The sequence below is a fragment of the Rhinolophus ferrumequinum genome, chromosome 4 (assembly GCF_004115265.2).
Source record: "Rhinolophus ferrumequinum isolate MPI-CBG mRhiFer1 chromosome 4, mRhiFer1_v1.p, whole genome shotgun sequence".
NCBI lineage: Eukaryota > Metazoa > Chordata > Mammalia > Chiroptera > Rhinolophidae > Rhinolophus > Rhinolophus ferrumequinum.
This window is the reverse complement of record NC_046287.1, coordinates 95,406,462-95,550,640: the sequence shown is the minus strand read 5'-3', so window position 1 is coordinate 95,550,640 and position 144,179 is coordinate 95,406,462. Positions and strand designations below refer to the sequence as shown.

The window sequence follows — 144,179 nt, the reverse complement described above, 5'->3', positions numbered from 1 at the left end:
ACAGAAAATGTGGCTAAATGCATAAACTCATAAAATAAAACACACTGGCCTAAAATGAATACTTTCTGAGAGAGAGAGAGAGAGAGAGAGAGAGAGAGAGAGAGAGCAGAAAGTCAATACTCTGTTAATAAGCATCTTGTATTGGACATATAAATCTAATCCTTGGTGGGCATTATAAAGCTGGGCTTTTTTTTTTTTTCCCCTAAAATTAGCTAATTTTGCTTTGCAAATCCAAACATTTTAAAGTATTCTTTTGGTTATCACTGAGAATAAGATTAAAGGGTGCAAAGTAGTCATGAAAGAAATACTTGTGGTTCACTGATCATATGTTTCTGGTTAAATCATAAGGAAGTCAGTGACGTAAAATGAGATTTTAAAATCAATCGTAAAATATTTTAGGTGAGGCCAAACGAGTTTGAAATCTTCTCAAATAACGAGTTTGAAATCTTCACAAATAGTTTTGTTTTGTTTCGTTTTTTACCAATTCCCCTGCTCACTCTCTTTGGCTCTATGTTACCTGGTTGAGAACAAACTTTTTTTGTCAAACCATTTAATCATAGTATCCACTGTACATCTGTGAGCAGCCTGCCATTTTCAGCTTTTTGATCATGTCTATATTTTGAGCAACAATGTCCGCACATCACTGCTTTGTTGCGTTACCGTCTTCCTAAAGTCCTAAATTGTTTACAGGTAATAAATTAGGTTCTCCAGCAAGTGCAGTAATACAAAGCACAATGCAACCTGATTGAAGAAGACATTAGATCGAGCGGATCTATGTCTGAGGCACTGGAACCTAGTCCTGTCCTTACCAGGGCCTGGCTGTGGAATCTTGGCCAAGGCACATAGCTTTTCTGTGTCTCCATTTCCTTATCTATCAAACCAGAAAGTTGTCCCTAGATGATCTCTGAAGCTCCTTTCAGTTTTAAAAGCCTCTGCAGTGACATTATGTGGAAACTGTGATTTGGAATAATTGGTCATTGTTTTTCAAAGATTTGGGGTGTTGATCAAGGCTTAGAGTGACTACAGTCTTCTGATGGAGGAAAAGTCACTGGCTATAAAATGTGCTTGTCCCTTCTGCCTCCTAGAGGCCAAGAGACAGAACTCGGCAGCTCCCTTCAGTGTCCTCAGCACAAAATGTGGCTGAATGCACAAACTTATAAAACACACTGGCTCAAAACGAGCACTTCCCACAAATCACAGTTGATCAAACCACCTCAGTGGAATGGTAGGTTTCCTTCCAGCAGCTTTTTGTCCCTTCTTCCTTTTAGCAAGTTGTCAATCCAAGACCACCTGTGCTGCTTGTGATCAGCCTGGGAAGGTCCCTGCCTGTAGCTTGGTCCCTGTGATGTATCTCCTAGGCGCAGCTTTTGCAGAAAGTACTTAATCAATCAGTGCTTGACATACATTTTTATCCCCCTGGGTTGTGCAGTAAGCATCTCCTACAACTTCTGTGTTTATCTTGCTTCAAAACATTAATCTTAGAGAAGGAATCACTCTCCATTCAAATAGGTGTCAATTTGACGCTTTTACATAGCTAAAGAAACACGCTTGTTTTTAGCTTGCTCAGGATGTGACATGACAATGTTACTTTCCTTCTAAGGCACTGTGACAATCCTGTTCTTTGCACCACAGTCCCCAGATAAGGGCCCCATCTGTCTTCACTATATGTGTGTGAGCAGATGCCAGATTCAAGCAAGAGATCTTTATCTTATTACACAATTAGCACCTGTCATGCTTCCAATTGGCTAATTTGAACAGAATATATAACATTCTGCTCTTTGAGGATTCCTTCAAAAGCAGCCTTCACTCTCCTTCTGGGAAACACTGGATAAAAACTAGGAAATTTAGAAATAGTATTTTATACTTGTAAAGCATGATCTTCAAATCTTTCAGTGAAAAAATTATAGAATGAATTTCCATGTCAGTTTGAAGAAGAAAACATTACACCATTATTTTATAAAGGTCAAATATATATGGTGATGGAAGGAGAACTGCCTCTGGGTGGTGAGCACACAATGTGATATATAGATGATGTGATACAGAATTGTACACACCTGAAACCTATGTAACTTTATTAACCATTGTTACCCCCAATCAATTAATTAAAAAAATAAAGGTCATAGAGAGTTTATAGAAGTAGTCTAGTAATTTACTGTTTGAAGTAATGAAAAAGTCCAAGTCCTGTTGGTTACAGTAAATACTGTTATCCTTTGATCAGATGCTTTATTCCTGTCATTTCTCCATCCACCAATCATTTCATCCAATATCTAGTGAACATCTACTAGTACACTACACTACAGTAACAACCAGTATCTACTGAGTGTGTCCTGTATTCAAGGTACTGTTACAAATACTTTGCAAATATTAACTGATTGAGATATCTTCACCACAATCTTTTGAGGTAGATACTGTCCTGCAGGGGACCCTGCTCGCTACGCAATTTGTCGAGTGAGGTGGCCTGCGGGGTCTCTGCTCCCGCTCCCCACATAAGAACGCAGGATGTGGCTAGGCCATAAAGGGACACCCACGGAGCCATAGGTAGGGGAGTCACACCACTATAGTCTCACTGGAGGCTGGAGTTACAGGACCTGCCACTTGCCGTTGGCTTCTCTGCCTGCCAACAGGCCGACTCTCCAACCAGTGCAGCCGAGGCAGTTATATCAGTGGCCAATTGGCTAACTGGTTACAGCTGAGGGTCAATTAGCCACAGCCAATGGCCACCTACTACCCAAGCCAGCACCCCTCCACATGAGGCTGAGAGCCTAGAAACTGCTCTCTGAAACTCTGTCCCCACAATACTATTATTTTATTGTAATTTTAGAGATGAAGACACTGAAACACACAGGTGTTGAGTAACTTGCTCGAGATCATCTTGCTGGTAAATGACCAAGCTAGGATTTGCATTCAGGTAGTCTGAAGCCAGAGTCCGTGCTCTTGCCACTCACTATGCCCCCTTCCAAACACAGTGGTGTTCCTGGGAGTGTACAGTACGGTCGTCTGTACCTGGGTACCTAAACCTCAAACCCAAATGTGGACGATGACATATGGACGATGACATAGGAGAGATGAAACCCAAGTTCTATGGAGGCATGCAGGCAGGAGGGATGAAGAGTGATGGTTGAGGGATTGTGGAAAAGTGGTGTCTTATTCTCAAAATGAACTATGGAGTATTAACTACGTTTCTATTTTATGACATTTTCACGTAGATACAGTGAATATTACCATGATGCCAGTTAAAAATAGATTATCAACTGTCATGCGGGACACCCTGCTCGCTGCGCCATTTGTCACGCGGGGCAGCCGGTGGGGTCTCTGCTCCCGCTCCCCACATAAGAACGCAGAATGTGGCTAGGCCAAAAAGGAACACCCACGGAGCCATAGGTAGGGGATACTACCTATATTCTTGCTGGAGGCACTATAGTCTCACTGGAGGCTGGATCCACACTGTCCGCAACCCGCCATCCTAACTACAATCCGCACTTGCCAGCCACCATCTTCTTGCTAGCCCCCCATTTGCTGCCAGCATAGCCATGGCAGTTATATTAGTGGCCAATGGCTCACTGGTTACAGTTGACGGCCAACTAGCCACAGCTGATGGCCATCCAATCACAGCCAACGGCCATTTACTCCCCGAGCCAGCACCTTTCCACGTGAGGCCGAGAGCCTGGAAACTGCACTCCTGGCTCTGTCCCCACATCAACTCTGAAAAAAACTTTGAAAGCATATTCTTCATAGCTGCATGAGCTTATTAATAATCACTCATTTTGCTTCACTGTAAATTGTACTTTTTTTCCTCCAAATTGACCTAATCTTTTCAGGGGTAAAATTATTGCATCTACATTTTGATTTATAGCTAAAAATTGTGCAAGGGCTATAAACGCCTGCTGAATTTACTAGATCCTGCCTAGTAAAAGCAATACTAAATGACTTATGTGAATACCTGTCAGAAGTAATTAGATTGTTACTGAAAGACCATGAAATGCCATCCACTGCCTTTTAAAACACTCATAATTTTGAGTTTACATCTTGACGTTTCCTGACTCCTCCTTAGCGACCTTTTCCAGAGTTAACTCACTTCTCTGAGATTCCGAAAGATCTTGCAGTGTTTCTACCATTAATTATATCTTGTATTATATGTCCTTGGCCTTATATTTGGAAGTCTTATGTCTTCCTAATTAGTTTGTCAGCATCTTGAGTGTCCGCATCACAGGAAGTAACAAGTGTCTTCTCTTTCTGAGTGTGGTCAGTTTCTGCTAGCACTGGGCATGCAGGCGTGTGACCATTGCGGACCTGACTTGGCAGTGCTGGTCGGTGATCTGCTGACCTCCAGGTGGAATGCAACCTGGTGGTCAGGCCCCTGGGCTGAAAACTGGGAAGCTTCGATTATATTTCCCAAGGCATCGCTGAAGCTCTCGTTTTCTTCACTAGTAACATCAGGGAAGAGTCTCTGTCTAGACCAGTGGTTCCCGGCCTTGACTGCACTTTGGAATCACACTGACATGGGCTTCCAGCTCCAGAGATTCTGAGTTCCTAAGTCTGGGCATTGAGGTTTTAAACAGCTCCTCAGATGGTTCTAGAGAAGCTGGGGTGCAGACGAACTTATCTAGAGGATTTCAGAAACACTAACGAGGTGCTTACCACCACCCCACATACACCTTCTCCCAAGTCCTGCTGTTTTGTCTGTTAATCTCAGAGCCCGTCCTCTCTTGGCATTTCCTCTCGCACTGTCCAGCTTTTTTTCTTTTTTTTGACTTCCTGCCCTGTCTTCTTTGATCCTCCTCCTGCCACAAATGTGGACTTCCTAAACACTGATACAACTGTTTCCCTTTCATGCTAAAACTCCTGGCTGTAGAATTGAGTGCCAGCTCCCAAGAATGTCCTACAGGCTCTACATAATCTGCACTCTGCCTGCCTCTCTAACCACACTATCCAACACATTCTCCCTTGCACATGCGTCTTTGTCGCTGATGTTCCATGGTCTCTGTGATGTACACATGTTCTATCTTCCCAGGATGAGTTCTTCCTCCTCCTTCCCTGCTATTCACTCATGAACCTACTGCTCATTCTTGAAACCTCAGCTAAGTGTCACTTAGACTCATCTGAGCAGACTCGATCCTTCCTACTCTACGCGAAGTATTTTATACATCCCTCATTACTCTTCTCAGACTATTATTTATTTGCAGATCTAATATTTGAGGGTAGAAATTGTGTCTAATTCATCGTGTTTCCTTAGCACATAGTATAAAACCTTGCACAGAGTAGGGACTCAACAAAGTTCATTGAATTAAATTGCGTAATATAATTTTAAATACGTCTGATGCACATCAGCATACTATCAAGTATCAAGGATTTGTAAAGTTGTTCGAATCCCTATTTGCTGTTGTACGAATATGAATACCCAAGGTACCAACTGAACACATACTTCTTGTGTGTGTTCTGTGTGGTACCACACTGTTGCCATCCTCAGGTTGCTCAGTGAGAAACACAGACAGGTCACACAGCAGCTACCACTGTAGAATGATCAAATGCTATGAGAGAGCTAAGCACAAACTTACGTCCAGGGTCCTTAAACCCTTTTATTGGAAACATTCCCAGGACAATGGCTGAAATTGTGCCCCTTTCTGTCCCACTCAGGAAAGCATAATCAAATGCAAATTAATAGAAATGATGATATTATAAGGACAATCTCACAAACACAAGAGGCTTTTTAAAAAGTAAATGATTTACAAAACTTAATACTTTAGCTATTACAATAACAAATTCCTTGTGACATATTTTAGAACTAATTGCAACATGCAAGTGTATCGTCCTACCTATTTTGGGGGGAGGGAAACCCCTTCCTTAGGATATTTATGATACATTTAATCCTGTACAAAATTATGTTATATACAGTCTTTTAGGAAGACATCCATGCACATTGTAACCAACAGAAAGCTTGGTCTTTCAGGGAATTAACAAGAATTCAAATTTAACTGGTATCACCACCACGCAGGGGTGAGAGAATAGTTATAATTTTACTTCTTTGATGCCAATTCTGTCTCCTCCCTTCAGTTCTTTTAGTCAGTCTGACTTTCTAAAACAGGAAATCTGTCTACCATTAAATTTATAAGACCCCTAATTTCAGACTAATCTCCTGTATCAGCACTGAACCGTAATACATTTCCTTTTATTTCCCTAAAACAGCACTAGTGATTGATGGGCCAAGACGTGGTGAAAATGTAATACAAATAATAAAATATAAATGGAAACAACTGCGTTCATTACTCAGCACATGCCAGAAATGAATGAGCTAAGGTCATTACATTGAGGTGATTTTACTTAATCTGTAAATTACATCCATTGTAATCTTTTAAGCTCAAAAGGCAGATTGGATACACGTGTGGCTGAGCAAACTTTTTTTTTTTTTAAGAGTCCTAGATCCTAGCTCTATCTAAAAAGTCATCATATCATAAAGGTAAAAAATATGGTAAAAAAAAAAAAAGGAAAGACAAAAAGAACATGCATCCTGCTGAAATGGTACAATCATCTGAGAACTCAGATGGGGGTGTGAGGCTGATAGAATGCTAGAACCTTGGCCAACACGCTGTGATTTATTGAACTCTCGTTTCTGTATTTATTCACAGGAAAACGTGCTGAAGAAGGGTATGGGTGAGTACGTGGATCTAATCTCTCAGCAACCAACGTATAATGAGGCTCAGCGTAGTGTAAGTTCCTGCCTGTATTACGTACTGAACTAGGTTTCTTTTCTGAAATTCCTAGGCCCCTGTAACTCATAATTTTGGGAGCGCATTTGGATATAGCGCATTAAATGTGGCTGCCAGGGAGTTTAAAGCTAATTTCTAACCACGAGATGATGACTGCCAGACTATCACTGTACTTCTTAAATCAAACAAAACCCATAAAGCTACTGCTGTCGGATGTTTCATTGCCCCCTTAAATCTATCTGACCCCATTGTAATTTTTGCATTAGGCTGGAGTCAGTAGAGTGCTTCGTAGGCTGTAACCCTCTGTAGCCCTAAAAAAAGACTGCAATACACCACTAAGTCTAATCTTCAACATTGAATGTTAAAAACAAAAAGCAAACAAAAACAACAGTAACAACAACAAAACATACTATTTATCACCCTGATGGCTCTCTTGACCCCCCTGTAAAATCAGATTAACTTATTTCTCTTAACCAAAAATTTTCTGAAAACGAAATATTTTATTTTTATAGGGTAAGAAATCTGTTTTCTATTTTACAATAACAAATGTAACATGTTCCTCATGGAAATAAAATGTAATCTCCTTGAGAAAAAGGACTATTTCTTTTGCTCCTCCTTCCCATGCTCTTTTATTAAAACTATTTGGTGAACTTTTGGCAACAGAGATAAGACTAGCATTGGCCCAATGTTGCTGTAAATCTGAATGATAAGGCTCTGACTGGAATTCGGTAGCATATAGTCTCGAAACAGACATTTGTTGACCTGAGGTTTAATTTTTTTATATTCTTCATGTTTTTGTGCCTCGTTTTCATTCTCCCATTTCTCTCTATCGGTGGAGTGAACCCTGACTTGCATGTATGTTGGGTGCTGACCAGAAAGCAGTGTTCTACACAAACCATTATCTTGCTATCAGACTTACAAAGTTGTGTTTCATTATCTTTTAGAGGCAAACTTGCTATATCAACTAATTTTATACCAATATAAAATTGAATTTTAGTCATTTAAAGCCAATTCAAAATTTACTTTGGGAGGAGAAGTAAGCTCTTGCGTGCTGACATAAAACCTAAATGGGGTCCTGGTTTTAGAGAGAAAGAAGAGTGAGGTGTTACTCTTAGAAAGGTATTACTGTACCTCAGTAAGCTAGCTTAGTGAGGTAGCTCACTTAGGGGGTTCTGGCTTCAGGGAAAGAAGAGTGAGCTATAGTGTTCCCATTTCTGAAACAATGAATGTTGTCCCTCTTCTGGTACCCTAGGCCCCAGTTTTTCTTCCTGAGGACCCCTGACCTCCCTGTGACTGTCATTTTTAAGGAGCATGCAGGATGGACAGTGATTGGGTCCAAAGGTCTTTTCCCACAGGCCATATCCATTTCTTTCAGTGATAGATTTAGCGCTGGGGAACATTCTTTGTCAGCAATGAATGCCCTCCCCCTTTGTTCATTTATTCAGCGCCTGTGCTGTGCCAGCCCTGCACTAAGTGCGAGCATGTGATATAAGGCAAATGCAGACAGGACCCCTGCTCTTAAGGAGCTTACAGTCAAGTGGTAAAAAGACACATTCATCAAATAACTAGACATAAATGTAATGCAGCGTGATAAGTGCTAAGACAGTGGGTACTTGGTTCAATGAGAACACTGATGGAAAATTGGACCTCACGTAGGAGGCCAGCTCAGGCTTCTTAAAGACGAGAAAATGGTGCCGAGATTTAAATGCCAGGGTCCTGAACCAAAAGGTCAAGCAGAAAGGAGAAACAGGTATCCAGGCCACTCAGGTCTGACCTTCTTTATCTCTGCTCTCAGAAATTTTACTTTTATTATGTGCGTAATTGAAGCAAAAGATTCTGACGAGTCATTATGAAATTAGGGACTTTCCTCAATATTTAAAGCTCAAGCAATTGCTTTCCTAAATGTGCTTGCCTGCAAAAAGCAGCGAGAGTATGAAAATGTAACAGATGCCATTCAAGCATATGATACAAAGGTCATTGTAGGGACAGAGACCCAGAGAGCCGTTTCCAGGCTCTTGGCCTCACGTGGAAAGGTGCTGGCTCAGGTAGTAGATGGCCGTCAGCTGTGGCTAGTTGGCCGTCAGCTATTACTGGTTAGCCATTAGCCACTGATATAACTTCCATGGCTGAGCTAGCAAGCGCTGATTGCAGTTAGCATGGGGTTGGTTGGCAGGCAGAGAAGCGGAGGGCGGATTGCGGATCGTGTGGATCCTGCTTCGTGTGTCTTGCTGGGCCACCAGAGAGACTGGGGTGCAGGAAGACCCCTTGTTGGGGTACTGGTGGATGTTTGCTTTTGTGTCTCCAACCCAGCCGCCAGCGAGAATATAGTGGTATGACTCCCCTATCTATGGCTCCGTGGGTGTTCCTTTTTGGCCTAGCCATATCCTGCGTTCTTATGTGGGGAGCGGGACCAGAGACCCCGCATGATACCCCGCATGACAGTCACCCTTAGTTGTTACATTTCTGTGTTTGCTCTTAAGCTGAGGTCCAACCTGCCCCGTTTGTCGTAGGGGCAGCTTCTGTTCTAATCCAGGGAGCCAGTGGTTTCTGTAGCACCCAAGTGTGCTCCTGCTTCGCTGAGAGATAATCCTTCCTTCCCTGGCCCTGAGTCGCACATGACCTGCCAGGGCTTTGTAATTGCCAGGGCTCTGCCATAGCCTTTTCAACCATCCCCCACCCCAAAGTGATCTGACAGTATGCTGGCATTGTGGAGTGATGCCCTCGCTCTTTCTTTGTACTTTGCCATTTTGTTGATTTTTCATTATTACCTATTCAGGAAACACTGTGTCCACGGTTAAGTCAACACGAACAGTTAGGAGAGAAGCAAGTGGATTATTAGAACCTGAGTACACACAGAGCTAAGGGTGCGAACATGTTTTCCTTTCTTTTGTACCCAGCTGCCCGATGCCCGGGGCAGGCGGCAGAGGCCAGCAGTAATCAATCTTTTCAAAACACCCCTCTAACGGATTGAGCAGAGCCTGTTTCATCAAGCTAGAAATAACAAAAGCCTTAGACCCAGAGCTTCTAAAACAGAGGGAGCATTGGAGGTTTAGATGTGTCGCTAGATGGCAGTGTTTCAGAGGTTCACTCTGAAGAGGCTATATTTGGTATCATAATTGCTGTTTTGTTGAAAAGCCAGAGTACTGAATAATAGCTAATATTTATCAAGGTCTTATTACATATGGAGCAGTAGAGCGAAAGTTATTTTCGCATCAACATGGTAAAAACAGGCAAAATGATTATCCTCTTTTTATGGATGAGAGAATGGTGGTTTAAAATAGTTAAATAATTAACGGTAGGAATCAGGAACCTCGCTAAGTATTTTCCAGATATTATGTAGTTTTGCTCCCAATGGCCCTATCCTGTAAGTGTTAGTGTGGTCCTCAGTGTGAAGAAGAGGGAAACAAAAGATGCTACTTTACTTGTTCAAGGTACATAGCTAGTAAGCCGAGGAACCAGGATCTGAACCAAGTCCATCTACACGCTTAAACACTCCTTCCTCCCCTTTAGCTGGAAAAGAAAAGCGTTAAATATACACTTCTTTTTTTTTCTGCCCCGCCTGGGCATTAGAAACTCGTGGAGAGTGAATCTAAGCTCTCTATGCAAGTTATTTTTGGTGAAAGTGGTGGTGGGAGGAGAAAACATCTCAAAAGGAGAGTGCTGTTGTCCTAGACGTTGACCTATAATACTTCTTGAGGATACAAAGTCGATTTCCCCAGAATTTATAAAACCCTCCGTTCTTTATTAGAATGGCTTTTAAAAACTCATCGCCTCCATGAAAGATGAAAGCGCTGATCTCCCTTTCATTTCAAACATGAAATTGGTAAGAAGTGCATGTCCACTGTTCTTGTCCACGTTTGTAGCCCAAATCGAATTCCCCAGAACTGGACACTGAAGTGCTACCACTGCAATCTCGGTAACGCCTCTGATTGTCCTTAATCTTCTTGTGATACGTTTTGGGGCCAGTATTCTTTAAAATGATTCATCATGATGGAAGCCACACAGCCCACGAATTTGGGGATTTTGTTTCTGTTTTTTTGAGTCTAGTGACGCAGGGAAGTTTGCTGACATTTTGTTCAGTCATGGTGAAAACTTACAGAGAAATTCATTTACAGTAACACACAGTGTCCCTAAAATACAGTGGTAAACGTGTAATTTATTGTTTGAGATCTTGGAGAAAGGATTGGGAGGGGTGGGAAGGCAACAAAAGAAATTCACCCACTTTGACCCAGTAGGTGTCAATTTTGATAGAAACACTCATATTACAAATTTCACCCTTCTCAGGTATTCCTTACTTAATTTAAATATTTCTAGAAGTTTGATTCTTAGTACTGTCTAGCTATAGGCATACTTCTTCCAGATGCCAAATAAAGAAGCAAAGAAGCTGAAGTCCAGAAATCATTTTAAAGGCTAACATCTGCCTGTATGTAATCCAAGATATCTAGAGTATTCCAGATTATACAGTGGGTGCCAAAAAAATGTATACACATTTTAAGAAAGGAAAACTGTATTAAAATTGTAATACTCAATAAATACCAATAACAAAAGATGAATACAAGTCACGTTTGACTTCTGCAGTTACAAGAGGTGCTCAAAGTGGTTACCATCAGCGTCCAGACACTTCTGATTATGGCAGAATACTGCTTGAGCAACATTGACCAAAGTGTCCGCTTCTATACATTTTTTGGCACCCCCATATAATAAATTAGGTCTCATAGGCTTCCAGGTAAACATAGCCAACACATCTAGTCAACCAGATGACAAAGGCTTCGGAAGAGTAACACGAAGCTCCCTGTCTCCTTTAAAATGGCACTCCTAATTGAGCCTTCTCCCAGTTTTTGAACCAAAGAAGAATGGCTTAGTGAAAATTCAAGTTCATTAAAATGTGTTTTTTATATTCCTTACATGGGACACTGTTTCTTTAAAAGAATTCTATAAATCTAGTTCATTCTTTCTGATCCACCATTAGAACAAACTCAGAAGGGATGCTGTATTTGACAGCGTTTGTATTTCTTAGCAGCTGCAGTGAAAGAAGTAAGTCATTAGAAATTCTGAAATGAGAGAGAACACTTTCCTTTCACTGACAGTAGTTTTTAGGAAGAAGTTACATGTTGCCTCTGAAGACCTGTCTAAAAGAGCAGAGGAGATGATTACTCTGCTGCCAAGATAGGTCCTGTATTTCTTTGTGTTAGCAGACAACACCTGTTTTAAAGCTTACCCATTTCACTTAATCAATACGCGTAAGATGGTCAAACCAAAGATGGGAGCTTTGGTCAAGGGGCAAGACTATCCCCTCCCAAATTACACCGGATATACGACATTGTGTCATGTCGAGTACAGTGGCAGGCACCGCGTCGTTCCTCCTGAGTCACTTTGGACATTGAGGTTCTGGGTCATTACTTCTAATATGGATAACCGTAAGGAATACATGACAGAAAGTGTTCCTATGTGTGCGATCCCCGTAAATTGAACTACAGGTAGAATAGCTATGTGTGGGCAGGCAACAGATGTTTGTTGCGGGCAAAGATCTTTCTTTCTGCAGAGGAGCAATTCATAGGGTATAGATGCGTATCTCAGCATTGCAGGGGTTGGGTAATTTTATGGCCATAATAATTTAGGAAAGTAATGATTTTTTTTTAATCATCAGAGGCCATGACATATAAATAAAGTGTTGGGAGAAAGAGAAAGCCAAAACACTTTTCTTATAAAGCATTTCATCTGTTGAATTTGGCTTCCAGGTCTCTTTAATAATTTTTGACCAGTGAGCCTGCAGCTAAACTCTTCACCATCTTGCCGTCTTCAAGATACTTCACCAGACAGTTCTGGCTGAACCTGCTGCTCTGTTATCTGCTCTTCCTTCCTGTCATCCCTCCATCTAACTTCCGTAAATGCAAATAGACTCTCTGTCCCCTTCTCCGAACAAATGCTCCCCACTGCAGGCCCTCCCTGTGTGCACCCCTAGAATACACCATGGCATAACCTCCCACTCGGAGCCTTTGGATGCCCTCCCAAGCTCCCCAAAGGGGTCTCTTGTACACAATTAGACAGGAAAAGTTCCCAAGGCTAGTTCCCAACTTTCTTTCCATTTATGCCTCCGAAACTACCCCAATCCATTGCTTGTATACAGTGTAATGTATACGTTTGAATGTTTGACAAAGCTTGGTGAGTCATTTTGTCCTGGCAAAATGTAATTTTTATTCTTATAAAATAGTTATATGCACCCAGTGAAAAAATTCCACCAATGTCGAAGACTATAACATGGGAAAGCACAAATGAACAAGTAATAACTTCAAAGTTAGCAATTTTAGATTGCAGCGTTTCTGGCGGTTACCTCTGTAACACCAAATACTATACAAACACCTTTAATTCTTGATTAAAAACTTATCACAGCTTCTCTTGTCTCGCTGATAGGAAAGAAGAAGCATTACTTCATCTCCTCTGCTCACCCAAGTTGAATGGTTACCAGTGGTCTTAATTCTTGTGATGGTTACCTCTCCGACTCTGAGTAATGCATGTAAACCCCGTTCCCTTGATTTACAGATTTTTCTTGACTCACTGATTAAACATGTGGATGTTTTTGTTCCTTGTACTTCTCTCTGCTTTCCCATTACTGCTCCCCCACTCTAGTTTCTGTATAAAGACAGGCCAGAACAGACAGCTAGTCGCTCAGATTTTCTACCTTTTTTCCCTTGCTCTGTATTTTGGGAGATTTCCACAAGGGCATCTCTCAGCACTTGTACTGAATTTTTCATTTTGGAAATCATATTTTTTTAATTTCTAAAAAACATGTTTTTTCTGTGATTGCTCGTTTTTCACAGCTTCCTATGGTTTGTTTTATGATCTCAATATCTTATATTTCTCTGAGGCTATGAACATAAAAATTTGAAATTCCTTTCTATCCCCTGAATTATATATGTTTTTTCCAGAGTTAGTTGTTCTACTTATTCATCTTGGTGCTTCTCGTTTGTGCAAATTTATTCTCTCAAATATCTGCCGATTTTTTTAAAATCTTATTTGTGAATGAAGGTCAGAATGATTACCATATATCATATGCTGATTGAAAATACTCAGTGCTGGGAAGAGTGAGGCAGCGTTTGCATACATCGGCGTGGGCTTTCTGAGGGAAATTTAGCAATATGTGTTAAGACTCTTCAAATTGTTCATATCCATTCACACACAGTCCGACTTCCAGAGCCCGCCACTGGGAAATGCCGGATTATGTGCAACGGTATCCACATAAATGTGAGTGACTAGAGGGCTGCTTAAACACGTTTAGTGTTTGATGGAACAGTGTGCAAGGTGAAAGTGCATGCTTAGGAAGACTTTTTAATAACGTAGGAATGTTATATATGCACATACACGTACCTATATATGCACATTGTTTATTTTTTTCAAAATTATCTACATGCCAATATAATACAATTGAAACAATAAAAGTCACACACACAAAACAAACAAACAAGTAAAACCAGATGTACAAGGGCAGTGGAGCAAATCAACGAGCCAACCATTGCCCCCTCTCTGAGTCCTGCTGCTGACTTCTGCGTGAGTGCTCGGGTTTCTGCCTTTGGTTTTGTTCTGGAAGGATTGATTGACTGACTAAGATGGAAGTGTCTTCATTCTCAATGCCCAGTCCAGTGACTCTCGGCTTTGTTATTTGTGTGTGTGTGTGTAGGATGTATCCGTGACAGGGAAAATTCACTGGAGGTTTTGCATATGGGAGTATGTGGCAGTTTTAGGAAAGTTGATTGGGCGGCACTCTGTAAAGTGACTAAGCAGCAAGAGATCAGAGAAGGGAAGAAAAATTAAAGCACTGTTCCAGTAATCCAAGTGTGAAGCAATAACTGCCTGAACAAAACTGAAAGAAATGTCACTTAGGAAGGAAGACAGGGATAGAAGATAAATTGAGAAAGGCTATGAGAACTCGGTAACACATGAGTCAAAGACAATCCCAAGGTTTTTAAAAACTGTATTCTGACATGTGCCTGTTCATGGTTCATACATACAATACAATATTACTCGGCCTTAGAAAAAGGACATACTGTCATGCAGCAGTGTGGAAGCACCTTGAGGACATTATGCTACGTGAAATAAGTCAGTCACAAAACACAAATGCTGCATTATTCTACTTAGATGAGGTATCTAAAGTAATCAAATGCTTAGAAACAGAAAGTAGAATTATGATTTCCAGGAGCTGGGAAGAGTGGGAAGGGGAGTTGTTCAATGGATATAGAGTTTCAGTTTTTCAAGATAAATGGTTCTAGAGGCCTGTTGAACAAGATCCATGTAGTAAACCCTACTGTACACTTAAAAATGTGTAGGATGAGATCAAATAAATCTTTTGCCTTTTACTAAAAAAATGGGTAAGATGGAAAATTTATTTTGTTATTGTTTTTTTTTAACCACAATTAAAAAAAAACCCCACTGTATTCTGGAATATTTCAGATTTACCAAAAAGAATTAGAATAACACTACAAACATCAGGTACTCGTTATCCATAAAATAAACATTACCAACACAGTTGAAGCTTTTCAGTAATCCCCCAAAGGTTTTAAATTTTCCTTCATTCGACAACAAATGTTTGAGTGCCTACAATTTGCAGAGCCCTGTGGCCAGGAGTTGAAAATGTAGCAATACATCGGCCCTCCCGTTAAGGGGCCTGGGGTGGCATGGAGAAGGGTTGCTATCCTGACAGATACAGAGCATTGAATGGTAAACTTGTTTGGGGAGGTGATGTTGCCTTTTGCACTTCACAGCGTGGGACTTGAGGTGACCACTGAAGTGTCCATATCTAAGGGCCTTTCCCGAACTAATTCCAGGAAATCTACAAAACACAGAACTGCTATTACTAATCCCCTGTAAAATTTATTGAGTAATTACTGTGTGGAAGTCACTTTGCTATTCACAAATATTTAACTAGCTTCTTCTGGGTGCCATGCACTGGAGTGGATGTCGTTCTCTAGTGGGTGGGCTGAGCAAGAGGTAAGACAGTTACATAGTATGACAAGGGTTGTGATGAGTACGGTGCTGGTGCGAAGTGACACCCAGAGTGTACCACAACGTACCTATCCTGCAGGAAGACACCCCGGAGCAGGTGACATATAACCTGAGATGGGATACAATAGAGAAAAAATAATAAAATTCAGTTCTTGCCCAGAAGGCCTCTGGTATACCGGGGAAACACATCTAAACAAAACCCACAGGAAGTGTGATAATGTTTTCATGTATAAAGTACAAATGAGGTGAGTATGGAAAAGTAGTTAATTATACCTGCTAGGGTGGAAATCATTGAGATGAGCCTTTCATACGTTTATAAATAGATAAAGGTCATTTTAGCCAGAAAGACAGTAAGAGCAAAGGTACACAACTTAAGATGTGTGGTACCTGAGGAATCTCATGACCTTCACTCACTTAACTCCATTGTATTCTGTTATTTCTTATTAGAAAAAAAGTTTTCATAGGACTTCAAACAGAATAATTATCAAATAATATATGTAATGATTATAATAATATGTAGTTGTAATAATATATGAAATAATGTTTATAAAATTTGTTTTAAATAACACAATGTCCAAGTAGTTTTGCTTTTATTATCACTGTAAAAATGACAGTGATACGGTTATTTAAATGGTCTTGGCAAGGAATTTTATCAGACATTTTCTGAAATCCTAAGTAACATCTTTTAGATCTTTTGGCTGCTCCAAGTCCTTCAAGATATGAGTTCCTTTTACAAACATTTCTTGTCTCTGCCCCCCATGTTGTTCTTGCCTAAACATCCAGTGATCTGACACTGGACTTGTTTGTATGTTCTGGAAGCAATACCGGTACCCACACTGGTACTATAGGGGTAAGTTCTAGGGAGGTCAATTTTGGTTCAAGATGTGGAAGAACTTCCTAACTTATCCACAACAGACTGAGAAAAAAATGTTTATATAAACTTTGCTTATATAGTTTTACATAAACTAAATTCATTTGATTTATAAGGTAGTCCATTTTCTGAGGTTATATCCTTTTCATTTTTTCTCTTTTGGTAGTAAAATGTCGTTTTATGAATTATGGTGTTAGTGAATTATAGTAGTTTTTAAAATGCCCTTACTTGGCAAAATAAAGGCTGGAAACACATTATTTAAAATTTTATAGGCTCAAACTTCCATAAAGTCTGAGAACTCGTTTCTCTAACTTCTAAACTCTGTTCCAACTGTCAAATTATGTCAGATTTTCAAGTTGTCTATCTTGTTAGAAGGAGGAAAAGTTCATTTGAAGTACATCAGATTATTGTTTACATATATTGATTTTAACTTTCCATAGTATTTGGATATTCTGTCTTTCCTAAGAGGACACTGAGGGAATGAACTGACGTGATAGAACGAATCAGGAGACCTAGAATCAAATTCCCAGCTGTGCAACTAACTAGAGGTGTTTGCTTATTCTGGTTCTCACTTTTTATTGTTAGGAGAAAATGGGGAATTAGCAAGTAGTAAGATCCATTTCAGTAATAAAATTCAACTTAAAAATACATAGAGTGTATATATATGTATGTGTGTATATATGTGTGTGCACATATATACCCACGTACGTACACACATATATCTGTATGCACATACACACATATGTATACAACAGTGGATTTTGCGGGAAATTTATCATTTTTGATTGATAGAGTATCTTTCAATCATTTAAAACTGAAAAGTTTATGGAGGATTAACACTTCAGGGAATGAGTTGATGAGGGAAAAAAAAAAAAACCAAACCTTGAAAATTTAAGGAAAGTATAAGAATATTGCCAATATTTGAAAGGAGAAAATAAATTAAACTATAAGCTACAATTGGAAATTTTTTATGAGCAGCGATTTGCTGGTGGGCTAATAAGCATTTACATTTGCTGATCTTGTAGTTAGCTGCCTAATTGCTCGATTTGTGTGTGCGAGTACAATCGTTTGTGTGGAAATGCATGCAGGTGCAAATCAAATCTGCATGAATAGTAATTGGGTCTCATTTGAAACTTGTTCATGATCCTTCGTTTCTCTATATCAGAAAAACCAAGACACCAGTTTTCAAAACTAGTTCCTGAAACAAAACTTAAAGTCCTATGGGCAAGATTATGTTTTTAATTTGATTGCTGTCCCTAGATGTCTCTTTCTAGATCTCCTAAAGCCCTCGTCTTGCAATGAGGTTCACAACTAATTGATTTGAAAAAAAAAAATAGTGTATTATATTTATTTGTCAACATGCATTCTCACAAATTTTGGGGGCCTCAGAGACCCAAAATCAAAAACATAAGAATATGATTAAATGCAGTGAGGAATCCAATTAGATAATGCAATTAGATGCACTTTCTAGAGTTTTTTAGATTTTTGCTGCTCTGGTGCTATGCTATATTGTTAAGTTACATATTACAAATTACAAATTACTCCGTGGTTACTAAATTAGGAAAACTTGAAGGGGAATGTAAAGTATATACTATAAGATTTGATACTTAATACCTAACTTTTGTGTGGTACTTTCATGCTTACAAAACACTTTTCCACATACGTATATTTTCTTGCTTGATCCTACAACACTCCCATGATTCTAATCCCCATTTTACAATCGAGAAAACTGAGGCTTAGCAAAATAAAATTAATGCCATGATTTCACAAGCACTAGTCACACAGCAAGATTTTAAACCTAAGATACTCTGCTGTAAATTCTAGGCTATTTCAATGACTTGACCTCTCTTTGATTCTGTTATTTGCTCTTGGTTTTGTGTGTTAATTTTTGTGACCCTCTTCCTTCCATAACATTACAAAATTCTTAATCCTATAGAGCATATTTTATCCTTTGGCATGCTGCACCGTACTTAATACTGTTCTTTGCATAAAACTAGACACATCCCCCAAATACTTGTTGCTTATTTATGACTAGGGAGGTAGACAGCAGGCAACTAAGCAATGAAGTTTAATTCATAAATTGACTTTAATAAAGTTTGGTGTTGTATCTTAGCTTTTACCAGTGACGTCATGCTCCAAACCTATGTGTATGAGGACAGTATGAAAAACCGTCCCTCAGAATGTAATGAGGAAGGTCTGGCAGGGATGACATTAGATATGTATTTTGACAATGCAGAATATACTCAAGAAATGATAAAGGCTTTTTATTTTTTTAATAATTTTTTTTCAATTACAGTTGGCATACAATATTGTATTAGTTTCAGGTGTACAATAGAGTGATTAGACATTTATATAACTTACGAAGTGATCAATCCAATAAATCTAGTACCCATCTGACACCATACATAGTTATTACAATATTATTGACTGTATCCCCTATGCTGTACTTTATATCCTGTGACTGTTTTGTAACTACCAATTTGTATTTCTTAATCTTTTCTCTTTTTTCACCCATCTCCCCAGCACTTTTCCCATCTGGCAACCATCAGAATGTTCTCTGTTATATATGAGTTTGTTTCTGATTTGTTTGTTTCTTTATTTTAGATTCCACATATAAGTAAAATTATATGGCCTTTGATTTTCTCTTCTGACATATTTCTCTTAGCATAATACCCTCTAGGTCCATCCATGTTGTTGCAGATGGCCAGATTTCATTCTTTTTTATGGCAGAGTAATATTCCATTGTACATGTGTACCATTTCCTCTTCATCCATGCATCTATTGATGGACACTTAGATTGCTTCCATATCTTGACTATTGTAAATAATGCTGCAATGAACATATGGATGCATATGTCTTTTCAAATTAGTGTTTTGTGTTTCTTAAGATAAATACCCAGGAGTGGGATTACTTGGTTTTTCTTTGACCTGTGTTTTAGACTTTGTGTTAAAGTCTATTTTGTCTGGTATAAGTATTGCTACCTCAGTTTTTTTTGTTGGTTTGTTTGTTTGTTTATTTCCATTTTCATGAAACATCTTTTTCCATCACTTCATTTTCAGTCTGTATGTGTCTTTCGGTCTTAAGTGGGTCTCTGGTAGGCAGCATATGTAAGAGTCTTGTTTCTTTATCCATTCAGCCACCCTATGTCCTTTGATTGGAGCATTTAATCCATTTACACTTAAGAAATTGTTGATAGATATGTAGTTATTGCCATTTATTATTCATATTTTTATCTTTATTTTTTTCCTTAAAGAAGTCCCTTTAACATTTCTTGTAATATTGGTTTGGTGGTGTGAAACTTCCTTAACTTTTTCTTGTCTGGGAAGCTCCTTATCGGCCCTTCGATTTTAAATGATATCTTTGCTGGGTAGAGTTAGCTTGGTTGTAGGTGCTTGATTTTCATCACTTTGAATATTTCCTTCCAATCCCTTCTGGCATGCAAACTTTCTCTTGAGAAATCTGCTGACAATCTTATGGGAGCTCCCTTGTAGGTTACTAACTGCTCTTCTCTTGCTGCTTTTAAGATTCCCTCTTTGTCTTTAACTTTTGGCATTTTAATTATGATGTGTCTTGGTGTGGGCCTCTTTGGGTTCATCTTGTTTGGGATTCTGCACTTCCTGGACTTCAATGTCTGTTTCCTTTGCCAGGTGAAGGAAGTTTTCCATCATTATTTCTTCAAATAGGTTTTCAATTCCTTGCTTTTTCTCTTCTCCTTCTGGTACTCCTATGACGCAAATGTTGGTGCATTTGATGTTGTTCCAGAAGCCCCTTAAACTATCCTCATTTTTTTTTTTTAGATTCTTTTTTTTTTCTTTCTGCTGTTCTGATTGAGTGTTTTCTGCTACCTTATCTTCTAAATCGCTGATTTGATCCTCTGCTTCATCTAATCTACTATTGATTCCCTGTAATGTATTTTTCATTTCAGTTATTGTATTATTCTTAATTTTTGACTGCTTCTCTTTTATGTTTTCTATCTCCATTTGTATGTTTCCTGTCTCTTTGTTGAGATTCTCACTGAGATCATTGAGCATCCTTATAACCAATGTTTTTCACTCTGCATCTGGTAGATTGCTTTTCTCCATTTTGTTTAATTCTTTTTCTAGAGCTTTGTTCTAATCTTTCATTTGGGCCATGTTTCTTTCTCTCCTCATTTTTGCTGCTTTGCTATGTTTGTTCCTATGTATTAGGTAGTGCTGCTATGTCTCCTGGTCTTGGTGGAGTGGCCTTATGTAGTAGGTGTCCTGTGGTCCTGTGTCTCAGTCTCCCTGGTCTCCTGAACTGGATGTTCCAAGTATGTCCCTTGTATAGGTTGTTTGTGCCCTCCTGTTACAGTTGACCCTTGCTTGCTCTTGGCACATCAATGGGAGCATTTGGTGTGGTTGGTTGTGAAAACTGGCTTTGGCTACAGTGGAGGAGCTATTCTGCAAGGGCTGACCCTATGGAGCAGGATTCACTTTAGCAGGGCTCCGGTGTCTGTCCAGTCTCCTCTTTGGATATGTCTTTTGTGGAGGTGGTTAGGTGGTGCTCTGGTGTCATCTGAAGCTGGACACTGGGTCTGTTTGTTCTGGGACCTCTTAGGAAGGTCTCTGGTATAGGCCAAGGTTAGCCTCTGCCTGTGCTCTGCCCAGGACCACTTGATATGAGTTACAAAGTGATCTGCAGATGGCTGCCACTTTTGCTGGGCTTGGAGGTGCCTGAGAGAGGCTAAGCTGCAAACTGAGGCCAGCGGCCACTAGTTCTGGGCTTGTGGCTACTTAGCAAGAGGTGTGGGGCATGCTAAGGCCAGATGATGTTTGTTTGGGGTTTGTGAACCTTTAAGAGATTTTTAGGAATGTCTAAAGCATGAACCAAGACAGGCCATTTGTTTGGAAAAGCCACTGGAAGTGACTTTGGTGGGCCTGAAAGTTGAGTGGGGTGTCACAGAAAAACTAGGGTGGGGTGAACAGGGTTAGCTAGGTTGATGGAGACTCAGATATGGAGCTCGCCTGTGTCTGCACACTGGGGTGCGGGAGGGCTCAATAGAAGAATAATGGTTTCTGCCAGCACTTCTGTCTGGAAGGAACCTGCCTCTCCAGCCCTCGCTCTAAGTCCAGGAAATTCAGTTCCTCTTCTACGTCCCTGGTGCCTTTCCAGCTGCTGCCCCAGCAGTGGATCTCAGAGCAAGTGAGTGTCAGGCAGTAAGTCCAGGTACAGGCCCTTGAAGAGGGTCACCTGGGACTCCAGCCGCCCTCCGTCCTACTCAGCCACAATCTCTGCTGGTTTTCACAGCCAGATGTTATGGGGACTTCCCTTCGTAGCACTGGAAACCTGGGCTGGGAGCCTGGTGTGGGACCTCAGCAGCTGACGTATCCCTCCTGATTTTTAACCACCACATGCAAGTGTGGGACCAGACCATTCTGTGTCTCCGCCCAGTCTCAACTTGGCTTCTTCTGATGTCCTTAGTGATAGGACTTCTGTTCAGCCAGACTCAGGTGGTTCTCAGTGGTGGTGGTTTTGATAAAGGCATTTTCATCTCTATGACAGATATCCAGGTATCCTCTAGGTAATAAGACTTGCAAGTTTTTCAAAATAGAAATTATGGAAGTTACCACTGTAAAAACTCCAAAGTAATCTCATGGGTAGCAGATCCTCATCTACAAACAAACAAACAATTCTCCTGTTGGAACAGGGGCCTGCGGCATTTCCATCTCTCTAATCTGAGGAAATTCTTAATTCTTTAGAGATCAGCTCTGATATTCCTATTAGGACACTTTCACCTCAACTTCCAAATTTCTTCTAAGATGCAAGATTGAATAAATAGCTCAGGTTGTTTAAGAAAATATTTCTTGAGGGAATAAATATTCTCAGATCTTGCTTATAAAGCTATTTTCATTGTACTCTGTGGATTTAAGACTCAAGGTTACCAAATCTGTCTGCAGAGGGCAGTATGGGGAAAATCTGGCTCCCGATTCCCAATGCAAGGGTGCCTCCGGGATGGGACAGGCCACGATTTCCATATGCACACATCAGGATTTTATGAGACTATCTTTCAAACCCGCTGGGCTGTTTTGCTTAATCATTCAGGTGCCTGAGAGAGTTTCCACTGGAAGTAGGTGATAGGGTAAGTTGGGAGTAGGGTCCTATCTTCCGGACTATTGTTGTTTCTCTCCTTAGTACATCTCAAGGCTCCCAGGGGCACTACTTGCCCCCCCCAGCGCCTTCCAGTATCCAATCTACTTGTCATTGGACTTAGTTGAAGGGATTTATAATGAGAAAGTTTATTTATCCAATTGACACTTAAGCAATATTATGCTAGGAGATTGCCAATAAAAACAACAATACAAATAACAGCAGCAGCTTTTGTGTTCTGATACTTACTACGCTCCAGACAGAATGACAAGTGCATGTTATTTAATTCTTATACTGGTGGGGAAATGGAAACTTAAAGGTTTAATTAATTTGCAAGGTATACTAGGTGGCAGAGACAGGCCTTAAACTCAGATCTGTCTGACTCTAAAGGCAAAACCATAACTGTTTGGCCACATTGATGTTGAGTTTGGCAGAAAGCCTTCTTTGAGCGAAAAAAATATATTTATTTGGAAAAAATAGTTCTGCCTTTAACATTTGGTAGCCTTTCCCATCTGGTAGGTACAATCCACATGGATAAAGGTCAGGGAAATTTCAAAAGGGAGAGCAGAATAGTCTGGCGTCTTTTTGGAAGATCTGTAAACAAATGTCCCTGGGTCCTCATGTCCTAAGTGCTCCATCCTGTGTCACCTCCCACTACATCATGACAGATCTCTGTACCCCTCCCTTTGTATTTCATCAGCCTGCTGTTACTTCTGCGCTGGGCTCCACATGTGTTTCCCCCTCTCCCCTGAGTGCTGCACCCAAGTTCTTTACCATGAAAAATACTACTGGTTCTTCAAATTCCAGTTCCAGCATCATCTCCTCTGGGCCGTCAGTCTCTGACCACTCCAATAGGTGAGAACCCCCATCCCTTGGGAACTCTTTTCTGTCTCTTGTATGCGCATGTACCCTTGCATTTATCACACTGTATCATCATTTCTTCCTTGCCTACCTCTCATCTCTCCCCACCTGTAAAATAAAATGCACACGAGCTGTGCTAAGTTTTATTCATCTCTGTATCTTTGCTGCACAGCCTGAAAATGCCATGCTTAATGAATGTGTATGGAATTGACTTGAAAATTCTTCTATACCAAAGCCAAGAGCTACCTCAGCAGCATTCCAAGACGAATGAGGTTAGTATCTTGATAACGGTGCCTTGCACTTTTTTTCATCTTCCGTTGTAAGTGTCTTAAGGATGAAAGATGTGTTTGTCCTACTGCAAATGTTTCTGGAAGTAACCCAGGAAGGAGGAATGAGACATCTGACTCACAGCTCACTGTTACAAGGCCTTTGGGCTGGGAATTGTTTCTTAAAAAAAACCTCAGCAGTGTTTGATTGATGCAAAATTCACCAATTCCCCTCTGTCCTGTCATAAAAAATTGTGGGTGTATGGCTTTTTATTTATTCTGTTTATTTATTTATTTTGCAACAGGGAAAAGATTTAATGTTACAAAATGATGTATGATTTGTAGTTGGTTCAACTGGGTAAGCGTTGTTTGCCTCAACCAATATGAACTTATTTGTTCATCAATCATTTTAACATTGTGCTACAAAACAGAAAATAGGGAGTTTAAAAAGAATAATACCTTGACAGAATCTGCTCAGAGCCCTCTGCTGTTTGTAAACCCTCACTGCCTACTTTGTAGACTGTCTTAAAGAGAAAGTTCTAGAATTTGAAATTCCAGAATTTGATCTTGTAACTCAAGACAAGAGCTAGATGTTTCTAAATTTGAGGAAATTCTCACCTATAATTGGGAAATTCTCATCTATAATCTTTCTCTATTTGCCCTTATCCTTCTGACTCCTTCTCCTAGGAGAAACAAGTGGAACCAAGGAAACAAATCTGAGTTAAGAAATAGAGAGAGAACAGCTAATGCCTCAGTGACATTGGGAATCTCTTGGCATCTTTGTCGACAGTTGTAATTTTGGGTTAATATGTATTCTGATTATATCTCAAAGAAAAAATGAGTTTCTGAAGAGAGCCACCAGGAGGTCCTAGGCAGGTTGCAAATTTAACTTTTGACACTTCAAATCTAAGATGTTTGCTCCCAGGTTGTTTGGAATGACCTAGAAGCACCTGGGAAGAGCATTGGTCTCCTGCTTAATGGAAGTGAAGAGATGTGTGGAAACCCATTTACAAGTCACACATATTTAAAAAGCATGGGCTGAACCATGTGGCAGAGTTGAAAACTATCCCCAAGTTAAGTGTTTTTCGTTGGTTCAATATTTTTGACTTAGCAAGGCCGTGATTACTTACCCCTGTTACTGGACATCTCCAAATCAAAGGCTGACTAAGGTCGCAGACGTTGAGTCATTCGATGCAGAGGTGCGTAGTTATCAATTTACAATTGCCCAGTAAGAACCCCCGATTTTAGGGTGGAGCATTTGTTAGTGCACAACCGCTCTTGGCTTGAGCCGACTCTGCTCCTTATATTGTTGGGACACCTCCCCCTTCTGACCCACAGGCTACGCAGGTGGCTGGCCCAGTGTCCTGCATATCTGGGTTGTGTTCAGTGCAACAGAACCTTATTGCAAAAACTGCCTTTCAAGATAGCTTTGGGATATCTCTTTCATGGACAGTTTCTCTCTTTACTTCCTTCCCAAACTTTCGAGCATGAACAAGGAAGGAAGAAAATCCAAAGTATAATAGGCTAGGTCTGAAAGTAACACTAGAATAGTACACAGAGATCACAGTTCCTGAAACAAAAATTGTAATTTGTGATCTGATAGAATGTTTAAAATTCAAACGAGCTTAGTTTTCTTATTGCCCACAGTTACAGTAAGATGTCAGTATATTTTCCAAAGGTAATAAAGAAAAACTAGGATGGTTTAAAAGAGTTGGATGACTCATTGCCAGAGAGAATCAATGCAATAGGTAGGAAGTTGGACTTGCTGACCTTTGGTTTTGTTCTAACAAATTTATTTATTCATTCATTTTTTTTCCTTCATTTATACACTCATTCAACAGTCATTGGTACCTACCACATGTTAGGGACTCATAGAATACAGTTAAAATTAAGGTGAACTTTAGAAGGTAAAAGGTTACATCTTTTGCACCCTGAATTTATGGACTGGGTATTTATTATCTACCATGGTGGAGAAGAACTACTTATTATTTTCTGCTTCTAGAGAACCTTGTGTCCAGTTTGGTTTCCAAAATCTCAATCAGATATTTTGGAAATGATGACAAACATTTCTAAAGTAGGACAAGAATGATAATTGAAGAAAAGTAGGATGCATGTGAATGCCTTTAACTTTAGTGGAAATGCTTCACCAAGGCGTGAATGATAGAAGCAATGGTGAAAGAAGCTGCCACTCACCAAGCCTGTCACAGGCAAGGTGGTATATGAAGTCCTGGGCCTGTAGTGTCTCACACACACACACACACACTATTAATTAGAGTAGACACTACAGATGAAACTCATTTGTCTCCTAGTTCTATCAACAAACTCTTTTTCCAGCCTTGACTTTCCACTGTTCCTGATCACTGACCCTAAGCTTTTTTTTTTTTCCCCTTCTTATGGTTTTTTATTGTCCATAAAGGGCTTTTAATGTAGGGATCCATGTTTATGAAATCATTCATTTTACTTTTGAAGTCCTCTCCCTTCTTTTACCATGACTATCTCAAAATAACTGAGTTTCAATCTCTATAGAAAGCTCAGAGCTCTGTGGGAAAGAACGAGTGCTGAGCCATGAAATTGCTCTGACCTAATTCGTTATTACTTGGCTCTTCCTCATGCTTCTTCCGTGTCTGCAAATGTTAGGTCAGTGAAGTCACTGACTTGTTCCTATATCCATTAATCCGTATGTTCACCAAGCAGGCTTTTCAGAGCGCCTGCAATAGGTCCAACTTTGCTGTAAACACTTGGGCTCCAGAGGAGTGAGGGTAACTCAGGGGGTCTCAGAGAGAGACATGAGGGGCTGACTGAGGATTGTGGCTTCCTAGTGAGGCTGCAGGACAGGTGCCATTTTCCCTGTGTGGGGTCCTTCTCCCCTTTAACAAAGCTAAATTATTAGCTGTGCAATGTTCATAATTTCATGCCTCTGTGACATGCTTGCTCCTCTTCCTCCCCGGTTACATGTTCCTTTGGTCATTTAGCTCAATGTTGTCTGCTTTGAGGCATCTCCATGGCTTCTTCAAGTATACACTGTCCCTCCCCTTGGAGTTCATAGCACTTTACCTGTCCCTGTCTTATGACAGTGAGCTCATTGCCATTGGAATTTTACTTATGTTGCACCCGACTTCGCCTACATTTCCAGGACTATTATTAGCCGTCATTAGGTAGCTAAATCATTGTTTCTACCCTAACAGGTCCAAGTGATAAGCATCTCTGTCACAAAGCAATGTCCACAGTTTGGGGTATCTGCCCTGATGACTTAGACTTTGGGAGCCATATTTGAAATCACTGTGTATAAGTGATTTGGGTATTTCTTTTCCCGTTAGCTGCTGAGTGGGCCTCTAGCTGCCTTTGGGAGATGGCTGGGATCAGTTAGTGTTCTTTGTTTGAAAGCAGCAGTAAGTGGTGCTGGACGGATTTTTTTAAGGTGATTTATTTTTTAAGGTAAGGAAGCTTTCAGAAAGCCAGGAAAGGCAGAAGAACCAGGCAGGAAACAGAGACCAGGAACCTACCTCAGCTCTCATTGCTGGGACAGGCAGGGCATTGTCACTCACATTGGCCACTGAGATGACACAAGGTCAGTAAGGTCCTCCTCTTTGGGATGCTCTGCTTAAGACTCGAAGTCCTGGGAGAGAGGGGCTGATTAGCTCAGTTTGGTTCACTTGCCTGCCTCTGGCTGTTCTCAGAGGTGTGGGAACACTCATGGGAGGCCCTTCCTTTGTGACAGGGCTGGAACCTTGATTTACCGTCTTGCTCGGACTGCATGCAAAGGAGGAGAGGTTAATGCCCCTCCAGCATTTCCAGAGTGTAGCATTTCTTTTCTTCAGACCACCAAGCAATTAACTCGATTCTGACACTATTTACCTGGAGATAGCATCAGATCCTACAGGTTAAGGGTTCATTCCACAGTATTGCCCCTTTCACCCCCCTTCAGATGCTAATCCCAAGTCTAGGTTGTTACCTGTGCTTCTGACTTCCTGGCTATTAATTGGAGGTTCCAGTGCCTTAATTTGCTGTAAGGGCTCACAGAACTCAGAAACATGTTACTTATTAGAGTGCTGGTTTATCATAAACAGATCTAACTCAGGAACAGCCACATGGAAGAGACAGGCAGGGCAAGCTGTGGAGAAAGGGGCACAGAACTGCCTTGCCCTCTCCAGGTGTGCCACTCTCCTAGCCCCTCCACACGTTCACCAGCCCAGAAGTTCTGAGCCCTGCATTTTTGGGTTTATATGGAAACTTCGTTACATAGACAGGATTGATTAAATTATTGGCCATTGGTGATCCATTTCACCTCCATATTCTCTCCCTACTCCAGAGTTCAGGGAGAATGGGAGTGAGAGTTCCAACTCTGTAATCTCATGGTTTCTTCCCCTGGCAGCCAGCCCCCGTCCTCAGGTGCTTTCCAAAAGTCACCTCATTGACATAGACCCAAGTGACGTAGAGAGGGGTTTGTTATGACCATCAAGACACTTTTGTTGGTCTTATTACTGAGGAAATTCCAAAGTTTTAGGAGCTCTGTGCCAGAAACAGTATGAAGACCAAATATATACTTCTTGTTATAAATCACAATATCACAGCTCTCTCTAAAAAAAACCAAGGTACTGTTAAATGCTGGGTGGCCCCAAAAAGCTAATATCTGGGAAGACAGCCTATCTGATTGAGGAATCTCCCAAGGTTGCCCTAAGTGAATTTTCATGATGCCACATAACCTGTGTTTTAAGTCAGTACGTCCCTAATATGCCTTCCAAATTTGGTGAAAACTGTCCAAAAATGTTAATTATTTATGTGTAAAGGCTTATCTCCACTTTTGGTATTCAAAGCTGGTTTAAAGACGGCTTTGTGGCTAATTCATCTTTGTATCTCTTGGTGTCTAACAGATCTTTGCACAGAATTGAGGCTCAACAAATATTTATCGAATAAGTGAAATGTAGATGTTAATACCCTTGCGTTTTAGAATTGAACATCTCTATATGTATGATTACTACGCATATATGAATGAATGGAATGTATGCACATACGTTTATTGTCTGTGTGTATAATTGTGAAAATAGGGTTTGGTTTATAGTCACCTGGACCCTGCCAATGATAATAGGGAGAAAGTTATATCATTAGCTGTTAACTATTTCCAGGCTTGTATTAGTTGATGAAAGAAGTAAGTGGAATGATTTTGTGCATGTCTCATACTTATCCTCTAAGCACTGTCTTTAGCTCTCAGAGAAGGTTTCGTTGACGTTTGCATTTCCCCTCCTCAGTTCTTTAGTTAAAAGGGGCCATGTCTCACTCATCTAGAATTCCCAGGTCCGACCAGGCACTCAATAATGTCTAGGATAAATTATAGCAATTTCATATTTGTCCTGGTAATGAGGCTGAAACGTCTTGTCAAGTTGTTGGTTAGGCTAGAGACAATTATATGCTGATGAGAACCTGGTTTTGGTGAGAGGAGACTGGGTTGTGGGGAGAGGGGCAGCCTGGGATTGTTTTATGGTGGGTCCCCAAACCAGACCTTAGCCTGGATTGTTCTACCAATACCTGTTAGCTGATGTGCAAGTAGCAGGGAGGATGGAACAGGAAGATGGGCGTGACCCAAGGCAGGCAGAGAAGAACCTGGCCTGCGTAAAAGCTAAGCCTTCCTCCCAGCCTGCTGAGTGGCAAGTCTGCCTGGGAGGTAGGTGGTTACAACAGGCGGCAAGTTCTGCTCTCACAGACTGATGTTTCAGTGGACAGAATAATAATCACGCAAGCACTTTCCCTAAAAAGTCTGTCACCAACTGAACTTGCACTGTCCTTTCCTCACTTAATATCTTAGCAGTGGTACACCTGACAGCAGGAAGCCGCAGAAGTAGGAAATGTGTGGGAAACAGCGCCTAGGGATATTTCTCAACTTTTATTAAAATCTTTACTGATCAGCTGCTTCATAGCTGACTGGCTCTGCCTTCTTCTAGGTTGCGAGCGCTCATTTGCATGACTGTCACATAGCGTCTTTCCTGATAGATACAACTATGCTGGAATCACTGTGCTTCGAGCATCGGAGGACAGAGGGTGTGTCTTATTTATCTCTGCATCCTCAACCGCCAGGACAGCTACCTGGAACTGTAAACTCTCAGTAAATATTTATTATTTAATGAAGAGGGAAAGAAGAACAAGGAACATTGAAATTGTGATAGCCCTTTACAAGGAGGCCACCCATCTACTGAGGGCTGCCGCTGAATTTAATGTTTGTGGGGCCTCCTGATAGCAAGTGATTCCAGTTGTCAGTCACCGGAGCTACACATCCCTCGAAACACCGTCAACCGAGCAAAATTACTAACCCCTTCCACAGAAGCCTGCGCCTGCCGTAGACTGGGCCTGCTTCTGGGACAAGTGGTTTTGACAGTCTGGGGGCTGTAGACGCGCACCCTGCGGCACAGTCCCGTCCACGGCGTCAACAGCCCCTTGGAGCACCCATCCTTCCTTGTAATCTCACGCCACAGCTGCTGTGTGAATACTGTCGCTGGGGCAGAATTACTTTGCTCATTTTCTCCCCTCCGTTTCCATTCCCATCCCTCCCCTCCCCTCTCCTCCCTGCCCTCCACTCCCCTCCCCTCTCCTCCCAGCCTTCCTGTCGTGCTTCGTGCTTCGGAACACGTAAGGTGGTAAACCAAATCTTTGACCTCCTTATCTCATTACTTTTATGGGAAACCACTTGCATCTCTCGCCTTAGCTCAACCCTGACAGCCCCTAGAAAACACTGGATCTGAATTCTGAGTGCACTTGGCCTATTCTTCCATAGATTTGGGCTAACTTAACCTTAGGAAAGTTTGCCCATTCCGTGCCGTTTGGGACTGTTAGTCCTTCATCCTCATGTAAAAACTATTGCTGGTTAAAGCCTGGACCTCTCTGGCCGCTGTGAACTCCGGGTATCTACGTACACTTGCTGGTCCTTATTTGACTTGCTTTTGAAAAACAGCACTTAACACAGTTGACCATACATCCTCCTTCTTCCTCTGACTTCCAACACAGCACAACTATTTATTGTCCTACTTCTGTACCTGCTCTGTGTAACTTCTCTGCTCACCTCTTACATGTCTGCATTTCTCAGTGTGGTGAATGTTCGACATGTGTTTCCCGGATCCCCCGCAGGAGGGATTTGCTCCCAAAGCTGCTGGGAGTACAGACCAGGGACAGCTTTCAGCTCAGCCTGGTGTGGCTTCAGCTGCAGAGAGGGCTGTCACGTGAGGGCCACCCCCTTCCTAGGACACTCACAGCCAATGACTGACTGATGAAGGCAGGGGATAAAGGCCTGGTCATTTTGGCCGAATGTAGGACAGGTCTGACAGAGAGACCCTCTGGGGGCGCATTGCAGCTCAACTACTTCCTGAATCCTGCTTCCTCAACACCACTTCGGCTGGTGTGGATCTTGAGTGCCTCCCCCCATCAACTTCCTGAGCACGAACTCTCAGAGGCCGCTCCCTGGAAAACCCAAACTCTAGCACTAGGGCTCCATTCTCCACTTCTTCTCTTTTCACACTGCATGCTTCCCCCTTGATCTCATCCACTGTGGCAACGTGAGCTGCCCTCAGTGTACCCAGCTCTGTCCCGGCTACCGCGCCATCGTGAAGTCACCAGGTGCACACGTAAGCTCCTCCTTTACCTTTTCACTTGGATGGCCCAGAAGCATCTTAGACCCAAGGCAACCAAGGTTAAACTCTGCTGAACTCTGCTTACACTGCTGTTGCGAGCGCCTGGAAGGGCAGTGGCCACACTTTCTTCCTGAAAGTCAAGGGGACATTAACCCCTCGGCGGGGCCCTAAGTCCCTGCGTGGTGTTCATGACACGAGTGGGAACACAGTCCCAGCACACAGGTTCAGATAGAGTGAGTGACAGCTTTATTTGGGAGCCAATGTCCCTCCAGAGGCCAATGCTCTGGTCAGCACAGTAGGTTATACAGAAGAGAAGAGAATTTAATAACGAGCCAAGGCCCAGAGTCAATCGAGGTGGAGAAGGTCCCACGACTGGGCCCACGACGGGTCTGAGGCCAGCTGGTCTTGCAAGGAAGAGCTTCGGAGGGTCCCAAAATATTGTGGCTTCCTCCTCGCAGAGGGCTCTGTGGGATCGCCCAGATGAACGACATCCCAGAGGATCGTTGCGGAGTGTGTCGCTCAGAGCCGCGCAGAGGGTCTTAGCCAAGCGCCCAGTCGGAGCACTCACGGCACTGCTCTGGAGTTCTGCTTTTATCCCCTTTGCCTTGGACTTGTTTACGTCTTAGGTGATAACCAGAAGTGGTTTTGGTGAAGGTGTTTGTCGCTCAATTTTGTTATGCTCAGTGTCACACAAAAACATGTTTTTCACTTCACTCATCAGTCTCACCCATGTGCGGCCATATCCTGTCCCTACTAGTAAACAGCTTGTTTTGCAAACCTCAATCCAACGTACATGATACGTTTTATGTGCTCTATGCAACTGCCCACCACCCCAGCCCAAGTCTGCTCTTGTCTGAGCTGACCTGCGCTGTTCCTGAGAGAAGCGATGTGATAAGCGCATTGTCACTCGGGCTGTGGGGACTGAGCACAGGGAGCGGGGAGCAATGTTTATTACCCAGGAATCCTACTTTCTAACTGGGCCTTTCTGGTCTCGCTTACAGTTACCACCCCGTACTCAACTTAGGAGTACTGTTTATGCTACCCTGGTGCTAAAGTAAAAAGATTTTTCAGCTTACTATTATCATGGAACTGGGGAGTTATTAATTACTATTCTTATGTTCATGAAATGTATCATAGTTTTTGACCCTATACAGACAGATTCCCAATAGCAAAAAAAAAAAAAAAAAAAAAAAAAAGACTTGGTATGAAATAATTTCTAATAGGAAATAATTGAGTCTTTCTTGAATCTTCACGATACTTTTCTCTGATCCTTTGTGTATCCATCTCTCCTGGAGGACAGGTGGGATTTCCTTCCCATCTGGATCACTTGGGCAGTGGTATGATGCTTCCTAAGTAGATTCGAGTGCATGCGTGTCGGTGATGTTATGGTCTCTGCATTGGCTATTCCCAAGGAATTGCTCTCTCATCCACCAAATAAGAACGGTAGCAACTTATGCCACATCTTCTGTGCCTTGACTCCATACAGACAAGCTCAAATCCATTACAACATTTTTGGGGAAATGTATAGCCATCATGTTGTGGTAAAATATTTAATCGCCATAACATTTAAACCTGTGTCACTGTCATCGCTGGCCAAACATGCATGTTCTGGCAAGGGTCTGTCTTCTTCATACAGATTCACCCACCTTTGCAACTATTCTCCCTATGACATTTGTAACTGGTGGCACTTGTGTCACGAGAGAGAATACGAATAAACACACACACAGAACAAGCTACAACTTACTGCCATGACCTAAACAAGCACGTGTAGTTGTACTTTGTCAGAAGTACAGCAGCTGCCCTCTACGCTGCAGGTAAAAGACTTGCTTCAGAATCTGGTCATATTGAAAGCAATTCCTGGACAACTGTGAAGAGAAGTTGGAGTTTGTTAGCTGAGGGAACTGCCAAATCTGCAGCTATATGGGGGTTCTTTTTCCTTGGAATTTTGCTATCCTCTCAGGTCCTTCAAACGATCATAAGCGTCCTCTCCCAGCTCAACTTTTGAAGAGTGCTCATCTGTCTCACAGCTTCCTGTGTCAACCATAGTATATATCCAGTCAAATTCTCTCCTTTGGCAAGTGTCCATTTCTGAAAAGTTTTACATTTTAGTGGCCTTTAAAGCTGTTTTATGGGCTTAAATGTCTATAATTTTTAACTTTTAGTAACTAAAGAAATATAGATAGACAAAATGCCCTTTCTTTTAATCTCATCAATCTCAGACACTTGCTATCTTGAAGTACTCTAATTAAACATTCATCATCTTTATGTGTAAAGGAAATGTCCTGTTCCTTATGTAGGTGCTTTGCGTTTATAAGTTCTGACTAGCTGCTTGGTACCAGGCAGCCAAAAGTGATGAACATTCTTGGCAGATTAAAATGTAAATTTGATTGAAGAAAACAACCCACAGAAATTTATGCCTCTGTATAATCTGTGATTAAATGTTACTTGTTTCTGACACTTTCAATTACAGCTTTTGGAGGTTTTATTCCACATCAAATTTAGTCGAGTTTAAATAACTCTCCCTTTTGGGCTTCACACACAGTGGTGTATATTTTGCATCAATTCCCAATGCAAATTTGGAAATAATCTCTGTCCAGTCTACAATAAGATTCATTTTATATGGTGATAACAAGATTTAAAGGCTAAACCTACAATCATCCTTCGTATAACTAAGAAAACTCTGAGTCTCAGTATAACTGCTATTGTTCTTTTTAAAAAATTGTGGTAAAAAAACCACATAACATAAAATTTACTACTTTCATGCATAGGTGTATGGCTCATTAGTGCTAACTACAGAGGGTGCCAAAAAAATGTGTACACGTTTTAAGAAAGGAAAACACTGTATTAAAATGAACCCCCAGTATATTCACATTGTTGTGCAATAGACCTCCAGAACTTTCTCGTCTTGCAAAACTGAATATCCAATGGACACACCACCCCATTTTCTCTCCCCCAGCCCCTAACAACCACCGTTCTACTTTTTGTTTCTGTGAGTCTGATTATTTTAGATACTCATACAAGTGGAATTATACAGTATTTGCCTTATTATGAGTGACTTAATTTCACTTAGCATAATATGCTCAAGATACATGAGATGGACTTGAGCATAAGACAGGATTTCTTTCTTTTTTAAGACTGAATAATATTCTATTATATATAACATTTTCCATATCTGTTCCTCTGTCAGTGGGCATTTGAGTTGCTTCCATCTTTTTTTGCTCTTTTAAAATTTTTATTAAATTTATTGCATGGCACTGTTTAGTAAAATTATATAGGTTTCAAGTATACAATTCTGTAATACATCATCTATATATCGCATTGTGTATTCACCACCCAGAGGCAGTTCTCCTTCCATCACCATGTATTTGATCGGCTTTTCCCTTTTCTACCACCACCCCGCTTCTCCCTTACCCTCTGGTAACCACTAAACTGTAGTTGTATCTATGAGTTTTTGTTCTTTTTTTTTGTCTTATTAATTTGTTGCTTTCAGTTTTATACCCCACATATGAGCGAAGTCATATAGTTCTCAACTTTTTCTGTCTGATTTATTTCGCTTAGCATAATAATCTCAGAATCCACCCATGTTGTCGTGAATGACAGTATTTCATCTTTTTTATGGCTGAATAGTATTCCATTGTATATACAGAGGGTGCCAAAAAAATGTATACACATTTTAAGAAAGGGAAAAACTGTATTAAAATTGTAATACTCAATATATACTGATAACAAGACATGAACACAAGTCATATGTATACATTTTTTTGACACCCCCAGTATGTACCACATCTTCTTTATCCAATCATCTATCAAAGGACACTTTGGTTGTTTCCACATCTTGGCCACTGTGAGTAATATTGCAATGAACATAGAGGTACATATATCTTTATGGATAAATGTTTTCAGATTTTTTTGGTAGCTAGATACCCAGAAGAGGGATTGCTGGTTCATATGGTAATTCTACTGTTAATTTTTTGAGGAACCTCCATACTGTTTTCCATAGTGGCTGCACTAATTTACATTCTCACCATCAGTGTATGAGAGTTCCTTTTTCTCCACAGCCTCTCCAACACTTGTTGTTACTTGTCTTGTTGATATTAGCCATTCTAACAGGTGTGAGGTGATATCTCATTGTGCTTTTGATTTGCATTTCCCTAATAGATAGTGAAGTTGAGAATTTTTTCATGTATCTGTTGGCCATTTGTATGTCTTCTTGGGAAAATGTCTGTTCAAGTCCTCTGTCCATTTTGTAATTGGATTGTTTAGTTTTTTGTTGTTGAGTTGTATGAGTTCTTCAAATATTTTGGATATTAACCCCTTAACAAAGGTATTGTTTGCAAATATCTTCTCCCATTTGGTTAGGTGCCTTTTTGTTTTGTTGATGGTTTCTTTTGCTGTGCTGCTATGCTTAAGCGTTTTAGTTTGATATAGTCCTATTCATTTATTTTTGCTTTTACTTTCCTTGCCTTTGAGGTCAAATTAATAAAGTCCTCTGTGAACGTAAGGTACATAAGTTTAGTACCTATGTTTTCTTCTATGGAATTTATTGTTTCAGGTCTTATGTTTAGGTCTTTGATCCATTTTGAGTTAATTTTGGCACTTGGTGACAGACAGCAGTCAGTTTCATTCTTTTTCATGTGGCTTTCCAATTTTCCCAGCACCATTTATTGAAGAGGCTTTCTTTTGTATGTTTTTGGCTTCTTTGTCAAAAATTATCTGCCTGTGTATATGTGGGTTTATTTCTGGGTTCTCAATTCTAGTCCATTGGCCTCTGTGTCTGTTTTTCTCCCAATACCATGCTATTTTGATTATTGTCACTTTGTGGTATAATTTGAAGTCAGGGAGTGTGATACTTCTGGCTTTGTTCTTTTTTCTCAGGATTGCTTTGGCTGTTCAGGGTCATTTGTGATTCTATACAAATCTGATATTTTTTGTTCTATTTCTTTAAAAAATGTCATTGGGATTTTGATAGGGATTGCATTAAATCTGTATATTCCTTTGGGTAATATGGCCATTTTAACTATGTTTATTCTTCTAATCCATGCACACAATGTCTTTCCATTTCTTTGTTTCATTTTCAATTTCTTTTAAGAATGTCTTACAGTTTTAATGTATAGGACCTTTACCTTTGTTAAGTCTATTCCTAGGTATATTTATTCTTTCTGTTGCAATTACAAAGGAAACTGGTTGTGTGTGTGTGTGTGTGTGTGTGTGTGTGTGTGTGTGTTTCCATTTCTTTTTCTGAAATTTCATTGTTTTGTACATTGATTTTGCATCTTGCAACTTTACTGTATTTTTTTACTGTTTCTAATAGTTTTTTTTTGTTGTTGTTGTTGGAGTCTTTAGGGTTTTCTATATAAAAAAATCATGTCATCTGCAAAAATTGACAGTTTTACTTCTTCATTCACAATTTGGATGTCTTTTATTTCTTTCTCTTGTCTGATTGCTCCGGCTAATATTTTATGTTGAATAAAAGTGGTGACAGGGGACATCCCTGTCTTGTTCCTGATCTTAGAGGAAAAACTTTCAGTTTTTCACCGTTAATTATGACATTAGCTGAGAGTTGTCATATATGCCCTTCATTATGTAGAGATACTTTCCTTCTATACCCATTTTATTAAGTGTTTTAATCATAAATGGATGCTGGATTTTGTCAAATGCTTTTTCTGAATCTATTGATATGATCATACGATTTTTATCCTTTATTTTGTTTATGTGGTGTGTCACATTGATCGATTTGCATGTGTTGACCTATCCTTCTGTCCCTGGAATGAACCCCACTTGACTATGATGTATAATCTTTTTAATGTATTGTTATATTAGATTTGCTAGTATTTTGTTTAGGATTTTTGCATGTGTATTCATCAGAGATATTGGTCTGTAGTTTTCTCTTCTTGTATTATCCTTACCAGGTTTTAGTATCAGGGTAATGTTGGTCTCATAAAATGAGTTAGGAAATGTTGCCTCTTCTTCAATTTTTTGGAAGAGTTTGAGGATGACATGTATTTAATCATCTTTGAATGTTTGATAGAATTCACTACTGACGCTATCTTGTACTGGAATTTTGCTTTGGAGACCTTGTTTCAATTTCCTTACTGTTGATCAGCCTATTTAGATTTTCCAGTTCTTCGTGATTCAGTCTAAGAAAGTTAAATATTTCTAAGAACTTGTCCATTTCTTCTAGGTTATTGAATTTGGTGGCATATAGTTCTTCTTAGTATTCTTGTATGATCCTTTGTATTTCTGTGGTATCCACGGTAACGTCTCCTCTTTCACTTCTGATTTTGTTTATTTGTGTCTTTTCTTTTTTGCCCCGTAGTGAATCTAGCCAGGGGTCTGTAATTTATATACCTTTTCAAAGAACCAACTCTTTCTTGCATTAATTTTTTCTGTTGTCTTTTTGTTATCTATTTCATTCAATTTTGCTCTGATTTTTATTATTTCCTTTCTTCTGCTGACTTTGGGTTTCATTTATTCTTGTTTTTCTAGTTCTATCAGATGTAATATTACATATGTGGGATTTTTTGTTTGTTTGTTTCTTGAGATCAGCCTGTAATGATATGTTTCCCTCTTAATACTGTTTTCCCAGTATCCCAATAGTTTTGATAGGATGTATTTTCATTCTCATTTGTTTCTATGTATCTTTTGACCTCTCTTTTTTGTTTCTTCTTTGATCCTGTAGTTCTTCAGTAGCATGTTGTTTAATCTTCACCTGTTTGTGAGTTTTCCCTCCTTCTGTTTGCAGTGGATCTCCAATTTCGAAGCATTGTAATCAGAGAATATGCTTTGTGTGGTTTCAATCTTCTTAAATGTGCCGAGGCTAGTTTTGTGTCCCAGCATATGGTCTATCCTTGAGTATGTTCCATGTGCACTAGAAAAGAATGTATAGTCTATTGATGTAGGATGAATTGCTCTGTAAATGTCAACTATGTCCATTTGGTCTAATGTGTCATTTCAGGCTGATATTTCCTTACTGATTTTTTGTTTGGATGATCTATCAATAACTGTCAATGGGGTATGTAGGTCCTGTACTATAATTGTGTTTTTGTCACTTTCTCCCTTCAGTTCTGTTAGTAGTTGCTTTTTATATTTTAGCACTCCATGATTGGGAGCATATATATTGATAAGTGTTATGTCTTCTTGTTGTATTGTTCCCTTTAACATTATGAAATGTCCATCTCTGTCTCTTGTTGCCTTTTTTTATCCTGAAGTCTGTTTCATTAGCTATAAATATGGATATAGCCGTTTTTCTCTGGCTCTCATTTGCTTGGAATATCGTTTTTCACCCTTTCACTTTGAGTCTATATTTGTCCTTTTAGCTGAGATGTGTCTCTGGGAGGCAGCATATAGTTGGGTTTTCTTTTTGATCCAGTCTGTTACTCTGTGTCTTTTTATTGGTGAGTTCAGTCAATTTACGTTTAGGGTAATTATTGATATATGAATATTTTCTGTAGCCATTTATATCTTATTTTCTGGTAGCTCAGTGCCTCCATTGTTTCTTTGCCTTTGTGTTTCTGTCTGTTATTTCAGTTTGGTGGCATTTTATGATTTTTTCCCCCCATTTCGTCGTTTTTAATATTATGTGTCTCAGTTCTGGATTTTTTGTATTTTGAGTGATTATTGTTAAATTTATGTAAAATAAAGTTTCATATATACAATAGTCCTTTTTCTTCAGCATGCATTTTATCTCCATTCCACTTTGCAACTTCAGACGTTTATTCCCTCACCTTTTATGTTTTTGTTGTCACAGATTATCCCTATTTATGGTGTAAGATAATTTCTGAGTTGCAGTAGCAAATTGTCTTCTCTTTTTCTTTTTTTTAATGTCTTTATCTTCTTTACCCTTTATATTATGCTTAAGTGTATAGTGCCCTATTGTGTGAAGGGATTGCTATCCTGTTTCTTTCTGTCTGTTAGTAATCTTACTCATCCTTTTGTTTCAGGTAGAATAACCTCCTTTAGTAGTTCCTGTAATGCAGGCCTTGTGGTGGAAAATTTCCTCAGCTTCTGTATATCTGGAAAGGTCTTTATTCCTCCTTCATAGCTAAAGGATAAGTCTGTTGGATATATTATTCTTGACTGGTAATTTCTCTCTTTCAATTGTTTGAGTATTTGATTCCAATCCCTCCTGGCTTGTAGACTTTCTGCTGAAAAATCTGGTGATAGTCTAATGGTCTTTCCTTTGTAGGTTACTGTCTTTTTTCCCCTGGCTGCCTTGAGAATTATTTCTTTGCCATAGTTTCATTATAATTAATTTTTGATGGTTTCAATATAATGTGCCTTGAAGAAGGCCTGTTGGGATTGAGGTAATTAAGTGTTCGGTTTGCTTCTTGGATTTGAGGATCCAGTTCTTTCCATAGTTTTGGGAAGTTCTCATCAACTATTTGTTTGACTAGATTCTCTATTCCCTTCTCCGTCTCTTATCCTTCTGGTACACCCATTATTCTTATATTGCTCTTTCTGATGGAGTCAGATAGTTCTTTTCTTCCTTCCTTCCTTCCTTCCTTCCTTCCTTCCTTCCTTCCTTCCTTTCTTTCTAAGTACTAATATATTTATTATGGCATAAAGTAGTATTTTATACATTGACTCAATTTTATAGTAAAAACATTTTATATACTATTGTAAAGAAACCACTGCACAAATGACTCCAATGTAAAATCATGTTGTATTTCAACAGTTCGTTGACTTATTTGATACATAAATTGGAAAATATTTTCTCAGTAGAAAAATAGTAAAAATGGTAACATTTCCCAGGTTAGCCCAATAATCCCATTTAAACTAAGCAATAGCTGAATTATACACATTTATAAATATGGTATTAATTCTGGGATCCAGGAGAAACTTTAACTTCACTTATTAAAACAGCCGTTTTCCTTAAAATTAAGTTGCATAAAGTGAAACATCCAATAATCTTCCCCTTTACCCTTGATATACGCCTGATTATTTTTCTTTAGGCTAATCCACATCAAGGTTTTACCTGTTCCTTCCAAAACAACAGGTACCGTGTCCTTTTTATCTGCTTGGTAAAGTACTCATTCCTATCCAAACTGTGAAATGTTTTGGTTGTTATTAAAGTATGTTCAGTATTTGGGCAAAACTAGAATCTAATATGTTATAATACACGAGGCACATGAGTTATCTGTCATCCAACAACTTCCCGTAAATCCGTGTGGCCTGATAGGAAGCCATGAGGAATAGGAGGAAAAGCATGACAATTGACAAGTTGATCAAGGAAAAAAGGCAAGAGGATTTCTGAGAACAGAGAAACAAACATCCAATCAGGATTCCGATAGAACAGAAGTCCAAACAGAAAAAGAACATTGCCTCAAGAATCAGAGTTAAGTTGGCTCTCTGATCCCCTAATACTGCCAGGTGATCAAGAAAGGCAGGTAGGTATAGACTCAACTAAGTGAGAGACATCAGGACCTAGAAAGATTTGTTATGCAAAATAATTAAATGAAAACGAGATAGGCCATGTACTTTAACTTCTCCCATCATGGCTTATTCCTGAGATTCCCAGTACAGAATTTCCAGGAACTAAGATGAGAAGACAATGCCACTCTTAAGCTGTTGCACCATGCAGAAAGTTTCCCAGAGAATATTTGAGTACTCAGAGTTATCTGGCCAGAGGCTATCAGTTTCCTCAAAGCAACAACTTAAAATAACCATAGTTTGTCTTAAAAAAAAAAAAAAGAAAGTCTCTAAGCAGCCCAAACCTTTTAATGGAGTAGCAGTCTAATGAAAATAGATTACTATATTGTAGCTACAGGAACTAGGCTTTTGAGAAACTAAATTGGACCATTCTACCTAAAATCCCCAGTTTGCCCATTAGAAATTAACCTGCAGAAACATTGACTCATGAAGTTTCCACCATTTAAAGAATACTTTATCATGTATCTTCCCTTGTTCTCTTTGCTCTCAGCAGACATCAATGTTGCCTGCTCACATGTAAAAAATATTTTCAGTGAGTTTTTTTAACTCAGCAGTGAAAAAAATCTCTGCCCCCCGGACTCTTTCCCTTAATTCCTTCTTGGTAAATAATGTTAAACTTCCAATAGGAAGTGGAGTACATTATCAATCCCCATTTATCCAGCCTCCTTCCTTATGAAGAAAGTTATGGGGCCATCTTATACATTTTGGAATTCCTTAAAGACACTTGCTTTCTATTAAAATATTTCATCATGTGTATATATAGATATATAAAATCCATGAAGAATTCACTGAGGCATGAATCACCTTCTATTGAGAAGCTAAAAATGTATCAAAATGCACATGAGGATGGCTTATCTACCTGTTTACTATCAAATGTACCATCACCCTCCAGATCTAGAGTATATGCTGGCATAAACTTATTACATCCCAGCTACGTTTGAAATCTTGCTGCAAAACATCACTCAGTATTAATTCTCAGAAGACATATCATAGGATAGGACCACGGGAGTAATTATTAGGCAGGTGGCCGAGGAATGCCTATTACAGAACTAAGCCTGACTTCTCAAAGTACTTCTCCAGAGATTGCTATATTCCCTCATAGGTATTTAAGAACATTATTAAAAGACACTTAATTATAAAGACAGGTCAACTTAAAGTGTATAGACAGATACATGCTTGATTTTTCCTTATAATCTATAGACAATGCATTAGAATGTAATAAATTCATACACCTTTTCAAAAGGAAGACCTGACACAGAGGTAGCTATCAAGTTATAAATGACAATCATCAGGTGAAATTTAGATGAAGCTTGTCTCTCTGGAAGAGATGGGGCCTGGGCAAGTGGTCAGGAAGGAAACACAATGTGCTTTTAACTTTGTATGAAAAAAATGCCCAGTTCTATGTCGCCAAGCACAGTTGTTTTGCCATGTAAATCCTCTACTTCAAATTACTGACCAAATACTTTACAGAAACTCCGCTTCTGGCTTTTGTTTTGGAATGTGTTACTTCTGTTTGCCACCTCCTGATCGCTTTCTTCTGAGGTTTCTATTTCCTTCCCGCTGTCCCCTGAAGCTTCTGTTTCCTCCCCGCTGGCCCCTAAAACCTCGATTGCTGTCCCGCTGTCCTCTGAAGCTTCGGTGGCTTTGCTGTGGTCCTTCCAGCTCTGGTTGCTCCGTGGCCACAGAGAGCTGCCAACACCGTGAATTGTGTCATTTTCCCTGTATTTCTATTATTGCTGCGGTAGGGACGTCAAAGCAAACACCCTGCTTTCCTTTGAGAAAGACCATTCCCTTCACTTTGGAATCGATATCCTCACCCTGTTGCTCCATAAGTTCTTTCCAAGCATAACTAATGTTGGGCATTTCAGTTGAACACCCCAAGATCATGGTCCCAAAGCCCGTATCTGCGTTGATCAAGGAGCGCTGGTCTACTGATGTGGCCCCTGAAATATGGGCCAGTGCTGCTGCCAGGGCTTCCATGGCCCCTTCTCTATCAGTTTCTCAGCTGACTGTTTCACGTGACTAATGACAGTGGGAGGCACAGAATGCAAAAGCCTGGTCGCATCTTTGCTGGAAGCTGTTATTATCTCTGTTGCAGAAGGGACACTTATTTGTTTAAATTTAACTCCCGCCTTTCGCTCCACTTCCTCGTGCTGATAAAAGCAGATGCAAATCCCTGACCTTCCAGCTCTGCCCGTTCGCCCAGAACGATGAATGTAGGACTCCACATCCTTTGGAGGAGAGCTTGGTATAACCAGGTCCACTTCAGGCCTGTCTAACCCACGCGCAGCAACGTTGGTTACTACCAAAACTCCAAAATCACCATTTCTGAAGCCTTTCAGGGTGATTTCCCGTGGCTTCTGTGGCATGTCTCCGTGTAATGACTGGGCATCCTGCTGTATGGACACATTCTGAGACAAGTCCTGGGCTTCTTTCTTGGTTTCACAGATAATAGTTGATAGCGCCCTTGAAAACCACTGTACACTCGGATCACGTCCCCCATAACTGCTGCTCTTTGAGTCCAACGGCGCTTGATAGCCAGATGCTCCACAGTGATTGCCGTTTTCTGAGTCTTTTTCCCAATTAGGTCCACCTGTTCATATGTAGATTTCATGTATTTCTTAGCAACATTATAAACCCAAAGAGGGCAAGTTGCACAAAAAAGCAATGTTTGGGGATTGTCCTCTGAATCTTTCTTGTATGCATGGACTGTGTAGAGCGACCAATTTCATCCTCCACATGGCGAGGAAGAGACCAGAATAATCCTTGGCCTCTTTCATTTCTTTTAACCCTCAAGTCTCTCTCTTCTTCCATCTGCATCATTTCCAGATTTCTATCTTTGATATCACTTATTCTTTCCTCCATCTGGTCAGCTCTATTTTCTAAGCTTGCTATTTCATTCTTCCTCTCTTATTGAGTTCTTCAACTCCAGAATTTCTATTTGGTTCCTTTTTAAGATTTCAATCTCTTTGGTAAAATATTCATTTTGTTCTTTGATTTTACTTCTGAGTTCAGTAAACTACCTATCTGAGTTTTCTTGCATATCACTGAGTTTTTTCAGAACTGTAATCTTCAATTCTCTGTCATTTGAGTCACATATTTGCACATCTTTAAGTTTATTTTTTGAAGATTTTTCATTTTATTTCTGAGCTTTCTTGTCCCTTAGCTATTCAGAGTAATTAATGGATTATTTTTCTTCCTGGGCATCTATGGGAATGAATTCTGCAGCAGGTTAATATGAAAAAATCTTTCTTTTGTTTTCCAGATGTATCACTGGAGCATTTTATTTTCTCTTGCCATGTTCAGGTTCTCACATGATGGCAGATTTCCTGGGGGAGGAGGGCATCTCCTCTGTGACCAGGTTACCTTGGTCTCAGGGCACCACCCCCGTGGAGGATGTGATGGGCAGTGGGGTTCTGAGCCCCTGAAATCCCAGTGTTGCCCCTGAAGCCAGATACAGAGCTGTGCACCTCAGCAGCCCTGGGTGCCCCTGCTGGGATCAGCTCCAAAAAGTTGGTTGGGGATGGGGGCTGGGAGAGGCAGCTGGGATGTTTGTGGCTTTGTTCTCCTCTGAGTAATGACGACTACCAGACCACAGCTGCTTTGCCCCTATAGCTCCTCCCTTGTCACTGGCATTAGCTGCAGTGTAAGCCTGCCACTCAGGAACTGTCTCTTCAGTTCTCAGGGCTGTGCATATTCTGCTCTTTAATCTGACGCTGCTACCATTTTTTTTCTGGGGTCTGCTGCTAACACTGTGAGGGTGGAGGAGGCGGCCAGGATCCATGGCTTTGTTTTCTGCCTGGCAGTGAGAGCTGGTCGGCTGCACTCTGTATCCAGTCTTTGCCCTGAGGTCTCTGCCCAGTCGCTAGGTTCAGGCATGTCATATGCTGATCACGCAAGCACAATTGCTGGGGCCACAGAGAGTGCACCTGCAGTCTCAATCCTCCCCTCTCCCGGGACGGCAGTGAGCTCTGGGCTGCATCGGTGGCCTCCATCTCTGCACTTCTCTCTTTCCTCCTCTCCTGTCCACCCCAGTTCACCCACTGTCAGATATTTTGATGCACAGATTTCTCAGACGTGTTTGTGTGTTGTGTAGGGAATCCTTTGTTGAGTTATAGCTGTTTATCTTGTAACTTCAAGGGGGGAGATTAAGGGACACCTCTCAAGCCACCATGTTTCTGACCTTCTATGTCTTGTCTATTATGAAATATACTGCAATAAACATGGGCATGCAAATATCTCTTTGATATCCTGCTTTCAATTCCTTTGGATATATACCAAGAAATGAGATTGTTGAATCATTCAGTAATTCTATTTTTAACCTTTTGAGCAACCTCCATACTTTTTTCCAAAGAGGCTCTACCATTTAACATTTCCATCAAACTATTGTCCTTTTTCAAAATAGATTATATTAATTAAGTATTGGATGATGTTAGTAATTATTCAATAGTAATAAACTACCAATAATACAAGGTTATTAGACTAATATTATGGAGCTTTCAGTACTTTGTATTAGTTTGAAACAGGAAATTTAGTAATGTGCTGTTTTGCCACTGCTTAAGTTTTATTTTATTTTATTTATTATTTACTTATTTATTTGATTCATGGATTTGGAGTGTGAGAGCACTGCTTTGCCCACATACTGATCTGAATGAGATTTCCATGTAATCCAAAAGAAATTATAGGCCAAGGAAAATAAAGGCAATTGCTGTTTTCAGGTGGTTCCTTCAGTCTAAAAAAAATTTGACGTGAGCTTCTAGGGTTGAAGCTGACTGATGATGGCCCAAGAAGTGACCTGGTTTACCTTCTGGCCATTGTTCTGCTGACATCCTACCTGGGATCCTGGGATGTAGCATTGAATCCCAGTATAGTGCTTTCCTTCTCACTCAGTTTCCTTTTTGAACCGGTGTTCTGAGTCACTCTGTAGTCTTCCCTGTTCCAGCTGGTGGAGAAACCTGACCATCTCTCGTTGGAATTTATGTGTGTGTGCGTATGTTGTCAATATGGAAACTTTACCCTGGGTTCCCAGAAGATAAAATGATTTCATATGTATGAAAACACTTTAACTTCAAATTGATCTGTAGATTTAATGCAATTGTTATCAAAATCCAGCAAGGTTTTGTTTACACACAAACTGCTTACTGTAAAATTTATGCAGAAAGGCACAAAACCTAGAATAGATGAAACAGTGCTGGAAAAGAACAAAGTTGGAGGAATCACTCTACCTGATTTTAAGTCTCACTACACAGCTATGGTATCAAGATAATTGACAGAGGGATAAACACAGATCGATGGAACAGAACAGAGAACCCAGAAATAGATCCACACAATATTCTGAACTAATTAAAATTACAAGCATTTTAATAAACAAAAGCCCCATGTTATCACAAAATTTTATTTCTTATTGATTTCAGCCTCTCTGCCACCTGGATTTTTATTTGTCTGATCTGCCCGGACTTGCAATGCCATCTCCCCTAATCGCAGGCTTCTCCTCTTTTCAGAGAAAAAGGTGCTGACCGTTCCAACCTGAAATAGCATCTTCTACTTCTAAGCTTAGGAAGAAGCATTTAGTTTTTTGCTTCCCATATCAGGTTAGGGGTCTAAAAGGGGAAATAAAAAGATTATAGCATTCAAGATTAAGGCAAAAGGCTAAACTAGAGGAAAATGAGAACTGCAGAGATGTTGCAAGCACCTGGAAGGGCAGTCGCCACATTTCAGTCTCTTCCTGAAAGTCAAGGGGACATTAACCCCTCGGCGGGCCCTGCGTGGTACTCGTAATGCGTGCGAGTGGGGAACAAAGTCCTGACATGCAGGTTCAGGTAGAGTGAGTGACAGCTTTATTTGGGACCAATGTCCCTCCAGAGGCCAATGCTCTGGTCAGCACAGTAGGTTATACAGAAGAGAATAGAATGTAATAATGAGCCAAGGCCCAGAGTCAATCGAGGTGGAGAAGGTCCCACGACTGGGCCCATGACGGGTCTGAGGCCGGCTGGTCTTGCAAGGAAGAGCTTCGGAGGGTCCCAAAATATTATGGCTTCCTCCTCGCAGAGGGCTCTGTCGGAACGCCCAGATGAACGACCCGGAGGATCGTTGCGGAGTGTGTCGCTCAGAGCCGCGCAGAGGGTCTTAGCCAAGCGCCCAGTCGGAGCACTCACGGCACTGCTCTGGAGTTCTGCTTTTATCCCCTTTGCCTTGGACTTGTTTACGTCTTAGGTGAGAACCAGAAGTGGTTTTGGTGAAGGTGTTTGTCGCTCAATTTTGTTATGCTCAGTGTCACACAAAAACATGTTTTTCACTTCACTCTTATCAGTCTCACCCATGTGCGGCCATAGTCCTGTCCCTACTAGTAAACAGCTTGTTTTGCAAACCTCAATCCAACATATATAATACATTTAATATGCTCCATACAAGAGATTGTTGTGGCCTGATATTCTCTGCTGAGGTTCAAAACTTTTCTGCAAAAAGGTCAGTAAAATAGGCTGTACACTTGCTGAGGGCAGGAACCATTTCTGTCTTATTCGCTGCTGAATGTATTCATTTATTTGGCGTATGGATTTGAGTGTTGACCCTACTCGGCCCGGGGACCAAAAAGGCAAACAAAAATCAGACATGATGCTTCTACTTCTGTGTCCCCACCACACCATCACGTTTTCAAATCAATACCCTTGGGAAGTATTTGTTGACAGATTGAAGGGCCACACTGAGGTTATAGAATGAGGGAAACAAACAGGAATCACACCATAGACACTGAAAGAGATCACTTAATACAGTATGTTGCACATAACATTTGTCTAGCCTTGTCTTCCTAGATGCCAAACATTCATGTGTCAACCAAAGCTTCTTTTTCATATAAAAGCAGGTCTGTGGCTACTGAACAGTCCCAGCCTGAAGGCGCAGGTCGCCAGTATAATGGCAATATGAATAAAGCAGAACAATTTCTCCTCCTTGTGGTTCCCATGTGGTTTTACACTTACTAGTTCCTGAACAATTTCCTCACTAGTAAGGGCCACATCTTCACTCTATGTGCCCTGGAGCTAACTCTAAAATGCACAAGTGCACTGAAGAATGTCAATGGTGGAAGTGCAATGCCTCAGGACACACCAGACAGAATTACAAACATTTAAATATCTCAGAGCAACACCAGCCTGAACATCTCTGGTGAGTGCACTCATATCTGATAAGGACGTGGAGATTAGCTTCCTTAGAAATACTTGTTCTTAGAATTCCTTGGTTGTCCTAATGGCAACTTATGTAGGAAGACTTGTAAAAACATACATCTTAGGTCAGCCATCTTATAAAAGCATATTTTGGATTACCAATGAAGAAATTATGAATAAGTATGTGTAAACTCATAAACAATACTAAAAAAATAGTTTTAAAAGTCCATGTTTTGGTAGGTGACCAGCTAAAATACAAGATCCTTTGTTAAATATGAATTTCAAATAAACAGTGAAAAATGTTTTGGTATTAGTATGTCCTATGCAATATATGGGACATACTTATATTAAAACTTTAATTGTCATTTTTCTGTTTGGGGGCTGGAGGTGGAAATGAGGTGTGGCTGCAAATGGGCACAGATAATCTTTTTGGGGCAATGAGAATGTTCTAAAATTGGATTGTGGAGGTTCTCTAAGTTTAACTGCAAAAACTAAAAATCGTTAAATTTTACACTTCAAATACGTGAATTGTATGGTATGCAAAGTATACTTTACAGAAGCTATTAGAAAATGCCCATGTTTTATTTTAGATGACCCCATGTTAACAGATTTGTACTTGATGGATGAGTTCTATCTTTCTTGTAATATGGTTTTGATCAGCAAATGGGGTGAGAAAAAAATGGCAGGATTTTGTAATTGCTAGAGCCCTGCACAAGCACAAAGTAGCATAAGAATATTTCTCTTATTAATTGCAGTGTTTCATTTCATTATTGTATTTTGCTATTAAAATTAGCTCCTTTGTAATAAACTTTTGCTAGACATTATTCTCTGTATTTTTGCCAATGGGAGAACTGGACTTCAGATATTGAATAGTTCAAAGTCACATCTTGACAAAGATAGGGTCATCCCACCAGAGATCATAAGAACCTAGATCATAAGAACCCAGTGTTGTTTCAAAACATCATGTGTAATTAATAAACAAAATAGCTATACTTATGCTTTTCCACCTGTCTTTTAAGTTTGGATTATAATTAAAATGTCTGGATGGAGATAAAAGCACCAAGGTAAGGTTGTGTCAAAATGACTGTGGAAAGATCTTTTATGATGGCCACCACACCTTTCCTTTAATGACTCGACAGTGATGAATTGCCTGCTTACTGCATGTCAAGCACTGTGCTAGAGATGTAGTGGTAATGAACATGGAAAACACTGCCCCTGTTTTCATAGAACCCCAATAAGAGGGGAATTCTAGAAATTTCCTTTTTTCCATTTTGATCTATATTATTTGTTTTTGCCTCTGTACAGCTATTCATTAGCTTAAAGGGTAAGTTAGAGACTTTTTTAAATTCTCAATTACATAAGAATTACCAATTGTTCTCTAATAGGAAATCAATAACTATAGACTTCTCCAGTCTCTTACATTTACATATGCAGTTTCCCAACACATTGTTGTTGTAAAAGTTAATATTTTTCATTGTGTCTGATTAAATATAACCCCATAAAGCATTGTGGGATTGGAGCAGTGCTCCAAAGGGAATACTGGATTTTATTCTGTACGGCTCAGTGGAAGAAATCAGGCAGCAATAACTTCCTGCAGGGCCCCACAGAGTGATTTAACATTATCTGAGTGGCAGTTAGACTTGGGATCTCTGAACTGATGTGAAAAGATCTCTGAACTGATGTGAAAAGATCTCCAGTTGCAACTGACAAAACAATTATTATAATTTACCTTCATGAGACAAAGGAGAAATCAAACTTCCGAAAGAGTGAAAAATTTCTCCCAAGTAGGCATTTATTATAATTATTATTTTTATTGCTACTCTTGGTATTTCTAATAGTGAATGTTGTTGCCATGGAGTTTAAAACCAACTGGTGGCATTGATTGACGTGAAGATGAATGTTGTTAATATAAGAACACACACTGAATGAATACTTTTTTCCTGGAGAAATCTGACTGGGGCAGAAGTTATTGCTTTTCTGTTCTAATGCACTTTCAAGTGTTGTGTTTTCCAATTGCTCTATAAATTTAAAAACTTCCTAAGTAATCAATATATTCTTCTACAATAGTCTTACATTTTCTAGTTTTGTTTTTTTTTCTTTTTAATTTGAAACTAATATTAATACATGCTATTTAGTGTTGGCATCTTCCGAATATTGTTCAGGGTGGTATTTCTCCTGTAGGAATCCAGCATTATTTGATGGAAGTTATTTAGAAAATGACCTCACAAATTCTCATGATATTCCTTTCTTGGTATGATTTAGACAGACTCCAATCATTGGTGTTTACTGGCATTCAGAGCTTAGCTTTAATTATAGTAACCCCTGGGCATTTATGGATTTACAATTTACCGTTATGGTTTTAACCTCAAAGGTAGCTGATGTGAAAATTTACATAAACTTATACCGCACAGATTGAGGCTGGTATGTAGGAATGTGTCAGGTTTCTGAGTGCACCTTGCCATTGGCCTGGAATCCATATCTCTAGTTTTTTTTTATCTCCACTACTGTGAAATGACACAACTTTCTTCCTTTTTGAAAAAAGGGACCCCAAAGGAAAGTCAAATGCTAGTCCTGGAAATGCAAGTAAAAAGAAAGTGAGGACGTTTTGTGTAGAATTTGTTCTGCATGAAGTAAAAAATTCAACATTGGCTCGATTCTATCATAAAAACTAATGTCCACTACTCATGAGTAAAAGAAAACAAGAAATCAGTATATTTATTTGAGGGGTAGAAAAAATTTCAATGCTTATATAAATAACTTCAGTGCTATCTGATTGGTCACTTAAATATTTCAGTTATATTTCACTCTATTTTATGCTATAGTGGTAGTCGTACATTTGAGTCTTTAAATATATTTTGCTTGAAGGTCATGACACTTTTATACATAGAATTTTGTAATTTGTTTAATTGCTGTTTTATTTTTCTTGCATGCATGTTTATTTAAGTAAAACAAATCAGAAGAAAAGACAAAAAATTCCTCAGAGGGTAGGCAATATGATGTAGATCACCAAGGGAATGAGGTAAGTTAGTGATATTTATTGAGGATGTAAGAAAGTAATAAGCAAGTGTCTACTGCAATATGTTTGGCTTCTGATATAACACTCTCAAGTTAAAGTTTGGATATCTCAACAAATTTCTCGAAAGAAACATCCATTATAGCTCAATAACCCCTCATATATTTTTGTATTCCCTTCTCCCAAGCTCCCCGTTTTTCCCGTACAGAGAATAAGAACCACTCAGAAATGATTGTGCTTCTGCATACCTCTTGGTGTGCAGGAGGGAATTCTCAATGAAACTAAGTTATTAAAGGAGCTCTTGTATTAGTTTCCTGGGGTTACTGTAACAGAGTACCAAAAATTGGGTGGCTTAAAATAACATAAATTTATTGTCCCGCAATTCTAAAAGCTAGAAGTCTAAAACCAAACTTCTAGCAAGCAAATGATACTCTCTGATGACCGGGGAAAATCCTTCCTTGCCTCTTCTAGCTTCTGGTGTTTGCCTGTAAACCGTGGAGTTCCTTGGCGATGCTCTTGTCACAGTGCCATCTTCTCCTTGTGTATCTTGACATTGTCTTCCCTTCGTACATTGAGTATTACCACTAATAGTTTTTTCCTTCCTTAAAATGTGTATACATTTTTTGGCACCCTCTGTATAGAGACAAATACAGAACCCTGTAATGCTGTAATGCTGCATAAATCACTTTAGAAGTTAAAAGACAAAAGTCTAAAAATAACTATAAAATATGTTAATGGATACACAATATGAAAAGCAATAATAGACAAATGAGACTACATCAAACTAAAAAGCTTCTGCAAAGGAAATAGTCAACAGAGTGAAAAGGCAATCTATGGAACAGGAGAAAATATTTGCAAACCATATATCTGATAAGGGGTCAACATCCAAAATATGTAAGGAACTCATACACCTCAATAGCAGAATCATAATTACCTGAAAAAAAAAGTGGACAAAGAACTTCAATAGACAGTTTTCCAAAGAAGACATACAATTGGCCGGTAGATATATGAAAAGATGCTCAACATCATTAATTATCAGCAAAATGCAGATCAAAACCACGAGATATCACCTTACACCTGTTAGGATGACTATCATAAAAAACAAAAAAAGAAAAGAAAAGAAAAGAACAAGTGTTGACAAAGATGTGGAGAAGTCAGAACCCTTTTGTACCATTGGTAGGAATCTAAAGTAGTACAACCACTATGAAAACAGTATGAGGTTTTCACAAAATTAAAAAATAAAAATACCATATGATCTGGCAATCTCACTTCTGGGTGTTTATCCAGGCGAATTAAAATTAGGATCTTGAACAGATATTAGCACTCTCGTTTTTAATAGAGCATGATTTACAATAGCCAAGATGTGGAAACAACCTAAATATCCACTGATGGAAGAATTGTGCTATATACATACAATGAAATATTATTCAGCCATAAAAAAGAAGGAAAGCCTGTTGTAATTTTCAGAGTCCTCCAGAGAAACAGGACCAAAGAGACGTTATAAGGAATTAGCTTATGCAATTATGGAGGCTAAGAAGTCCCAAGATCTGCATTCAACAAGATAGAAAACCAGGAGCACCATGTATCTAATTCCAGTAGGAATTTGAAGGCCTAAGAACTATGGGAGCCAATGGCATAAATTCCAGTCTGAAAGCAGGCAGGCTCAAGACACAAGAAGAGCCAATTTTCCTAGTTTGAATCGGAGGGCAGTTTAAGCAGCTCGGCGGAGATTTTCCCTCTTACTCAGCCTTTTCGTTTTGTTCAGGTCTTCGGGTGATTAAAGCGGGCCCATCCAAATTAGGGAAGACTGTCTGCTTTCCTCAGTCTAACAATTCAAATGTTGATGTATTCCAGAAACATCCTCACAGACACATCCAGTCAAGTTGACCCAAAAAACTTAACCCTCATCCCTGTCATATGCTACAACGTTGATGAATCTTGAGCACATTATACTGAGTGGAATAAGCCAGTCACAGAGGGACAAATACTTCATGGTTCCACTTATCTGAGGTATCTAAAGTAGTTGGTCATTGATAAGAAAGTAGACTGGTGGTTGCCAGGGGTTGGGGGAAGAGGAATGAGAAGTTGCTGTTCAACGGATATAAAGTTTTAGTCACGCAGGACGCAAAAGTTCTAGAGATCTGCTGTTCAACGTTGTGTCTACAGTTAACAATACTGTACAATACACTTAAAAATGTGTTAAGAGGGTAGATCTCATGTTATATGTTTTTTACCATATTTGTTTTTTCAAAAAGAAGTCATACGAATCATTGACAAAAATTAAAGTAAAGGCCATGAACCACCTTTAAAAAATCTGCAAAGACCCTATTTCCAAACAAGGTCACATTCTGAGGCAGTAAGGGTTAGGATTTCATTGTGTTTTTTTGTTTGTTGTTTGTTTTTTATTTTTTTTGTTTGTGGATGGGGGAGGACACACAATTCAATCTATAACAAGTACAATTTGTCACTTTTTATTTAAAAAAAAAAGCAATCCACGTTATTAAGGCAACTGTTACAGATTGAATTATGTCCCCTCAAAATTCATAAATTGAAACTCTAACCACCAAAGTTACTGTATTTGGAGATGGGCCCTTTAAGGAGGTACTGAAGGTTACCTGAGGTCATATGATTAGGGCCTTAGTCCTATAGGACTGGTGTCCCTTTAAGAAAAGAGAAAGATGTGGTTGTTCTGTACTTTACTTGTAATTCTGATGTGATCGTGAGAGGAGTCAAGCACAGTGTTTACCTACTCAGCTATCTTGACCAGAAATCCCAATTTGGAGCCTTTTAATTGTTTTTTTTTTAGTTATCATTTCTTTTTTAAATTCTGCTAATGTTAGCAACTTCTCAAAAAATATCCTACATTTACTAGGGCTCTAGGTTTGCAGACACAAACTATTACTTGTTTTGGGTGTCGAGCAAATCAACGGCAAAGCAAAAAGGAAAAAAGGAAAATATGATAAAAGAGTTTTCCTTTTTCTCACACTCAAAGTGATAGAGATTAAACAAAGGTGAAAAGTGACGATTTGAATGAAATGCCAGAATGTCTGTAACTTTTACCTTACTCATGATCTCTAATTTATAGCCCAATATTTGAACATTAGTATAGTGATTTCTAATTATTTTGTTAGCAGTCTTAGTTTCAACCTCTTGCTGAAACTAATTTTAAGTATTTCCCTCACATATAACATGGGTATTAGTTTTGCAGTGTGTTAGGTAGAATTTTAAAGATGTTCTTTCAAGATTCCCATTCCCTAGTTGTCCAATCAAACATTAATCTAGGCACTGCTGTAAAGAAACTTTTGCAGATACAATTAAGTTTACTAATCAGATGAGCTAAAATGGAGGCGATTATTCTGGATTATCTCACTGTGCCCCATCTAATCATGTGAACCCTTAATAAGTAGAATAGGAAGGAACGAGAGTCAGTCAGAGAGAGGATGAGGCCAGAGTGATGAGGCAGAAGGACACAGAAACCTTGACAAGAACTCAACCACCATTGCTGGCTTTTAAGGGGGTCACGTGCCAGGAAGGTGGGCAGCCTTAAGAGCAATCCCTAGCTGACTGACCATCAGCAAGAAATCAGGGGCATGAGTCCTGCAACTTCAAGGAACTGGATTCTGCCAACTACCTGAATGAACCTCAAAGCAGATTCAACTCCAGAACTGTCAAAAAGAAAGGCAGGCCTGCTAACTCCTTGATTTTGGCCTTACCGAACCGTGAGCAGAGAACTACCTGACTGCTGTGACCAGCCTCTGGTGTACAGAATTTTGAGATAATACATAGGTGTTGTCTTAAGCTGCTCCATTTGTGGTCTTTGTTTTAGCAGCTATAGAAAAGTAATACAGGCAGTCATAATTATAGAACATCTTTTTCAATGCCATAGTATAATTTTTCATACATTTAATATTTTGTAATATAAATTATTGCAAATTACAATCTTAATTTCACAACATTCATGAATTCAGGATCTAACAAGAAGAAAAAATAAGTAAAAAAAATCACAACATAATAAAAATAAAGAAAACTATTCTGCTTTGTGAAAATTACAACTAATAAAATGAAAAAGCAAGCCACATGTTGGGAGACAATATTCACAATACATGTATCAACAAAAGAGTGAATTCACAATGTATAAAAAACCCTATCAATTCAATAAAATGAATCAACACAATAAAAAAATGGGCAAAAGATTTGAATAGACCACAAATGAAGATATATGAGTGGTCAAGAAGCACAGTGAAAAATGCTTGATATTATTAGTCACCAGGGAAAGGAAAATTGAAACCACAATGATATACCACTTCCAACTCAAATATACACTCCATCAAATCACTAAAAACAAACAAATAAGACGCCAAATGCTGGCAAAGGTGGGAACACCCATACTCTGCTGGTGGGAACGTAAAATGGTACAATCACTTTGGAAAACGATTTAGCTGTTTCTTATGAAGTTGAATACATCCTTACTTCATAACCCAGCAATTCCACTCAACTGTTTACTCAAGAAAAATGAAAACATAGGTCCACAAAAAACCTATTCTTGAATGTCAACATCTTTTTTCATATTAGCAAAAAATTGGAAACAATGCAAATGTCCATCAAGAGGTGAACGGATAAATTGTGGTATAGCCATACAATGAAATATTATTTCTTAGCTATTTAAAGTAATAAACTACTGAAACACAGGTGAATCTCCAAGTATTATGCTAAATGGAAAAAGCCAGACCCAAAAGACCACATACTCTACACTTCCATTTATATGAACCTCTGGGAAAGACAACTTTATAGTGATAGAAAGTACACCATTGTTCCTGGGGCTGAGGGTGGGGGACAGGAATTGGATGGAATGGGTCACAAGAGAACGCCTAGGGTTGTGCAATACTTTCTGTCTTTATCGTGTGGCATTTGCACAGATGTCTACATTTGTCAACACTGATTGACCTGTAAACATTTTATGGTATGTAAATTATACCTCAACATAATTGATTTTTTAAAAAGAAAAATGGGAACCAAAAAATAATAGTGACAGTTATCATTGGTTTGGTCTGAACAGAATCCAAAGCTTGACTGCCAATGCAAAATAAAAACCTGACTATAACATCAAGGTAGGTATTGTTGCTGGATCGTTCTTTCCAGATGCAGCCCTGAGAGACTGAGATAAGAAACTGAAAAGCCTACCTTTGCTTCTCTACCCAAAATCAATCTCTGTTTTAGGTCCTCCTCCTACCTCCAAGCTTTTCTAAATCAACCCTTCCAAGCCCTAGAGTCCACAAAGATTTGATAACATGAAACTACGTGCTGCTGTTGGTCAGGAAGACGGAACAATGGCAGGTCCGAGAAAGTGTTCCTAGGAGTTCAGTGTCGGCCCTTACTTACCACTATTTGCTGCCGAGATCCTGCTGCTGTCATACCCAGAACCGAGAGAATAAAATGGCATCTGGGCACAAGACCACAGGGCTGCGTCTGGAATGCCCCCAGCTGGTTTCTGGCCATACATATAAGGGGGTTTCTGGCCACACACATCAGCTCTAGGATGAATCTAGCTCGGAAATATATTTTCTGGTCTCAAGTCTTGTCCTAAAGCATTTGACATCATTCCTCCTTTAGACTGCTTGTGTTTAGTGTGAGTGAATGAAGTTGGCCTCGCTTATAACAATGTTAGCCATTTTACTGGTATTAAAAGTACCTTCTCATCATTCAGTCTCAGTTCTGACATCATCTCCGTAGGGGGAGCTTCTCTGATTACTTTAGCTGCAGCGGACATCTGTTACCCCGTACCCTTGTGTCACACTTAGTCACTTTATTGTGTTCACTGTACTCATTTATATCTGAAATGATCCTTGCTTATTTATTATTGTCTGTCTCCTCCTGCAAAAATGACAACCCAGTGAAAAAAAGGGACCTCGTTTGCCTGTTCACGGTATCCTGGAAACAGTGCTCAGCTCAGAGCAGGTAGGTACTCGATAAATGTTTTGGAAAGAATTTTAACTATACAATATAGGGAGAACATTTTTAAAAAACTAGTTATGTAGAATCTATATTTAAATTATTGCAAATATCTCTCTTCATACTCTTGCTCCTTAAATATTGTTTAAAATATAAAATTGTGTTCTGTGTTGTCACCTACTGATGAGAGATCTGTAAATAAAAGTTGCCAACATGCGAACTGCTTTTTTTTTTTTACTTTAATTCCCTTCAAAAAATCTTTTAAATTCTTAAAGTAAAACTAAAGTTACGTCTAAGTGGGTGTATTTACCATTAGTTTGCTCTCAAGCAGATATACACAGTTGCTTTATGTAGGCATCAAAGAATTTCAGTTGATTTTTTGCCCTTTTCATGGTTCAGAGGTTCCTATTCCAAAACTGTAAATAAAAGTTAACTAAAAATATGGAAATGTTCAGGGTAAAGTTACCTAGTGAATAAAATTGCAATGAGGAGAAGAAAAGGTATACAAGCAAGGTAGGGAATATACTGTCTTCTTTGATTTATTGCTGTAAGGGAAAGAAAAAAGTAATGATGATTCAACAATTTCAAAGGCCTTTATCATGTTAAACTATTAAATGAAAAAAAGTTTACAGTAGAAAAATGTGGCATGTAGAAAAATATACAAACAGGACTCTCCATCCGCTTTAAAAAGAAGTCTAAATTGAATAGCCTGAGAGTATTTACTTTGAATAGAGGTTGGTTTATCCTCTTAGGTCCATGTGTTCAATCAATCAATTCAAGTTGGGCGCTTCTTGTCTCTGACCCCCGTGGCAGCGCAAAAGCTTGGTTTTCTACTTGGGTTGGTTGTTGTGGTGCATTGAACTGTGTCCTCCCAAAATTATGTCCGTGTCCTAACCTCTGGTACCTGAGCAGGTGACCTTATTTGGATATAGGGTGTTTGCAGATAAAATTAAGTTGAAGATCTCCTGATGAGATGATCCTGAATTTCGGGTTAGTCCTCAATTCAGTGATTAGTGTTTTTATAAGAAAAAGGAGAAGGAGATTTGAGACAAACATAGAGGAGAAAAACCAGAGGGGAACTCCATATGAAGACAGAGGCAGAGAGTGGAATGATGTGTCTACAAACCAAGGAATGCTAAGGATGACCAGAAACTTAGGAGAAGAGAAACTGGGAGGGCTGCATAGGGTGAATTCTCCCTGAGCCTCCAGAAGGAACCAACCCTGCTCCCACCTGAGTAGGACTTCCGGCCTCTAGAGCTATGACAGCATACATGTCTGTTATTTTAAGCCACCAAGTTTGTGGTTTACATTTCTTATGGCAGCCCTAGGGAACAAACACAGTTGCATCATGTTTTCCATGGGCTTTGTTTTGTTGTGTTTTAAAGCTTACAGAACAAGGTGTCTTATTACTTTGCAGACCACTGTGAGGCACTATAATCTGAATCTTTGGGAAGTAGCCTTCTGATGCTTTTTTTTAAAAATTTTTTTTATTAGTTTCAGGTGTACAAAACAATGTGATAAATGTAATAGTTAGACATTTATACCCCTCACAAAATGATAACCTGCCCTCCCCCATCTATTGCCCCTCTGACATCGTATTTAGCTGTTACAGTTCCACTGACTCTATTCCTTATGCTGTACTCCATATCCTGGGAGGGGGGGAAATATATATATATAAAATTATAGTTGACATTCATTATTATTCAGCTTCACTTCACTGTCCATGAAGTGGTCTCCCTAATAAGACAAGTGTCCATCGGACACCCTACAAAATCTTTACATTATGGATTATGTTCCCCAAACTGTCTTTCGTACCCCTGTGGCAATCTTGTGGTTACCAATTGTGCTTTCCAATCCCCTCACCTTCTCCCTTAACCCCACCCCCATCTAGCAACCCTCAGTTTTTTCACTATATCTCTGAGACTGTTTCTGATTAGTTTGTTCATTTATTCTATTCTTTAGATTCCACATATAAGTGAGATCATATTGTATTTGTCTTTCTCCATCTGACTTATTTCACTTAGCATAATGTTCTCTAAGGCCATCTATATCATTGCAAATGGTAAGATTTCATTCTTTTTTATGGCCGAGTAATACTCTATTGTACAAATGTACTGATGCTCTTTTAAAAATGTTTCTGTGGGCTTTGCTGCAATAGACTTTATTTGGGGAACAACAGTGACAACTTCAAGACTAAAGAAAAAGAATCTCAGCCACCCCAGGGCCAATTGGAAATGCTGCTTTTCCATTTAATAATGCTTAACATTGTTGGAGGGAAATAATCATTTAGTAACTACTTTCCTTGGAAGTCAAAACAAATTTTCTTTGAAATGATTGCTTGGCGTAGCTGTTCTTTACTCATATATAGTGGTTCTATATTTTGATTGCAATGTATCACACAAAAATTGTATTTCAAATTAATAAAATAAGCAATAGTAGAAGAGGGGCAAGGATGAAAGTCGACATTTTTTTAGTGTTTACAACATCTGCTAAGGGATTGGGTTATACTATTAAATTTTGAGATACAAGGTAAAAATAGGAGCAATTCTACTATTTAAAAAGCATGTGCACTTTCACAGCTTGGTAAATAATTTTACTATCACGCAGTCATGTAGAGAAGAAATTTTAGAAACGTTCTTGACAACTATTGTTCTACCTTTTCTCCAATTCCCACCTAAATATCTTATAAATATCTGCCTGTCTTTAGTTGCACTGCTTTAGAAAAGACTCACACCATCCCATGGCTAGACTTTCATAGTGTTTCTAGCTGGTCTCTCTGCTTCCGTGTCTATTTGTTCCAATCCACCGCCCGCATGGCTTCTAGGGTTGTAATTTTTTTTTTTCTGAAACCAGTCCCAGGATGTGAATACAAATTCCTTAGCACGACACAAAAGACCTGTTCTTATCTGGCACTTGTCTAGTTATCAGTCATTTCTCACCACTCTCCCTACCCTCACACTAGGCCTGTTTTGGCACATGCTGGTAGTTGTCTACTGAATATCTAATCTCTCTTGTTTTCTTATTCTTAGAACACCAATTTATTTTGGAACACCAATATTTTGGAACACCAATTAACTGGTTAACAAATACCGTATGATCTCACTTATATGTGGAATCTAAAGAACAAAGTAAATGAACAAACAAAACAGAGACAGACTCATAGATACAGAGAACAAACTGATGGTTGCCAGAGGGGAGAGTGTTTGGGGAGCTGGGTGAAAAAGTTGAAGGGATTAAGGAATACAAATTGGCAGTTACAAAATAATAATAATAATAATAATAATAATAATAATAATAATAATAATAATAATAGTGTGGGGACAGAGCCAGGAGTGCAGTTTCCAGGCTCTCGGCCTCACATAGAAAGGTGCTGGCTCAGGTAGTAAATGGCCATCAACTGTGATTGGATGGCCATCAGCTGTGCTTAGTTGGCCGTCAGCTGTAACCAGTGAGCCATTGGCCACTAATGTAACTGCTGTGGCTACCCTGGCAGAAAATGGGGGCTAGCAAGAAGATGGGGGCTGAGCCTGCAAGCGCGGATTGCAGTTAGCAGGGCGGGTTGTGGACAGTGCGGCTCCTGCTTCCTGTGTCTCCAACCCAGCCGCCAGCGAGAATGTAGTGGTGTGACTCCCCTACCTATGGCTCCTTTTCAGCCTCACCATGTCCTATGTTCTTATGCGGGGAGCAGGAACTGAGACCCCGCATGACACCCTACATGACAAATAGTAATACATTTCTCAGCTTCCTTTCAGCCAAGAGTTGTCATCTGACAGTTCTGGGAAGAGTTTGGTTTCTTGAGCAAATAATTGCCTGTCAGAGGCTCTGGGAAGAGTTTGGTTTCTTGAAACAGTGCCTCCATTTTGTCTTTGCTGGTTCCTTCTTCTTCTTTTCACCCAGCTAAGTGGACCGCAGCCTGGAGGTAGAGCAGCCTTTTCTCACTATGAGACAAGGATGGCAGCTAGTAGGTGCAGAGGGCGTGCGGAGAAGAGAAGAGCCTGGGACACGGATCACTCACGGTGCTGCTGCACCAGCTCCGGCCTGCCGGCCTCTGGGCTTCCTTTTCTGGGAGAAAAGGCCATCCCTGTTTGTTTATGCCGCTAAGTCAGGCCACGTTTACATGTAACCAAATTCAAAGGTAGCCAATACTACCATCGACGATCTACCATTTACCTTTCTTTGAATACGACTTTGCTATCAAGCCTCTGTGTCTTAGCAGATCCCTTCGTGGCCTGGAACATTCCTATTTATCAACTCGAATGAGACCACCACACAGGTGCATTTCACAACTTCCACCCCAATTGCTCTTCTCCCTCAGTCTTCCTTCCTGTAGGGGGCATACCCTAAAATGAATAGGCACTCTTCAGGCACCATTCTGTGAGAACGCTGCTTTCCTGAGAGGACGGTCTGGCCTCTAACCTTTACCTGAAATCGTCAGTGGGTCTGGTCTACCTGATCGAAGTGCTCTTCCTTCAGAAAAGTCTGAAAAGAATCAGCTCATAAAGCCAAAGAAAGAAAATGGCCTTTGAAAAACTGCTTTCCCATCAACAGAAGAATTACATATAGTTAGCATAAGCATATATATTCATGCACATGAATAGACACACATGTCGGCAACGCGTGTGTAGTCTCAGGTGGCACTCTTAGAGGAGCAAGGGTAGAGTGAAGCCTTAAGTTAATTGTACTGAAAATAAATGTCTCTATCTTGATCTAGGTCCTCTTCTATTGCCTTCTTGGTTCTCTGCCATCTGCTCTGCGAACTCACCCAAGAGGGTAAACTCCTTGGAATCAGGGACCATGTCTCCTTCATCCTTGAATCCATCCTCCAGGACCAGTGCGGCCTCTCCTTTAGCAGTCACGCCGCCAGCTGTGTACAACTATGATAGAGAACGGTGAGTTCAGAGTCGTCGTCGTGCTAAGACGCCACAGGGGGAAAGGCGCTTGCCAAAGGGTACAGTTTTATGAACAGGGAAGTCTGTCTTGTTCCATAAGGAATACATGGGATTTTGAGCAGCAACAGAAACTGGGAAGACGTCATTGCAGCCAGAAGGATTGTATGGACAGAAAATTGAGAATACGTTCAGAGAGCAGTACCCATCGAGGCAGGAAGAATAATTAAAAGCTTTACGATATTTAGGTGGGTAATAAGAAAGGCCTGACCGAGAGCGGAAAAGGAAAGGAGGCAGCAGATGTAAGCAGATCAAACTCTGGGTGTACATGAGGCCGGAACTGGTCGGTAGAAAAGGTGAGGCGTCCTGTGAGGGAGGAGAAGGGGTTGCCCAGCACGCGTGATGTGTGGGGGTGCGTGTCCTGCAAAGCTGCCTGCTGCCTACCTGTCTCTCTCCCTAAGTTGAACATCCAGCAGCATTTAAAACAGAGCAACTTTTTAAAAAATGGTTCAGGCTCTTAAATACATTAGACTTTAAACGTGTTTCATTATTCCACTTTGCCTCCCCGCAAATGGGATTATTTATCTAGAAGAAAAGACTGGAGGACTAAAATCTGCCTTCAGACGCAGGAAGGTGAGGCACGAAGGGAAAAGGAGTAGCAGGCATTGTAGAGGGTGACGTTCACTCTGTCTCCGCCTGACCTTGGAGAGTGTGTCAACCACCGCTTTGATGTGACACTCATCCAATGTCCTGTGGCCAGAGAGGGATACTCGAGGGAGACTCTCAGAAAAAAAGTACGCCTTCGGATTTGGTAAGCATTGTGGGCTTCCCACACATGGACAACTTGGCCTTTTGCCAACTATATTTACACATTTTCCAATCGTATTTTTTCATCATTTTTGAATAACGAGCTTCCCAGTTCCACCTGACCTTGGGTTCCTTCTATCCTTCTGTTACCTCCACAGAGAATGCTCTGAACTTACTGGCTTACTCTGAACCTCAAGGCCAAGATGGCACAAAATCAGGTTTACACATATGAAGATATGAATTATCAAGAAAATAAAGCAATCGGGTGTCTCTAGAGGCCCTAAAAATAGAATATTCATGCCTGTGAGTGAATATCCTTGTGAATTAAATTTACAAGAAAATATAGCACAGTGGTTAAGTGCCTGAGCGCTATAGGCAGATGGACCTTAGTTTGAAACCAAGCTCTGGCCCTTGTTGGTTATGTGACCTTAATTGGCAACTAAACGTCAGTTTCTTCATCTATGAAATGGTAAAGATGGTACCACCCAGAATGGAAGTAAAACATGTAGCACAGTGCCTGGCCCAGTAACAACCCAGCTAATGGGGAAAGCTTTTTTCTCCCCAATTCTCGGTGTCTTTCAGTCACTGTTGTCTGTTGTTTATTTGTGGATTACAAGTGTCCTAAACAAAACCTGTGTCTGACCTAAAATACAAGCTCTTGTTTCGGAAAGAGATCTGTGGTGATATAGATGTTTTTTTAATTAATTACTTTTTAAAAAAATATTTATTTTTTTCAGTTAGAATTGACATTCAACATTATTTTATATTAATTTCAGGTGTACAGAGCAGTGGTTAGGTGTTTATATAATATATGCAGTGCTCTCCAGATTAGTCTAGTACCCAGCTGGCACTATACATAGTTATTACCATATTGTTGACTATATTCTCTATGCTGTACTTTACATCCCCATGACTATTTTGTAACTACCAATTTGTATTTCATAATCCCTTCAGCTTTTTCACCCAGCTCCCCACTAATGATCTATTGAGACCATTCTAATGTTGACTAAATTTGCTGCTTATCTATTAAAATCAGCACATTCCTGAATTTTCTGATGACAAATCCAATATTCTACTAATCTTATTTCTCATGGAACATTCAACATCTTTGCAAAGACCACACAGTCTGTGCACAGTTACAAATATGTGGTGTGGCCATTTGTTCTTTAAGCCCTTTTCTCTCTTATACTGGGACACATAGCTAGGTTATTTATGTGCAGCTTCTGCTTGAGTTAGGTATGGCTATGTGACTAAGTGCAGCCGATGTGATATGCTGTGTGCCACCCCAGTCCTGGCCCATGAACTTTCCATATTGATTCTCACATTCCCTTTCCATTGGCTTGATACAGATAAGCATGGTGACTGGTGACTGTGGAAGCCAGCTGGTGAAGATGGCAGAGACAAAAGAAGGAAAGAGCTTGTGGCCCTGTATTACTGCTTGGAAGAGAGCAGTAAGAGTGACCTGTTATTCAGGATCACTCATTTCTGATGTTACGTAAGTGAGAAATAAAATTCTATCTTTTTGAGCCTTTATACATGTTGGGGTCTGTTTTACGGTAGATTCCCTACCCTACTTAAAACAGTTGGATTTTTGTAATTTGGTGGTAAGATACCACAATGTTAGTGTAAGATCAGTGTTGTTTTCAATTGACTATATTTGGGGGGGATAGTTATAAATACAAATTACTTTTAAATTAGCTTTTTATTTAAATACCCACCTTCACAGGTGGATGAAGCAGGCTAATTGTATACCATAGCAACCATGTTCTCATTTGAGTAGTTCCTTTTTTATTTAAAATTTAAAAAGATATTTAGAATGTATCTACTTTTACCAATGAAATGCAACATAGAAATTGCAAGAACAATTTTTTGTTACAATAATTAATAGCAACATTATAAATAAATTAAAAATACTAATGGCTTGTAGGGAAATATGGAAAGTAGAGATGCCCTCAAACCCAGGAATAAACAGACTGCTTTTTGAAACCATATTTCTAACGACTAAAGTGCCTTCAAAAGTACCATAGGAAATAACATGATAGTTCAAAATCTCCTCTGTGGATAAATGGTTCCTGAAAGTGTCGGAGACAAAAAAAAGTATAAAGAATACACGGAAAATCAATAGGATTCTGTTAGCAGTCATCCCAAATCTCGCACTTTTACTTGTATAATCACATGGTTTACAATAAAAGTCTTTTATTTTTCACAGGATTATAATTATTGGCTGTAAAATATATTGTCCAACTCAAAATAGATGAAACTAAAGAGGTTTCTGAGCCTTTCATTTCAGAAGTGGAATAGACAATTGATTTCTGTTTAACGGATTATTGTGGAAATAAATTACAAATTGGTCAGATGTGCTTTGCTTTCCATCTCTGAGTACCTTCTGTGGACAAGCTATTATTTACAGAAAAACATGACTAGTCTTCAGATGTGGAAAATACAGATAAATGTATTTTCTTATATTACATACACATTTTTGTTAACTAAAACAAGCAAAACTCCATTAATCAGGTAAACTAGACTGATAGCCTTTCAGAAAATGGTTTATCCGCTGCTGGGAACACACAATACTAGGAGGCAGGGACCATTTGCATCAGTGACAATCAGAATGGACGCCTCCCTTCTCCTTTGAATCAACTGTTTCAACTTTAGCCTGACCCGTTTTCCCTCCAGTATCAAGCAAAGAGAAATAATAAAATCAAGGGGAAAGAAATCAAATGTTGCCTGATTTGAGTTTTGATTTTATTTCTTCTCTTTCTGAGGTTTGAATGAAATGTTCCAAGGTCTAAGCAGAGTTTGCAAGCCAGAGTGAGTGCAGGCTGAACCTGGGCTGCAGATGTGTTCTGCTGGCTGCACACAGTGTCATTGTTTTTCTTAGGAGATTGTGCAAGAAAATCTAAGTTGGGGCTTCTATTAAAATGTTACCATAGGCAGAAAGAAAAGGGCTATGGGGAGAGGGTGGGGAGAAGGGAAAGAGGATGTGAGGGGAGACAAAGAAAAGAGGAAAAGGTGCAGTTATGAGACCGGCCAGAACTGGTTCCTGGTGGCCAAGAGCAGACCCAGGACACCTTCTTGTCCCTTGAGGTGAACTTCAGCAAATTATAATGGATTCTAATATTAGCATGGCAGCCAAGAAAAATCTCTACCCCTTGTGCCACCATGACTGGTCCAACAAAGGACAAATAAGGACAAAAATCCCTCCTTCTGATGGGAAGAAGTGGTCATCAAGGAACCCCCTGGGAACACCTGCGACGCCACCCCTAAATCTTGAATATTTCATGCCCTCATTTTAAAGATGATACAATCCTAAGCTTCTTTGTTCTTCGCTGCAGTTGCTCTTCTCCTGGCCTGGCCCCTCTCTTAAATAAATGCGCTGCTTGCCTGGCTTTGTGAGTGTTGCCTGTTTGGGACATCCCTGAATTCCTTCCTGTGACATTTACCAAAAACCCTTGTTCTTCAGTAACAAAAACACATACAATTCTATCACCAGGGGGCCAGCCTCCTTCGTGGGGGTGACTAAGTGAAACTGAAGGGTTGCCACTTCCGTTCGGTGAAGAGAAACTTCTTGCATTCTCTTCCTGGTTTACTCTCCCGAGGCTTAGCTCCAGTAGGTGCCCTGTTGGCATCTCGGTTTGTAACTCCTATGTGGAGGACTGGGGGTGATAATGATAAGAAGGAATAGAAAAAATGTAAAAACTACAACTTAGATCTTCACTCAAGAGAAAAAGTGAGAATTGATGGTGCTAGCAGTACCATTTCAAAACACATGCATTTATTTTAATGAATTTGATCATTCACAGCAGCTCAACTGAAACACAAAAAACCCCAGCTTTTTAGTTCGCCGAGATTCCTCATCTTTGTGGGGTTTTCTTTAATGAGCTGAATAAGAAGTACTGAAACCAAGAAAAGACAATTGTTAGTTTACTATAAATCTGTTTCTCTTCTACATACACTACGTGGCAGGATCTTTCTGTCAGTCATGTAGAAATTGGAAAGAGTACACCTCCATCTTGAAATAAATGCCTTTCAAATTTTCATGATGAAGCTCTAAATTCTGAATTAAAATGCAGAAGTTTTAAGTGGAAAATAAATAAGTCAACAGATTTATAATCGCTCTAAATAAACTCTAATTTTCAATGTCAAAATAGGTTTACATTTCATATCTTTTGAACCATTTACTACTGTCTTCTTCTTATCTCTCTGTTTTCATTAATTACCCTTAATGCTTCTTAAAATGATGGCATGGCAGCCCTAAACAGAATTTAAAAAATAAAGTATTTCAAATGAAAGCTAAGATGATGATATAGGATACATAGGTATCGAATATTTCATACTATGTTCTTAACTATGACTATATAAGAACAATTGGAGACCATAATGCATTAAAAAAAATAACAGTATTTTGATATCAGAGGACAAATGGGATGAGCTCCTTAAGTCACACTGTTAAATATAAAAAAAAATAAAATAAAAATAGGGTAAGACCATCGTTTATAAATTTCTTTGCTTTTCCTATCTAACTTTCCCTTCTCCTTACTCTCACCATTAGTGTATTTCAAACGTAAAACAAACCAAAACCCAAACAATACAAAGCAATAGCATCAACAGTGTGGCCTTTCCAGCCATACATGTTTGGAGCTCCAGTCAGGGCCTGTCTTCACTGGTTTTAGGAGGTTTGGTTTGATTTGGGGAAATTTCAGACTATTGTACCCTTAAAAACTCCATGTCATAACAGCCCGTTCTGTCAGAAGTAGTGATTCCCTCCCATTTTTGAAAGAGAGAATTACAAAGATAGTAAAGGCCACGCTTCTGGCTCCTTCCTGTTTTTCTTCCAGTTCTTTGCAGTTTTGTTTCTGAAATTGATTATTTTTGTATTTATTTATGTATACTCCACCATGCTCCAAAAGAGTTAAGGTGGTTGAACACACAACATTTACAAAATAAATGTTACAATAGGTGAAAAATGAGGTAGCAAAGGTAGGATGTAAGAATGGACAGCATATACAGTAGTTCCCCTCAGCTGTGGTTTCGCTTTGTGAGGTGTCAGTTACCCATGGTCAAGTGCATTCCAAAAATATGGAGTGGGAAATTCTAGAAATAAACAATTCATAAGTTTTAAGTCACACACCATTCTGTGTATCAAGATGAAATCTCACGTTATCCAGCTCAGTCCCGCCCAGGACGTGAACCATCCCTTTGTCCAGCATATCCAGCTGCATACGCTCCTGCCGATGAGTCATTTAGTAGCAGACTTGGCTACTAGATCCACTGCCTTGTATCACAATGCTTGTATTCAAGTAACCCTTCCAAGTAGTCTAATGCTACGTCACGATGCCTATGTCATTCACCTTACTTTGTCTCAGCACGTAGGCATTGTATCATCCCACATCATCACAAGAAGGGTGAGTGCAGTACAGGAAGTTATTTTGAGAGTGAGACCTTCACATCATATGTTATGGTATATTATTGTTCTATTTTATTATTAATTATTTTTATTAATCTCTTACTGTGCCTAATTTATGAATTAAACTTTATCATAAATATGTATGCACAGAAACAAAAACAGGATATACAGGATTTGGTACTAACCATACTTTCAGGCATCCACTGGGGGTCTTGGAAGGTTATCTCCCATCAATAAGGGGGGAATGACTAGACTACAAGCCAAAAACTTTGATGGGCTGCCCAGAGGTTGGCTACTCATTGCTCTCTACCACCCACATGAAGAGAGGACACCAATGGCTGTAGAACTCCACTGTTTATTGCTACAACCAGATGTATGACAGGAAGTGAGAAAGGGAACAAAACCCTAATGATTTCATTGTTGCTACTTATAACTTGGAGGCTAAAACTAAATATTAAAAACGGGCCCTTGGATTAATTCTACGTTCTACTTTTCAGGCCAGCCCTACCCTGCCGAAGTCATGGGGGACTGAAAGCAAGTTGCACCTGAACTAGCCTCGAGTGGATGAACGATGCCGGGCTGGGGTAGTTAGCCCTGGATGCTGAAACGAAATGGCAAACCCATTTTGCCCAGCAGCCTGAGAGTCCTGGCCAGGGTCCTTTTCAGCAAGAAGGAGGCCATTGCTTTGTGTCTGAAGCATCAAGGCTCTGGAGGACCGGGAAGTGAGGTCTTTTCCCTCTTCACGACCTCAGCTGCATTGCCCTGGAGGGTCTTCCAGCTCAGCGTGACAGTAGGGACATAACGTGTCACCCTGTTAACATTAATATATTAATCACATTAGACTCGCAATCCTCAAATGCCACTGGTTAGGCTCCCAGGACTGCATTGTTGTACAGAGCACCTTTTCTATACCCTGTAAGCTAGAAGTCTGTTCTCCTGGTCACTTCCTAGGAGTCTGGGAGCGTCAAGTGTGCTCTCTCTCACGTTGATGGTAACTATTGTCAAGAGGAAACTGAGCTGCCGGGTGTTAAAGTCATCTGTGAAGACAGTAAGCTCATGGGAAAGTAACAGTCAAGCTTTCAGTCACTGTGACAGCATAAGTGAGGAACTAAATAGCAGGAAACTCTGCCCTTCCTCTCCGTGCCCCCAAAGTTCCATATTCATGCCCCCGTTCCCCAGGGCTGCAGAGTGAGAGTCAGAGGGGTCAGCACAGTTGAGGGGCTTATCTCACTGCCGGGACGCCCGAACCAAAGACTCCTGCTGTTTCATGACCCTGGGAGCCAGGGCTAGGGGCAGAGGTCACTGAGTCAGAGTGGACAAAAGGGTCTCCAGGGTTCTCCCTGTTAAGCTCACCCACGTGTTGCTGCTCTTTGGTTCTGGCTCAGTTCTGGCTCCGGCTTGTAATGCTGGGCTCTGCCTTTGCTTGAGGTGGGTTATCTCTTTGAGCTCTTGCTGCCCCTCCCTGCAGTCTACCCCATACATCATTCCTCTGCACCCCTTGGGTAGAAAGAGTTCAAGTCTATTCCTTGGAACGCCCCCTTTGCCTATGGAAACACACATAGTGTTGCCAATTAACATATGGGGAAGGGGTGCCACCAAATTCCAGAGCCTGCTCATCCAATGACACATTGACACACAATGACACATTGTCACACAATGACAGGTTGTGACATAGTTCCCCCTTATCCACGGGGGATACCTTCCAAGACCCCCAGTGGATGCCTAAAATCACAATAGTAATGAACCCTATATGTTCTGGTTTTCCCTATACATACAAATTTATGATAAGGTTTAATTTATAAATTAGGCACAGTAAGAGATTAATAAAAATAACTAGCAATAAAATAGAACAATAACAATTTACCATAGTAAAAGTTATGTGAATGTGGTCTCAAAATATCTCACTGTACTGTACTCATCCTTCTTCTTGTGATGATGTGACATGATACATTGCCTACGTGATGAGATGAACTGAGGTGAATGACGCAGGCATTGTGACGTAGTGTTAGCTATTACTGACCTGACATTGTCAGAAGGGGGGTCATCTGCTTCGGGTCAGCCTGGATCACTGAGCCATGACTTTGGCATCACTGGTCTTGCACTTTGGGACCATTATTAAGTAAAATAAGGGTTAAGCGGTGCAATGCTCTTGACAGCTGATCTGATCACGCAGAGGGATACGAATGGACAGGGAGTGTACACAGCGGGAACACACTGGACAAAGGGATGATTCGTGTCCTGAGAGGGACGGAGCGGATGGTACACGATTTCATCACACCACTCAGAATGGCATGAAATTTAAAACTTATGAATTGTTTATTTCTGGAATTTTCCGTTTAATAATTCCAGAACACGGTTGGCCACAGGCAATGGAAACAGCAGGAAGTGAAACTGTGGACATGGGGAAAGTACTGTACTTGGTTTCTGCTCCATCACATCTCTGAAACTATTCCTTCAAAGTTCATCAAACCTAGTGTCTTCTCAGTCTTTCCACCATGTGCAAGCTGTGTGGCTCTGGGCATGTTCATTAACTTCTCTGAAGTTCATTTTTCTTATCTGCAAAGTGAGGATAAAAATAATCTACTTTGCAGGTTTGTTATGAAGATTAAGTATGCATATACATTAGCGCCTGACAAAAAGACTGGCATGGAGTGGGTGCTCAACAAAAGTGGTGATTATTATTTTACTATGACTCATATGATTGTTTTTATTTGTTGTGGTAGTATTGCTGCTATATTATTTTCTTGGGTCCTCTCACACTCAGTGTGGGAATTCCCCAGGTTCCCCTATTAATCTGATTCTGTTTTCTCTCTACACTCAACTTCCTAGGTGTCTGAGAATAGAGCCCAGGACTTACTCATCTTATATGCCTTTCATATATATGCACAAACTGATTTATTTATTGACAGCTTTCAGGGATACCCTTCTGTATTAAGAACATCATAATCAAATTCTGAAGTTTTCTGCAGCTGACTTGGAAATTCTATCTGTATTTTACTCTTTTCTCAGATTACATATTGTCTTCTCTTACCCATTATTGCCATTTATTTACGACTAAGTCTTTAGAGTTTTCAGAGGAAAGGTGCTATTTAGATATCTCCTAATTCAATGTGTACTGTTAGCTTTTAGAGGAGACTGGTAATTGGGAGGGTTTTGATGCTATTGCATACTTACTAGGAAATTGTTAAAAACAGTAACAACGATAAAACGTTCAAGAAGAATTATGAAAACATTTCCTGTGAATGAGAGGTAATTAAAGCAACAAATGGCCTAGAAACACCAGGCAGTGACCCTTTGCAGGGAATTTGGTACAGAGAGCACACAACAGCTCACAGTGAACAACGTGCAAGTCTGAAAGAATATAAAAATTTAGGCCATCTGGAAATAGATTTTTCTTTCAAATTAATAGACAGCAATATAGTTATTCAAATTAAACCAAGAATGAATAAGTAACACCTACTGTCAACCATTTAAGCAGATAAAAGTTGTTTTGGTATAGTGTCTACACACCTGGACAAAAAGATTGTTGAAAATGATTCATTACAGATTTAGTGATTTGTTACTGTACCAATAGAATCAGTACTAGAATCAGCTTACTGTACCACACACATGAACAAATATGGCAGTCAAGCTCACTTGACTCCATTAGAGAGTCTTTAGGTTAAAATACTATAGGTACAGGTAGAAATATGCATATCTATCTACTTTCTATCTATCATATATCTTCTGCATTTTCTACATTAAACGTCGGTTACATTGTAACCTGAAAAATGGAGAACAATTTCCACTCTAGTTTTGTAGAAAACGATAAAGCAAATGTAACCTTGGAGGTGGTTACTCTGTTCTGGATTTGTTCTCAATGACAGGGAGGTGTTAATTATTCAGGGCCCCAGAGGGGCACAGTGGTGAGACAGTAAATTGAAAGGGCAGGTCCCTGTGTATCTTCTTCACCTTGCTGTGATTCTGACAAATGACTCCATTTCTGTATCCTTTGCTTTAATCCTACTGTTAGTTTGGTTTGACTGTCTCGAGAACAAATTTATATCCCTAAAATATTAATAAAGATATCAGCAAAGGTTCTTTTATTATGGGTTAATGAAAGTTACACTGAACTGTTTTCATTTTAGCTAGCTAGCATATCGCCAGACATCATGTATTCAGTAATTGGTAGGTGAATGAAAGGTTTTCTCTTGCCCAACTGACTGACTGAATGTACGAAGATACATCAATATCAAGCCATGTTTTTCCATAATTCTGAAATTTGTGGCATTTCAGAATACAGATTGGTGATAAAAACTATTTTTATAAAATTGGTTAAAACCAGCTGCAGAAGGTATACGAGGTCTGACAAAGTTTGCGAACTCATCTTAGAAAAGGTGCTACATTCCTCATTGCTGAATATCACTATGGTCACCTTCAAAGTATTCCCCTTGGGAAGCTATGCACTGATGCCAGTGCCTAGTCCTCCCTTCAAAGCGATTTTGGAACTCTTTTTCTGGAATGGCCATCAGAGCTGTCGTTGTATTACCCTTGATGTCCTGAATGTCATCAAAATGTCTTCCTTTCAATATTTCCTTTATCTTCAGATAAAGAAAGAAGTCACTGGGGGCCAGATCAGGTAAATAGAGAGAGTGTTCCAATACAGTTATTTGTTTACTGGCTGAAAACTCCCTCACAGACAGTGCCATGTGAGCTGGTTCATTGTCTTGATGCAAGAGCCATGAATTGTTGGTGAAAAGTTCAGGTCGTCTAACTTTTCCATGCAGTCTTTTCAGCACTTCTACATAGTAAACTTGGTTAACTGTTTGTCCAGTTGGTACAAATTCATAATGAATAATCCCTCTGATATCAAAAACGGTTAGCAAAGTCATTGCAACAAGTTCACGAACTTAATTTTCAGATTTGTATGGAAACCAGAAAACAATATCAAATAATTGATGGGTTAATGAGTTGCTCTGACTTCAGGAAAAGTGTAATAATTTGCTAAACTTACTGCCTAGTTACTTAAAAAACGTGTACAATAATTATTAATTTATAAGAGAAAAATCAGGCTATATTTTTGAAAACAGTGATGCAATGAACTGATATAAAGAAATAGTAGTTTGTCACCAATTTGGCTATCGCCTTGACATCCCATTGCCAAAATCAACATTTGTTGGTATCACTATTTCAGTTTGTAGAAACATCCCCAAAATTGGGAAGTTGAAACACTGCTGAAGACAAAGGCAAAAGGAGGAGTTTCACACAAAAGTGTGAACGAACGCTTTGAAGAACTGGGTATTCTTCCTTGTTGGCCAAAGCACAAAGAGTAGTGCAAAGTGATAAAATGTTAGGGCCTGGGGGCCACCTCGAGGTCATCCACTGCAGACTTTCATTTTGTAGATGAGGCCACTTAGGCCTGGAGAAGGTGACTTGCCCGAAGTCTAACAAGAAGCCAGGGACAAAGCAGCCGGAGGCCACAGTGAAGCTGTGCCCTCACTCCCGGCAGAGAGCTTTCCATCCATTACCAAGCAAAATCCTTGGGAAAACTGGTCAGGGTTTTAGAATTGCCGATGTGGGAGCTAGGAAGAACCAGATTAATCCTGTTGTGTTACCTGTGAGGTAAGTAGGGGAAACTCAGGATATAGACCAAAATATCCTTACTGCAACCTGGAGGACTACCCAGTGCAGTCTCTCCATTGGCCTGTCCAGATTCATCTCATTTCCAGTCCTTTCTCCTCTGTGTTTACTCCCCTCAGGCCCAACAAGTCAGTCAGTAGGAGCCCACAAACTTCCCCACTCAGGGCCTCTGCATGTTTTGGTCCTTTATCCTAAAATACACTCTCCTTGTCCCTTTCTGACAGATTCCATTGCTCTGACTTCGTTCAAAGTATTACTCCCTCAAAGAAACCTTTCCTGGCATACCTGATGGTGGGGAAGTGTTCTCCCTAGAAATCCCCCGTAAAACTATTACTGAAATAAATAACTTCGGCGGTAGAGGCCAGTATTATATTCTTTGGGTTCACTTTGTATTAATCATTTTATTGTTTACTTAATTTTTATTTTTATCAAAGTACATAGTGAAAAATGCCATAAGATTCCATAAGACTTGTTATGAAAAATAGCATCCAGGGTCCCACCATTTCATTTCTGCTTCCCAGAGAAAACACTTTCAAGTCTTTGTGTGTGTGTGTGTGTGTGTGTGTGTGTGTGTGTGTGTGTTTTTGTGTTGGTATTAACTCCATGTTTCTTAATAACATACTAACCCTGCTTTTTCTTGACTTTGAAAATGTAGCTATTGATTTCCTACTATGGAAAGTCAGGTCTTCTCTCTCTTATGCCACTCCGCTCTCACGCCAGACCTGCTTCCCCTTCCCTAATCATCCCCATGCATTTATATCAGAATTTCTGGTTCGGTAAACACATGGTATTTTCCATATTTTAATAATGTAAATATAATTTGCAGTGAAGCCACATGTTATAACGTTGTAACATTTCTTAAGTCCTATATATTCCTTTCACGTAATTTTTATGTTCCTCGATGTTAGTAATTGTCTTGTTTTCTCTCTGGCTTCCTTTTTGGGGTACTTATTGCTAAGTTATCCCCAATCTCTCTTGCACATGTGTCAATCTCATCTGGTATGTGAGAGCACCTCAGGTACTAAATTTCATCTTCTGGGGACATTCGTCCTCCTACTGCTGCCTGAGTTAGTCCTTTTCCAGGCTTGTTCTGTCACTGTTGCTGGGGTCTTGCCGGTACCAGTTCCCTGGAGTCTCCTCTTGCTCTGCCCCATTGTAGTGGCTCCTGTTTTCAAGTTCCCTCTCCCAGAGGCCACAGATTAATCACTTCTACAACCTCCAGATAAAGTAATATCAGTGACAAGAGCCACAGAGCCTCAACGGAATAAAGGCCTGTTTTTTTTTTTTATGTCGAACATTTAATCACATTTTGTGTTTTTAAAGTTGTAATTGGTTTTTGATGCCATTTCATGTAAAATAAATTCTCCTTTTTAACATCTATCAGTGACTATTTTCAATTTTAATACGTTACCTTTCAAGATTGTAGCAAGGGCAATTGAAGATGTGTTAAATATATATCACAGTTAAATTATGCAGAAAAAAGTGCTTTTTCGCTTTTGAAATTTCAGCTGCACATATAAAGACTTGAGTGAAGTGAGAGACAGGTTTGTAATGTGCTCAAGTGGAATAATTTATATTTTATGATTTCCAAAATCAGCAAGATAAAATCCAAATGTTCAAATATGGACTTAAATGCCTGTAACTAACAATCCCAGTCAGAATCTTAGCCAAGATTTTTGTGAAATTGATAAACTGATTCTAACATTTGTATGCAAATACAGAGGGCAAAAACTGGCAAAGGCAACACTGAGTAAGAGGAACAAAAAGAATCAAACTGGGGCGGCCGGTTGGCCTAGTGGTTAGAGAGCAGTGCGCATAACACCAAGGTCGCTGGTTCGATTCCCACATGGGCCAGTGAGCTGCGCCCTCTACAGCTAGATTGAAAAAAATAACAGCTTGACTTAAAACTGAGCTGAGCCCGCCGCCCACAACTAGGTTGAAAACAATGACTTGACATGGAGCTCATGGGGCCTGGAAAAACACACTGTTCCCCAATATTCCCCAATAAAACAAATTTTTTAAAAAAAGGAATCAAACTATCAGAACCAAGATCTGTTATAAAGCCATAGTAATCGAAACAGTGTGTTATCTGTGCCTGGATAGACAGACCAATGGCAGAATAGGGAGTTTAGAATAGATACATATGTATATATAATATAACACACACACATACACTCACCTGGTTTATGACAACCCTGCAGAGAAACGTCTTTTCAATACCTAGTGCTGGCATAACTGGATATCCACATGGAAAAAAGTCTCTTGACCCTTAGGTCATACACCATACAAAAAAAAAAAAAAAAGTCAATTCAATTGGATTTAAAATCTAAATGTGAGAATGAAACAACAAAGCTTTGTATATATATATATATATCTCACAGGAGGACATCTTCATGACTGTGCAGCAGGCAGATATTTTAAAACAGTATCCACCAGACTACATTGAAAAGAAAGGCTTCTGTTCATCAAGAAAAAACTTTTAAGAGAGATCAAAGCCAAACTACACATAGGAAAGAGATATTTACAATACATATGTTTTAAAAGAAACAAACCAATGAGAAAGAGACAATCAAATAAAAAATTGGCAAAAGGACTTGAATAGGCCCCTTTCCGAAAGTATATTCTGATCACCATTACGCATGAGAAAAAATGCTCAATATCATTAATCATTAGGTTAATAAAAGCCTTAATGAGATTCCTGTACAGACCCACCAAAATGGCTAAAATTAAAAGGGCTTGCTGGTTGGTGAAGATGTGGAGAAATGGGGGGAATGCAAAATGGTGCAGCTACCGTGGAAATTAATGTGGTGGTTACTCAAAAAAATTAAACATAGAAACACCAGGTGATACAACCATTCTACTTCTGGGTATATACCTTAAAGAATTGAAAGTAGGGGCTTGAACAGATATTTGTACATCAAGTTCCCAGCATCATTATTCACAAAAGCCAAAAGGTGGAAACAAGCAAAATGTCTATTGATGAATAAATGGATAAACGAATTATGGTATATACGTACAATGCAACATTATTCAGCCTTAAAAAGAAATGGAATTCTGATACGTGTTACAACATGGATGAACCTTGGAGACATATGAGAAGTGAAATAAACCAAACACAAAAAAGACAAATAAATATACTATTCCACTTAAATAAGGTACCTAGAATAGTCAAATTCATAGGAAACAGAAAGTAGCATGGTGGTTGTTAGGGCTTGGGGGTTACCAGCTTGGAGAGCAACCTTTTAAATAGATGTAGAATTCCAGTTTGGATGATGAAAAAGTTCTGGAGATGGACGGTGGTGATGGTTGCATGAATGTACTTCATGCTACTGAGCTGTGCACTTCACAATGGCTCAAGTGGTAAATTTCATGTTATATACATTTTACCACAATAAAAAAAGAAAAGAGGCTGGTTGGGGAGACTATTAAATGTGTAACTTTAATTCTTTGCTGGTGGGTATGTAAATTGGTACAAATATTTCAGAAAACTCTTGTCAGTATCTACTGCAACTGAACACATGGCTATCCTTATCACCCAGGAATTTCATTTTTAGATTAATATAGCCAACAGAAATTAGTACATATCTCAAAAATATACACAAGAATGTTCAGCAATAGAATTCTTACTAGTAAACATGGAAGCACCCACATGTCAATCGCATAAACAAATTGAAATCTATGGATCATGACTGGCATCATACTTCACAGGGTCCAGTGCAAAATGAAAATGCAGATGCCTTGTTAAGAAATTATGAAGAATTTTGCGATGGCACTAGCAGAACACTAAACCAAGTAGGAGGCTATATGGCATGGCGTTGGTGACATTCTCATGAAGCCTGCCCGCCCTGATACTGATACAATGAAATACTACAGAACAATAAAAAGGAACAACCCACTGCAATGTACAACAAATGGATGAATTTCACAGATATCTGATGAGCAAAATATGTGAGACACAAAAGAGAATGTTATATGATTTCATGTATACAAAGATTAAGAATAGAGAAAATAATATGCAATGCTATCATTTAGAACTGTAGCTACTCCAGGGACGTATTGAATGGGACGGGGTATGAGAGAGCCTTCTAATTCTAAGATGGTGGAAATGTTGTATATCTTGATCTGCGTTGTGGGTGCACAGATATGTCCATGTGTAAAAACGTACATAACAATACTTGTCAGATGAGATATAAAAGAACCACCTGGCAGCTGCTCCTACCCTACAGTCCCTGTCATGCAGGCCGGCTCTGAATCCCGTTAGGATGGGTGCCGTGTGTGGTCCGATGGCTCAGAGCAGTGGAGGAAGACCCTTGGTGACGCTCTCCGATTTGTGGGGCCCACATTCCCATTGTTCAGTACCCACGCCTGCCATCCTGAGACACTCCTCAGAGCTGGGGTACCAGCAGTGCCAGTTTACACACAACAGATGCAGACGTCTATCTAGGATACTCAGGTCATGAGCAAAAGTGCGCACTGCAACATATAAAACCCTACGTTGTAGTGCGCCATAGCTGTGCTTTGCCGTCATTTTTTGTAATACATTATTTCAGAGACCGTGTGTGTGTTTGTGTGTGTGTGTGTGTGTGTTTACAAAATGATAATGTTCTATTGCTCCCAGCAGGAGCGGCCTGCTGGGCGTGGTCTGTGAGGAGACCTTGGTGATCCCGGGGCTGGAAGGAAAGGGGAGGTGTGGAGGCCAGCTCCAGGGGCTCCTCAGTTACACTTCTGGGAACAGGTAAAGGAGCCATGGCAAGCTACCGCCATGCCGCCAGTAAGGTTAAGGCATTCTTGGAAATCCAGCTGCCCATCACAGTTGATGTCCAATTTCCTCGTCCTGCGGTCAAGGACACCGGGGCCCTTCAGGTTCTTTGTGAAGGCAGCCAGTTCTGTACTCAGGAAGCGCAGGGACTCGGTCTTGGAGAGATCACATGTGTTACCATCCTTTCCGGCATGATTCTGGAAAACAGCAGTCAGAGACTCCATGCACCACTCGGTCTCTGTAGGGCTGGACGTTTTTGCCACATAGGAGTGGAGCCAGAGACTATGAGGCCGGAGTAGCGCCGAGGGCTTTGGGCAGCAGCGGGCGGGCAGGGGCTCCCCGGAAGCCCCCCTTTTTCAATGCAGTGTAACCAATAGATTTACCATAAGAAGAACAAAATACACATTTAGAAGGGAAAGAATTTTTGTTTTAAAAACAAAATAAAATTAGAACAAAATTTACTCTGGTAATAGAGGCCATTCAGTAAGCACCTATTTTTGACTGGTGACAAAATATGGTCCGAAGCAGCCCTGGACATATAATGGCACCATGGGGTTGAATTCCTAAATTTCCTTTTTGAAGCAATGGACATGCCTACTCAAAGGGGCAAAAGGTCACTAGCCAAAGAACTGCCTGCGTCCCCATTCAGCTCGAGATTTTCTGGCATTTTAATGAGGTGTCATTTTGTTTTTTATGTGAAAGATACTTCTGTGCTATGTATCAACTTCTCTGATAAACCATAGCTGTTATTTCTGTTATAATTATATGGATAAAAGTTATCTTTATTATCCTGGGATATTTTAATACTGTGTGTAAATTTAATATGAAAAGTACAAGCCCATTGCTACCCGTTTTCTAAGAGAATGGATGAATATATGGATAAAGAAAAGGATACTGGATAAGAAAAATGGTAGAATTGTTGGGCTTTGGTTGCATGAGCATCAGTAGGATCCTGCTCAGCATTCAGGCCCAGTAGAGAACTGTGTGTGTGTGTGTGTGTGTGTGGTGTGTGTTGAGGATTACCATCCTCAGGGGAAGCCCTTCGCCAGTAGAGTTTGGGAGCTGGTGGTTGAATGTTTCTCCCCAGCCCTCTTTGGTAGACAATTCAAAGAAATCTATACACTCCACAGAGGGACCAAGCCCCAGCTGCTCAATGAGGTGACCTTGATGACACATCCTTGTTTTGACTTGCTTGTCCCCATTTTACTATTCTCAGTCCATCTCTGCTGAGCTGTATGATCATCCCCCAAATAAATTACCTTATTTGCTTTTGAGAGGGTAGGTGGGGAGCAACTGGGGTGAAGATGTAGGAACCCAGATTACTTCCATGTGGACTTAAATTCCACGTAGTCCTCTTACTTCTACGTAGTGCTTCAACTGTCCCCTAGGACCTCGGTGCCCTCCGCTGGATTCTCTACATTAACCTGGCCAATGAGCGAAGCAAGTACAGAGGAGCACCCAGGAGTTTTAATGGAACAGGAGTGGAAATGGTGCCCATTATTGGGCATTACTTTCTGCATGATTCCACTAACTATAGAGGGAGCTGGAAGAAGCAGCCTGGTACCCAGGAGAAACAGGAAGGAGAATTGATGAACACAGCATTATTTCTGCCACAACTTACCATGAATTTTACATTTTCTCCCTCTTAGGGAGTTTTAAGCTGTTGTTCTCAAGTGATTTGACTATGATCTATGTTTACTTATTTCAGAAAGATAAATTTCATATTATTGCTACAAAAGAAATGTGACATATAAAGCTCCTGTGAGAAATCTCCGTTCAGTTTTTTTTTCCAGCTTATTATTTAATGTTATTTCTAAAGTGCAGAGAGGGATCTCCCCATTGGTCCTGCCTCAAATAAAAGAATGGAATTATAACTAGATACTATCACTGCCAATCAGAGAGTAAATTATAAGCACAAAGGGACAGAATGCTCCTCGCTTTTAAATAGAAGCAAGGAGGATGCCAGCAAAATGTGCTGGGTTTACTCTCTGAAAAGGAAAGTTCAAATCTGCTCAGACAAATGAAAAAGAAAACACAAGCATGGGGTGAAGCCAAAGTGATCATTTTTCAGAGGAAGTAAAATTACATATGCTCCCTTGACTAGTCTCTAAGCCTCTTACATCATGATATAGCTGCCTCATTTCTTGACTTTAAAGAACCAAAATTAGATTCAGCCTATAGCAGGAACTTACTTCTGATTCTGGCAGGAAGCATTACAAGTTTTCCCCAGAGAAGTGCATTGGGATAAACTTTCAATGCACTACGAGCAGAAAAGTCCAGTGACACAATCTTTTATCTTGAGGGCAGTTGGAGGGTTTTGTTGGTTCTGCCTAGCCCTTGGTTCCAGGTACAAGATGACAGCTTTATCACTTTTGTCCAGATAAGCTCAGTACAGACTTAACCTTGGTGTGTTCTTACTATCCCTGTACAGTACTCACGCCCCCTTATCCTGTATCACTGTGAATATGTCTCTTTTCAATAAAATATAACCACTAAGAGTGACTGCTTCGTGAATGATTTTTACGTTACTTCACTTAGTCCTTTGACGAGCTATGTAAAGCAGGTTTCATCAGCTCCATTTTAGAGCTGAGAAAACTGAGCCATTGTGATTGGAGCTGTAGTTTGCCAGCCACTGCTTTATATTCATAACTTCTTGTCTGAAGACTTCTTTCATGTTCTGGCTCTCCCCTGAGGATCCAAATTCCTCTGCAGACATTGCTTGCATTTAAGGGATCTGGAGTAGGATTGCCAGATAAAATACAGGACCCCCAGTTAGATTTTAATTTCAGATAAACAATAAATGTGGTTTTATTTGTATGAGTGTACCCATGGATATTTGCAGTAATATTTAGTAATACTAAAAAGTTTTGTGAATTTCAAATTAAACTGGGCCTTCTATATTTTTATTTGTGAAATGTGACAATCCTGGGTGAGATAAGTTTCTTTCTTGAGTGTTATTGTCTCCTCCACACCTTCCTCCTTCCTTAGAACCTCTGGCAACTTTGAAAACACTTGTCTTCAGACTCCACTCTCTACTACCCTTCCTTGTTGAGGTTGTCTGTCATGCTGATGGTTTCTTGTCAGTTCATTGATCATTTCAGCACATGGTTTATTTTCTTCCTAATTATTTCCATTATTACTTCTCATGCTTCCAATATCCATATAGAAGACATGTCAATACCCTTGCTTCTGATTTCCTTTACCTCTAATTTCAAATACATTTTCCTCCATCCCAATTCAAAAGGGGAGGAGAATAGGGAGCATGGAGAGTTTTGCAATGTTAAATAAGGTGGTCAAGGAGGCCTCACTAAAGAGATAACTTTGAGCAAACACCCTGAAGGAAGTGAGGGACCCAGCTCTGTTGACCTTTGACCAAATAAAAGTGGTCCAGGAAGAGGAAATAGTAAGTGCAAAGGCCCCAAGGTAGAAGCTTCCCAAGCTTGTTTTGGAAAGTTGCATGAGAACAGGGATCATATCTTACACTGGTGGTGTTATTAGTTGTGCCCAATAATATCTTACAGGAATGACTCAGTAAACATGATGATTCATAAAAGAGTAAAATAAGTTCTTGTTCAATAAATGAGAGGGGGCACCTTGATAGACATTTATTAAACATATTTGAAAATTAATTCCTGTCCTAGGAGGCCTTGCAATCAGATGACAGCCTTCAGGATTCTGAACAATAATTTGTAAACTAAAAGTACACATTAAATAAGGAACTAATATTATGTACAAATAGAAAAGTGAATTTGAAGGGTGCAGTTTGAGGGGCACAATGAAAGTTTTAGATAAGCTTGATATGCAAAATATTTTCCCAAAGGTTTCACATTTCCCCCCCTCATTTTAATCAGAAGGGCTTCCAAACATTCTGGACTGAAAACGGTTTGTAAACTTTACGTCTTTTCTCCTACAGGCCCCGTTTCTGTCGTTTTTCATGACCTTTAGATTCCTTTGCTTTCAATCCAGTAAGAATCTTGAGGAATGGAGGTAAGGAAAGATAGTGGAGACTGGAGCTCATTTTCAGCTACGTATTTATTCAACAAAGCTTTATTGGGAGCCTGTCTAGTGAGAAAAGACCCCAACAGGATATATTCTAGTGTCAAGAACAAAGCTCCACCCAGTAAATATTTTGTATTAGGTTGGTGCAAAAGTAATTGCGGTTTTTGCAATTATTTTTAACCTTTTAAACCGCAATTACTTATGCAGCAACCTAATATAATAGGTTTCTGTAGGACATATGAATGAATGAATGAACGAATGAATGACCAAAATTAATTGAGGAGAGTGGCTTCTCTGAGGTACCCGGAGGTTGACGCCTAGACTATCAGAGCCAAACTTCCAATTTTGCTCAATAGTTCCTGGACTATCACACCGGCTGAGAACAAAGGGAAAATGATTAAATAAAACGACACTAAGAGCTACGTGGCACCAACGCCGCGGCTAATTCTGTCTGCCTTCGGCTTCCGTAGTTTTTCCGCTTGAGTCGCTTACGTGGCCGCGGCCGGTAGTGACGTCACGAGATTTGGAGCTCGCGGGAAAACTTGTTTTTGTGCCGGGTGTACGGCGCGCGCGGGCGCGCGGGACTTTCAAGCGTCGGGCCCCGGGCACCCGAGCTGTCATGAGCCTCTGGGTGGACAAATACCGGCCCTGCTCCTTGGGGCGGCTGGACTATCACAAGGAGCAGGCGGCCCAGCTGCGCAATCTGGTGAGTCGGCGGGGCGCCGCGGGGAGAGCCGAGGCCCCCAGCTGGCGCTTTCGCGCCCCGGAGGACGGGTGCATGCCCCCGCCGCTTCGGGAGGTGACGAACGCTGCGGAGAAAGAGGAAACAGGGAAGGGGGAAGAGTGTGGGCACGGGGTTTGTGCTTGTAAACAAGGGAAGGCTCACTGAGAATTGTTATCTGAGCCAGGGCTGGAACGGAGTGAGAAAGCCCTCGGGAAAGAAATCTGGAGCAAGAGTGGGACGGGTAGCGCGAGCAGCAAGTGCAACATCCCCGAGGCAGGAGCGTGCACAGCCTGTCCTAGGAACCCGGTGGAGCTGGGTCGTGGGTGGGCCTGCGGGAAGAGGAATGGAAATGGGGGTGTGTGTGTGTGTGAGTGTGTGTGTGTGTGTGTTGCAGATCCAGTAAATCCTATAGAGTGAGACAGGAAGCCTTTGGAGGGTTTTGAGCAGATAAGGGACATCATCTCACTGACTTGTTAACAGACTTAAAATTTCGGTATCATTGTCCTCGTTTACAAACAGGAGGGTATTGGACTTAACTAATTTTCTAAGGTCATTTCTGTCCCTAAAATAGGTTGTATTAGGTTTTCCTTGAATTTAATTCCTATGGAAAACAATTTCCCCCGTCCTGATGCCTATCTTTGTGTTGTAGCTGATAAGTGGAGAATAGCAGTGTTTTGTGAAAAGCAAACCAGTTTGTAGGGAATGAGGGAAGAAAGGTCTTGGGGGAAAAATATCTAGTGTCTGTGGAAGCCATTTATCCACTGCTTTTAAGGACCTAAAAGTACCATATATGGATGGAAGTGTTTTTGGTCAGCACTCTGGTCTCTTGTTACCCACCCTTTTCAGAATTACTGGTACTATTTGTTCAGTTCTTTTTAAAAATGACAAATGATATAAAAGGAACCCCATCCTTTAATACGGAAGTCATTGGAAAAGTCGATAGTGTTGTGAGATAGGTTTCTTCCTCTTTAATTATCGTTACTCCATCTGTACTAATTTAAGACAGCTGTACACTTCACTTACAGACCAATTGCATTTTCTCACAATAGCTTTCAGTTTGATTTTCTTAGAAATAGGATACATTTTACTTTATTGTCTATGGCCATTTTATTTTAACAGAACTTGAAATAAATATTTTGGACAAAAACTTAATGTATTGACCTTATTTTGCTTTTAAAACTGTGTATCTGTTTACTGTTGAATCTATAACTTAATAAAACTATAAAACATTTCATTATGGTTAGATCAAAGTTTTGAAAACAAAGGCAACAAGTATTCGTGGAGCATATAGTATTTTTCGTGCACTATATTAGGTGACTAGTTCCTTTCCTTGAGCCTTTTTGTCAGTGCCAGAGATAGATGAGTTTACAAAGTATTAAAATATAATAAGCACTTCTGTCAAGATACTTCGTTTTTTTCTATAACGGTTACCCCCAAAACTTTTGCTCCACAAGAATTCGTACACCTGAAGCACAAACGTGTTCTTGCCGTCTTTCTAGCTTTCGTATTACTGATTTCTAAACCTGACTGATCATCCAAATCACACCCCTTATACTGTCGTGCAGCGCGGTCAGTGCCCTCCTCCACCCCCTGCTCTTCACTCGTAAGTGCACACAGTGTGACTTCCAGCCCCTATTTCCACTCCCCAAAGGCTTTCTCTTGTTGACACCCCCAAACTGACTTGAAGGCTTAGGAATTAAGGCCCTTCCCCCGCCCATCCACTTTCCCAATCACGCTTCAGTAAAGGATTGATGAGCGAGCCGATCAGACTGCGGCTCCCGCACCCGTTGAGTGGGTTAACTCTGTAAGGTATTTTAACACTGGCTTCAAGAGTGTCCCCAGGAGGATCAAGCCCCTGGTGCTCAGAGGGGTATTTAAGTTGGTAACACACTTTGCCTTCCTTTCTTTGTTTCTCTGCAAAGTTTTCCTTTACCTCCCAAGTTAACCAGATGCACTCAGTTCTTTATCAAAGGGACTGTTGGTAGAAGCCCAAACTGAGACAGGCGTTATTCTCAATTATTGAATCATAATCTCATGGATGGGGTCCAGTAATCAGTCTGTCGTTTATTTTAAAAGGTTCTTTAGGAGATTCTGACAGTCAGCCAGGTTTGGGAGTTCTTGCTTTCTAGCATCTCGTGTTGTATCTTGCATGTACTATGCTAAGCATGTAATTATATATAATTAATGCCAAGAAATAACATTCCAGAGTTAATTTTAAAATCTATACATATACTTATACACACATATTTGAAGTTTCGTAGTAGAGGTGCAAAATATTGATACTTAAAAAGTAGTTTAATTCTACCTACAACAGTTGTGTGATTAGGGAAAAATGCCTTGTCCTTTATTTTCCAGGTGCAGTGTGGTGACTTTCCTCATCTGTTAGTGTATGGACCGTCAGGTGCTGGTAAAAAGACAAGAATTATGTGTATTCTACGTGAACTTTATGGTGTTGGAGTGGAAAAATTGAGAATTGAACATCAGACCATCACAGTAAGTGTTTCACTTTGAGGCCTACTCCATATATTTGTAGGGATTTTCAGTCATCACCTATGTATACACCCCTCTCCCCCCCCAGTTACTGCCCACTGTGTGATTTTCAGTAAGAATTTCACAGATAATCCTGTACAGGATTGACAGCAACTGATTTAGAGACCTAACTATTATAACCAGACCAAATTCAGTTATGTTAGGAAATATTAGCAACAGGCGATTTGGGGTAAAATGTAGGTGGTGAGATTCATTTCAGATTATCTAAGAAATCAGTGGCTCAGTTGAAACTAGAACTCAAGTTTTTAAAGTTCTTTGTTCTGAAAGCCATAGTGGGTATGGAAAGAAAGGGAATGATTCTGAGGAAAATTTTAAATGTGGAATCAGGCACCTGGGTACAGATTAGGCAGCTGACTGACTAGGCAATGTGGCAGGAGGCTATGGGCTACTCAGAGAGTTCTGTGACTCGCCCTGGCTGAGCTTCCGGCCTCATACCATGTGGTGCCTCTTCCTTCTCTTCCTTTGCAGGTCGTGTTTAGCATCGAGCTGGAATGTCTCCTCTCACAGTGCCCCCAACTCCATTAGAGTTAATTTTTCCTTTTATAACCCTTATTTTATACTTTCTGAGTACTTTGCTTTGCCTTATTGTAGTTGTTTATACATCTTTTACTTTGATAAGATTGTATTTGTTTTGAAATTATGCAGGAGACGTGGCATGTTTATTTGCATGGCCTTCATAGCCCCTGGCATGAAGCTGTGATGTACATATCAGACATTGAAAATATGTGTGCTTAGTGACAGGATGGTAGGTAGTGCCATTAATTGGATGTTTAGGAGGATAAATAGATTTTAGGCTAATGTTGATTAGCTTGTGTTAAGGCACATTGAGTTTGGGTATATCTTGGTGGTATATTCTTATAAAATATGCAGGGACAAATTTAACAAGAAAGGTGTGGGATCTGTAGGAAGTAAACTATAAAATAAATGGATAAAAAACAACTGATCAAATGGAAAGATGCAGCATGTTCTCAGAGGGGTAGCTGGATATTTAAGTGTCTGTTCTTCCCAAGTTACAGTATAAATTTCAATGAAATTCAGCTATAATCCAACTTGTTTTTTGATTGTATGAAATTATCTTAAAGTACATATGAAAGAATACATTTCTGAGACTGGCTAAAGTAATTATAAAAAGGAAGATTTGTGACATGGGACTTGAGTTAACAGGTATTAAATCAGATTGTAAAGCTACGGTAGTCAATGTTGTATAGGATGGGAACAGAGAATTAGATCAGTGAAATTTAACAGAGCCCAGAAATAAGACAGAGGATCTATATCCAATCAGTAGGGAAAGGATGGGTCAACACAATGTGCTAACATAACTAGTTATCTACCCAGAAGGAAAGAAAGTTCAATATATATGGTACCTAGTTGATAAAGATAAATTCCAGATGAAGATTTAAATGTTAAACACTAAATTTCTTACCATAAAATTCCTTAGACTATACAAACAGCCAGTAGGTCAAGAATACCATTTCATAGAAAACATGGAACCTATAGAAGAAAAGAAATATATACTTGGATATATATCAATTTTAGAAGTTTGATAGATGATAACATACACAAAATGATTAGAAAAATGAATGGTTGTCAAAAAATGTTGGAAAGGAACGTGTTAGGGAAGAGATTTTACAAATCGGCAGTGGAAAGACTAAAAACCTGTTAGAAAATGGAATAAAAAATAGTCACAGAAGAACAATATAAAAGGCCATTAAACGTTTGAAGATGACCTTTGTGATAGTCGAAGAGAAGCAGTGTATTACATAGTATATATATTATACTATCATACATGTAATATACTATCGTATGTATCTTGTACTACTACTTACATATATTATAAACTCATCAACTTGGCAAAAATTGAAGGTGTGGAAAACCTACTGTAGATGGGGGATGCTGGGATGACTATTAATTGTTCGAGGGAAAATGACTGACAAGATTTTTGTGAAAAGTAGGCTGTACACACACACACACTCACACACTCACACTCACACACTCACACACACTCCCTAAAGTTCAGAAAACATCTTCAATCTAGCAAATTCTCTATTGGGAATCTATTACATAGAAATGAGGACAGTGCGTGAGACACATGTACAAGGATGTTAATTGTGGAATTGAGGCGGCAAAAAGCAAGACTCAAAATGCCTGTCAGGTATGACTCGCTTTGGGACATCCGTGTTGGAGGTTGGTATGCAACTGCCACCCCCTATACCAGTCTGAGAGGGACTGCCTAGATATGTTGTTAAGTAGGGAAAGCAAAACACAGAGAAATATGTATGATCGCCTCTTATTTTTTACAAGAAACACTAACATTCTATGTAAATATATTGAAATATGTTTGTGTTTATTTTTGTGTGTTACGGAAAAGGTTGTGTAAGGACATATGCAGATTGTGTACAAAGACGATCTGCTGATAACTGGGGAGGAACTGGAGATTTCTGGAGGTAGAGGAAAAATGTAACCTCAGTAAAAACAATGTGTATGACCCAATTTATATAAGTGCATGTATGTTTACCTGCACACTAAGAAAAGAATGAGGTTAATGAAGTTAAAACATTAGTGGTGGTTCTCTGAAGTTTTATTTTAGTAAGCATAAATTTTTTATGTAATAAAAAAGCAGTGAAATACAGAAAAGAGGAGAAATAGCCAATAAGTAAACGTTAAAAACATCTGTTTTCTTTGTCCACAGACTCCATCTAAAAAGAAAATTGAAATTAGCACTATTGCAAGCAATTACCACCTTGAAGTTAATCCCAGGTAAGTTGCTACTGTATAGAAATAAGCATTTTTAGAATAGTTGTGTTCAGACATTTTTTATAGAACCCTTTCTTGAAATAATATCTTGTGTGGAAACACGGTATATAAAGCAGATAAAAGTGAAACTGCCCTGTGTGAAACAGAGAACCTAGAAACTTTCCACTTTGTCTTGTCTCTCAGACCCCTCGGTCAAATAATGTTAATAGTTTTCTTGCTCTGCAGAGCTCAGTGTTTTACATGACATACATTACATAGTAAGGTGTGTTGTTTTTTGTTTTGTTTTGTTTGAATTGACTCACTCAGAACTGATGAAGCGAGGTGTGTCTCAAAAGTTTGTAATGTCTGGAGTGAATATTTTACAAGGTGAATTTGGGCAACTACATCTTTCTCATTCCTTTGTTTCAAGTATTACTATAGTCCACCAACCAACGTCTGTCTTATCTATCATGAGATACTAAGATTAGGATCTTGTTGGTCGGCACGTTGACAACTCGTGCCAGAGCAGGTAAGTACTGCTTAAGTCAGATGGTGTAGAAATGATTGTACTGGGAGTCAAGTTCCGTAAGGCTTCCGGCGTTTATGGGGTCTGATAGGTTCTTGAAGGAGAACAGAATTATACTGATCTAATAGTAGTGAATTGAGAAAGACTTGATGACTGGGAGAATAAAGTAAAGCTGATTGCTTTGCCCTCTTTTTCTCATTGTGAGTTCCTCTGTAGCAAGAATAGTCAATTAGAGATGAAGCTGATTGTGTTTCAGGTGTTTGAAATTGACATTCAGCCTAAATTAACCAGGTGACTTATGTTGGTTTGTGAGGTGCGTGACTTAAATGCTAAAGCAATAATGTGGGTATAAATGACAGACAATGGCTATAATTAATCAACAGCTTACAGAGTTCTGACTTAAACTCCCTTTGTTTATCCCATTCCCTTGCTGAGGGCATCAGCTCCATGCTAGTGCTGGCAGCAGACTTGTCTAGGCTTGTTCTTTCTCAGACCTTTGAATTTTGATGATGGGGAAGAGGAACGGAGATTAAATTTGTGTTTCAAAGAGTTATTTTTATATTTTGAGTAATTATAATTAAGAAATTAGCTGTAACTAGGTGTTATCCTAGAGTGTGTACAGAAGTGGTAAAGGATTGGACAAACTGTTAATTACTATATAGTAAAAAGAAATAACAGTAAACTTAAAAGAACATATTTAGTGTTTTCAGTGATATTAATTAAATTGTAATTGAGTACTGGAATATTGTTAGTATTTTTAATGATCCTAAATACTATCTCACTTTTAAAGTTTTGTGATTGTAATTAGGTGTTACTAATTTTGATTAAAATTTTAACTACTTAAAATCTTCAACATTTTTCTTATAATTAAGATTAAGAATAAGGGCATAATGCATTCAAGTTATTTACTTGTGTGTGTGTGTGTGTGTGTGTGTGTGTGTGTGTGTATTTACCATTATTTTTGTTTTGTATAGTGATGCTGGAAATAATGACCGGGTAGTAATTCAGGAGATGTTGAAAACAGTGGCACAATCACAGCAACTTGAAACAAACTCTCAAAGAGACTTTAAAGGTATGTAATAAAAAGATTTCTTTTTATTAGGTCGACTCTTAAATTGTAAGCGTGAGTATGAGAGAAAATGTAGTGGAAAGTTGTGAATTTCATCCATTTAGCAACTATTTAATAGCCACCTGTTCTATGCGACGCATTATGGTACTTTGGGGTGGGGAGGTGGATCTAAAAGTGAATGAGAGGCATGATCTCTGCTCATGGGAGTTTATAGTCCAGTGGGATTGAATTTTGTGCCACTCATTTGTTGCTTTAGAACTAGATGAATAATGAAAAACAACTTCATTTAAATGAGAAATTATATGATTTAAAAATAACTGTTCTTAGGGCCAAAGTTGTTGTGTCTTCATTATCAAATATTTAAACAAAAAGGAGACAAAATCAGTTATAATTTTCACCATCCAGCGATAATTATTGTAACATTTTTGTCATTATCTTCCAGTATTACTTAGTGCATATATATGCACACATTCTTAGAGAAGATTTTGTTAATAATAAATATGGCAACTCTTAATGCTTTTGATATATTTTGCCTAATTCTTCATCTGAAATAGGGTATAGTTTATATTATACTACCACCAGCGGTAATGGGAATGCCCACGTCTGCTCAACGTTTGTCAGTACTGTGGATAATTATTTTTAATCCTTGTCAGTTTTAGCAGAGAAATTAAATTGTTTTTCTTTAGTAAGTGTGATAATTTTTTGTTCATTGCTCGTTATACTGTTTTGTGAATTGCTGGTGCATGTTTATCTTTCTTTCTCAGTCTCTGTATTTCAAAATAAATTTACATTTATTTATTTATTTTTGCTACTATAAATGGAGTCTTATATTTGCTTTGTTTACATATATGATAGCTATTTATGTTTACGTCTTAATTTTATATCATACTGTGTTATTAAATTTTCTTATTGTTTGTGATAGTCTTTCCATTGTTTCTTTTGGGGTTTTCAGGTACACATTCATATCTATAATATAAATAGAAATAGTTTTCCTTCTTCCTTTCTAATTTGTATAGCTTTAAATACTTCTTGTCTAATTGTGTTTGCTGGCACCTCCAGTGCAGTGTTTAATAATAGTAGAGATAATGGACCTCCTTGTAATGACTCTGAAAGGAGAGCCTTAAGGTTTCCCATATAGTCAGTTGCTGGGTTTTGGCCTGAGGTATATCAATTTGATCATGGTAAGAAAGAAATCTATCAATTTCTATTTTATTGAATGTTTCTGACATGAAAGTGTGTGAAATTTTTTCAAATGCTTCTTCATCCGTGAATGTGGTTTTATGATTTTTTTCTCCTTAGTTCTATTAGTATAATAGATTATATTACTGGATCTTCGAATGAAACTGCTTTGCATTTCTGGAGTAAACCTCGCTTGGTCGTGATGTGTTGATTTTTTAAATACGCTGCTGTTTTTCGTCTACCATATTTATTTTTGTATTAGTTGTTCTGTAGTACTTTTTGTTTGGTGCAATTTTTGTCAGATTTCCGGATCAATGTCCTTGTATCTATTTTTCCTGTTATGTTCTATTTGGATTCTGTTTCCAGATTTTCTCCTCATTGTGAAGCATTATCTTGGAAGGGCGCTTCGTTTTGTTATTTTCAGTCTACTTCTGTGTCAAAACTTACTGCAAGGTTCCATTGTGCTCAACCGTGATTTGATCCCTATAGGTGCTGTTTTCACGTTGGCCCTTGATGCTTTCCAAGGTGTTCTTGTGGGTAGTTTGGGCTTCTCCTGTCCTAACTGCTGTCAGAAACCTAGTGGATCCCAGCCACTTGCTCCCACACAGTTGTTTGTTGTCATGTGCTCATATTTGGGATTCTTAGGTCAAGTTTGTCACCTAATTTTAATATAAATATTGTCCATGGTTCTTTGGTCGTGGAGTCTTTAGTTTTATCTGTTTATATGGAAGAGACTCAAATGCTACAATGCTACCACCACCATCTTCTAGAAATAATTTAATATGGAAAATACAAAGGTTGGATTCATTCTCTTCCTACATACCATGTTTCCTCGAAAATAAGACCTAGCTGGACCATCAGCTCTATTGCATCTTTTGGAGCAAAAATTAATATAAGACCCGGTATTATATTACATTATATTATATTACATTATATATACCGGGTCTTAAATTATATTAAAATAAGACCAGGTCTTATATTAATTTTTGCTACAAAAGACACATTAGAGCTGATGGTCCGGCTAGGTCTTATTTTCGGGGAAACACGGTATTACTCCTGAAACACTTTAAGGCCAATCCTTGGTTATGGCCAGGTGGAAACTTACTGTACAAGGGACTAGATGTCTTTATGCCTCGTTGGCTATATCTCCTGTGCCAGTTTTTTCTCCAAAGCATATTCCTTAGAGTGCTAAGATTTAAGATGCTCCATAGACATGTGCTGCTGGGATAAAATATTTTTGGGAAATGTAGCACAGTACTTGTGATGATTTTTAGTACGTATAAATATAATGAAGGCTGAAATGAATTCTATGGCAAGGTAACCTCTTTAATTTTATGTACCCTAGAGCTCCTTAGGCTTGATTACAGAATTTTTAAAACACAAAATAAATTATTCTCACTATACCTATAACTTTTGTATATCCTTGCCAAAGGGAAGAGTAATATGTGAGACTTGTTACTTAGGATTTCAGTCTGAAAAATGAGGAAGAGAAGGAGATATTCAAGTTAAAGTTTTTTTGTTTCTCCTTGTGTCAGTGGTTTTGTTGACGGAGGTTGACAAACTCACCAAAGATGCTCAGCATGCCCTGCGCAGAACCATGGAAAAGTATATGTCCACCTGCAGGCTCATCTTGTGCTGCAATTCCACATCTAAAGTGATACCACCTATTCGTAGTAGGTGCCTGGCGATTCGTGTGCCCGCTCCCAGCATTGAAGATGTGAGTCAAGTTACATGTTTGTTTTTGTAAAAACACAATGAAGTGTGTCAGTAATTCAGGAACAGCTGTGGTCTGGATGCTAATCATTAATAGATGCGCAAACCAATGCACATAGTAGTAAATACCAGACACCAATATATAGAAAGTGTTCTCTTTAAATCGTCTTTTACCTTAAACAAATAGGTATTAAGAATTCTACTAAATTAGGGAAAGGCTAGTTATTTAGTGTGTTCTACCGCAACCTGATTTAATTGTCTTTGGAGGAGGCTTGAGTATAGAAGAAAGATTTTGCAAGGGGGTGATATGGGAATACCTACTCCCTAGGTAGGAGACCAACATTACTGTGAAACAACATAATGTGTGTAATTGTGTGTGTGTGTGTGTGTGTGTGTGTGTGTGAGTGTGCGTGTGTGTACAGGTATATTTATCATTCTTAACAGCTATCGGTAAAAATACTAATGCTCACAATTAAGCGCTTTCCTGTTCTAAATAGGTTTTGGGCAATTTTCTGCAAAGTAGAAATAATACGTGACATTGTATTAGTTGCAAAGTGGTAAAATACCTTTAAGTTTTACTGGTACAAATTATAGGAATAATACAGTTAAAACGGTCTGTAAAGCAAGCAGGACTACCAGCTCACCTCCACACACGCTTTCCCCTGCTGCACAGACGCTTCTCCAGCGTCTCCCTGGAAGAAAACACTCCTTGCTCTCCTCCCACGGGCTTTCTATGTTCCCAAGCTTGGCATGGGTGCAGCCTTTATTGCTGTATGTGAGCCTGACCTGGTCAGCAGATCTTTTATCGCTGCAGGTTACACCACTCCTATGGGCACTATTCATGTTTCTGTCCATGAAAATAATGCCCCCTGAGTTGTGCAGAATTCAGGCCATGTGGCTCTACTAGTAGGCAGCCGTGCCCTTGCCACCAGTATGGACCCTCTGTCTCCTCCCAGCTGCCCTGAGGAGGTTGGCAGGCTTGGAAGTGGGACTAGGTCTTCCTCCAGGTGCTGGGCCAGCTGCTGGCTCTTCCTGACAGCTAGGCTACACCCGTGCTTCCTGCTAAAGCAGCATGTGGTTAGGGTAGGATAGTGGAGGGAAACGGGAGGTCTGTGAAGCTGTTATCTACAGAAACGATCTCAGTGTACTGTTGGACAGGTTGCCCACTTTGTTCATCATTTTATTTGTAGATTTGCCATGTGTTATCCACTGTGTGCAAGAAGGAAGGTCTGACGCTTCCTTCACAACTGGCTCAGAGACTTGCAGAGAAGTCCTGCAGAAATCTCAGAAAAGCCTTACTTATGTGTGAAACCTGCAGAGTGCAACAGTGAGTGGAAGGGGGCAGTTATTACAGGACACAGTTTGGGAAATAAGCACGCTTCCGTTTAATTTATCGCGGCCTCTGTTTGTCATGTAGATACCCTTTCACTGCAGATCAAGAAGTCCCTGAAACAGACTGGGAGGTGTATCTGAGGGAGACTGCCAATGCGATTGTCAGTCAGCAGACTCCACAAAGGTAACCGGTGTAAAAGAGGACCGTAAAAGTTTGATCGTCGAGGTCGTGCAGATATTCTGTTTTGCTTAGCAGTTTTATACTAACACCCTGCAATTTAGAATTATAATTAAATCTTGAATCTAAATACTAAACTTTTGAATGAAAGGTAGGATTTATTTTAGAAATTTACTGGTTCAGAGTAGTTTGTGTGTGGTATCATAGCTTTTATTAAAGTGTTGACATGTAAATGTGGAACTTAACACATACATTAAAACAAATTTTGGAAATTTTAGTTTTGCTTTTAGGTTCTCAGATGACTTAAAATTAATATATAACAACAGTTTGTTTTTTTAATATTGAGAAGAACAATGTATAACTTTGTAATTGATGTGTCATATGCTAGAAAGACACCAGACTATGAGTCAGACTTCTAGTTCTACTGATTTTTAGGTATGGTGATAGGTTCTGTTAAGGAACAATATTTTGTATATACCGGTATTTAGGACATGTTTTGTGGCACATTTGCTGCACCGTTGTTTCTATTTATTTCTGTGGGTCTGTTATACAGTAGTGGCCACACTGAAAGTATTTCAACCACTAATAGATTTATGACAACTTTGAGAAGAGCATCTGCTTTTCTCCAAATCAAGATTGACAGCTTAAAGCCCGCTGGCTTTGAGAAGCCTGGAGAAGGTTCCTTACTGTCAGAACTAGAAACCATCTTTAGACTTTAGAGAGGGTAGTTGATTGTTTTAGGAAACAGAATAGACTGAGTGCAACCACTAAAATGTAAGCTTTAATTGAACATAATTGTGAGAGGACTATACCATGTTCCTCCTCTTGGGTGCCATATCTGATGACTTCTAATTTTTATAAGCGACTCTTCGAAAGGATTACAACATGTACTCTGGCTATCATATACATTACTGGAGGTGGATAGTCAGACATAATTGGGTACTTCGTATTTCAACAAGGTTTGCTTTGAATTCCAATAATTCAATCCTTTTAGTTGAAGTAATTAATAGTTTTCAGAAAGTGCCAAACATGATAAGTTGTCTTTTCAGAAAAGAAAGCTTGACTTTGGGGAAAAGTGTGCATTCAGTTTTGTAAAATGTTGGTAATCAGTGAAGAAATTTCAGCCTTTAAAGAGAGAAAATTTAAACAAAGCATGTCTTACGAGTCTTTTACTTTCATAAAATATTTCCATGCTGAAGAGGACTTTTGTTTTTTTCTGAAGTTTCCTACTTTTAAGAGATTTAGGTACAGATCTTGCAATATTTAACAATTATTAGATGTATTTTTAAGATTTTCATTAATTAGTGCTTTCCTTAATTCTCCTAGCTGTTGCTACCCTGTCCTCCAACTTTTCGCACAGGTTTTGGCAGCTCGTAAATGAACTTGTTCATGCAGAGGTGCCGCTGTTCACTGTTTAGACTAACAATTGTGGGAATTGATTCACTTTTACTACATAACAAGGTATTTCTCTCCATTCCAGAAAGCCTTGGGGCTAGCCAGAAACACGGAAGGCTGGTGTCATTTCTGATCATTGCCACGCAGTACCAAATGACTACTTCTGATTTTTGGCCTCTTAGTCTCGCTGTAATATTTATAGTCTTGATTTTTGTTTAATTTATCTTAAAAAAGTCATAATTTTATAATTTGAATAGCAGTTAATATATAGTGGATGATTATTATCCACTCTTGTACTACTTATCTCAATTAGTGTAACAGATCTATGAGGAAAGTATTATTACTACCTTTGTAGGTAAGAAAACTGATATTTTGGGAAGTTGTTGCTTATTCAGAGACATTCAGTTAATAAGAGGCAGTTCTAGAATACCATGTTTCTGTAAGAGAAGAATTTGTACTCTTAATCACTTATAACCCCCAAGAAATAATGACACAAATATAGTATATGTAGAACATACTCATTTTTTAGAAATGAAATCATACTAGAAATGAACTCGGACTAAGTTGAGATGCGTGCGATTATGCACGAGATGCGTATGATATAGTTAGAGCACAGCGTATAGGTAAATATATCCTGAATCAACTTTTCAGAAATAAGCTGTATGCATAATTATTAAAGTACCTTCATACTATTTGTCATTTATGTCTCTTTCTTATGTTTTAATAATCGGGTTTTATTTTTGAGGCATACTACCATGTCCCAGAGGGATCAAGGGCTTTGGAGTCAGACTTGAATTAAAGTGCTGCCTCAACTCCATGAGTCTTGTGATGGAAGCTTAACCTCTCTGAACTCCAAGTTCCTTTCAGTAAAAGGCAGTGGTGGTATTAGGAATAGCGGACTGCAGTGAACCTGATACAGAGTAAGGCGTCAGAAATGCCTTGTCAGACAGTTGAAGGGTGTGGACTTTGGAATAAGACAGATCTGTGCTTAGCTCATGGCTCTGCTTTGGTCAGCTTTGTCAGGTAACAAACTACCCGAACCTCAGCTTTTTCATCTAAAACAACGTAGGTAATGCCCGCTTAGACCTGGTGTGAGGACTAGGTTTTAAATTCTTTGTTACCGCGTCTTTCACACAGTAGGTATTCAAAAAAATGCAAGTTGTGCTTTGTTTTTCTTTTTTCTTTTCTTTTTTTTTTTTTAACTTTAGTTAAGCTTTATTGTGGCATAGCTTCATACTCCTGAATTCCCAGGAAAGGGCTCTGAACTGCTTTTAAGAAATCTTTCATAAATCACGTCCCTGTTAATCTGAAGTATGGAACATCTGTGACAGTGTTTTAGTAAAGATTCAGAACAGTTATTTTTTCCCCTTTAGGGTAGGTAAGAGTGTGTGTGTGTGTGTGTGTGTGTGTGTGTGTGTGTGTGTGGAGAGAGAGAGATGTGTATTTAGAATTTTAATTGCCACTTTTTTCCTTACTGTTTTAAAATGTCTTGTGTATTTCCCTCCTTCACCCGTTTTCCTCCCAAAAATGTATGAGAAGGGTCTAGAGCAGGGGTGTCCAAACTGCGGCCCGCGATCCATTGTCAATTGGCCCGCAGCAAATTTCAAAAATATATTTAGTTTCCTTAAATAAACGAAGTGAGGCAATACGTACTTCACCTCGAGTGAGTGGCCCGGCTGTTTGTGTATTTTACCGCATGTGGCCTTTGGTGAAAAACATTGAAAAAAGTTTGGACACCCCTGGTCTAGAGATGAGGGCTCAGAGGTGGGGATGTTCATATTCACTTAGATAGCCTGGTTCGATGCTTACCGAGAAACTCGCGTGCTTTCCCTCTATGACTGGAAAGCTTTGTTTCCTTGCCGTTCTGCTTTTTCACTTTGCACTCTAGGCAGTAGCATTGTATTACATATAATCCTTATATTCTTTTGTCACTTGCATAATTGAGCAGTGATCTTTAATCTTTTCATATGACTCTTTTCTAGATGTCCTAGGTATCATCTATTTGGGAAAAAAATAAACATACCGTATTTTGCCGTGTATAATGTGCTCCCATGTATAATGCGCACCCATGATTTTTGGCCCAAACTTGCAGGGAAACTAAGTAAGTACCACCTAGGTATAATGTGCATCCTTATTTTTCCGTCACAAATTTGGGCCAAAAAGTGCACATTATACACGGCAAAATACGGTATTACTTGATGTGTCATTCAAGTATGTTAAAATTCATGATGTGAAATAAACTCAACCTCTACTGTTTGTGAAGTCTTAAATTTTATCTGGTACTTTCATGGTATTTTGATATAACTAATTGCCCTGAATACAAATGTTGTCTAACTTCAAAAGAATTCTAAAAATTTTCTTTCAGAAAAATAAACTGAAATTAGGAAAAGATTCTTTATGTGTAACCTAAGTGTGATAGGCCATTTGCGAAAATGTCAGTATTGTTAATTTATAAAATGAAACAGCACAGTAGGTACTTGGAAAAATTACCTCTTATTTTTATCACAAAATATTATTTTGTTTTATATAGGCTTCTTGAAGTTCGTGGAAGACTCTATGAGCTTTTAACTCACTGTATTCCTCCTGAAATAATAATGAAGGTAACCTGATTTCAGATCTTAACTGTTTATAAAGCATAAAATTTGGACTTTGAGTGGGTGATCATAGATAGGGCTTTTGTAGTGCTAACATAACCTGTCACTTCTTTTATCCAGTTCGCTAATTCAGGGATATTCGTTGAGCCTCTGCTGTGTGATAGGCACCCTTTGGGGAATGTTGAAGACAGGAGAGGGCCTGCCTTCAGAGAAGTTATATTTTAGTGCGATAAAATCAGAAACAAGTAAAGAAGCAAGAGGATTTCAGAATGCTGTGTGTTACAAAGGAAGTAACAAAGTGAAATGATAATAAAGGAGGGCAGGGCTACAGACGGTCAGCAGGAAGGTATGTTTAAGCTGAGACTTGGAAGAGTAAAAGAAGGGAGCCATGTAAATGGCAGGGAACAAGTGTATCAGTCGGCGAGGTTCAGGGCACATGGAAATGAGGTTGAAGAAGTAGGCAGAGTCTGGACTGTGTGGGATATTAGAAGCACAGCTTTAGAGTTGGACTGGCAGCTGCCTAGCTGGATTGATTGACTGTTAGATGTTAGGAAATGCAGAGGTTTTTTTGTTTGTATTTATTAAAATTACATGAAAATACATGAAAAAATTCAAATGATCCTAAATATCCAAAAAAGAAAAAATGAAGGTCTGCCCTTCCGTTTCCATAAGGGTAACCAGTTTTAACAAACCTATATGCTGTTCACATAGAAATAAGCATGTCTGTGTGTGCGTTGTGTGTGTTCTTCACTGTGTTTTCATTCAACCTTGTAGCATGATGTTACATGACAGTACAGATTTACCTTACTCATTTTATGGTTAAATGGGGTTCCATTGTATAACTACATCACAGTTTTTCAAATGTGACCCCTATTGGTGGAACTTTAGGTTGTCTATGGATTATTATTATTTATGTTGTAATAAGCATCTTTGTACCTGTATCTTTGCAACCTTGAACGTTTAAATGTTTGGAATTTGGAATATGGTAGATAATTACGACATTTTACATTAAAGAAAAGGTACATAATTTTTTGCTTTTGGATATAGACTACCAGACCATATAAAAGAATTAAAAGATTTCACAAATTAAAATACCATTTAACTTAAGATTTCTTTTTTGAATGAGAGAAATAAAGTTCATTCAGCTAATATCTTTTTCATTAAGTAATTTTTTAATTATTAGTTAATCTTTCTTCAGGGTCTTCTCTCAGAACTTTTACATAATTGTGATGGACAACTGAAAGGAGAAGTAGCCCAGATGGCAGCTTACTATGAACATCGTCTACAGCTGGGTAGCAAAGCCATTTATCACTTGGAAGCATTTGTGGCCAAATTTATGGCCCTTTATAAGAAGTTTATGGAAGATGGATTGGAAGGCATGATGTTCTGACATCTATTCTTAACTCTTCCTAATATTTCTCAGTATCAGCATTTATGTTCAGTTTATATTGGAAGAGCTGCAGGTAAAATAAACTAACTACTTAATCATGTCCTAGTTGTGTTTTTGTAACAATTTCTCTGTGTGCTGTTCATCATTATCCTCTAAGTTAAATAATTGCTCCTATATTACTGAAATATGTTTAAAGAACACCACTAGGAACTAGGGTCCAGGAACATGATTTTAATTTATTTTGAAAATTTGTTACCTATGCAATGCTGAGCTTCCCATTTTCCAATTCATCTCTCACCTGCTGATGGAAATTTACACATTAAAAAAAACAAAGATTATTTTCTACCCTCCAGATGGCCATTTTTGGCCACAGGTACATAACTTGGCAAATTATTACGTTTAGTCATATTTTCCCTCAATCAAGAATTATATTTTTGTAAGAAATATAAGACTTACTTTTGAAACATAATATGGGTATGGAAAGAGTTGCAGGTACCATTTCTATTGAGACTGCAAAAATCCAGCTTTTATTTCAGTGAATCAGATGTGGTATTAGGTTGGCTAGTAAAAAATAAGCATGTTTTTATTAAATGTTTGAGACTCCTGAAGAATTTGCATCATATAGTTCTGAAACAAAGGTATGTTACTGTAGAAATTACTTTTTAAATAAGTGTACAATATTTCATTGATCTTGTCCTTTGGAACTTTTGTTATTCCGAAATTTGGTTCTTGGAACAAAGGGTTTGCTTGACAAGTATGTATGACAGACAGGCTCTGGACAGTTTCTTTAATTTTGGGCAACAAAACCAGGACTCAAAAACTACACCAATAAGGTGAAATAAAAGAAGGTTTTAAGTTTAAATAAGTTAAATATTGGTGAAAACTCTTGTAGCAGTTTGTGATAAACAATCAGGAAATGTTTAATTGACAGACACAGCTACACACACAAACACACACACACGCCTAACACAGTATTAGCCTTATGGAAAACTTCAGGTTGAGAGATGATGATTGCTCTTTTTTTTTTTTTTTTTTTTGGTATTAGGCTACAACTGGCAGGCTGGCTAAGTACTGGGAGTGCCCCCATGTTAGGAGAGATATTAATATTGATAATATGTCAGTGAACATGGGAGTGTTGATATGTCTTTGATATCCTGTTTTCATTTCCTTTGTTTTTATACCCAGAAGTCGTATCACTGGATCTTAATGGTAGTTCTATTTTTAATTATTTGAGGAATGACCATATTGTTTTCCATAGTGACTGTACCAATTTATATTCCCAGCAGCAATGACAAGGTTTTCTCTTTTCTCCATGTCTTTGCCAGCACTTATCTCTTGTCTTTTTTTTTTCCCCCCTAAGATTTTACTGGGGAAGGGGAACAGGACTTTATTGGGGAACAGTGTATACTTCCAGGCCTTTTTTTCAGCTTCAAGTTGTTGTCCTTTCAGTCTTAGTTGTGGAGGGCACGGCTTAGCTCCAGGTCCAGCTGCCATTTTCTAGTTGCAGGGGGCACAGCCCACCATCCCTTGGGGGAGTCGAACGGGCAACCTTGTGGTTGAGAGCCCACACTCCAACCAACTGAACCATCTGGGAGCTCAGGTGGCAGCTCAGCTCAAGGTGCTGTGCTCAATCTTAGTTGCAGGGGGCGGAGCCCACCATCCCCTGCGGGACTCGAGGAGTTGAACTGGCAGCCTTGTGGTTGAGAGCCCACTGGCCCATGTGGGAATTGAACCAGTAGCCTTCAGAGCTAGGAGCATGGAGTTCTAACCGCCTGAGCCACCGGGCCGGTCCTCTTGTCTTTTTTTAATAATAGCCATTCTAATGGGTGTAAGGTGATATCTCAGTGTGGTTTTGAGTTGCATTTCCCTAGTGATGAGTGTTATTGAGGTTTTTTAATGTAACTGTTGGCCATTTGTGTCTTTTGGAAAAGTGTCTATTCAGTTTCTCTGCCCATTTTTCAATCAGATTGTTTTCTTGCTGTTGAGTTGTATGCATTCTTTATTTTGGATATTAACCCCTTAGCAGACATGATGTGCAAATATTTTCTCATTTAGTAGGATGCCTTTTCATTCTGTTGATAGTTTCCTTTGCTCTGCAGAGCTTTTTAATTTGATGTCATTCTACTTTTTTATTTTTGCTTTTGTTGCCTTTGCTTTTGGTGTCAAATCCAAAAAAAATCATCACCAAGACCGATGTCAAGTAATATACCTTCTACCCTCCTATATTATTTCTAGGATTTTTATGGCTTTACTTCTTATATTTAAGTCTTTAGTCCATTTTGTGTTAATATTTGTGCATTGTGTGAGATAGTGGTCCAGTTTCATTCTTTTGCATGTAGCTGTCCAGTTTTCCCAACACCATTTACTGAGGAGATTGTCCATTCCCAATTGTATGTTCTTGGCTCGTTTATCATAAATGAATTGACCATACATGTGTGGGTGTATTTCTGAGCTCTCTATTCTGTCTCATTGATCTATGTCTCTGTTTTTATGCCAATACCATATTGTTTCCATTACTGTAGCTTTGTAATATAGCTTGAAATCAGGGTGCATGATGTCTTCAGCTTTGTTCTTTAGTAAGATTCGTTGGCTATTGTGGTTCCATACAAATTGTGTGGTTCCATACAAATTTTAGGATTTTTTTTTCCTCTATTTTTATTGAAAATATTGTTTTAAATTTGATAGGGATTGCATTGGATCTATAGATGGCTTTGGCTAGTATGGTCAATTTTAACAATATTAATTCTTCCAGTCCATAAATATGGGATATCTTTCCATTTATTTGTGGCCTTTTTAGTTTAATTCATCAGTCTTAAAGTTTTCAGTGTGCAGATCTTTCACCTACTTAGTTACATTTCTTCCTAAGTATTTTATTGTTTTTGATGCTACTGTGAACGAGACTGTTTTCTTTCTCTTTCAGATATTTCATTGCAAATATAGGAATGCAACTGATTTCTGCATAATTAGTTTGTATTCTGCAACTTATCTGAATTTGTTTATTAGATCTATGTTATTTGGTGGAGACTTTAGGGTTTTATATATGTAACATCATGTTATCTTCAAGCAAAGACAGTTTCTTTTCTAATTTGGATGCTTTTTTTTTCTTTTTTTCTTGCCTGATTGTTATGGCTGGGATTTCCAGTACTGTGTTGAATAGGAGTGGTGAGAGTGGGCACCCTAAACTTAAGGCTAAAGCTTTCCTAAACTTGCAGTAAAGCTTTCAGCATTTCACCATAGAGTATGACGTTATCTGTGGGCTTGTCATATATGGCCTTTATTATGTTGAGGTACATGCCCTTTATACCTAGTTTGTTGGGCATTTTTATCATGAATGGATGTTGAATTTTGTCACTTGCTTTCTCTGCATCTGTTGAGATCTGATTTTATGATTTATATCGTTCATTTTGTTAATGTGTGTCACATTGATTTGCATACGTTGAGCTATACTTACAACCAGGGTGAAATCTCACTGATTATGGTGTGTGATCCCTTTAGTATTCTGTTGAATTATGTTTGTTAATATTTTGTTGAGAATTGTATCTGAATTCATCAGGGTTGTTGGTCTGTAGTTTCTTGTATTGTCCTTGTCTGGTTTTGGTATCAGAGTAATGCTGGCCTCATAAAATGAGTTTGGAAGTGTTCCCTCCTTTTCAATTTAGTGGAAGAGTTTTAACAGGATCAGTGTTAATTTTTTTAAATGTTTGGTAGATTTAACCAGTGAAACCATCTGGTCTTGGGATTTTCTTTGTTGGGATTTTTTAATTACTGCTTCAATTTCCTTTCTCATTATTGACCTGTTTAGATTTTCTATTTCTTCATGATTCAGTCTTGGTAACTTATATGTTTCTAGGATATCTTCTAATTTATCCAATTTGTTGGTGGTGTGTAATTGTACATAGTAATCTTGTGTTCCTTTGTATTTCTTTGGTATCAGTTGTAATGTCTCCTTTCATTTATGATTTTGAGTGTTCTGTTTACTTTGTTAGTCTCACTAAAGTTTTGTCGATTTTTGAAAAACAGCTCTTAATTTCAGTGACCTTTTCTATTGTGTTTCTGGTCTCTATTTCATTTATTTCTGCTCTGATCTTTGTTATAACCTTCCTTCTGCTATCTTTGGGTTTAGTTTGTTACTGCTCTAGTTTCTTGAGATATAAAGTTAGGTTGTTTATTTGAGATCTTTCTTTTGTCTTAATGTGTTTATTGCTATAAACTTCCTTCTTAGAACTGCTTTTGCAGCATCCCATTAGTTTTGCTGTGGCGTGTTTCCATTTTTATTTGTTTCAAGATATTTTTAAGTTTCTTCTTTCACTCATTGGTTGTTCAGGAATATGTTTACTTTTCACATATTTCTGAGTTTTCTAGCTTTCCTGCTGTTGCTGATTTCTAGTTTCATACCATTGTGGTTGGGAAAGATACTTGGTATGATTTCCATTCTCTTAAATTGGCTAAGAGTTTGTGACCGATATCATAGGATCTATTCTAGAGAATGTTTCATGTGCCAATGAAAAGAATGTGTATTCTGCTGTTGGATGGAATGTTCTTATATGTCTGTCAGTTGCATTTGGTGTGAAATATGATTTAAGTCCAACATTTCCATGGTGATTTTCTACCTGGATGATATATCCATTGTTGAAAGTGTGATATTGAAGTCCTCTGCAATTATTGTATTGTCTATTTCTTTCTTTAGATCTGTTAGCATTTGCTTAATGTATTTAATTGTCTCGATGTTATGATTGTTGTGTCTTCTTGATGAATTGAACCCTTTGTTATTATATAATGATCTTCTCTATCTCTTCTTATAGCTTTTGAATTAAAAACTATTTTGTTTGACATAAGTATAGCTACTCCTACTCTTTCCTGAATTCCCTTTACAAGGATATATTTTTCTGTCCATCCACTTTCAGTCTGTGTGTTCTTAAAGTTGAAATGGTCTCTTGTTGGTAGTATATAGTTGGGTCTCGTTTTTTAATTCATCCGGCCACTCTGCCTTTTGATTAGAGAATTCAGTCCATTTACATTTACAGTCACTACTGGCAGGTAAGGACTTACTAATATCTTCTTACTGTCTTGTGGCTGTTTTAAAAGTTCCTCTCCTGCCCTTCCTTTGTGAATTGTGCATTTGGCCCTTTAGCATATCCCACAGCTTTCTCACAGGCACTTCTGTCTATGGATGGATGCTGGATTATGTTGCTGGGGCCAGGGTGACAAAAACAAGAGACATCTTAAGTTGCCATTATGTTGATGTCACTCCCCTTTGATTTTGTTTTTATAACATAAATGGAAATTTGTTCTTAAGATTTGAAATTGTACAATATACATCACAAGAAAAACTCTTGCTGTGGTTTTACTTAAGTCTGTTTTATACTCTGAGTTATAGCAGAACTGAGTGATAGGAATTTAAATGTTACTTCCAATTATAGCACTCGAAATCACGAAACACATTTCTTACAAAATGAAAAAAAAAATCAAGCGGTTTTCCTTGTATGGAGTTCTCAAGAAAAACATCAGTACGTATTTTTTAAATTGATGAACTAAATTTCACTAGCTATTTATTTCTAGTTTCTTTCCTGTTTACAGTTCCTATGGAAATTTGGAACATTATCATGAGATTTTTTTTTTCATCAATTTTATCATGGTGTGCAAGAATTACAATAAATTACTTTCCTCTCGGTAGCTTTATAAAAATAATGGTGCCTACAAACCTAGCTCATGTCTAAATTACAGCCTAATGCTGGTTACAAACACTATATGGTACCTTTGTGGCTTGTTACCTTCGGTGCTTGTCGCAGCTTTTTTGATTAGCTGATTGAATACTGAAGTTACCGTCTCTAATGTAGCAGCATAAGAAACTTCCCTGAAGAGCAGCTGTGCAAACTAATCATGGTAGGCATGGAAAGAACTTCATACAGCCTTTCCAGAGTGACATTAAGTACCTTTATGTGGCACTGTGCTTGTTTTTTTCACAGACATTCTCTCATTTAATTCTAACAATCTTTGCGCTCGGCATTATTATGCTGTTTTGCAGATGACGACACTGGCTCCAGGTAGCTGAGTATAGGCTCCACTCTAAGAAATTCACAGCCGCCAACCAAGAAATAGGCCTCAGTCCTGACCAGTCAACCCATGTTTCTCTGATCGAGTCTCCACGTCCCCTTTTTCAAAGCTTCATTTAAAGCAGATGGCCTTATCTCTTTATCAGCCAACTACCAAAACCAAATATGTGTGCATTCTGTGTTACTCTTCGTTCATGTGTATGTATCCTAGAATGTACAAATATGTACATTCATATTTGCTACCATAGAGATGCTGTTCACTTGTTTTTAAGTCTAATCTTTCAACTGGTACCTTGGATTTCACCAATTTTAGCCTGTCTCTAAAAACCTTACAATGCCCTTTGTTTTTTTTCTCTCTCTCGTATTTTCAGTCCCTCTCTCAAAACTGGATCCTTGCTTTGGTTTTGATTTTCCTCATATCTTATTAAAGTTTCCATCATACAGAAAATTGAAAAAAATTGACAGTAGTCTTGCGAATATGACAGTGAACATTTAATTGTATTTGCTTTATCACATACCTGCATCCCGCTATCCTTTAGTCATCTTAAGTTTTTGTTACATTTCAAAGTAAGTTATAGACATCAGAACATTTTTTTCCCAAGTTTGTTAACATGTATATCATTAACTAGTCAGTTTAATAAGGCAAGAAAAATATGTAACAGTCATAAGGAAACAAGGATGGAAGGAAATTCTTTTATTAGCAGATGAAATGATTGTTTACCTAGAAAATCCTAAACAACTCCTTTAACAAATATTTATTTGCCTTAGTCTTGTCGTTCTTCAATCCAGTGAGACCCGATTTTCCATATGAATTTTATCTGCCCATCTTATTAATGCAGACTGGGGCTTACCCTCTGGCTAAAAGTCCTAATGCTTTACTCGCCTCCCATTTGTTTCCGTCCCAGTTTCTCGTTTTTTCTTCTCTGTCCAGTATTTGCTTTTTATATTTTCTTCAGAGGTTATAGTTATTTTCTACTGGAAGATTGGCCTAATGGAAGCTATCAGCCATTTCCATTGTTTGTAAATATATTCAAGTCTTCTATTTTAAAAAAACAAAAACATATACCCCATATCCCCATCTTGCAGCCTTACCTTTTGTTCTTGCGTACTTCTAAACTATTTGTGTTCTTATTGCCAATATTTTCTCACTAAATCCATTTCAATCTGGTTTTCCCCCCATAACTTCAAAATCCATCTAGTCTATAAATAGGGGTATGTGAGTGTCTCCATTCAATGAATTTCTTCTCTGTATCTACGGAACTTTTTTACTCGACCTCAGCAATGTTAGTTACTCTTTCTTGAATTACTTTATCCATGGCTTCCCTGAGATAAATGTTCTCTTGTATTTTTTATTCCACTTCTGTGGATGCTTACCTTACAAGCTTATTACCGAACTGTCAAATACGGAATATGCCTTTATCCTTGATTTTTCTTATAAGACTCCGTGGGTGACCTTATCCATGCTTCAATACCACCTGTTAGCCAATGATTCCCTTTATATGTGCTCAGACTTTCTGAATTTCAGACTTCTACATCTGAACACCTATCTGATGTTTGTTCACAGATACAACATCTTAAACTAAACACATGTCCCAAACTGAGCTTTTGATCTCAGTTCCCAATGTATTTCCAGTATTTCTTTTCTCGGTGTCATTCTTTCTGACTGTTTTCCATGTTCTACAATGGTCGGAGTTTTCTGTGGTCCCATCTAATTTTCTTTGTTCTGTAACCAGTTTAGTATTCACGTGTTGTTTTTATGTCCGTTTCCCTTTCCACTTCTTTACCCTGAGACAACTCAGTTTTGGGTTTAAAATGATACATATGCTGATGTTTCGTATGTCCAGATAATAGGTGTGTTTCCTGAATACAACTTTTAGTCATTTTAATTTATCAAAAAACAAATTCACCAGCTTTTCTTTTAAAGCAGCTACCCCTCCCAGCTGCTTGCTTGTGTCAGGCACGACTTTTCTCCTCGGTATCTGGTGTAAATTGGACCTCTCCCTCTGTTTTGACCTAGTTGTGAAGTTCTGGCCATTTCCCCTCATGTCCGAGTGTTTCCATCTGCCCCGACTTCCTCCAAGTGGTGTACGTCGTGGCGCCGACCACCAAATAAGTGGTAGCAGACAGAGAATGTGGATTCCTGGTTAGGCTCACTCCGATGGCACGATGGATTTTTAAAAAGTGTAGCTGTAATGCCAGATTTTTATGTATTAAAAAACTATAAATTCATACTCAGCAGCATAAGTGATGTAGCAGCTCATTTCTATACAACAGATACAGAGAAATTTAGATTCAGACCATTAAGTGCAACTTCTGTCCATTCAGAGAAATGCTTATTGAGCTCCTGCTACGTGTCTTTTTTCCCCCTAGGGATACAGCAGAACATCATCTTCCCTTGTGAAGATTTTATTTTACCACAAAGAGATGACTGATAAATGATAGAGACATAAATACTGAGTGTCAGATGTGCTATAGAGGTGGAGAATCGGTTTGCTGTTTTACACAGGATGCTCAGGGATGCTCTAATAAGGGAGCTGATCAGAGTATTCCAGGCAGAATAAAAGCACATAGAAGAAGAGGCGGGAGGAACAGGCCCGTGAAGGGGGCTGGGTAAAGTGGGAAAGTGGTAAGAGATGATGTCCAGTGCATTGGGCTGGCATGGATGGGATACATCGCCTAGGGTACTAGGTGCTGGTAAATATTTAACAGCTGGCTCTTGGGTGGGGGTGGGGCAGGAATGAAAGGTCCTGATTTGCAGGGCTTGCCAATTTTTCTGCTCTAAATATTCCTAGTATGGCCAATTTCAAACTACCAATGTGAGATTAACCAGCTCTCAAAATTTCCTGAAAATTTCACACCTCTTTGAGCTGGTGTATGTCTCCAGCCCACCACTGATGTGGGGTCTTATAGGCCATAATAAAGATTTTTTTTTAAGTGAGAAAAAAAGCCAGGGAGGGTTTTAGAGAGATGATGGATGCAATCAGGTTTACGTGTTAGCAGACACAATCCTAGCTCCTGGGTTGAGAATATTAATTACTGTTCATATAAACATTTGGCTGCAAATTCATGGCTTAAAAAGGTTTTTTTGTTTGTTTATATAGTGTTGGCTCATACGTTGCTTCAAATTATGTTATTAGTTGCCAATATTTAAAAATCTAGAATTATCCCATAAAAAACTGAATTTCTCGATTTTCTTAGAAAATCAGAGGGTTGGTACTCCTTGGCGTTAATTCGTTGGAGCTGAGGCATGCCTGTCTTTTCGGTAGAGTATGCATTCTCCTTTTTGCCACAGTTCCTACTACCATTATATCCTTCAAGTTCAGTTTTAGCTATCAGCCTGTGCAATATTTTGTTTATTGTAAATTGTGGAGGTGAGGAAATGAGCTCTTTCTAATAACAAACTTTCTCACTAAAAGTGGTGGCAAAATGAAAGGTGAGAAAAGGCTATATAATTAAAGAATTGAGCAGGCATATTTCTTTGCAAATGTGAAAAATATATCTATAAATATATCTATATAAAAATATATAAAACATGGCTGAAAGCATAACTTAATACATCTTTATGAAACAAACTAGTAGGAATTATAACTAGATGTGGAAAAGATGAATATTTTTTTGAAAACTGACAAAACATCAAAATTTGATGAGGCTTTGATTTTAAATCGAATAAATTATGTTCCTATAAAATTCTGTATTAAGTGAAAAATCAGAATATCAAAATAATTTGCAAATGTCAATTTCATAAATGAGTGAGAAACAACAGAAATTGACTTAAAAGAAAAACAAACATTAGCAAAAGTATGTCTAGACAGAATCATTGTTTTGAAAATATGGTTGACTCATAGGACAATGTGGTGTCATTGTTATGTTTTCTGTTAAAGATGATTAAAGCACAGATATTTAACATTTATCACTGAATTAAGTTATATTTAATTGTATCAATGAGAATTTTAATGAAACCAAAGAATTTGAAAACATGTTGCCCATGAGAGTCACAATGTAAGAAACTTATTTTTATATTTTGAAAAGAAGTCTCGATAAGTTTAATATACAGTGATCAAAATTAGAAAATGTGATTAACATAATAATGCATGAATTGATGGTAATTTTGAAAAATTTTCCCCACAAAATCGATCCAGTTGCAAGGATGTAGAACTGACATCTATTCATTGCCTTATTCAGCATGACTGTAAGAATAAGCTAAATCCCTTCATGGAATGAGAAATGAACATCATGAACTAGACCCACTCTTATGGCTTGAACCATAGATAATATAATGTTTTATTGATAAGTGGAGTGCCTAAGATGTCCGCTGTCTTTTGAATTGTTGAAAGAAATCAACTTTGTCCATGTCATCTAAGGGAAAATCTTCATAATTTTTCTCTACCCCCTACCTCCCACTTTGTGAAGATTGGATTCTTTAGTTGATAATACAACACATCTAAATAGTGAGTATTTTTGTATGAAGTCATTCTTAAAACATTACACACATGCTCCAGTGCACTTACCCTGCTGAAGTTGGGTCTGTGGGAAATTAATTCGCAGGAATAATCTCACCTCAATCTTATGGGAAATAAATTTCCAAACATTTGAGTAACAGACCTAACTATGAATACATTCCCCAAATTGGAGAGTTGAAGACTGGATTCTAAAATTGACTTTCTGATACCAAATTTTATGAAAATGGATTAACATTGATATTGTGAAACATTGATATTCCATGAATGGGATTTATTAAATTTCAGTGTGGTGTTATAAAAATTGAATATAAGAATATTACATTACACACATATCTTGAGAAAAGTTAACGCTAAATATAAAAACCAGTCAGCAAAGATTTCAACTATGTTTTCAAGTACTGTTAGCCAGGAAAGATTCTTCCCTAATCATGATGTTTCCTCTCTGTGAAGTGAGCTCTGTTAATGTCACTTCAGGCCTCTTCATCCTGTATTCATCCAGCTTCTATAGAGATGATGTGTCTTATCCGATTGTCAACTTTGGGAAGAATAAGTGAACCTGTTTGACTTAACTCTGACTTTGTTCCTGTGGGGAATGAGCCTGTGCGTTCAGTGGGACATCTCAACTGAGCCAGACCTCTTCCATATGGGAGGGCTCCCCACGTGTGGCTCCCCCTACCATGCAAGCTGCGTCCTGCGGCCTGCGCCTTGCCAGTAACAGGTGGTCTTTTAGTCTCTGACTTCTCTAATTTGTTGTACTTACCAACTTGTTCTAAGCTGAGTGTGGAATAAGGGTGATGTTTATTGGAAAGGCGCCCTTAGACATCCCAAAATACGTTTTATTTTTCACCAGGATCACTGAGATCTCAAAGGAAAATTTTGAGGGAGAAAATTTAGGGAGATTTTTGTGCATCCAAGGTGCACAACTGTGGGTCTTGGACTTTAGTTTGGGGAAAAACATGTGTTGACCTTTTGGTTTATAGAGACTTATTTTAGGCTACACATATTTTCACACTTTTGCACTTGGCTTCTGTAGCCTGGGAAAGAAGCTCTAGCTGTCATGAGGTATTTTGAGCTTGGCAGGTGACTGCACCTTATGACTTACGCAACTTAGGTGAGGAAATAAGACACAAGTAAATTCTCACAAATGGAAGTGACTGGACAAAAGAAGGAAAAGATTTTTAAGATTTTAAGAGTTAAGAGTTTAAGAGTTTAGCTGTGTTCAAAGCTGCAGGCAGACTGCTTTAGCTTATTTCACAGGCCTAGCTTTCCCTCATTGAGACTAAGATCCCCTTGTACAGAAGCATTTAGACACTGGGGATCAGAAGAATATTTGCCACTTTTAGTCTGCCAGGCAGCTTAATTGTGCATGTGAGCAGAGCACGACATGCTGTAGCTTCGTATGGTGAGTACCAAGCTTCGTATGGTGAGTACGAAGCTTAGGTCATCAAGGTCAGGGATTCCAGCTCCTACTCTAGGATGGAGGAGAACTCTGAGGAGAACCTGGCTAACCTGGAGCTCGTGACAATTCCGCCGATTTAAGATTCACTGTCCATCAAAGATTCTGAATCTGGCTCTATGTTAATATCATAAGTTTTAACCTTGACTTGGTATCTGAACCCAAATTGTGGCTTCATCTTACACTTGTTAGATTTAAGCATTGGTGATTTAATGAACAAGTAAAAGATGTGAGCCCTTATCAGAAAGAAAATGCCATCCCCTTACGCTAGAAAATCAACTAACCCAAAGATTATTACAAACCCAAAGACTTAGAAGGAAACAAAAATGCTCTATGCCTGGAACTGTTTGCCTCTAATAATCCCATTTGCTCAGGAATACTAGGAGAAACTAGAGTGGTTTGAAAGGGGTACTTCAGTTATACTACCAAACCCAGGAGCGGTGGAAGATTAAGAAAATAAAGGAACACAGGCTGATTAAGCTGGAAGAAGAGATAGACAGATAGATAGATAGATAATAGATATAGATACATAAATATATATATATATATAGAGAGAGATTTTTTTTTTTATTCATTTATTTTAAGGAAGAGGAAAGGGGAAAAGCACATCTTGAAGATGAGATTAGGTCCACATGCAAGGGAAAAAAGAAGTTCCCAGATTCTAAATGCTCTTGAAGAAGGAAAGATATTTTTATTGTTACTACATCAGAAATGGTGACTGGGATTCAAGCAAACCTGAGGAAACTAGTTAGGCCAAGTCACTGAGGGGTGACTTCCGAAGGCCACCCGTCCTCACACAGAGCAATTGGAGAACCAGTCCTTAGAGACTGACGGGGACAGCTCTGCAAAGGGGTTGCAAAAAATCTGGGCAGAATTGAAAGAGGAAATACATGTGAAATATTCAAAGCATTTTGTAGGTGAGTTTCCACGTGACACAATCATTGCAGATGGAGAACCAACATTGCTTTTGTTCTGACGGAACTTATTTTCCACAGTAACTAAATTTATGAAATGAGGATCCTAAAGGAAAGCCGAGATGTAAAGAAATCTAGATGTGACAATCAGAGAACAAGCCCAGGCTTTGGGTAAATGCTGTCTGATGGAAGAATATCTCCTGGGGGTAGGGGGGGGATTAGCCATCTCATTTAGAGAAAGACAAAGTTTGAACAATGAACCTAGAACTTGTTGATTTCTTCTCCATTACTGCTATGAACCCCAGAGTAGGTATAAAGAAAATAACGGTCTGGGCCAGAAAGTAAAGATCAAGTAAATGGAAAGGAGGAACTCAGTTCCAGCAGGCACCTTTTGCTCTTTACGTGGATCAGAGAAGGAAAAGGGCCACTTCAAGTAGATTAAAGTGTTAAGCTTGCATAGCCTTCCTGGAAGTAATCAGTTAACAGCAGAGGGAGATTAAATACCAGTGGTATGCCCCGGTACTTCAGAAAAAGATGTAGTAGGGGAAAGAAAAAAAAAAGAAAGTCTACTTAGACCCTGGGACACTTAAAACAGGGTTCTCTAGGGGCACAAGTTTTAGAAGCATCACAATCGCTCAGTATTCTGTGGAGGGTGATTCTTTAGTTTAAACAAATTGGGAACGTAGAAGAATTCTTCCTCAGAGGACGGGTTTCACGGCCCAGCAATCTCAGCGTGAGAGGCCGTGAGACAGCCACTGTGGCACAGGACCAAAGATGCCCGTTCCTGAGAGAGGGTGCAGTTGTGTCACCAGACAGAGCCTGTCCCAAGGCAGAGTAGGGGCCCCAGGCTCAGAGGGAAATTAATCTGCAAGGAAGCAGAAATGCCTGAAACAACACTCTGTGCCAGGATGCAGGATGCAAAGATGTGTATTTTTACCCTCACAAAAATGTAAATGTAAAGAAATGTAAATGCTAAATATGTCGTCTCGAAATAACTTTCTGTTGGGAAAATTTTCCTGGTTTGGCTTAAGTAAGCAGATTATGGAATCCAGGCAGTTGGCCTTGAATGACACACTTCTTGCTGAAATGGAATCCAGGAATCTTACTTTTCTTTCAGAGATCGTGGCGTCCAGCACGACAAGAGCAGTGGGAAGCGAGAAGGGCAGCGCAAGGTTAGGAAAGACAGTAGACAAGAGTAGAGTGCAAGCAGGTTCAAGGGACTCAAGTCTCAAGGACTGAGCGCCAAATCGGGCCAACGCATGGCTTTTATTAGTAATCATACAAGGAAGTAAGGTTTGATTTTTCCATGGTCCACGAGTCACGTGCCTGACTGGCTGTTCTTCCCAAAAGTCCCCATTGTGCTCCAACACGTACTGTGCCTTCCACGCACAGCCCCAGGGGATGGAATCACTGTACTGAAACCAGATAAGAGAGCCTGGCCGATATTATTCCATCGGTTCCCAGCTTTCCGGGACACTCCTGCAAGGAAGCTTTACCCGATAACATTCCATCCGGTCTCAGCTTTCTGAGATGCTTCCTTGTGATGTCATGGGGAAGGCGCGGGGAACAGCTGGAAGGCAACAAGATCCCACCAGATTTCTCTTGGGGTCATGGCAGCTTTGATTATGGGAATGGAATTTTGCCCGCACCAATTGATCTAAGGGCAGAGATGACTTTTTAAATTCAGTGGATCTGGAAAAGGCCTGTGATAGTTCGGTGTGTCCTGTTAACTCTGAATTCTTTACAAGTGAAGCTCCTGAGAGACAAGGTCTTGAATTACTGTGACTTCTGAAGCTTTGGAAGCTCTGAACACATTCTAGAGAGAGACTGCGGCGGTAGGTGAAGAGACCCCACTCTGCCTGGTCAGAAAATCCCTCCAGCTGAGCCTGAGTAGAGTAAGAAAGTGGGGGGTTGTTTTTGTTTAGTAATTGAACTTTGCTCTTTAAACTTTAACACACAGGGTAAGAGAATTTGATATCAGACTTTATTCCCTTGGATTTTAATATCTTTAACTTCAACTTGTAAAGGAATTTACTCTAGGACTTTAATTTCTTTCTTGGAATTTAATAATAGGAAGGAAATTGTGTTCAAGTTTGAAACATCTCTTTCTAAGCATTTTATTATTGAAGTATCTTTAAGATAGCATTCAGTCTCTGCAGAACCTCTGTCATGCTACCTCAGACAGCATACCTGGACGTAATTATGGACAGAAAATAGAATAGGGAATATATTTTCAACTTTTGGTATGGAGTGGACTCACAATTGATACATTGAATGTGTTGTTCTGACCCATTGCAGATTCTTCTAGGCTCGATGTTTAAGCTGCCTGCCTACTGGACCCACGAGGAAACTTAGCAGAGCAGAGATTGGTGCAGGGTGTGGTCTCATAAAGGTGGGAGCAAAGGCTCCCGAGGCAGACAGCCACAACTCTTGCTGACCATAAGCTTCATGCTTAAGCCCAGTGAGTTAAGACAATGAAGGCTGGAGGTGTCGGCGGCATTTGCCTCTTCCCCACTCCTGATGCTATGTTCTTGTGAAAGGAGTTCCATTAGCTATAACTCTGGACTTCCCTTTGCCCCATGGATCACTCTGCCTCTGAGGACATTCTTAGCCTCTGTCCACTTAGGAGGAATAACCGGGTGTGCTCGGCTGTTTTTTTCTTCCTCCTCTCGGAAGTAAACATGCATTCTTCTCTGTTAAGCCACGTGGGGAGGCCTGCCTGAGTCCAGCGCTGCCATGCCTAGTTGAGTAAGTCTGCCCAGTTCTGCAGTTCAGTGTCAGTGAGTCCCAGCATATAAGCCACGTCCTCTAACTTGGCCTCTAACAGATATAAAAAGTGATGTCTCGGCTTCATCTGTTCTCTTTTGTTTTGACACCTGATGTAAACCTTGCCTCTCTTCAATCAGTTAAAACCCAGTTTGATGACTTTTTCAGTCTTTAATTTACTAATCTGAAATGCAAGTCAATTCAACAAATAATTATTCAGAACCTACTATGTGTTACTGTGCTGGACACTGAGAATACAGAAATAATATCACACTAGATGGTGACTACTTATTTATATGCTTAAACATAATATTAGACATATACGTACATCATAAAGTAGCACCGAAGAGAAGTGATCAGTCTGCCTGGTGATTTGGAGGTGCAGTTTTCATAGAGAAAGAAATTTTTAAGCAAAATGGCTAAGCAGGGGAAGCATATTTTTGACAGAGGGAGCAGTACATAATAAACACATGGAGAGAGACGTGCATGTTGTATTGAGATCCTAAAAATAGATGGTAATTCCTGAGCATAATTGCTAGGAAATCAGGATGGAGAGGTAGAAGGTACTGGATCACGACCACTCAGGAAGCTTGACTTTGACTTTATCTCAGTGGGGAGAAGCCCTTGAACCACTTAACACTGACAGTGATATGATCAGGTTTACAAAACAAAGTCGCTGGACCAAACGACTGCTACATTCCTTTCTAGATTTACAGTTCTCTGATTTGTGTTCTTAGGACTTTGCTGTAGATTTAGAACATTCGCTTCTCAGCTATCCTAAATCAGCTGTTTACCATATTGCATTAGGTAGGATTAGCTTTGGCTGCATATGACAGAAAACTCTGTACTAAATAGTGACAGTGGATTAAACATGACAGAAGTTCACTTCAGGTAAAAACAATTTGGGGAACTAGTCTGGTTGGCTTTACAAAATTTTTGGTAACTAAGTTTTTCCCCCACTCTTTACTATATAAACTCAAGAGTACAAACTCTGTCCTTTTGTTGCAAGATGGCTGCTGGAGACCCGGACATCAAGCTCACATTCTAGGATGGCAGCAGAAGGAAGGGAAGTTTTAAGATTTCTTAGAGGTACCTCCTATACTTCTATCTATTTCTTAGTGGCTGGAGTTTATTTCTGTGATCACATCTTAAGTTGCAGAATGGCTGGCTACATGACTGTACCAAATAGAAAGTAAAGTCCTGCTTTTTTTTTTTTTTTTTTCAGAGAAAAAGTGAAAAATGAATATAGGGTAGGCAATTAGCTGCCTCTGTTCCAGTCATGGAAAAATGAGATATCTATTTACCTATTTAAATAGAAATAAAAGTGATAAGCCATCAAATGTAAAGAAAGCATTTCTCACAGAATTTATTTTTCTAATTCTAGCTCTTAGTCCTGCCTTTTTCTTTAAACTATAACCTCAGAGCCCCTGAATTAGAAATTCTACTTGTAACGCAGAATATACCTCCTCAAACTCTGAATGCATGCTCGGCAGTGTGTGGCCATGTCATCCTTCTGTCTCTGATCCTAACACTTTGGATAAGCTGTTTTCTTTCCCTGGGATGCTCTTTCCTTTCTTCTGTCTACTAATTCTGTGGCATTCTCTGTCGCTGTCACTTTGCACAGAAGCATAGGTTAGGACCCCTCCTTTGTCATAATGGCCAATTTTGTGTAATAGCTTCTCCATTGTCAGTCTTCCTAGTTGGAAGTCAGTGAAGACAGGGAGCAGCCACGTGTGTTTTGATCCCAGCTCTAACCTTAATATCTAGGACAGTGCCTAGAAAATAATAGGTGCTCAATAAATTTGTCGAAGGAATAAATGGGCATAAAGGTAAGGAAATGAACCCAGCTGAAAGGGTATTCAAGTTCTCATTGCTACGAAGCTGTTAGGTGTGGTGTTGGTTATGTAGAGGTGACAAATTGGGGTGTGCAAAGCTGTAATCATTGTTCTCTAACTGAAATTAATATTGACACTGAGCCCCTTGGTCTACTTGGAGATTTAATCTTAGTCATTTCAGAGTAAACTCAGTCAATTCAGGATTTCCCCCTCTGAGATTGCATCTCAATTGTGGGCAAGTTACATTACCTCAAGGCATGAAGAAGAGAGCGCACTTGGGCTGCCGTCTGCCAAGGCCAGCATCTGGCGTGATGCTTTATCCTCCCTGGACCCTGGGCTCAGTGATGTTTTCAGTGTTGCATCCACTGAGGCGCCTGGGCTCCCATTGGTCTCTAGTTGTTCTCCTTTGACACCCCCTTTCTCCATTGGTACCTTCCAACCCAGGGGATGAGATGAGTGTGCACCCTCTCTTGTAGTGATCCCCTTGCCTTTCAGAGAGGCACAGGCAAAATTAAGCTGTTTTCCTATTCCGCTGGGGCCACAGGACACTTGGAGCCTTCTCAGGTGCCTCCATAGCAACATCCTCAGTGTCTATTGTCACCTTGCTCTGATGATGTAGGGAGCTCTTTAAGGCTTGCCTCTTGCCTAGTCTCTAGTGAGGAAGTGGGGCACTGGTCTCCTCTATGCCCAGATCCCCAAACCCACCTGGGATTCTTTGCTCTTACCCCCTCCAAGAATTTGGGCTCTGGTGATGATGGTCAGGGGAGAGGATGTCTTTTAGAGACCCACACCATCTAACTCCATCACTTTCCTCTCGTATCTCATTGTCTCATCTCTCAGATCGCTTCCTTGTAAGTTCTTAATCCCTTCTAAACCGCTGCTTTGGCTAATTTCACATGCTTCCAGTTTTATTGTTTATGGTATAAATGAAATGCCACAGATACATAATAATTTTCTTTAATACTCAAAAGTCCTTCTTTTGAGACTCCAAAATAACTTTTGTTTATTCTTTGCTGTGAGTTTCAAAAATCCACTTTAAAATTCTTTTTTACCTGCCCTCTCATCATTTCCCTGAGACTAAGGCTAAATGCCTAAAAGAGAGGGTCATGGAGCAAAATAATTTTGAGGAAAAAAAAAAGTAGATGGGTTAATAATAAATGTGCCTGATATATTTATAATAGGGACAGTTAATAATCAATCTAAATGCTCCCAAATGATAGGATAATTAAATAATATAATGGAAAAGTATAAAATCATTGGCTATTTTGAAGTGTTTTTAATATCACCAAAATAGTTATGTTTTAAAAAGTGAAGAGAATGGCATATAAAAGTGACTGTATACAAAGATCACAACTTTATAAAAATACTCAGAAAAGTCATGAGGAAAAGGATCATAATTTTAGCAGTGATTGGGTATCAGCATAATTTCTGGTTTCTACATTTTTCTGATTTTTCCCTCTAAGAAACATGAATTATGTTTATAATCAAAACATCATACATATACGGTGTATATATATATGCATATACATATATATATATATATATATATTACAGTTTTAAATAAATAATACAGTTTTCTGTAGGTAGACCAGGCAAATAGCACAACATCACTTCTGTAACTATGGCTGAATAAGATGTGTATCTGGGTGTGTCACACATATTTCTGGAAGAGGGAGAAGAGCCAGGGGGGAAACCTGAAGTAACAGAAGCTCCCACAAGGAAATCAAGGGAACGATAATACAGCAGTGGAGGACAGCAGTCCATGGCTTGCCATTGGGCTGGGGGGCTGCCATAAGTACCTGCTCAGATGTGGATAGATTTTGCTCTCTGCCACCATGCAAACACATTTTAGGACATGTACATTACAGATCTCCGCATATTGTCACTTAGTTATTGCATTTCTCCTTAATCGTCCCCTCTGCAGACTAGACATGCCCAGTTGCCGCCAACATGCATCCTGCGACCTGGTCTCCAGACTCTGTGTCCTTCCGGTTGACTGTCTCTGGGTTTGCTTCTGCTTAAATCCCAGCTTTTTCAAGTGCCATTCACTGACTCCATCTGTGTTCCAGGCAACTCTGAGCACAGAGAAACTCCTTGTTCTTTCCCTCTAGGCTAAGTCAAGGAGAGAAGAAAGAAAAATGAGATGTGTTAATGTTTCTGCCTGTGGCATGATTCCCTTGTCATGATTTTCCTCCAATCGGGGGAGGTTACTTTGGCAACAAACATTTTATGTCCCTTTAAATAACCTCTTCCTGGATAGCAATATTTCATCTTCACAAAATAAACAAGTCCTGCAGGGACTCCTTAAAGTAGCTCAATCCTTTTTTTCTCTCTGTCATTATTTAAGAAACATATTTTAACAGATCGTATATTTAAAAACGCCATTGCCATACAAATACAACAATCCAGTTAAAGACTACATGTTAATTTTAAGATTTGTTAGAGCAGTGATAATAGACTTGATTTTAATGTGACCTTGATTTAATAATATCAGTAAAGGGATCTCTTTTCTAACAAGCATATTAATTGTCGCTGATTGCAGGATGGCTTTGCAAAGGGAAGAATGATGACATTCTCATGTTTGGAATCACAGGTGGAGTCACTGCAATTCATTGCTACGGAGACAGTTCATTTTGTAAGGACAAATGCAATTTCACTTAGAAGCTCCAAAACTGATTTTTCACTTAACAGTCTTTTGCCAACTCCAGCTGTACTTACTATATGGAAGTACTGCAGCCAATTGCGGTTGGTGAACTTTGCAGTGAAACTAACCCTGAAGATGTAAGAAGCTGTTTTTATGAGTAATAGAAATGCTGATTATGGGGCTCTTAAAAACATTGCGCCTGCAAAAATACAATTCTTGCTATTTCCTGTTATAATATGAAAAGTAGTCCACAGGGTTATTGCGAAAGTGCTATCAAGCAGTGTTACAGATTTATTTAGTTCTACATGTCTCATCTTTAGATATTTTAAGATGAAGTGTTTGTCCTTTCAATTAATCAAAGATGTTCCCTTCCACTTAGTTAGGTCACTCAGGTCTCTATTCAGTCAGCGTTTTCACTCAGTTGTTTGGCTGATTTCCATTGCTGAAGAATTAGGTCTGGTAATTAAATCCAATCTCAGCAAAGTTTTTATAGGCAGTTTGCTTAGGTTCTATGCAAAATGGAATCCCTGAGGGACAGAGAATTAACTTATTGTGAAGCGAAATTGCAGTGAAATAGATTTAACAGTGGTTTTTGAAAGAAGAACTTAGAGACTTCCCTTGACTTCACTCAGCTTCAATGTCTTTATGCATCTTTTTCCATTTATAACTCCCATCCTATGTAATTAGATGTATTCCTATATTTTCTGCTGGCTTTCTACATCAATAAGCTGCTTTTGTCAATGATTTTTATATAAGTCAGTATGTCTCCCACTGATTCATACACACACATCAAAATACTTAAAAGAGACGTAAATATAAAAGGTTACAAAAATGTACATATAAGTTATATAATACATGATACTGTATGTATTATATGTTTATGTATTTTTAACATTCTGGTTTTTGATATATATATACACATATATATATATACCTTGATGTACATATTTTGATACATATGTACATAGTTGTGTCTTTAATTTCTGATTTTTTTAATCTGATCTCTCGCAACTCACAATTTAAATGTCCTGTTATTATATAGAGAGTAGGAAAATCAGGATACAAAAATATAAAGAGTGTTGCTGTTTTGAATTCACCTTTCAGGTCATCTTATTTTAGTCTATTCCTCAAGCTTCCAGCTGTACAATTTCATCATACAATGGAATTTACAAATTGCCTCCCAGTGCTGTCAGATTCTATTATTTATAATAAATTCTTACATGACTTTTCAAGAAAGTTGTGAAAATGACTTCCTAGAGGTCCTTAAGGGTAGTGTTCCCCCCAGAAACCCTTGGTTTGGTTTGTCAATTAGTTGGTTTTGATTTTGTATCTAGGAGTATTTAGAATGATGTTCCTTCCAGTCACAAACTCCTTTTACTGACAGATTATGTTTCGTCACACTTTTATAACCACATTGCTGTGGAATGAATATTTGCGTGCCCCCGAAATTTGTATGTTGAAACCTAATTCTCAGAATGATAATGTTTGGAGATGGGGCTTTTGGGAGGGGAGGAGGTCATGAGGGCGGAGCCCTCAGGAAGGGGATCAGTGCCCTGATGAAGGAGATCTCAGCGAGCTCCCTGGTCCCTTCTTGCATGTGAAGACACAGCGAGAAGACTGGTGAAAACAGGCTTGACTTGAGCTTTTAAGATAGAGAGTTGTAGCCCCTCACCCAGTTCCCAGCCCTGGGCCATATCACAGACCTGGAACCCCTTGAATGAAGGTAGGTCTGGGACCCCTCACAAAGGACATGCTAGGAAGCCACAAAGAGGATATACTCTTTACATGCTTTAGGCACATGTTTTTCTTTTAAGGGCTTTTAGCTGTTCACTACTGCAAATGGGCCCTGGGGAAAGGGACATACCTAGATATTCCAGGGAAGATTTCACAGTGGTTCTCAGGCCAATTTCTGGCGGCTCCTAATTTCACTGAGGTATCCTAGGAAGAGCGCTGTTTTAAAACAGCTACTTAATAGACTTTGGATCCAGGTCTATCTCACCATAGGTCCACTGGGTTTCTGAACGTGGTTCCTGTAAGTTTAGATGTATATATATGCATATATAAATATAAGTAAATATAAATATACCTATGATATACAGTCAGGATAGGTATCCTGATTAATTGGCAGACATCTTCATTAGTTTTCTGGTTCATGAAGGACTATTATGTAGGAAGGGCTGACTGAAAGTTAAGCTACAGTAAAATAAATGAGGCAATGGTTGATGCCCATGGAATTCACTGAATTTATATCTTCATCCCTAGAAGTAGTTAGCTTTATAGAATGGTGCAATGAACTATGCAATACTCAATTTTAGTGCCAATACCTTGTGAAGTTGGATACTGTCTTACAAAATTCAGAGTGCTCTCTGAACCGATAATGGAAATCTGATGTTCTTTCTCCCATAGCCAGAATGTGCATATCCAGAAATGATGAACTGGAAGGGGGTGGGTCCGTTACCTAGTACAGCGAATGAGCCACTTATAAAACTTGCTTTCTGTCCTTGTGACTCTGGATTCTGTTAGTTTAGTAATTTCAGAACCCCAGAGAGAAATGCTTCTACTAGAGGACATAACAATCCATTTCAGTTGAATTAGAAGCCAAGCTTGACCGTTTTAGACCACTCATGCTTCTGGGAGAACAGGGGGAAAAGAACATCCTTGTAACTGGAATGATGGATTCTGCCTATCGAGAAGAAATAGCGTTTCATTTACCCAAAAGAAACAGAGATGAATGTAGGATTCCCCGGGCAGTATCCTATTATCATGTTATCGAGCAGCAAAAGTTAATGGAAAACTACAGCAGCCCCTCTAGGCTAACCCACGGGAACTGAGATCCCCCAGAGGGAAAGAAGTTTTGTGTCTTCCAAGTGGCTAAAGACCCCACACCAGGTACAACAATGCTGGCTGGTGACGAAGGGAAGATGAAGTGTGCAACGGAGGGGTGAAATTATAACTATCACCTGTGTGCCATGACTAGTATTTCCATCCTTGCCACGTCGTGTATAGATTTGTATATTTTAACTCATGTTCTTTTTCTTTCCTACCTCTTTCCCATGCCATTTTAAAATAAGTTGTGTTGGTCAACTTTATATTGCATGGCACAGGCTGCAGAATATGAAGCAGGTATTCAACAGAAATGGAGGAAAGAAGAGCATTACTCTGAGATCTTAGACTTTGAGAAGGGGCAGTAACTGGCAAGGCTGAGGGGTGCCTCCCTTTGTTGGGAGGGGCTAAATGCCTTGATTGTTTGAGGGACATTACATTATACTAGGAAGGAGGATTTGCAAGTGGAGAGTACATGTAGATGTCAGGTAGGAAGGGTACTATGCTAGACCTCTGCTGTGGTCTGGCTGCCCAGCCTCCAGACACCCTTCCTCTGTGGAAAGTCCTCCAAAGTGTGAATGAATCTTGGTGGAAGGGAAGCCTCACCTCCCATTATAGAAGGCAAAATGGCCTGACACTTCTCCCTGGGATGCCTGTCCTTATGACTTAGGCTTGAACGTTCCAACGTCCTTGTGAAAAGGACACAAAGCCCCAGAGCCAGTGAAAAATGCTTCCTGGTGCTCCTTTGGTGATTTCGCTGAGCTCAGCAATGGCAGTGGTTAGTGTCAAAATTCTAGAGGAAAAACATGAAGTGTCTGGTGGTGGCAATGCTGAGTTGGTGGTGGTGATAGCAATGGGGGTGGCACCCTGACAGAATGTTCCTGGTCCCCTGCTGTTCATTCTACTCTGGTCCTGCCCATTTCCTCAGCCTGAGCTCCCTACCCTTGCTGTTGATTGAGTTAGGAGCACGGTATTCTCTCAGTAAAGGTCTTTCTGCGTCATTAAGTTAGTGATATTTGGTCCCTATTGCTTGCAACCAAGGGTCTTGACCTTTACAAGACTGATTCATGGAGAACATTTGATTTCTATCTCAGGACAGTGAGGCCCTCCCCTACCCCCCACCCCCACCACACACACAGAGGGCTACATGAAAAACACTGCGGAGTTTTTATTTGTATGATTGTAGTTTTCTTTACTCATCTACTATTTCACATAAAGTAAAAAATAGGGGGAAAAAAGTAGAATAACTTCCACTAATAGAAAGCCGAACATTTGTCAGGGAGATAAATGTTTATCTATAAAGGATATAATTGAGTTTCTCTTGTGCCTGTGACTGCAAAGTTCTGCCTTTGTGCCTCCAATTTGGATTACTCGCCCTTCTCATCTTCTTCTCATTCCACTGCTGAGTGGAGCTGGCCTGCAGGCGCAGGAGAAGGTAAAGTGAGTGTTTCAGATCCTGCAGGTAAAGCGGGGAGAGGGAAAAGGATTTCATTATCCTCTGGCCTTCAGGGAGAGTATCACAAAGATTAGACCTCTCAGCACTGTGAAGAATCTTCTAGCATATCTCTTATATCGTAATATGTTAAGTAATTTCTGTAACCTTAATGTCACATTGTAGAAGCCCCCCACTTTATGATTCAAGCTTTCAGAGGCTCCAGATTCTTTAAGATAATCTGTATGGAAAACCTGCCCCTCTACAAGACTGAGATGAAGAAGGATAAAAATCGCACTCTTATTTTTATCCTTGCTAGTTGCACAAAGGAAAGGAGCAATTCTTTGTCAAGCTGACAAAATGCGGCGAGCGCTCTCCTGTCAGAATTGCTAAGTATGTGGAATCTGCTTCTTAAATGAGTACTTGGAGTATTTTGGTTTCTATTTTGATTTTGGTGAAAATGTCCTCACAGAATCTGGCAGGTTGAACACAATTTACAGCTCAGTTCGGGATTGAAAAAATCCTTTGCACGGCGCTAGGGAAGGGCAAAGCATTGCCTGGCTGTCCTTAGCTCCCTCCGTGGGCAGATGCCGGGGTGGGCTTCTTTATTCTGAAGAAGATGAAACCCAGATAAAACAGTGGGGTTCCTTTAATCCATTTAATCTTCTTTTGTGTGTCTAGAATGGGGAGTGGCATGAAGAGGGACTTATTTTGTTGGAAAATCCAAGTCACAAAGATGGCAAAATAAGAAATAGCTGACATCCTGTTTCTTTCTAAATATACAACATTGTGGAACAGCTACCTGGAGCACAAACAGAAAGGTTGCAAAGGCGAAATAATTTCTTTTAGTTGCTGGAAGGTATCCATGTTCAACAGTCTGTCAGGAAGAGACAGGTGGGGCTGGCTCACCACCTGGGGCGAGGGCTGGTACAGGGCTTTTATTAAAATTACTGCACAGGAGTGGAGAAAATAAACACTCAGTGGGTGTAGTGGAACTACCAAGCCATATGTTTGGCCAGAACTAAGATGCTCCTTCTCCAAAATAAACATACCTGAGGCAGGCACCATGTTTCTTTGTTTGTTTGGTTTTTTTAAATATTGTGTACCAGGCAAATACATTCCTGGTTTTAGAAACACATTTGACATGCCGCTGTGTCTTCAGTGCCGATATTTGGGATTTATGATCTGACAGTAGAATCGCGGAGGGATGGTGTGACAGGGAGGATTACACAGAATGTCAGGGGGTCATCGGGAGGACAGGAAGGGTGTGAATTCAAGCGGCTCTGTCCACTTAGCATCGTGACTATCCTGGATGCTCAGAGCTAGAAGGATCTAAAGAGTTAAACCTTCTGGTGTCTGGTGGGTAAATAATGGTGCTGAGAGGTAATGGGACTGGTTTAAAGTCCCACAGCTAGTAGTAGTAGCTAACTTAAAACCCTAAGTCTTCCGACCCTTATTCTTTTGCTCTTTTTACCAGAGAACATAGCTTCCCACTTGTATTAGTTTCACATGGGTTCTGTAACAATTTATCACAAACTTAGTGGCTTAAAACAAGACATATTTATGATCTTGCTGCTCTGGACGTCAGAAGTCCAAAACCAGTCTCACTGGGTGGAAGTCAAGCTGTCAGCAGAGCTGGGTCTTTCTAGAGATTCTGAGGGAGAGTCTGCTTCTGTGCCTTTTCCAGCTTCTAGAGGTTGCCTGTGTTCCTGGATTTGGGGCCTCTTTGCATCATTCCAGTTTCTTACTTTCATTATCCCATCTTCTGTTACTGAATCTGAACCTCCTGCCTCCCTCTCATAGGACTTGTGATAACAGTAGCCCAGCCAGATCATCCAGGGCCGTCTCCCATCTCCAGGTGCTTGACTTAATCACATCTGTGAAGTCCCTTTTACCACATAAGGGACCATATTCACAGGTTCCAGGGATTAGGACGGGGACATCTTGGGGGGAGAGGGGCATGTCTCACCTACCACCCTATTCTACCTTTCCTTATCTCCTTTCCAGGTCTCTGAAAACCTAACAACATAGAAGGCAGAGGAGATTTCTGGGGTCAAAGCTATGCAGTAAAACTGAGAACATGTGGTGATTTCCTTTACCTGACACAGCATTTTTGCTTCTGTCAGTTTCCCTGACCCCCACGTGAGCGGAAGGGCCAATCTCGCTCCTGTTTTACAGGTTAGTAGAAGAGGGAAAAGTTAAGAGCTATGTTCAATTATAAATGAGTTCTTAAGGCATACCTGCTTATACCAAGTAATATTTAACTGCGCTCAGTAATTGCAATAGTAATCAAAGTCCTTAGGCTTCTAATTTTGTTGTTAACATCCGGAGCAGGTGGCTTAATTTGTTCCTTCCATTTTTCCTTTTATGTGTATGGCAAGAGATAAGAGCACATTTGCCTAATACCCGTTTGTTTGTTTGACCTCCTGTCCTTGAGGTGTGCCAGTGGGAAGAGCCTGTGGTAAAGAAAACATTCATAATCCTAAACGTATTATATAAGTAGCTGAATCAAAACAGGGAGGCTCCCCGCACCAAAGGCAATGTAGTGAGGATGCTGCGGGAGAGGAGGGGGCCGCATGAGGGAGGGAAGGTCCCCCCACCTTGGAAAGTTCAGTTATTTCCGTCCTCTTCACAGACAGAGGACGCTGGTCACTCTCTGAATTCCTTTCTTGGAGAAGGATTGGAGAGGGAAGAAAAATATTTACAGTTTACATGAACTTTACCCATCTCCCAATATTCTGAACACCGGGCATTATATTTTATTAAAAACAAATATAGTAGGCACTCAATAAATGTTTATGAAGCTTTGAATGAATGAATCTCATCATTGGTTGATTGACTTCTTCTGGAAAATCAATGAAGAATGTTTTCATTTGGGCTTGTTTGCTTTCTCTACATTCTATGATGAGTTAAAGAATCATTTAACTTTTAAAGTTGGGCTAAACAAACTTAGGCCCATGATCAGAAAAGTGCCATATTTGGTTTGCCGAGAACACAAAATTGAGGGAAAATATTCTGTTGAACTTGGTAGGCCCTTCAGGAGTGTTCAAAACTAGCCACAAAGAAGTTCCTTCTCTCATTCCAGTGTCTCAGTGACCAACTCCTTCCATCCAGTCTTCTTACATGGGAGGGGCTGTTGCGAACTTTAGAGGGTATTGTGGACCCCGAGAACAATTGTGGAGTCGGAGCCAGTACATGTTTGAGCCCCAACCATATCCCAAGCTTTTTCCAAAATATTATTTCATTCCATTATCTCAATAACTTTGTGAAATAGGTGTTGCTCCCATTTTACAGATTAGAAAAATTTGAAGGAGGTCAAGTGACCCGGTAAAGTGAAAGATCCAAGTATCCCAAAGCCTTTGTTTTTCAACTCCAAATTCAGTGCTATTTTGACTTCACTGTAGCTTATTCTTATGTCAGAAATTTCTATTAGGTGAAAAGACTGAGAAAACATCCACGGAATATCTGAAAAGAAGAAAGGTCATAAATTTAACACAAATTCCAGAGAAGGATTTACGGTGACAAACTGACAGAAAGCAAAGGTTTAACTTCTGGCTTTGCAAAGGGACATGAAAGCAAGAGCTGTAGAGTTGGCCATTTTGAATCTCAGTTCCACCATTTACTCACTGTGAGACTTTGCACAAGACCCTTAATCTTCCTTGGCTCTGCCCCCTCGACTTTAAAATGGAATTAATGGTAACACCTACTTACAGGGTGCTGGTGGTTGTGAGGGTAAGTAGGATACTCCAAGTAAATCCAGTTTATGGCACACAGGAAGTGCGTCAGTAAGTGCTACTGACAATTATTTGGGGGAAGTCAAAGTCTGTTTCAATTTTTTATTCTTTTAAATTAGAGCTAGTCTTCTTTTAAGCCTCATTCCTCTTTAAATGACCCAAAATTCTGAAATTTTAGATTGTTATTTTTGGAATGAAAAGACTTATCTGTCAAAATTTAATACTTTTGTATATAAAAGTTTTCACTTTAATTCTAATTTCTCTATGGAACTTGAATATCATTACCTTTTTCTGCAACATTTTCAAAGCATCCCACTTTGGGCATTGCTTTAATTTATGTCCCACCACCCTTTTTTGGGACCACATGCTGTAGAGAAGTTACATGCTGTGAACCCTGAGAAGAAATACATCTGCCAAAAAGGATTTCTCATGGTTAACTAGGCCCAAATTCATAACCAGAGTCCAGTTGCCATTGCTGCCAGAGGCCTGTCACATGCTCTGCAATTCAGGGAAAGCCACAGACTGAGATTTCAACCTCCTGTACAATGTTCCAGTCCTCTGAATCAATCATTAGATGGGAATTCCTGGTTTTGTCTTTCGTTCAATGCACCGAGACTTGCCCCAGCCAATCAAAACTTCACCATTATATCCTCATTTGCATCTATACCAGCCAATCAGAACTACTCCATAACAACCAACCAGAATGCAGGATACCAACCACTGAGGACTGTGTGATTCAGGCCAATGGATTCCTCATTTGAATAAAACTGGACCAACTGGGAACCTAGGTGAGATCTTTCTCTATAAAAGGTGGTGTCCCCTTTGTCTCAGAGGAACACACTTTCAGTTTCCACCAGAGGCTGCATTTCCCTGGTTTACAAACTGTTCACCTGAATAAAGCTTCTCCTTTTCCGTACCTCAGATTGGGAATTTTTGTTGATAATACTAATTACGAGGAATCCATAATTTTTAAAAAGGCCATCAGTTCATTCCACAAGCACACTAACTAAATATTACTTAATTATTAACAAACCCAACTTTGGTGTAGCAGAGGCAGCTCGACACCAGGCCAGCATCAGGTGGTTTCAGTTCTGGCCTGATACTGCCACTTGCTAGCTAGGTGCTTTCTGAAATATTTGCTCTTTCCTTCCATCTAAGGTGCAATGGTTCTAAAAAGGTTGTGAATCTGACTGAGGCTGACTCAGTCCAGGAGGAAATATGTGCTTGGAAAATGTCCCTCCAGGTGGGAAACCTAGTAAAATCTTTTGTTTCAAAAATGGAACTAAACAAGGTAACTGGTTTGTCTAGCTGGGTGTTCTTTCACATTTGTTTACAACTCTACTCTCCAGTTTATTCCCTTTCAAATATTTGTCCTGCTCTGCATTAACTAAAGTAGGAAATATTGACGTCACCGGTGGGGTTTGACTTTTACTTTCATTTCTTCCGGTGCATGGAGCCAGGATTGTGAGCGGCCACCTGTGCTTTTGGTATTGAAAACACAGCAGGGTATTACGACTTCCCAGAGTCTTTAAAAAGGCCACAAGATGGAGATGTTACTCCACAATCTCAGATCTTTTCCTTCATTCTACAAATAATTGTGTGCCTACTATGTGTCTGGCATTGTGCCAGGCTCTGGGATTGCTATGATGAATAAAACAGACCTAGCTCAATGGAGTTTGCAGTTTCATGCAGGAGGTAGATGTTTAAATGTGGATTTAGTAGTCCACTTAGTATTGTGGTGACAGAAACGCAGGGGGCTGTAGTTATGCATGGTAGAGACCTTAAATGCAATTCGAGAAGGTCTGGATGACCTGAATGCAATTTGGAAGGCTCCCTGGAGAAAACAATGTGTATGCTGACACCTGCAGAATGACCAAGCATTACCTAGGACAGAGTTCTAATCTAGACAGAAGAATGGCATGCTCAGAGGCCCAGCAGGGAAGGTGAACTTGGTCCTTTGAAGCAATTGAAAAATGTCTAATTATAGTTGAAGCCTAGGAGTAGGCAGGGTGAGAGATGAGACTGGGCCATGTCGTGAAGGGATTTGATGGCCACATACAAGTTTTAGGGCAATGGGGAGGAAGGCAATTCCTCTTATACTAGTTTGTCCACCAGGAAGGTCTTTCTTACCCTTCTCTAACTGGCACGGTCCCTGTCGGGTCTCCATTTACATGTTGTGTTCTCTAGAAAATGGTCCCTGATCCACCAAGACTAGGTTAGAAGCCTCACCTGTGGGCTCCACTGCAGGTTATGTTCTCCAAGCATCAGTCACGCCGTGTTTGTCATTGTTAACGTTAGGGCTTGGACTTAGCGGACCGAGAGTTGAGTCCTACCTCCCCTGCTTTCTAGTAAGCTCCTGGCCTCAGATTCCTGACTTGGAAAATGAAGCCAATAATAGAAACCATCTCGTAGGGTTTTGTGAAACAACCTGAAAGTGCTTAGCATGTCACTTGGTACATATTATATATTAAATAAATATTAGCTATGGATATAAGTTATTCTAAATGTTGTTGATGGTCATTATCACGGGTTGTGGTTTCTTAGTCACTTGTCCGCTTCTCCTAAGACTCTTGAGGACAGGAACCATATCTCATTTCCCTGTGCAAGCTCCAGCTCTTCCCAGCATTCCTGGAACAAAGGAAGCGCTCAATCAATGTCATCCAGTGAGTGAGGATAATCATTGCATTGCTCAGGATGAACCTGTGTCACCTTTCCAGCTATTAACTCCGAGGTGACACTACCATTGAAGACTGTTGTGAAGCTCCTCTGTGCAATGGAATCTCTCTAAGGGCAGGAAACGTGCAATTCAGCGTTTTTAAATCCTTACTTTATTCATTGAAGTCTTTGTGAACCATCTTTAATGGATGCCCATTGCTTTCTGAATTTAGTAATTGGTTTTATAAAATTCATTTAACCTTAAAAAGTCTAACTCAACACAATATTCTTTTTTTTTATATTAGTCCTTTTAAAGCAATATGGACATATATTCAGTAACATAAATTTCCTTTTATTTGAATTTTAAACTTAGCTATAGTTTACTTAAATTAATATAATCAGTTAAACACTTGCAAACAATGACTAGTGATTCGTATTAGAATTTCTAACATATGAGATTTGTTAGGTGTACATTTCTTGGTAGTTGAAAACGCATTCAGATCCTAAGCCTAGAGATCTAGATTCTACTCTTGGATCCGCCTTAAGCAAGCTCTGCAAATTTTATGAACTTGTTTAATAACCAAACTTGGCCAGATAGAACTGGATTTCAGCTAAGTTTCTCTCTGAGTTTCCAAATCCCATGATTTGATATCTTTCTGTTCAGATGATGAAACCATGAGCTTCGGGCAAAATAGACTAGTGGATTAAAATCAGGCATTGGTTTCTTGTTTCACTGTAACACTTTTATTGCTACTGTGCTTTTCTGGGAGGGGGCAAGATAGCTGAAAGCTAGTGTTTATTGAATGCTTAATAAATTAGGCTTAGTGTTTTACATGTATTATCAAATTGGATTCCATTGTAACTCAATGAAATTACAAGGTTCAGCGAGGTTGAGTGTTTTACCAAAGTCACACAGCTAGTACTTACCAGAGTGCTTAGCAGGCTCATTCTAGAGTCCACTCTCTTAGCCATCATGCTGTATTGAGGGCTTCTTGTAGAGGGTCTGCTAGTTTTCAGGCACTAGTGTGAGGCATTCCTTCATTAAATGCTCACAATACTCCTGTGGAGTGATTCTCATTAAGTTTATATATTTTCTTTATAAGAGGAACTAGAAATTAAAGGACCAAGTTGTATCAGGGAGAAAGAAAGTACACAAACATAAATAGGAAGAACCTGAGGCTTTGATATGGAAGTAGTTTAAGGGGTATAAATACCACTTTAAAGGATATAACTTTCCTCTGACTTAGACTGTTTTTTGTTATCTACAAAGTAGCTGCCATTGTCTGAAATTCTTTTATCCTGGCATTAAGAGAAAATAAAAAGTTAAATTACAGCTTCTGCCTTCAAGAATCTCCGATTTATACTCCACTCAGGACTTTAAGATCTTGGTTACATCTCTGAGACTCAGTTTTCTCAACTATATTTGAGCATAATTCCTACCTTGTAGGAACCTTGTAGGGCTATTACGATTATTAGAGACCATGTGTGCAAAGCTTCTGGAAGAATGTGTATTATATAGAAGATGCTAAATAAATGTTAAGTGCAGTTATTTTTATATTACTATTAATATATATTATTATTGTTTCCTTTCCCACTGAATTTTAAGCTCCTTGATATCAAGAGGTATATCTTTCCACAGTGATTTTCCAATAACAAGTGTGAAAAATATTTTATTTATTTTCAGTTTTTTTAAATTAGTTTCAGCTGTACAAAACAACATAGTGATTAGATATGTATATACCTCACAAAGTGGTAATCCCAATAAGTCTATTACCCATCTGACACTGTATATACTTATCACAGTACTATTGACTGTATTCCCTATGCTGTACTTTATATCCCATGACTATTTTAAAAATTACAGTTGACATTCAAAATTATTTTATATTAGTTTCGGTGTACAGTATAGTGGTTAGACATTTATATAATTTATGATGTAATTCCCCCAATAAGTCTTGTACCCATCTGACACTATACATAGTTTTTACAATATTATTGACTCTATTTCCCATATGGTACATCCCTGTGACTATTTTGTAACTACTAATTTTAATTTGTACTTCTTAATCCCTTCACCTTTCTGAACCAGCCCCCTAACCCTTCCCCTCTAGTAACCATCGGTTTGTTCTCTGTATCTATGAGTCTGTTTCTGTTTTGTTTGTTCATTTATTCTGTTCTTTAGATTCCACATATAAGTGAGGTCATATGGCATTTGTCTTTCTCAGTCTGACTTATTAGGTTCACCCATGTTGTTGCAAATGGTAGATTTCATTCTTTTTTATAGCAGATTAATACTCCATTGTATATATGTACCATGATTTCTTTATACAATTGTCTATTGATGGACACTTTGGTTGTTTCCATATCTTGGCTATTGGAAATAGTGCTGCAGTAAACATATGGGGGCATATATTTTTTCGAATTAGTGTTTTGGATTTCTTTGGATAAATACCCAAGAGTGGAATTGCTGGGTCATAAGGTAGTTCTATTTTTAATTTTTTGAGCAACTTCCATACTGTTTTTCATAGTGGCTGCGCCAATTTACAATCACACCAACAGTGCACAGGGGTTCCCTTTCCTCTACATCCTCGCCAGTACTTGTTGTTTGTTGATTTATTGATGGTAGACAAGTGGGAGGTGATATCGCATTGTGTTTTTTATTTGCATTTCTCTGATGATTAGTGATATTGAGCATCTTTTCATATGTCTATTGGCCATCTGTATGTCCTCTGGAGAAATGCCTGTTCAGTTTCTTTGCCCATTTTTCATTTGGGTTGTTTGATTTTTGGTGTTGAGTTGTATGAATTTTTTAATAAATTTTGCATATTAACCCCTTATCAGATGTATCATTAGCAAGCATCTTCTCCCATTCAGTACAATGTCTTTTCATTTTATTCATGGTTTACTTGCTGTGCAAAGACTTTTTAGTTTAATGTAGTTCCATTTGTTTATTTTCTCTTTGTTTCCCTTGCCTGGGGAGATTTATTAGTAAAAATATTACTAAGAGTAATGTCTGAGTGTTTACCTCCTATATTTTCTTCTAGGAGTTTTATGGCTTGGGGTTTACATTTAAGTCTTTAATTCATTTTGAATTTATTCTTGTATATGGAGTAAGAAGGTGGCTCAGTTTCATTTTGTTGCATGTGTCTGTGCAGTTTTCCCAGCACCATTTATTGAATAGATTGTTTTTACTCCAATATATATTCTTGCTTCCTTTTTCATAGATTAAATGACCATGTAGGCATGGATTTATTTCTGGGCTCTCTATTCTGTTGCATTGATCTATGTGTCTGTTTTTATACCAATACCGTGCTGTTTTGATTACTATGGTCTTGTAGTATAGTTTGATATCAGGTAGAGTGATATTACCAGCTTTGTTCTTTTTCAGGATTGCCATGGCTATTTGGGGTCTTTTGTGGTTTCATGTAAATTTTAGGATTATTTGCCCTAATTCTGTGAAAAATGCCATTGGTATTTTGATAAGGATTGATTGCACTGAATCTATGTATTGTTTTGGGTAGTTTCGACATTTTTGCTATCTATGAGCATGGTATATGTTTCCATTTATTTGTATCTTCTTTCGTTTTCCTCTTCAATGTCTTATACTTTTCTGAGTACAGGTCTTTTACTTCCTTGATTAAATTTATTCCTTTGTATTTTTGGGGGGATGCAATTGTAAATAGGATTGTTTTCTTATTTTCTCTTTCTGATAGTTCATTATTGGTGTATAAAAATGCAACTGATTTCTGAACATTAATTTTGCATCCTGCTACTTTACTAAATTCATTTATCAGTTCTAAAGTTTTTTCATGGAATCTTTGCTGTTCTCTTTATATGTCATGTCACCTGCAAATAATGACAGTTTTACTTTTTCTTTTCCAATTTGGATGCCTTTTATTTCTTCTTCTTTTCTGATTGCTGTGTATAGGACTGCCAATACTCTGTTGAATAAAAGTGGTGAAAGTGGACATTCTTGCCTTGTTTCTGATCTTAATGCTATTAGAATGCTATTAGCTTTTCCCCATTGAGTATGATGCTAGCTGTGGGTTTGTCATATATGGCCTTTATTATGTTGAGATATGTTCCCTCTCTTCCCACTTTGCTGAGAGTTTTTATTATAAATGGATGCTGGATTTTGTGAAATGTTTTTTCTACATCTATTGATATGACCATATGATTTTTATTTTCCATTTTGTTTATCGGTGTATCACATTAATTGATTTGCAGATATGGAACCAACCTTGCATACTAGGAATCATGTTGATCATGTTGTATGATCTCTTTAATGTATTGCTGAATACGGTTTGCTAATATTTTGCTGAGGATTTTTGCACCTATATTCATTAGGGATAATGGCCTATAGTTTTCTTATTTTATAATGTCTTTGCCATGTTTTGGTATCAGGGTAAAAGTGGCCTCATAAAATGAGCTTGGGGGCCTTCCCTCCTTGTGAATTTTTTTTGGAATAGATTGAATAGGTGCTAATTCTTTTTTGAATGTTTGTTAAAATTCATCTGTGAAGGCATCTCATCCAGGACTTTCCTTTGTTGGGAACTTGTTGATTACTGATTTGATTTCATTAGTAGAAATTGGCTGGTTTATATTTGTTGTTTCTTTTTTATTCACCCTTGGAAAAAATGTGTGCTTCTAGCAATTTATCCATTTCTCCCAGGTTGTCCGATTTGCTGTGATGTCCATTGTTACTTCTCCTCTTTCATTTCTAATTTTATTTATTTGGGTCCTCTCTGTTTTTTTCTTGACGAGGCTGGTTAAAGATTTGTTAGTTTTGTTTATCTTTCCAAAATAAACAGCTCTTATTTTAATTGATCTTTTGTATTATTTTCTTAACCTCTATTTCATTTATTTCCACTCTGATCTTTATTATTTCCTCCCTTGTACTCACTTTGGGCTTATTTTGTTGTTCTTTTTCCAGTTCCCTTAGATGTAAAGTTAGACTGTGAGATTTTTCTTGTTTCTTGAAGTAGGCCCGCATTGCTATGTATTTCCCTCTTAGGACTCTTTTGTCCCATTGATTCTGGGTCCTTGTTTTTTCATTTTTATTTGTCTCAAGGTACCTTTTGATTTGTTCCGTGATCTCATTGTTGACCCATTCGTTATTTAGTAGCATGTTATTTAGCCCCCATGTATCTGTTTTCAGTTTTCTTTTTAAATTGATTTCTAGTTTCATACCACTCTGGTCAGAGAAGATGCTTGATATGATTCAGTCTTCTTAAATTTATTGAGACTTGTTTTGTGGCCTAACGGGATCTATTTAGGAAAATGTTCCATGTGCACTTGAAAAAAATGTATGTTTTGCTGCTTTGGGGTGAAATGCTCTAAAAATATCAAGTAAATCCATCTGGTCTAGTCTATCATTTATGGCTGCTGTTTTCTTGTTGATTTTCTGTCTGGAAATACAGTTCATTGGTGGCAGTGTGGTGTTAAAGTCCCCTACTATTACTATAATACTGTTAATCTCTATCATTATGTCTGTCAATATTTGTTTTATATATTTAGGTGCTCCTGTGTTGGGTGCATAAATATTTACTAAGGTTATGTCCTCTTATTGGGTTGATCTCTTTATCATTATTTAATGTCTTTCCTTGTCTGTTATTACAGTCTTTGTTTTAAAGTCTATTTTGCCTGACGTAAGTATTGCTACTCCAGCTTTTTTTCTCATTTCCATTTCCGTAAATCATCTTTTCAGTCCCTTTACTTTCAGTCTATGTGTGTCTTTCAGTCTGAGGTGGGTCTCTTATAGATAGTATATACATGGGTCTTATTTTCTTATCCATTCAGCTACCCTATGTTTTTAGATTAGAGCATTTAATCTATTTACATTTAAAGTTATTATTGATAGGTATATAGTTATTGCCATTTTATTATTCATATTTTTGATCTTTGTTTGTTTTCCACCTTCTTCTACCTAAAATACTTCTTTTAACATTTCTTGTAATACTGGCTTTGTGGTAATGAATTCCTTTGGCCTTTTCTTATCTGGGAAGCTCTTTATCTCTCCTTCAATTTTAAATGATAGCCTTGCTGGGTAGTGTGTTCTTGGTTGTAGGCCCTTGCTTTTCATTAGTTTGAATATTTTCTGCCAATCCCTTGTGGCCTGCAAAGCTTCTGTTGAGAACTCAGCACATAATCTTATGGGAGCTCCCTTGTAGGTAACTAGTTGTCTTTTTCTTGCTGCTTTTAAGACTCTTTTTTGTCTTTAGCTTTTGGCATTTTCATTATGGTATGTCTTGGTGTGGGCCTGTTTGTGTTCATCTTGTTTGGGACTCTATGCACTTCCTGGACTTGTATATCTATTTCCTTCACCAAGTTAAGGAAGTTTTTAGTAATTATTTCTTCAGATGTGTTCTCAATCCCTTCCCTTATTCCCTTTCTTCTCCTTCTGGTACTCCTATGATGTGAATGATGTTATGCTTTTTAGTTCCTTAAACTATCTTCATTTGTTTAATTCTTTTTTCTTTTCATTGTTCCAATCTGGTGTTTTCTGCTACCTTAACTTCTAACTCACTTTATCTAATCTGATGTTGATTCCTTCTAGTGTATTCTTCATTTCAGTTATTGCATTCTTTATTTCTGACTGGTTCTTTTTTATGGTTTCTATGTATTTCTTTATGCTTACTATTTGTTTGTTGAAGTTCTCCTTGAGATCATTGGGCATCCTTATAACCAATGTTTTAAACTCTGTCTCTGGTAGGTTGGTTGCCTCCATTTCATCTAGTCCTTTTTCTGGAGTTTTATCCTGTTTTTTCTGTTTTGGGGGAGGTGTGGGGGACGTGTTTCTTTGTTTCCTCATTCTGGCTGCCTCTTTGTTTGCTTCTTTGTGTTAGGTAGATCTCCTATGTCTCTCAGTCTTTGCTATGTGGCCTTATGTAGTAGGTGTCCTGTGTGGTCCAGTGGCACAGTCTCCCTAATTACCTGTGCATATGTTTCAGGAATATCCCTTGTGTGTTTTGTGTGTTCTCCTGTTGTAGTTGAGACTTCACTGCTGTTGGCACATCAGTGCATAGGATTTTCTCTCAGGCTGACTGACTGTGAGGATTGACTCCACCCACAGTGTATGAGCTGCTCTGTGGGGGCTGACCCCTCAGAGGGGATTCACCCCAGCTAGCTCTTGTGCCTGCTAAGACCACCCTTTTGTGTATGCTGATTGTGAGGCTAATCAGGTAGTGCTCTGGTGTGGTGTGAAGCTCGCCTCTGGGTGTGTTGTTTCTGGTATCTCTTGGGAGGGGTTCCTGTGCAGGCCAATTTCAGCCTTGCCTGTGACTGGCCCAGGGCTACCTAGTAGGAGCTACAAAGTTATATGTGGTTGGTTGCTGCCTGTTCTTGACCTGGAGGCATGTGGGGATGGTCTTGCTGTGAACTGAGGCTGCCTGCCTCCAGTTCTGGGCCTGAGGCAGCTTAGTAAAAGGCCCATGGTCCCCCAGGCCTCTTGCCACCTGCTGCTGCCTATAAGGCTCAGCTGCTGAAAGAGCCTCCTTAGGTGTGTGGGCCAGGCTGGTTGACCCAGTGTTGAGAGTACCCCCAATGATGCAGCACTAGATAGGCAGGGTGGGGACCCAGGGCATCACCAAGGTGGTGCACACATGTGAAGTTTACCAGACAAATGTGATCTCAGGTTTGGCCCTCTGGGGGAGAGTTCAACACAGCAAAGATGACACCTTCCTGTAAGCTACAGATGAGGTGGGATCCACACAGGGTCATTGGTGTCTGTCCTCCAACCCTCTTCTTGAACCACACAACTGTCTTTCCCTGTCTGCCTCTGGTGCCTCTCAATTTGTCACCCCTCCACTGGAGCCCAGGTGAGTTTTTGCAAGCAAATGAGTCTGTACACATGGTCTTTAAGAGGGCACCTGAGTTTCCAGCCACCTTCTGTCTCACCAGGATTTATGGAAAGTGTTGTGGGGACTTGTCTTCCTGGCAATGGGCCCCTTGGCTTGGTATGGGGCTGGGACCCCTCCCTCTTCAGGGGGGATCACTGCCATCAAAGATTTCCTCTCAGTGCTCAACCACTACCTGTGGGTTTGGGGTCAGCCTGTTTCACCTCTCTACCCCTCCTGTCAGCCTTGATTTGGCCTCTTCTTTATATCCTTAATTATAGGGTTTCTGTGCAGCTAGTCTTCAGATGATTCTTGAGGTTGATTGTTCTATAACTTAATTGTAATTTTAATGTGATCCTGGGAAGCAGCAGGCATAGTGTTTATGTATTTCATCATTTTGCACCTTCCTGCAAAAGTATTTTTAAATGAAAGAATAAAGTGATGCCCTGTGGTTTTAATTCCTTTCCATTGACTGAATTGGTTAGGAGGGAATAATTAGAGTTTAGATGAGACCCAATGAGGTTAATGGAGGCTTTGGAAATGGATACAGTGTGTGGACCAGAGATATACGGAGAAGGGAGAATTGTAAGTATTTGGTGATAAACTGGGAATGACAGGGATGGAAGAGGTAGAGGGAGTCTGTGGATACCTGAGCTTTCCAGCTTGAATAGATGGATCAGGAAAAATGTGAGAATTCACAAATTTGTAGTGGAGAAGGGTCTGAATAAGTTAAATTTGGGACATGTTGGTTTTGAGGTATGTGGTAGACAGTTAGACACATGGGTGTGAACAGACAGCATACAGAAGTTCTCAGAGTCTCTCAGAATGGGCAGAGGAAGTTCGGGGCTCTTGGCAAGTACATTAAGAACAGATTTCCTGAAAATACTAAGGAACTGCCTATAATTTCCATAGCATCTTAATGAGATTATCTGCTATCTGACTTCTTCTGCCATCTATCAATCCCCTTTCCATTCTTTTTACTTTTCTCAGCTCCACATTACATTTTAACATTGACCTTTAAAGCCTCAAACAAAATGAATGATGTGAAAATTTCATTTAGGCATAGAAGAGAATGAGTACTTAAGTTTTTGGAAAGTTTTGGAGAGTTTCTTATCCCTCATTAAATCATAATTTGTAGATCATATGAGAACTCTAGGCTGTATTTTAACATAAGTCCCATGTTGCTCCTGCCTTGAATGCATTAGATTCCCTTTTCTATTTTGATAATAACATTCAGTGTTTTATTGGCCTTTTTGTCTTCAGAAACACATTGAATTTTTAAAAAAATAACAAAATGGAAAATAAAATCTAATCTCATAACATATAATCTCAGCAGTTTGACACAATAGAACAATTACCTTCTTGCTATTATAAATAGAATTGTGCATACTTTTCTAATGTTCTTAAATATTATATCTTTCTTTGTTCTTTTCATGAAGCAAAATAGATTAGCTAATTTTATCCTCAGTGCTAACAACTTGAGTGTCATTTGCAGACAAACAACCACACTGCATTAGCAGCTCTGCATAGAGGCTTAGCTAAAGGCCTGCTCTCTTCCTCTGCCTGACGTTCCATTCCCTCCTACAAAGTTCTGGGTCAAGTGGCCAATTATGAATCCTCAGTGTCTTAGGAAAAAAATCTTCTGAGAGCTAAAATTCCACTAATTATTTCAAAATCTGCTTCCCTACAATGACCAAAAAAGAAATAGAAATAAAATGAAATTACTAAAAAAAGTTACATCAATTATATTGAATTTTAGGAACCTTCTCTATTGGGTTTCTATTGCTTCTGTAATGAATTACCACAAACTTACTGACTTTAAACAAAACAATTTTATTATTTTATAGTTCTGGAAGTTAGAAGTTCAAAATTACTAAAAGCAGGTTAAAATCAAGGTGTTGGCAGAGCTGCATTCCTTTTTGGAGGCTCTAAGGGATAACTTGTTTTCTTACTTTTATCAGCTTCTGGAGGCACCTGCATTCCTTGTCCTATGGCCACCTTCTATCTGCAGAGCTAGAAATAGTCAGTCAACTCTTTCTCCCTCTGCTTCACTCTGACACTGACACTTCTCCCTTGTTCTTCCATTTTTAAAGACCAATGTGATTCCATTGGGCCTACCTTGATAATCCAGAATAATCTCATCATCTCCAGGTCAGCTGATTAGCCAACTTTAATTCTGTCTGCTACTTTAATTCTCCCTTTCCATGTAACATAATATTCACAGGTTCTGGGGATTAGGATGTGGACATTGGTGTGTGTGTGTATGTGTGTGTGGGGAGGTTGTTATTCTGCTTACTGTACTTCTTAACTATATTAAACAGATAACATGACACATTAATAGCATAATCATAAAAGTTGACATGTTTATATAAAAGACATCAGGATTCTAATATAGTTGGATTCTACGTAATTACGCTGAGAAGAACCTAATTGATGCTGCCATCCTCATTTTGGATGTCAGGGGCCCATCGGAATGCTGAACCTGTTAACATAACATGATTGATTGTGTGAATGAGGCAGGAAAGAGTCAGGGAGGACACATTAGTGAGTCATTGTGTGTTACTTTAGGCAACCCTGTACATTAGAGCTTTCTGAGATGATGGAAATATTCTCTATCTGCAGTGTGCAATATGGTTCCCATTAGCCACATGTAGCTACTGAGTCTCAGAAATGTGGCTAGAGCAACTGGGTGACTGACTGTTTAATTTTATTTAGATATAAATCTCAATAGTTACATGAGGCTAGCGGCTCCCATATTAGACAGTGCAACTCTAGAATCAAGACCATGACAGACCAACTCTGAGTCCCTCCTTACAGTTTTAATTCTCTGAATAGAAGAGTATAACTGTGTGGGGTATGTGCATATAGGTGTGAGTATATGAGAAGATGTTATTGGTTAGAAATCTATGGAGCAATATTTCCTTCATAATACATGGCACTTAGTATGATGACTGTTTCAACAAAAATCAACCAGATACTTCATTTTCATTACATCAAATGATGACGTATTTTTTAAGTGGAATTTAATTCACTTTGGTGTCATGTTGGTCAACCAAAGCCACTCTCTCACGGGAAAGTAGGTGCTAAATAAATAAGGGTCATTGACTCTTTCAGGGTCTCAAGGCATAAGAACATTCATTTCCTAGTTCAGCAAATATTGGTGACTAAGTCCAAGGCAATATGGTAAGTTCTGTGGGAGAAGCAAAGGTAGGTAACATGTAGTTTTACCGACAGGAAGCTTATACTGATGGGAGAGAGAAAGCTCTGTCTTCCTCTACCTACCACTGTCTGGTTCCTTTGAATGTGCCAATGGACCACTCATTTGACTCCCTAGTATCAAAATTCTTTGATCAGCTTACACTCAGTGACCTTTCCTTCCAGTAGAATCTGGCTATTCACCTCTTTTCTGGGGCCATTTCTAGAGTCTGTCATCGTCAGAAATTATCTCCTAATCAGGCATCTGGTCCACCGTCCACAGCCTTGTGGTCTGTCAGCCTGTTCCCTCTATCTCTGTTCTAGGCCACTTCACAGCCTGATGATCTTACCCCTCTCCTTTTCCCTGCTCCCCAGCCCTTGGTGGTCTCTACTTCTTTCCCTTGCTCTTATTTATTTCCTGACTTTGAACATGTGTTCCAGCCACCTGGACATCCTTCACTGTCACCGGGATGCTTATCTGCCCAAGCTAAACACACAGCTAATAGAAGCACCGTGGTACAAAAGGGCCCTGAATTTGGAGTCAGGAGTCCTGGGGTTCAAATCTTAGTTTGGCCTTTTATTAGCTTCAGGGCTTTTTTTCATAAGGGTAAGTTATTTAGCCTGTTTGAATCTTAGTTTACTTCTTTGCAAATTGGGGAAGCTAATTTTTTTAAAAAAACAATTCAGACTCACAAGAAATCACAAAATTAGTCCAGAGTGTGCCTGTGCATCCTTCCTCCAGTTTCACCCAATGATAGTATCTTACATAACTGTAGGCCATTATTAAAACCAGAGAATTGACACGGGTACAATACTATTAACTAAATTACACACCTCATTCAGATTTTATCTGTTTTTTATATGTAAACAGTTTGGAGGGATATATATAGATCAGTGAAATTTTTATCACATGTGCAGATTGATGTAACCTCCACCCTAATCAGGATGCATAACTGTTCCATCACCATAAAGAAACCCCGTCATGTCACTCCTTTACAGTCATACTCTTTCCAGTCCTAACTTCTGGCAACACTAATCTACTTTCCATCACTATAATTTTGTTATTTTGAGAATGTTTTATAAAGGGGATTATAAGAAGTACAGTAGTTGATGTAGTTAAAAAGTACAGTAGGCAGAATACCCCCCTCCCACCCACATACACACACACCAGTGCCCACATCCTAATCCCCAGAACCTGTGAATATTATGGTACATGGAAAGGATGTATTTTGATTGGCTTTGTTCACTCAGCGTATTTCTCTTGACATCCATTCAAGTTGTTGTTTGTATCATTGTTCATTTATCTTTATTGCTGAGTAGTGTTCCATTGTATGGATGTACCACAGTTTGCTTATTTGCTCACCCACCAAAAGACATTGGGTTGGTCCTAGTTTTTGGCTCTTACAAATAAAGCTGATATAAATATTTAGGCAGAGGTTTTTGGGAGAACATAAATTTTTCATTTCTCTAGGTTAAATACTGAGACATGTAATTTAATGGTTTATATGCTTTACAATGGAAATAACTGATTAACAAATAGGTATATATCTTAAAAGGACTATATCAAATATTGGAACTATGTAAGGTCAGATTAATTTTATTTTTAAATAATCCAGGGTAAAATATGGGAATAGTAGGCAATGAAAGGAACTTGCAAATGTGTATTTAAAAAATGCAGCTTTGGTTCGTTTGTTTCTCCCCCTTAAATAATGAAATAGTTTTCACCTCTCCTTCACAGGTCATTGAAACACTACGTCAATGCAATACATAGATGATGTATTATAGAATTGTACACTTGAAACCTATATAATTTTATTAACCAATGTCGCCCCAATAAATTTAATAATTAAAAAAAAAAACAAACTACATCAAGGATAACATGATAGACCCTTGTGGTGATGGAACTGTTTTTTATCTTGACTGTAGTGGTAGAAACACACACATGTGAATTCATATAAAATAAGAAAAATTTGAACAAGTTGAAGGATTGTATCACTGTGACTATATTGGTTGTGATACTGTACTATAGTTATGCAAGATATTACCATTGGAGGAAACTGGACCAAGAGTACACAGATCTCTGTTATTTCTTACAATTACAGAAGAAGTTACCATTATTTCAAAAATAAAAAGTTTATTTAAAACACCACATCAATCACTTGCTCTGTTTGTGGGGTTTGCCACCAATCTCTAGACTTTGTACCGTCTTTGAATTTTCAGAGTGTATGTGTCTTAGTCAAAAAGCTCAACTGCCTATCTTGAAACACATTTTTATTGAGCAACTTTTGTGTTTTTTGAACACAATAATCTGCAAGACCAAAACACACTGAACAACCTATAACTCAGAAACATGACATTTTACTACTTTTTCTGGCTCACTCTTTTTAAAAATACATGATAGCGTCTGAGGAAAACTCTGCCATTGACCTCTCCCATTCTTTAGATGCGTTCTACAGAGTTCCACTTCAGTGGTTCTGCCCTGACCAAAGCGTGCTTGCTTTGGGGAAATTCTGTTTTTTACTTGTCTAATAGCTAATTCCTCATGTTGG

General features: G+C 39.1%; 2 protein-coding genes across 2 annotated transcripts; one reads left to right on the top strand and one right to left on the bottom strand.

Annotated features, from left to right (window-relative positions):
• Nucleotides 1-42,297: 42,297 nt before the first annotated feature.
• On the bottom strand, nt 42,298-67,904 carry LOC117021226 (nucleolar RNA helicase 2-like). Its single transcript, XM_033104044.1, is given in 7 exon segments — nt 42,298-42,363; nt 42,365-42,837; nt 42,840-43,308; nt 43,311-43,558; nt 46,773-47,057; nt 61,731-61,842; nt 67,821-67,904. Coding segments are annotated over 7 exon segments (1,737 nt in total).
• Nucleotides 67,905-82,951: 15,047 nt separating this feature from the next.
• Nucleotides 82,952-100,534, top strand: RFC3 (replication factor C subunit 3). Its single transcript, XM_033103801.1, has 9 exons — nt 82,952-83,151; nt 85,525-85,662; nt 88,409-88,476; nt 89,953-90,050; nt 92,762-92,943; nt 94,130-94,266; nt 94,357-94,455; nt 98,375-98,444; nt 99,637-100,534. The coding sequence occupies exons 1-9, from the start codon at nt 83,065-83,067 to the stop codon at nt 99,826-99,828; spliced, it is 1,071 nt and encodes a 356-aa protein (XP_032959692.1). The 5' UTR covers nt 82,952-83,064; the 3' UTR covers nt 99,829-100,534.
• Nucleotides 100,535-144,179: the final 43,645 nt, after the last annotated feature.

Excerpts from the sequence above, each read along its gene's own strand:
- RFC3 (XM_033103801.1), top strand. The coding sequence starts at position 83,065 with ATGAGCCTCTGGGTGGACAAATACCGGCCCTGCTCCTTGGGGCGGCTG. Across the intron at positions 90,051-92,761 it reads CTCTCAAAGAGACTTTAAAG|TGGTTTTGTTGACGGAGGTT; the intron begins GTATGTAATAAA and ends TCCTTGTGTCAG. Across the intron at positions 98,445-99,636 it reads CTCCTGAAATAATAATGAAG|GGTCTTCTCTCAGAACTTTT; the intron begins GTAACCTGATTT and ends ATCTTTCTTCAG.